The 140,177-nt window shown below is 43.5% G+C and overlaps 2 protein-coding genes across 3 annotated transcripts; one reads left to right on the top strand and one right to left on the bottom strand.

The window, feature by feature from the left end:
- Positions 1-46,357: 46,357 nt before the first annotated feature.
- Positions 46,358-47,119, bottom strand: LOC147455057 (uncharacterized). The gene has a single exon (XM_086515190.1). The coding sequence runs from the start codon at positions 47,117-47,119 to the stop codon at positions 46,358-46,360; it is 762 nt and encodes a 253-aa protein (XP_086371316.1).
- Positions 47,120-59,542: 12,423 nt separating this feature from the next.
- LOC147455056 (serine/arginine-rich SC35-like splicing factor SCL30A) lies at positions 59,543-137,849 on the top strand. Of its 2 annotated transcripts, none has more exons than XM_086513901.1 (8): positions 59,543-59,804; positions 102,542-102,619; positions 103,516-103,674; positions 103,792-103,841; positions 103,919-103,976; positions 137,007-137,282; positions 137,361-137,447; positions 137,524-137,849. In XM_086513901.1, the coding sequence occupies exons 1-8, from the start codon at positions 59,662-59,664 to the stop codon at positions 137,591-137,593; spliced, it is 921 nt and encodes a 306-aa protein (XP_086370027.1). In that variant the 5' UTR covers positions 59,543-59,661; the 3' UTR covers positions 137,594-137,849. The 2 variants fall into 2 exon arrangements, with proteins under 2 accessions (XP_086370027.1, XP_086370026.1); XM_086513900.1 differs by having other exon boundaries at positions 59,546-59,804; positions 103,516-103,680.
- The last annotated feature ends 2,328 nt before the right edge of the window (positions 137,850-140,177 follow it).

The following is a 140,177-nucleotide window of genomic DNA, read 5'->3' as shown; positions in this document are numbered from 1 at the left end:
TAGAACTTTGATTATACATGTATGAGTTATCCATTCTTCTTGAGACATGCGGCATGTCTACTTGTTGTGTGTCGTGTTGTAACATATTTGTGCAAGCATTCATGTCTCCAAAAACAATGACTTCACCTTGATCCTTGTAATGAGCAATGTCTTCCTCTAGTTCAACAAAGGGCTGATCTCTATCCATATTCAAGCAAGCATAAAAGTTGGAGTCATAGTGAGGAATGTAGCAACCGGCCACAAACATGACTTGACCATTTGGTGGGCTGATTTTCAGCCATAAGTAGCGTTTATACTTATCTTCTTTGACAATGGAAACATCTTTCAAACCCTTTTTGGTCATACATGCTACGCCTCCTTGGCCTCTTCATTGCTTTGCATTTTTGGTCCACATCAAAGAATGCACATCGTATTTGTTAAATCCAAGAATTCGTTGCTCATCATGCTCCCATGTTTCGACAAGAAGTATCACATCGGAGTCATTGGTAAGCTCATCAATGCCAATTCCCGCATTCCATGGATACCCGTTACAATTCCAAAAGCTTATTTGCAAGCGTGAGTTGGTCTCATAGATCATGTGTCCCTATTTGTTAGGTGGACTTGCATCCTCCTTAAGTGGCTTTTCTTCTTGAGGTTATACCTTAACCTTCTTGCTTCTTTCCTCATATGCTTTGCGACGTACATTTTGTTGCATAAGAGTGCGATCCTCATATACATTACAACCTGTTCCTTTGAGGTAGATCCAACCATTGTCAAGGATGATCTTTCTCTTTACCTCATCAGCCATGGTACATACAATAGGTCTTTCTCCCGAGCGAGGGACTCCTTGTTTTCCAACTCGATGTGCACCATAAGCCATGATTCCTGACATGCCAAAGTGTGCAGCAAAAAAATCTTCAATAGCAACTGCAAGAGATTGGGGTGTTTCCATGCTTTCCTCCTTGATTCCACGAATGACGATGTTCTTTGAGCGTTTTTGTCGTTCGTGCAATTCTTGAGTGTCCACATTCTCTACATTCTTTGCTTGGACAACGGATTGCGTGATAGGAGATGTAGAAACCACATTATCCTTACATGTATCAGCCCATGATTTGGATGCATTTCTCATCTCACATACATCATGTCGTATTGTATCTATTGTTTCCTCTTTCAATACATGATCACTCTCAACTTTGCTCAAGCGCTCTTTCAATCCATTCATGTCAACAAGAGAGCGTTTACATTCTTGAACTTCATTCTCAAAATGCATCAAGCGTGTTGTTTGCATTTCAAGAACCTTCTTGAGGTGCTCATTCTCCACAACGAGAACTCTTAAAGTACCATTCTCCATTGCAAGTGCACGCAACTCTTCACCTTGTTTGTTGACGGTTTCTTGTAACGAGATCAAGTAAGCCATGATCATTGCTTCCATTGTTGTAGATGATGTGGTTGGATTAGCATCCAAATTCCTTGGAGATTTTGCATCATTCTCCATGGCGAGTGTGGCTTTTCCACCCTTGCGAGTTTTGTTTGACATTGCCTTTAAGTCGGCAACAAAAACACAAAGTTTTGACAGTTTTTTCAGTTCTGATATGCTATTACAGCAAAGCCTTCTAGTACACATAAAAATTCTGTCTTTACATCAATGCGTAGAGGGCTTCGTGCTCTTCGATTGAGGCTATAGATCACCTAAAGCGGAGTTCGGATGAGCAAGTTATGGTCAAAAGAGTGAACTGCTGTCTACTAGGTCAAAAAACGGCTGAGAGAGAGAGAGAGAGAGAGAGAGAGAGAGAGAGAGAGAGAGAGAGAGAGAGAGAGAGAGATAGATAGATTGGATTATCGTCCTCCGTGAGAGAGAGAGAGAGAGAGAGAGAGAGAGAGAGAGAGAGAGAGAGAGAGAGAATGTTGTACACTGTTTGATGTGAAGAAGAGGACAAAGAAAAGTAGCTTATTTGATTGGGAAAGGATGGAAAGACAATGTATTTGATGTCAAGCACAACCAACATGGCTACAAATAATGCTTCAAATGGCATTCCTACTTTTGCAATGGTCCCTCACCAAGCTTCTAACTTTTATGCTTGTTGAGCTCAAGATCAACCTGTTGTAGATTTAGAGGGTGACATTTGTATTTCAAGACCAAAGGAGAGGTTAATATCTTGTTTGACACAAATAAACCAACAAGAACTTTGCATCTTGGCACACAATATGTAAACAAGGTGTATTGCTCAAGGAGAATAGACTATGCATTCATGGATGATGGAGTCTTCGTGATGGAAAAGACCCAAATCCGTTTGGTAAATTCATCCTATGCATATGTAACAAAACTTACGTTTTTATATAAAATGGTGTATAAGTATGGACAAGTATTTATGGCATTACAAGTAGGAAGCACAATGAGAACAATGAATTGACTATCTGCTACTTCCGAAAACCGTCGTGCATAGCGTTCAAATTCTTACATTTGTACAATGGAACATGAATCAGACCACCATGTACGTTATGTAGGGCTAAACATCTTATTGTAGCCATAATGTAGGAAAGTCATCTTTTTCTATTGATTGCAAACAAGAAACCTATGTGTGCTTCTTCGGTTGCGTAAATGTTACGAAATGCAAACCTTCATCTTCATGCTCTTGTAGAAGTACTATGGGAAGTTTTCACTAATGTGATTTGAAAAAATACTAAGATTTTGCAACTCAAAGAAAGCATGTGATTGGGGAATCAATTTACTAATAGACATGAGAGAGAATTGTGTAGAATGAGTACTTAGAATTGGTAGCGGAGATGTGAGAAATAAGTAACCATATGAGGTTACCTAGAAGTATGCTCCTAAACAAAATTTGTGTTCAATGCCTCATTCATTAGTAATCGCTCTACTTCAATTCCTTGTATGGAATCTAGACAAAATACTCCACCCACTTTGCATTTCAAAGGCTACACAAAACCACTCACGACTTCAACTTTCAAAATTTGAACTCATCACGCTGACTTATAAGGGTTAAGCTAAACCACTAGGCTACAACCCTATCGTGGCTCTTGTGGTGGCCTTAACATTGAAAAAAGAGTAATGTGCCCCCCCTCCCCTCCTTCTCTTTTCCTTTCTCCCCCCTCACCCTTTCCTTTTATTTTAATACCCCTCAAATTTCAAATATTCCCAAAATACCCCCACATTTTGTTATAAATTTCCAAAATGCCCTTCAAATTTTCCAAAATACCCAAAATACCCCTGGCTGTGGGACATTTTGTTATAAATTCCCAAAAAAAAAAAAAGTGCACGATGTAGAGAACTCGTCAATGCATCCCCTTCACCTTGAGGGTTCTCCCACCCCTTCCTGATCCACCCAGTTCATTTCCTTTGTTTGCCTTGCTTTGCCCACGCGAGCAGCATAAAAGCCAATGCATCTGCTTCACTTGCAGGGTGCTCCCACTCCCCTCGCCATGCCTCTCCTTGATTAAACCACCACCTGGTCGGCATTGTACGCCCTTTGGTTCCACAATCTACTCGAGTCACATGCAAGACAAATCTGGACTCCATCTGCACTGGGAGATGCCTCCTACATCACGTGTCTCCTCCTCCTCCATCTCCACTTGCAATGCACCCTGTGACCTGCCCATTTTCCACTCCATTTTCAAGAAGACGCCTCCATCCGAGCCCTCCCCTGCATACGAGCATCAAACAAGCATGGCATGTGCATGTGGTAGAGAGAGAGAGAGAGAGAGAGAGAGAGAGAGAGAGAGAGTCTCTGCCTCCGCTCGAGCGATGCCCTACAGACGAGCATCGGACAAGCATGGGTTGTGCGTTAACAAAGAGAGATTGCACGCAAGTGTCGCTTGACCCCTGCCCCGCTTGTCACCTTATCAACTTTCTAAGCAACCTTGCGGACTAGCGCGCACGAGGGAGAGGGAGTGCCTCTGTGGATGACCAAGAAACAGGCCCTTCATTGACCGACCTCCCTCTCTTCGCCAAGCACTTGAAAACGGATCTCAATTTTAAAAATGGAATAAAGCTTAAAAATTTTGGAATAATCCAACCAAAATAGATTCATGGGTATTTCAAAAAAAATGAAATTTTAGGGGTTCCACAAATTAGAGGGGTATTTTGGTCAATTCCTCCAAAAAAATCCCCTCCCCAACAAAAACAAAGAAAACGGGGCTATGGCTACCCACCCCCATGCGTCGACGTCGATGTCCAAGCCTTGTCGTGCCCCTGCCACGCGAGATTGTCCCCCTCTTGTTCCCCTTTTCCCTTTAAAATCTACTCATTTTGTTTCTTTGTTCTGTATTAGAGGATGGATCATAGTGGTCATGAAATCTCATATGTTATTGGCAAGGCACTAAAGTTTGACCAGGCTCAGGTCATTGTTGCCATTGACGTGATACCAACTCATATTGAAATTGCTATTACATCCACCTCGCTAGAGAGAATATGCTTCGGCACACACATTGATTGAAGTGTTGGAAAGCTCTTGCACTATATAGTAAGACATTGTGTTTATGTAATATTGGCACCGTCAACAAACGCGTGTTTTTAAAAAAATTTACAGACAACTTAATCATCGTCCTCATGTCCTATTGGTCTTTGTGCGACATCCCAAGCATCTATGAAGATGGAGTGCAGATGTCCTTGGATATTATCATGTTGAAATATCTTCAAACAAAAACTTGAGTCAATTTGTTTGACTATTTGATTGCATGATTTTGATCCGCCAATAAATGCAATGCCTGATATTGTTTATTTTTATCAACAATGTCAAGTTAGGCTTTTTGGACTACATAAGGAGTCTTTAGTAAAGGGTTGGTTTTTTGTGCAATTGTGGACCATTGGATAAAGCTTGCGGATTAGTGCCACATGGAAAAAAATAACTTTCTTTTTCAATGTTTCTTCTAGCTCTTTGTGAGAGGCGTTGACATTTGTGTACCTCTCTCTTTAAAAAGGGCCATTGAATATTGGTTTGGTCATTATTTTTAATGCTTTTAGAATATGTTGTAAATTAAACAAGTCATTGTTACACTTGTTTCCAAAAAGTGCAATACGCTTGTGACAAAGAAAAATTTAAATGTTGGTGTCACTTTCTCTCTTTTTTTTTTTCCTCGCACAAAGAACCCTATTATTATTAAAATCCTCTCAATAGCATTATGTAGACCATAGTGAAATTTCACCTAGTTATTTAAGCTGAATCCCTATGATGATTTATCAAAACTTATACAATCATGGGCCTTAGACATCCAAAATGCCGAATGTTCTTTTCACACTGCTCATTTCTAAGATGTTTTACATCAATGTTGATAGATGAGATTGGAAGTTTTGATTGTTTTTACTGAAAAGAAGCAACTTATTTGCAAATGTTAATTTGATGATGTCAATCTTGATGGTTTGGATATAAGTAGTTGCTATGATCTCTCTCTCTCTCTCTCCCCTAAGCATTAAACCTTGTTTGTTTTAATGAGTTGTAGTTTTGATCATTATTCATGTGCTATTGTTCACTATTTTTCTTAATATTTCATGAATTTGTGGAACATTTTTTCCAAATATCAATCTTTGAAAGACATTTGCTACCTATTGAGTGGTTATGGCCATGGGCATTGTAATGCCAAGGGCAAACCCAAGGGAGATCAAAGACCAGGCCAAGGGCCGGCTGCTAGTTGAGCGGTTTTTCTGCAAAGTTTAACCAAGTTTGACAATTTCGATTTTAACCAAGGGGTTTGGATTGCAAAGGCAACACCTAAGGTTACTTGTATAATATTACTTGCATTTCACTAATTTTGAATTAGTTTTCCCAGGCCTTTGCAGGCGAGAAATTTGGGCAGGTGCCTTTAACTACGAATAAGTGAACACTGTGTTCAACCTCCAGGTACGCATCTGCTTTGGTTTTTTTCCTATTTTCTTTTCCAAGTAGGATGCATAAACTTCTATGTTTTCATCCATTTTTTCTCTTCCGTGAGATGACAAGGTCATGTAAGAGCCAATAAATTTGGGTTGTAGTGTTCAAAATAAACTTTTGCATTACGCAGTTATGGACCCACTTGTAGCGTTTGATTTGGCACAGGTTGTCACGTGGGATACAACATGGTCTACGAACTCAAGGTGTTTGGTTTAGCCAGTGTGGAGCATGGATAATGAGGGTCCCTCTCACGCACGTCGCATTCATGTTTACAATTACCTCCACACCCAAGTACATCTCGTACTTGACGGATGTTCTTTTTTCAGACATCCTTACCTTTGACATATTCCATATGTGGAGAATATGAGTCTCTGGGACTGAGACTGGTGCCGCTACTTCACTTATGTGTTGCGACGATATTCCTTGGTGCTGGTCGAATTCATTTTCAAGACCATTTTTAGCACGTCGTATCAGGAACAATTTCAGTGGCCAAAAATTGTCGGATACGCAAAACGACTTGTTAAGGTTACAAGTGAGGTTAAACGACATTAATAAATGGTTGTTTATACATATAGCAAGGCTATGAGTTGTTAATGAGAAGGTTTCATTGTTTGTACCTAGAAGTGATTAATGTTTTCACCTTCTATTATGGTTTAAACTTTTCAGCAAGGCTTGCAAATAATTGCAATTGAAAGTATTTTGTTTCTTACACTCCTCTTTCATGTATGCTAGGAGCATCACATTCGCCCATAAGTATTGGCATGTATGCTTTTGGATATGCAGGTTTGGATATGTTTTTGCTATGCACACTAAGTGTTATGGGCCCTAGTGTTTAGCAAAGGTTGATTTGCAACGGCATGCATATTCATCACATTAGTTGCTTATGAAGCATTTTGCATTCTACGTGGAGTATCTCTATGAGATTACTTTTGGATCTACCACTCACCAATAGAGGTCATGGATTGGTTTGGGTTCTTGTGGATCTTTCAAGCTAACCAAGGTGGTTATTCTTGACATTGTTGATTCTTCAGCAATGTTGTACGACATTGTGATTCTCGTTTACCAGTCATTTTGGATGCCCGTATGTAAACCGTGGGGAAACACACCTCAATACTATCCGTTATCCAAGGGGATAGACAAATTAGCCAGATTACAAACTGTAATCTTGTGCTAAAGGATAGTTGAAATGAGTAGGTTAGCACCAAGCAATCCAATTAGTCAGCATTTATTGCTCTAGTTGGAGTACCTCTTCTCAACCTTGAACACTTGTTATGGTGGGGTTGTTTACTGATGACAAGTGATAACAAGTCAATGACCTATATTTTGTTGATAAGTTACGTCACCTAGTTACTTTCATGGAAAGTGAAAAGAGATACTCTTTTAGGTACATCTTAGTTGTAATAACTCGTTTAGCATACTCATGTGATTTCTAAATGGAGTCTACACGCTATGTTATATATGAGCCGGTTACACAAGATGGTTGCAAAGGGACAACAATGTGGAAAATCAAGATGTTCCTCTAAGTTTCATTGAACCTCCTACTAAGCCGTGTTTCGGTCACACGAACAATTGGATCCATGAAGGATGCCACTGTGGAAAACCTTAGTGTCACTTATGAAGATATCACTACGTTTGTTTTCGAGGACAAAAACGCTTCTCCAAAGGGGGAGTAATGTAATGCCAAGGGCTAACCCAAGGGAGCCAGCTGCCAATGGAGATGGGATCTTAGGGGCAAGGCCTATAAAGGGAGGTTGGGCGGAGGATCAAGGACGGCAGTTACCAGGTTTCTTACATGCATGGAAGGTCATTGAAGAGCAAAGTGGTGTTGGCATTAAAGCATTGTGCCTTTGCTCGAGGTTGGATGTCCAGTGTTTGGTCGTCCACTGCTCTTATTTGTGTATGTATACAGAGAATAAGGGGCAGCTCACTTAGGGACTTTCTCCACCCACACAACACCTTGCACTCTCTTATTCTTCTCTTCTCCAATGTACACACACATTTCACGCACTGCACTCTTCAACTGGTATTAGAGCCACGATGGCAATTGGCACGATACGATGTAGATCCCGCAAGGAGAAGGCGGTAGCTTGGCGATGTGTGTGCATCACCGGTATGCGAGCGGTTTTGCTTGTGTACACAGAAGCTTTTACATTTTGTGTACACATATTGTAGTGCATGAGAAGCCCATATTGCATATCTGAGCTTAGGCATGCATATTCAGCTTGTATAGAGCTTGTGTAGTAAGACAGTACTAAATTTTTCATAGAAGAAGCAGAAACAAGAAATGTTGCAACTCGTTTTTGTTGTTTTCAACTCCAGAAACAGAGTTTTTTGTATATCTACATCATACGGAGTCGGATAGATATGATCAAGGAGTCTAAGTTGGGGTTTTGACACATCCTAGATGCAATGATGTGCGCGTATGTCGCACGTGTCAATGCAAGGAACTTGCCGATACACCGTGTGCCAGCCACAAATGGCTCCAAGCACACAACAAGCCTAAACTAGTAAGCTCAAAGAAGGCGATGGTGTGTCACTCACCGTTCTACGCTTGCTTCGTGGAGGATTCCTTGCCAATGTGATCCCATTATCTAGTTTGTCTTTTAGGTATTTATTTTACTTATTCTCAAAGTCAAATATTCATTGCCAAGGTTTATTGGTTCAGGAAACTCTCTCTCCTCTCTCTCTCTCTCGTGATTTCTCCCCTTGGTCTCTACGCTGCCACATCATCAACTTTGACACTAGTAAGTCCACCTATTCATGCATATACCCTTATAGCTTGCGTTGGATTCCTAAACGACTATTGGAAGCCCAAGGATACTATGAAGGAAATGATCAAATCTGGGTGCCCAAACGTAAATTGTACTCTTACCTGTCACCTGGCCCATGTAAACCCAATCATGTGGCTCCAAAACAAATTGAAGATTGTGGAAAGGAAAAAATCACAGAATGCGACACACCTGCTCCAGAGCTAGTTTGGGTACCAAAGAAAGAACGATTTGTTCCACCTAGCTCAGGAACATGGAAAGCAAATGAAGCTTCTTGCTCTTCATGTAGTTCCTATACGGAAATAGAAGCTTCGATACAACCTCCACCTACCATTGTACATATCCATACAAGCAAGAAAGAGTTTACACCTCCCGTTGTAAGTTCACCACCTACAACCATGTTGCAAATAAAATCATGGGAGAGTACCTTAGCAACTAGATGAAACACATAGGGCGATCGAAAACTATTGGTTAAAGCCTTCACCCATAACAACTTGGAACAATTGGTTTCAAAAGGTGACGACATCATTCCAAAAGGTATGATCTACCCAAGGAAGGGGGGAGTGTTTGCTGACATCCATCATTCACTTGCTTCCCTCTCAACCTTCCTCCCTGACCTCTCAATCTCCAATCTTAGGGAATGTATATATAAAGCCTTATACTCACAAAAACAAGATAAAAAAGTAAAAGAGCAAGAGCGACTAGCAACGAGAGAGCACCCTATCAGATCCTACACATAAGTCTAAATTCACCATGTCACATCAAGCAACACACAAAAACAACTCATGTTTTAAAGACCTAACCAAATCTATTTGTATTCTCAAAGATGGCTAGTTCACCAGAGGCATGCGCTTCTATTTTTGTTGAAAGGTAACCTTTTTCTTTTTCTCAAGTGTTTCACATCTGCTACCCTGTACTTTCTTGCGAATGGGATTTGGTAGAGAGACTTGCATGTGAGCAAAATTTTGAGGAGTTAGAATGGCTGATACGTCTATGGATAACTAGTGATCCCTACCCAGTAGCGAATGTTTCTTCGGTGGCACATGCTTATTCTTTTGCACAGGATGAGTATCCACGCATCGCGAGGTTCTTGATTAACACACTTGCGCAAGAGGATGATGAAGAAGAAATAATAGAGACCGAGGAAGACTATGGCCTCACAGAAAATGATTTCGTTTATCTGATGATGAGGATAGAGGCCTAGCCTTAGGGTGGCCACCCAGTTTATATAATATCCTCTTTCCTTGATTCTAAAATGGATGACAAATAGGTAGGTTAGGGGTCTGGATTGTGCTTTGAGTTTGTTTTCTAGGAGTTTTAATTTTTTCACACTAACATGCCTCCTAGAGGTATAGTGCTTGTTTTTTGGATGTGTTAGGTAGGACTTATATGGATCTCCATTCTCATGGATGAGGACATCTGCTTCGATGAAATGAGCAACTCCATACCTCCAGGTGTACTACTTTCCATGATTCATGTTGGTGGATATGTATAATTGCTAATAATGTTTTTTCATGGTTTGTTTGAGTGCAATAGTTATGTTTGTTATCTGCCATTATAGATGTATAAATTTGTCTTTGCTTAAGTTGATGGAACTAGAGTTTAATCTTATGGATGAGCCTTGAGATTAGGAGACCGTGACTTTAGGTTAACTCATTTACTTGACCACTAGGCCTAGTTGATTAAATTATCTGAGTATTTGAGACCTTAGGAATGTTTAAGGCATAGAGAAGCTTGCTCACTTAAACAACAAAAACACTAGTGAGAATACAAAGGAAATGGAAACAAAAAACATAAGTGCCACAAATGAAAAATCTACTTCTGGAAGAGAAATCCTGGCTTGATTTGGTACTTCACTCACATGTATTCTCTATGGTACTAGAGCCCTAGAGGTTCCTAGTGTGGGTGCTTTTCTTTGAGAAGCAAAAAGCCCCGGACATACAAAATAAGCACACACGTCAAATGATTGTGAACCAAAGTAAAAAAGAGAAAAAGAAAAAAATGAATGACATTTAAAAGACTTCCATCGAGCTTACAGTTAACATTTCAAGCTTTTGTTTGCAGTTGTGAGAGCTAGTTGGCTAATCAAAGGTGAAAAGCACAATTAGGGGATCTTGCATTTAGATAATCTTCTTAGCTTAGCTAGTACTAGAGTAGTTGTTTTAACCTTAATCATAGCTAACTAATTGATAGACTTACCCATAAGCCCAAAACTCTTGATTAATTAATTTACTCAAAGTGCGATTTATTTGTCCTTAATGGCAGTCTAACATTTCATAAATCTTGCATTTACTCATTTCCACATGTACTTTACATTCCCCTCATGATTTATGGACATATAATTCTGCTTGTTGAAACAGTGACTTTGCCTTGCAGATTCAAATCCAAATGCTCTACAACATGGACAGAACGAGCTTCAACTCAATAGCTTCCGAGGACGAAATCTACATCAGGAAGGGGGGCATGTTAACTTCACGGCTCACGGCCGCATGCGGTTTTGTACACATTGTGATTGTGTGGATTTTTTCCAGAGAGTGGTTTTATGTACATGACTTTGTGCGGATTTCCTATGTATATAGATGCAGATACGAATTAAGCGTAGTATAGCTCACAAGTGATAGGCTCACAAGTATACAGGTGTTTCAGACAGTGAAGTTGTCGATATTGCTACTTGTGCAGGAGTGAGCTCGGTTACCATGCTTTTGGTACATGTATGCAATATGTGGAATTGTGATTGAGACACACTGGTCTCAAAGAGGTTTATGTGCTTTTGATTATGACCCACAAGTTTTGTCTTGCTTCTCTCCATTGGGAGAGCATTTAGTCACTTTTAACTTGGTGTATGACATATGTGGATGAGAGATTGAGTCTCTGTTTTGCACATTGTTGAAACGGCTTCATTGATGCATTTTACGCATTGTTTGTGTTGCCGATTGTTTATGGCTGAGATTTTTTGAGTTTTTACTCAGTTTTCAGGAAAAACTCTGCCAAAATTTTCCCACTTTTTTTCCATGTTTTATGCGTATCTGCAGTTTTGCTCTCTGATGGTTTAGTGGGTCGACTTTGACTCCCACTTTGATAGATTTTGTTAGTTTGGACACAACTTAGTGTTTTTGTACCCACTCTCACAGGAGTGAGAGTTGCATATGCTCGTGTAACTACTGATAGATAGTCACATGTTTTACAGGTTCTACAAGTTTCTTGGCAGATCTTTGTAGGCCGACTTAGGATGAGTTTTGAGCACTGTGTGCTCACTACTGCTTGCAGATTGTGGACCTTTGTAGAGTTGTTTAACGCATGTGTGAGTATTGGTTTTGATGCAATGGATCATGGTTTTCATGATTGTGCATTGGTCGAGTGATCTCCCACTTTGTTTCCATTTTGGCATGGTTTATGGTAGAGATTGTACTTAGTGCTTTTTGCTCAATTTATGGGGGAGAATCTGCTAGTTTTCTCCCATGATTTCTTGTCATAGTTTCTTGATATTCACTAATGGTAGCAGACATGTGTGATATTTCAAAGGCAACATGTGTGACGGTTCAAATTCGACAGTGATGACTCGTGAGAGACGGAGGTCTCGTAGTTGTCGATACATGCGATGTTGGCATTGTGGTCACACAAGGCACATTAGGCATTGTTTCATACGTATGAGACAACAATGGAGATGTATACAAGATGCAGATGAGGTTTTGACACATGCTAGAGTGGTGGCTTCATATGCCACTGATGGTGATGTCACATTTCCCTTTAGCGTTCCTCCTCCTTACATGTCTTCTAGAGGTGACACACCTTCTCGTTGGTTACTAAATGAGGATGTAGTCTTCCACGTCACACCGCATCGTGAGTGGTTTAGCAGTTTCTGTAGGGAGTTTTGGTTGTGTGCACTTAGCCTATGGTTTGGCATTTGACATTGCAAGTGCAGAAGATGTTTGTTTGTCATTGCCCAATGGTGCATCATGTACGCTACGACATGTATGCTATGTTTCTCAACTGAGATAGAGCTCGATCTCACTGAGACAATTAGTAAATTGTGGGCGTCAGATACTGCTTAGAAATCAGTCTTTCCGTATGCTTTGCGGTTCATTAGTGATTGCCAGAGGAGCCTGTAGTGGCTTGTTATATCCTATGTATATATCTGAGGTTCGAGATAGCATGGTCTTGGTTTTGTTGCGCATGCATTGAGTGAGAGATGAGACATGTCTTCTTCATGGGTGAGATCCACCATGCTCACGGGACAAAGATGAGACATGTCTTCTTCATGGGTGAGATCCACCATGCTCACGAGACAAAGATGAGACATGTCTTCTTCATGGGTGAGATCCACCATGCTCACGAGACAGAGCATTTACCTGTGTAGGACATGCCAGTAGACTCTGTAGAAACAGAGGTAGAGCAGCGGTGCTCTAGTGAGACACAACAGGTGTTGTCAGAGTTTCTGCAGGCAAAGGCAGAGCGGGTATGAAAATTTCTTTAAGTTGGTTAAAAACAATGTAATTAACAGAAATGTAAACACAATAAGATCTTTATCTTAACCTTGTTGAATAGTGCAACTAAGAGTGTTGCTCAAGTATCTTCCAAAGGCTTTTTGGCAAAAAAAACAATGCAACCTTTAAGAGATATTCTTTACACATTGGATGTGGTTCACAAACTCCCATTTTATATGAGAGAGGCAGAAGAGAGAGAGAGAGAGAGAGAGAGAGAGAGAGAGAGAGAGAGAGAGAGAGAGAGAGAGAGAGAGAGAAAGAGAGAGAGAGAGAGAGAGAGAGAGAGAGAGACTATATCCAAGAATTCTTATGAGTAAGCACCGGGTTGGTGTGAGATTTGTTAGCGCATGTTTTTCTATTAGACTTTTATGGTTTTTCATACATGTTTTTGTATGAGACCCTTGTGTTTTTCACATAAGTCTAATAAACATGCGCTTATAAATCTCATCCGCTTATAAATCTTGCACCTACCCGGTGCTTACTCGTAAGAAGTTTTGGATACTCTCTCTCTCTCTCTCTCTCTCTCTCTCTCTCTCTCTCTCTCTCTCTCCCCCCAGAAAAAAGGAGCTTATTTCTATTACTTGAAATCTTAGAATGCATAGATGGTGCCAATTATGAGGGAAAGTACAAAGTCGTTTACAAAGCAAGCTCAAAGGCCAAATCTAGAAACCTGTAGATAACTATGCACAAGGTCAAAATTGTTAAAAATGAAAATCCAAGGGAAAAACCCTCTCCTAAAGAGAGTAAAAAGTTCCTTGTTGGCAGATAGAAGGAAAGAGGATGGCAACAACCTTTGACATCCAAAGCTAGGAAGTGAACTCCGAGAGGATGGTGAAGGAAGCTTTTTTTATGACTGTACGATAGCCCAATGTAGAACCCTAGTACAGAGAGTAGAGTGGCAAGGCACATTCATCCCAAAACAAACAAGAAAAAAAAAACCAAAACAAAGACAAAAAGAAGAAGTAGACAAAACACAAGAAAGCAAAAAAGCAAACACAAAAATATACTTTAATGACACATTTTACACAATTGCACCACAAAATAGTCATGCACACACACACACACACACACACACACACACACACACACACACACACACACTAACACGCCCAAAAGCATGTTTGAAGAGTACGAAGGAAAATAAACATCCAAAAGCTGCTACACACACACACACACACACACACACACACCGTTTGAGGCAAGGAAATATATGCAAAAACCAAAACTAGAAAGAAACAAGTCAACAAGCAAGCAAAAATACCCGCATAGAGAAAAGCTATCCCGCTATAGGACTTGCATGGTGACTCCTTCTTTGGCTTCAACACCACAAAGACTACAAACGTAGCTTGAAGGGCTTTGCAGCTTGCAAGGATTGTTGCAGTCTTGGACAAGCAAGATCAGGAGGCCTTCCAAGAGGTGAAAACTACAAGAACATACTGGCTGAAGGCATATGTGGTAGAAACACCAAGGAAAGTGGCAAGAATTTCAATAAAATTTCATCACGGTTGAAATATGGAATATCTTTTTGGCTCCTCTAAGTTAATGTGTGTGTATTTCATGCATCTACTTATCTCTTTAAAAGCCGCCATCATATAATTAGTGATTAAGTGGGATAAACTAACTAGTCCAGTGCGATTTATTGCAAATTAGTATTTTGGCCACATTATATGAAGAATGAGTGCGCACTATATGTTCACAATGTTGTTATCAATCGCCTTCCAACAATATAAATTTTACCCCAGAGAAACTTCCCTTTGCAATGTATCTCTTAGCATTTTACCCAAGGCCTCGATGCATGTCTATGCATCATGGCATCCTCATCCCAAACAATTAATGATGCTTTTCTTAATAGCTCTACATGATTACTCTTCAACAGGATATTACATATCGATTATTTGGTGAGTTCTATCAATATATTGAAATGTGAATGAGTAGTTCCCCCATTGCTAAGAAGCAAAGAAGTAATGCTTGAGGAAGCACAATCCAAGTAAGGAGGCTTACCAAAAAGCATATAAATGCATACAGGGTGCTTCTCTAAAAACAGCTAAGAAGATGGGAAGAAGATGTACAATTTCTCAAGCTCATGAGAAATCGCATGCACGTGGAAAATTTTGGAGAATATTAAGAGGGAAAGCATGAAGATATTTTTTGGTTATTTGAATCACTCACAAATGTGCGCATCTTAAAACACTATATGTCCAACAAAATGTAGGCAAGATCTTCTGATATGTCTTTGGGTCTCATGAGATTGTTCCTACAACATTAAAAGTTATCTTCTCAAGGGTGTGTCCAAGGTGTGTGTGTGTGTGTGTGTTCGTGAATAAGAATAGGAAAATGAAATAACCATTCTTTCACCAAAATGTGGTAGATTGGTTAACTTGTTTCCCTCTTCAAAAGGTCTCGAGTTCAAGATTCATCAGCAAGACCTTAGAGGTCCCTTGGACTTGTTCTACAATGTTAAAATTCTCTTTTCATGTGTGTATGTGTGTGTGTTCCTGGATGTGAATAAGAAGGGGGAAATGCGGTGACCTTTCTATCACCCATGTGTGGTGGATTAGTTATCTCGTATCCCTTGAGAAATAGTTCTTGAGTTCAAGATTTGTCATATAGATCTACTTCGTGGGATTGTTCCTACAATATTAAAGATTCTCCTCATGTGTGTGTGTGTGTGTGTGTGTGTGTGTGTGTGTGTGTGTGTGTGTGAGAGAGAGAGAGAGAGAGAGAGAGAGAGAGAGAGAGAGAGAGAGAGAGAGAGAGAGAGAGAGAGAGAGAGAGAGTAAAAAGAGAAAATAAGAATATCCTTTCCATCACCTAGGTGTGGTAGATTGACTATCTTGTTTCCTTCTCAAGTAATATTTCCTGAGTTTAAAATGTCAGATAGATATTTGAGGTCCCTTGCAACTGTTAAGAATGTCAAAAAAAAATCTAACGAGTTTCTGTGTGTGTCTTTACATATTAGAGATAGGACTTGGGTGGAAATAAATATGACTATAATGATAACAAGTACAACAAGTGCAATACAAGCATATATGAGAGTAGAGATGAGGTATTTACACAATGGATAGCCATAAGTGAGAGCACAACTAATACTAGTGGACCAATAGGATCAAGGTTGTAGTCTTATTTAAGACTAACCATTCTATATTGGCCTAACAGTCCCCCTTCATTTTATAGGTGGTCAACCATTGAGATGAACTTTGAGAGATTTTGAGAGAAGGTAGGAAAACTCTTTGAAGCTATTGAACTTAGGTAAATGAGGAAAATATGAGGTATGTCCAACTGATGCAAAGGAAGTGGTACAAGGCCTAGATGCTTATCAATTGCCCACACAACTCAAAGGTTGGATTGCAATCATTGGCCTCATAATTCCCCCCTTCCAATCGAGTCATGAAAACCTCCTTTGATAGGAACTCGAGGTCAAACCAAAGAATGAAGGGTGATGATAGGGAAAAAAGCCTAATGAAGAGTAATAGTTTTAAGGAAAATTCTTCAAAATGCATAAAAACTCGAGACTTTACTGTATTTTAAGCCTTAATAAGCTCTAAAAAGCCAAAAAAATCATCGCCACGTAGTAGATTAGTGGTTAGTATCAGAGCCTAGTTCTCCTCTTTTGTAGGCTCTATATTTTTATCACTTTGGATTCTAAGATTAATATCTTGCTTCTTCTTGCTTGGTTGGTTTCTTGAAACACTGGTCAATTGTGTGCAATTTGTTTGAAAATATTGCATTTTCAACAACTTTTGTGAAGAGAGCGTTTGCGGTGACGTCTTGCATGAGAGTGGTTGTGGCCCTTCAATCAGCTTCCATGAGGATGGCAATCATTTCCTCATACTTCATGTCTTGACCTACCTTGAGAGTAACGACGACATTGACAATCCTATTTTCCTTTGCAAGACTTATAAGGAGTGCAATCTTCTTGTTCTTGTCATATGGAGGACACCTTAGAGTAGCCAATTGTTGGAACATAAGGCTTAGTACCTTTAAGTGTTATTTGGGTGTATCAACAAATTGGTAAGTAAGATAGTAAAGATATATAAGGCTTTAGATGGAGGACACTCTAGAGTAGCCAATTGTTGGAACATAAGGCTTAGTACCTCTAAGTGTTATTTAGGTGTATCAACAAATAGGAAGATTGTAAAGATATATATTAAGAAATAACTTTAAATTGCTGATATTACCACCAAAAGTTCTTTCAAGAGATGCCAAAACCTCCTTTGCTACTATGATTCTATTCACCCTCCGGATTTTCATCTTGCATGTGGTGAGCATTAGCACATGTATTAGATAGTTGGGCTTGGTAATGGATACTTACCATGTTGCTATCTTGTTTAATTAGCGATTAAGTAATGTGAGATTGATGTCTTTGTAGATTGGAATTTTGGATGTTGAGAAAGTGATTGTAGAGTTGAGACTTAGTTCATTTGTATGCGTTCATTAGCCTTTTATATTCGATTCAATAAATTAAACACCGTTTCATTTTTGTATGGTCAAGTTAAAGACTATTTTCCAACCAGGTGGAAACCAACTCCTATGGTTTCATGAAAACTTTTTGTAGAAAGAGGGCTTTCAATTTTTGGCACTAGTTTTACTCTTTAATTATATATCAAATACCCAAATGTAGATTGTGTTGTGCACTTTGGGGGTTAGAATCAAGCCAATCGTTGTGTGATTCTCTTCTCTCCTTCTGTTGTAACCTAATCTATGTGTGAAAAATTTGGTCACCATCTCTACATCTCCATCTCTTACAAGTTTTTTGTAGCTTTATGTCTACATCTATATGTGTGTGTCTGTGTGTGTGTGTGTGTGTGTGTGTGTGTGTGTGTGAAGAAAGTGTCTTAATCCTGACTTTGTAAGTGTTTAAGAGAGAGATGGTGAGAGGTGAAAGGCTTTGTGTGTAAGAAGACCTTGGAGAAAGGTTCTGAGCTTCCCCTACTGCCTCATTTCTCGTCTCGGTAAGATCCAAATGACGGAGTTAGATTATCAGCTAGACCAAGATTAATGAGACTAAGGGATGCTTTGTTTTTCTTAATGCAACTTGAGTGTTGAATCTGATCAGGGCAAACATTTCTGGGCCCATCTTCTATGTGGCTTTGCATGCACCTTCCTTCATCACGAGAAGCTACATCTTTGTCGTCCACAGAGAAAAGTATGTCCTTGAGGACTTGCTGGTTGATAATATGTACTTCAAGACTCCAAGTGTGGAGATGAGTTTTTTAATGAGAATCGCCTCTTGAGAATTAGATTCTAAAAGCCATAGTAAAATTAAAAGAGCTTATGAGGGTTTTGAAGACATTGTAATAAGATTACCAAAAATTGGATTGAGCGCCAGAGAGCATGCAAGGATTATTAGTAAGCCTGAGAAGCCAACTATGGCAAAAAAGAAGATAATGCTAGGATTTTGGAGGGGAGCCAAGGATGTGTGTAGGCTCAAGGAGAACAAGGGTGAAAATAAGTTGCCAAATGATGAAAGCAGTGAGGATGGAGCTTGAGGGATAGCGCATTAGATGGAGAGGGTCCTCGTGTAGCCAAAAGAGGGTGCTAGCTCATGAGAGCACTGAGAGAGTACAAGGAAGAGCTCTTAATATTGTCGTAAGTGTCAGAGAATAAAAAAATAAGTTGGCTTTTAAATAAGTTGTGGGCATTAACTCATATAAGATAGCCCCTTTAAGAAAACTCAAATGACTTAAATCTCTTAAAGAGCCATAAACTCATAGTATCTCAAAAAATCATTGAATTTTTCTCATATGTTACCAAAGTGATCCATTTTATTAGCAAGTAAGATAACTTGTAACGTTGATAATAGTATGAAATTCATAAAGTTTTATGGCTAATATCACAAGATTCAAGAGGTAGATAGGTAAAAATAGCCGAAAGAGAGTAAATTTGCATGTCCCACTCTAATACCATGTTAAAATATTATAAGTACACAAGAGACAAGAGTAAGGTAGAAATAAAGATGGCTATAATGATAACAAGTACAACAAATGAGATACAAGCACTCTAGAGAGATATTAAAAAGGCACTCAAGTGAGTATGAGAATAGAGATGAGGCATGGTGCCCTTGCAGCTCAAAATGGCTACAATTTACTTCAAGCTAAAATTTAAAGTAACCATAGACTCTATTTACAATAGAAATATTATTTCAATGTTACTCATTAGTGCATGTATTTTTGCATGTACTTGAAGCCATTGACAATGTATCGAGGAGAGAGATGGGGAGGTTGAAGATATAAGTGAGCTTGAAGAGCCCTCAATGAAACTTGTGCTCCTACAGGACTATGGCCCTGTGGATGACATAGATTGAGTACTGGATGGAGATGAGGTGATAGAGGAGGTTCTAGACTTCCATCACTCACTTTGCAAGATGGTCGTCAATTTTTTTTCCTCACCGATGTTTCAAAGATTGTTGGACTTTGAGAGTATAAGCAAAATTCTAAACTATTTCATGCTCTAGCCTTTAGAATGGAGCTTTCGAAATTATAAGCTTTGTGCTCTTTTAATATTTTTGTGACCACTATGTTGGCTCTCCATTTCTTGTTCTTCTTATTCACTGGTGGTGGGGGAGGAGGTTATTGTCATTTCCATGCAAGGACATCATTCTTAATTTTTTATTCACTCTTCTGCAGAGTTGTTTGTTCCTCTATGGTTTGAACCATATTCTTCTTTCTCTTTTAAACTTTCTTTGGCATGTTCATTGAGGGTCTCGTCTCGCATACCCTCTTTACAAGAGTGTTAGGAAATATGAAAGTAGATAATTGAGTAGATTACTTAATGGAGAGATATAATTTACACACGCAAGGGATTATAGAGAGAGAGAGAGAGTACACACGATAAACGTGGTTCACCCAATGTGCGCTACGTCCACGGGAAAGCAGCCACTCAATGGCTTTAGTACTTCAAAACAAGAAGTAGGTTACAAAGGGATTATACCCTTTTGGAGCTCCAGCCTTGCTTCACTCTCACCACCTCACACCCACCTTGTTGCATCAACTTCACACTATGAAACGTGTGTAGAAATGGCCTCCTTTTATAGGCCAAAATGGATGGCCTCTCTCATGAGAAGCAGCCATGTGTAGCCTCCCTTGTGTAGATAAGTCCAAATCGGGCCCTCCAATCCGCCCATGTGTGGCTGCCCTTGAGAAGACAAGTTCGCTTTTGAATTCAGCCACCGGCCATTAAATTTGGCCACTGGCCACCGGCCATTGACTTCCGACCATCATGCCACCGGCCATTGACTACCGGCCACCGGCCAATCGACTGGTCGTTTTCCGACCACTTTCCGGCCGCCGTCCGGCCATAATATTCCGTTGAAAAGGGAATATTTCGACAATAAAATTTTGGTACGGGGGTGATTTTATTTTCTGGCGAGTTATGTTTCTTCACGCACGATGGCTTCTCCTCATAATGGGGGCCTTACAAATGTGAATTTTTAACACAGAAAATTACAAGGGGTAAATCTAGCTCCATACTTAACAATCTCCCACTTGGAGACTGATCTCCAAACCAAACCTGTGACTACTTTCCATCCTGGCTTCTTATCCTTGAATGTCGATTGAAGATGAGCAAAATCTCAACTTCTCCTTGTTGACCACCTTTGTAAACATGTCTGCAGGATTTTTACTTGTATGCACCTTTCCTAGCTTTAGTTGTCCCTCTTCCAAAAGATTGTGTATGAAGTGATATCTTGTAGCATGGATAATGTGTCGTGCTCTCTACAATGGGTGGTCCTTGGTGCAATGTGCGCGACAATCTCACTCAAACAGACTGAATAGAAAGGAAACAATAGACGTCAACAGAGCTCACAAAGACACAACAGCAGACCAGAACATATGATTCGACTATCTCAAAGACTGATACAGAATCTGGCGTGGCAGCACACTCAGCTCCAGCCCAAGACTCACCGGTACAATGGGAGTGTCGAGGCTCAGATGTGCAGGGATGGTGAAGACGTGCTCTGTGTATAGACTGACTCACTCTAAACGACTACGTCACAATCCTCTGACCCAAAACTACTACTCATATATACAATCATAAAGAGCCACCAACGGTTCATAAAGAACATCATCTAAGTTTATCTCCACTGGGTGGCGGTGGTGACCTGGCCACGATGTCCACTAAACCAACGTGTCTAGTGTGAACCGACCATACCAAAGACCAAAGACCAACTGACCCAAGATCAACTGTAAACTAACTGTCCTGTGAAAGTGACACTGTAGCCTGCTACAGGTTGCCCGCCACAAGACCGCTGCCCGTCCCGGAGAGCGGAACTGAAGAACTGAAATATCGGCGATCTACTGTTGGTGGTCGGATGATGGAGGAGGAGGAGGAGGCTGATAGAAATGCGTGTAAGGATATGGAGGCCATGTGTATGGTGAGGGGTAGTGGCCATGAGGAGGGTACATCGGGCAAGGAGTAGCCACCCCATCAGCAGCAGACTGAGTAGGGTGAGTAGGTTGAGCGGGTGGAAACCCAGGAAAAGATTGGGTAGGCTGAGAGGGTGGAACAGGTTGTTGGAATCCAGGGAAGCCGTAGAATTGTTGAGGAAAGGGTGGGGACTGGGAGGGGGAGGCCATAAAGGGTCCATGAAATTGTGATGAGACTGATCCTGCTGGCTTAGACTCCATATTAGTAGAATTTGTTTTCTTTGCTGTTTGAGAATCCCCTGAATGGGCCTTGGAAACGTCCGTCTGTATCTGTGTTGCCATAGCAGGAACTTGCGTAGAAACCGGGATTGTAGTTGTAGCTGCAGTTGTAGTTGTAACTGTCTGTGAAATGGCTACAGCTTGGTATTTGGCACATGGACACAATGTATGTACCACAGGAGAGAGGTCCTGAACTACTGCGCCCATATCATTTTCCTCTTTTAACTATTTTTGCTGAGTGTGGACAATATGTTTGAGGTCCACTACCTGTTGAGTTAAGATTTTTATGCGATCTTGAGCAGTAGCAATAAACATGTCCCTATCCATCGCTCGTTGAAGATGAGCTTGCACTTCCCTTTGCATACTGTCATAGCAAGCGCGATGCAGCTCGTTGGTACCTTGCAATGAGAGGGCTACATTCATAATCGTCAAAATGGCTCTTCTGTCCGCATCTAAAAGTCTGTCGGCCTTAGGCGCAAAATTCTCATATATGTCATGCTTTTCAGATGTAGGTGTCCCAAAGCTAGATGCCCCTGCAGTACCCCTAGTTGCCCCTGCACTAAGAGTAGTATGTGGTGTTGGCGACACAACTGGAGGTTGTGTTTTAGTGACTGCAACACTACTCACAAGAGGTGGTGTGAAAGTTGAGGTGGCCACAGAAGTAGACATACGCACTGTTGGTGTTGTAGCATGGTCATCAAAGATTTTGACCCGTGATTCGGAGAAGGGTAGTGTTGCTAGCTGCTCAGACGAATCTTTTTGTACCTTTGCCCTCTTGCGCAAGATGCCTTTCCCTTTGGCCACTTTGGAACGGTCTTGTTCTTTTGGATCATCTGGCAGGGTGAGAACAGCTGTTGCTCTTCCTTTTGATGCATAATCTGCACTACCCAATACATAATAGGGGCTGCATAGCAATTGAACCTTTCCTTTTTCCCTTTACGCTGAGTCTGAAAACGCTTTGCCCTATCCTGTAGCGCTTTAAACAGTAGATGGTGAAATGGATACGACGGGCAGTGGTAGAGACAAAAAAAAGCATCGCATATTGCTGGAGAACCTGGAGAAGATGGAACCCCTATTCTTTCCGGTGTGCACAGTAAAAAATAATATTATAACACTGAATACAGCTACTGACTCCTGTGATAGTCTGGATGTGAGTCTAGCAAAAGTTCCTGGCAAACATTTTTAGTTTCTTCTGGTGAGAGATTCGAGAAGGTTTTGGTTGCGGGCAGAGGTGCCAGCACAATCAATATTCCCATAGCCTGTCCGATATCCTCCACTGTAAGTGTAGTACCATTCAGCTTTGGAAAAGTGAGCAAGAGGGAACTTAGCTTGGCAGTAGAGATATTGCAGGACAAATCAGCTTGAGCCAAATTTTGAAGACCCAAATGTATCATTTGCTACTGAGAGAACACATCCTTGAGTGTCGGGTTCGGTGCCTGTAAATGATATATCATTAGTAAAGGTACCTTGGAGAGGGCACCAGAAGGGCGAGGCACCTGGAGAGTGGCGACCCAGACAGCAGTAACTGATTGGGGTGAATCTTCCTCTGAAGATTCCTCTGAAAGCAGCTTTAAACTAGAAGTATAATCTGATTTACTGTCAGAGCTATCGCCAGAGGCAGAGGACTCTTCCTTGGACTGGAGATACTTCTTTCTATTCCGAGTACGAACCATCTTGATAAACTGTGCCCAAGAATCTTCAACTGATTGATGAGTCTCGCTGTAGCAAGAGCAAGGGTGAGATCAATTTCCGTAATGGATGACTGACTGAATGGAGTACCTATTGGGGTATAGGCGTCTGTGCCTTGCCCGGCCGCCCAGAGTCTGGGCGCCCACTGACTTCTATACCTTATACATAGCATAAGTGTATAGGGGGCTGCTCACTCTTTTGAGTCTCCCCACCCACATCGTGTGTGTGTCTCCTTCTCTCTCTCTCTCACTCTCCGTCTGTGGTGCTCCCCGATCCCCTTCAATTGGTATCAGAGCCATGGTGACCACGGAGAGCACGACGGCTTTGAGAGCTTCGAGGTGATAGCTCGCTCGCTCTCGACGGTAGAGATATTAAGAGAGATTGTGAGCTTAGTTCAGAGTGATGTATGCTCTTGTGGAAGCTCAGAAAGGACTGTGGAAGATTGTGTGTAAGTGAAGGTGCTGCCCTAAAACTGTGTGCGCAGCAGCACAGTTTTTAGATTCGTTTTTCTCCTTGTAGAATGCAGACCTGAGAATTCTGTTCTGCGAGCCCATCCGTTTCGACGTGGTCTACAACTTTGCAGAAGAAACTTTTTGCAAATTCCTCACCGTTTTGCTCATATTCAGCTCAGACTGACTGTATATAGAAATTCCAGATTTTCTGTTGTCGCATTGTGTGCGAGTTTGATGCACTTTTGGAAGCACGGGAGATGCTTGACGTTGAGTGCATAAATTCTGAGCTGAAGATGCAATTGCAGCTTGTGTTAAGCTTGTGGTTTGAGGGTTTTTTGGTAGACTTGGGCAACGAAGTACGGAGGCGTTTACACACCACCGAAGCGGTCTCTTGAGAAACGCAGGTTTTTGGAGCACACAGGTGGAGCTTCTTTCACTGGTTTTCACAGGATACTTTGGCAGTGATTTTGTGCTTGGATTGATGGTCTTTGCGGATGTTTTGCATATGGTTATGGCACATGGTTGATGCCCATTATATATGCATTTTGGCGAGCACTTTCAAGTGTCGGTAAGCTCTCTTGAGAGCATTGTTTTCGCATTGATCAAGTTTCCGGATTGCAAATCTTTTGGCGTTTGCTTATGCGCAGTCACTCCGTTGATGTACGTTGAGTGCGGATTGCCATTGTATGTGAAAATGTGGAGCCATTTTAGCATTTCTACTCATTGGCATTGAGTAGTGTTATGGTTTATGGTAGAGATTGTACTTGAGTTTTTGCTCAGTTTTTAGGGGAAATTCTGTCCGATTTTTCCCAGATTCTCGCCATAGTTTGTGATCGAGTGTTTACTCTCACTTTGATAGGTTTTGTCAGTTTGGACACAGTTTTGTGTTTTTTGTATCCACTCTCGCAAGAGTGAGGAGTTGTGTATCTTTCTTTGCTTGAGACAGTGGTTTGCTCTCAGGTGGGAGAGTCATGTGATCTCGAGCATTGTTTGCCATAGTTTTGCAGAGCTTATACATGTATGTTGAATGTAGTTTGATGCGCATTGATTGCTCATTGTATTGAGCTTGCAGGACAATGGTTATTTTGTGTTGATAGCCATTGTACGTCGAAACTATGGCGAAATTTTCCCAGGAGTTTTATGCGTATCATTTATGCGATCTAGGTAGAGATTGCGGGTTGCACTCAGCATTTGCGTGCGGTGTTCTCTGCAGGTGGGAGATTTGTGCGTGTGTGTGCATCGATACCGCACAGTGTGGGCTTGGTGATTAGCTCACAGATTGCAGTGTGATACTAGAGCATGCGAGGTTTGTATTGACATTGCGGGAGCTCTATTTTGGAGTGTGTCTCACAGGTTTTACATTGTGTTTCTGGCCATATTTGTAGACAATTTCCAGGTGTTGTTGGTGAGGTGGTTTTGCTTTCTAGTTTGCTACATTGTGCTCATGGCAGAGACAGGTGATCGATCAGATTGTGACCTCTCACAGATGCGCGTGTTTGATGAGTCAGACTTTGCGGCATGGAGAGAGTGTATGCTTGATGCATTGACACAGCGAGGGTTGCATCGACCATTGAGTGGTGATGCAGGTAGACCTTCAAACATGTCTGACGATCAGTGGCAGGAGCTAGAGGAGATGGCACTATCTACGCTCTCTTTGCACCTTGTGGAATCTGTATATGCTCTTGTTATGTATGAGGCTACTTCGAGATCACTTTGGCGCAGATTACATGATATGTATGATAGATCTGAGTCATCACGGACTCGTGTGAGACATGTACATTCACGAGTACGCCGACAGGTGACTAATTGGTATTGTGGTCATTTTGGACACGTTAGACGACGTTGTTTTTGTCGTATGCGACATCGTAGGAGACATGGCAGTCTCAGAGATGTATGTAGTGATGCCATGGACTCAGTTGCTTTGACAGTTGAAGTAGATGTAGTGTCGGAGTATACTAGCGACGGGGATGTCACTTTTACCTCAAGCTATGCACGAGATGCTATACATGTGGATAGTGCACTCCCCTCGCAGTGGTTGCTAGACGCAGATGCTATGTTTCATGTCACGTCGCATCGTGCATGGTTTTGTAGCTCTTCTAGCGGGATGCTTGGCAGTGTACGTTTGACCGATGGATCGGTGCATGCAATAGCACGTGCAGGAGATGTGAGACTGTCATTACCGAGTGGTGCATCTTACTTGTTACGACATGTGCGCTATGTACCAGATTTGACAGTGAGTTTGATCTCGATTGGTCAGCTTAGAGATTGTGGATGTCAGATTTCGCTACGAGAGCGAGATTTTGTGATGCATTTGGGTTCGCTAGTGATTGCGAGAGGTGCCAGGAGTGTATAGGATACCCATTGCATGTGGATCATGTGAGAGACGATGTTGTCTCTGTGATCACGCAGCCAGGTAGAGAGCGAGAGAGCAGGCGAGTCTCTTTTGCTTGTGGGTTGCAGGATGCTTTGCATGGAGTGCAGAGTAGTGAGCTCGTTGTGCACACAGTTGGGGCACGACTTGAGCAGTCACACAGAGAGGTGACAAAGTCAGACATGCATGCTTTGCTAGTGACTGAGCAAAGCAGAGAGTCAGTTGTGCGAGATACTTCTATGCAGGCTAGACAGGTAGAGCGGTCTTGCTCTAGTGAGTCACGACAGGAGGATGTTGTGCAAGAGTCTATGCATACGGAGTTAGAGCATGAGAGCTCTAGTGAGTCACAACAGATTGAGTGGTCATGTTTGCAGTGGATGATTGCAGAGGAGACTGCGATGTCACCGATTATGCAATCATTCCTTTCTATGCTCGACAGTGACCATGGGGATATAGTTGTGCAGGATATGTCTTCCAGCAGACACCTAGAGCAGCTGGTTTGCTAGGAGGTTGCACGACAGGTTGATGCGTCTTTTGCGGATAGTCAGGAGATGCATGTGTCTGACACGCTTTGTCAGTCAGAGATGCCTATTGCCAGGGATATATATGTTGATGCATGCTCCGTAGAGCTAGCAGGGCCCGCTAGCATTGCATCGGCATTCGGTGGTCTCATGTATGAGATGTTGATCTTGAGACCAGATATCGCAGCTGCAGTGGGAGCATTTGCAGTTGGGGTTTTCAGTCGTTTGTTGACTGATGATGGCATAGTGCACGAGGGAGATATGCAGGTATTACATACATACTTGCAGTACGTGTGTGGTACGTCTAGTGGTGTATGGACTTACACGGGAGCAGGACAGCCGGATGCACATGATCACAGCCAGCCAGTGGGTATCGGTTGAGAGCGGTTTTCTCTCTCCTTTTGTAGTCTTTAGACTAGGTTCCCTTGCTTAAAGGCACAATCGCCTTTAAGTGGGAGGTTGTTGGGGTATAGGCGTCTGTGCCTTGCCCGACCGCCCAGAGTCTGGGCGCCCAGTGACTTGTATACGTTATACATAGCATAAGTGTATAGGGGGCTGCTCACTCTTTTGAGTCTCCCCACCCACATCGTGTGTGTGTCTCCTTCTCTCTCTCTCACTCTCCATCTGTGGTGCTCCCCGATCCCCTTCAGTACCAAAGCTTAAATAAACGCTAGCTGCTTTTCGCTTTTCGCTTTTCGTAGGAAAATTAACGCCTTTCGCTGGGAATGCTTTTCGCAGGTGATACGCTAAAAAAGCACTGGCAAGCGCGAGGGCGAAGAAGGTGAGGGAGCTGGGAAGGGCTAGGGCGAGGGGACAGGGTTAGGGCCTAGGGGCTAGGGGCGAGGAAATAGGGAAGGGCGAGGGGTGAGGGCGAGGGGGAAGGGGAGGGCGAGGGCGAGGGCGAGGGGAGGGATAAGGGCGAGGGAATAGGGGTGGAGGGCGAGGGGTTATTAGATAGGGGGAGGGCTAGAGGCAAGGGAGAGGGCTAGGGGAGGGAGCATAGGGTGGTAAAAGAAGAAGAAAAGAGTTTTAACGCGTAGGAAACTATCCAGAGACCATAAAGATCAAGCCGAGTACTTGAACTCAAGACCTGCTATTGAAGAGGGTTTTTGAAGAGGGTTTTTGAAGAGGGTTTTTGAAGAGGAAAATGAAATGGCATAGCCAATCTACCACACTTGGTTATAGAAAGGGCGTCAGAAGCATTACACAACAGGTACAGGGACTAGCAAGGCACGAGCATGAAAGATTCCCGAAATCGGAGATCATCTAACCTAAGAAGGAAACTGGGGCACATAAAATGCGAAGTAAACTTGCTGGTGAAAAATTTACCTTCGTAAATACGCACTCAAGAATACTAATGCATTTATGCATAGCAAGAGAACTGAGTTTCACTTGAGGCGTTATAGATCAAAGAATTCTGTGCTTTGAAAAAAGGTCTAAGTCGGGGTTGAGGAGAATAGGTTATGCCCAAGACTAGAATCATTCCTACACACAACACAAAAGGGGTTTACATAGGATACAGACAGAGATTGAAGATAGAGAGTGAAGGGTAGATTTTATCCAATTCCAGAATCAAACCCATTGAGCTTAATAGAGTCCGCAGAAGGAGAGCTGTCTAAGGAGAGGGTGTATGAGATAAGATGAAAAGGAATAGCAAGGATGCCGAAGATAGTGATTCCAAAGTTATTTAAAGGTTCAGGAATCGGCGAAGCTCAACACTTGATTGTAGATTGGTTAGACCCTTGATTGGCAGCTTAAGCATGATAGCATTTGATCCGAGATCCATTGACTAAAGGCAGCAGAAGTCGTTCGAGGGTGGCTAATTGTACAGCTCCGTGGGGTAGAATCTCCATCACCTTATATGGTCCTTGCCATGCTGGGACCAACTTCTTTGCTTTTTCGGAAACTTGGCTTGATAAAGTAGCACCAATGCTCCTTGCGTTATTTGAGGCTTTTTGAGATGGCGATCATGCCAGGCTTTACGATGAAGCTGCTCTGCTTCTAGAGCCAGTGAAGCCAAACTTTGGCTTTCATTCAAAAAGAAAAGACGAGAGACCGATGCCGACCTCAAATCTCCATTGGCACGAAGACTGCCCACTCGCGGAGATCCTAAGTTGAATTCTACCGTGGATAGCTTGAGCCCAAGTCGAGGGGATGAAGATGACATGCTTTCCGCAAGAGTGCTATCAGAACCTTATTAGTGCTCTCTGCCTGCCCGTTTGCTATAGGGTAATAGGAACAAGATTTTCGGTGAAAAGTCTTGTAGTTGGCAAGCAGGGTTGAAATTGTTTCATTCACAAAGTGACTACCCCTGTCACTGGTGATTTCCAAGGGACATCCAAACCTGCACAAAATATTTTCGTAGAGAAACTTGGCTGACGTAGTGCCAGTGCAATCCGTTGTTGCTAGTACCTCTGCCCACTTTGTTGCGTAATCTGTAGCCACCAAAAGATACTTCCGATTGCCAGGTTGGGCAGAGGGAGTAATTGGACCTACAAAATCTATGCCCCATCCCTCAAAGGGTTGCCATGCCATAGAGACCTGTAGAGGACGGTTTGACTGCTTGCTTGGTTTAGGGCCACAACGCTGACATACATCGCATACCTTTACATAGGCAATTGCATCTCGAAAAATATAGGGCCACCATAAGCCACACTGGATAATCTTCTGTGTAGTAATATGACCAGGGTAATGACCACCAGTGGGACCACTGTGGGCATCCTCAAAAATATATTCGACTTCATGAGGGGAGACACACCGCCTCAAAACACCATCCTGCCCTGATTTGTATAGCTGGCCCCCAATCAGAGTGAATGGCCTAGACTTCAACAACGGCGTCTCTTTTGTAGTGGAGAAGCGTTCTCTGGGTATAGGTCAGTAGAAAGCAGATGCAAAACATCGTCATACCATTCCGGAGTGGTATCCACCTTAAAGAGACTGCTATTGGGAAAGTCGTCAGCAACCCATGTTGCTGCTTCACCAGTGTGAACGTGAGAAAGGTGGTCGGCAAGGACATGATGTTTGTTGGGACTGAGTACCACTTTGAAATCAAACTCTTGAAATAAGAGTAGCCATCGCCATACTCTAGCTGCAACCTGCGGCTTGTTGAGCAGATATCGCAGGGCATGGTGATCATTAATAACTGTGAAGTGGACTCCTAATAAGTAATGCCGAAATTTTTGCAGAGCATACATAATAGCTAAACCTTTCCTTTTGGTGGTGCTATAGTTGCGCTCTGCCTTGGTGAGTAGGTGACTCGAATAGTGAACAGGGCGATCCAGGTTGTACTCCTTACTAGTCTGAGTCAACACCGCACCCAAAACGAGTTGATTGGCATCTGTATGCACGTTAAAGGTGAGAGACCAGTCGGGAGCTACTAAGATAGGCGCTTCAGTGAGGTGTTTTTTAAAGTATGCAAAAGCTTTCGCCTCTCCATTTGACCATTGAAAGGGAACAGTAGCACTGGTTAGGCGGGTTAGGGGTTGAGCCACATGTGCATACATGTGTATAAACCTACGATGATAACCTGTGTGGCCTACAAAGCTCTGCACTCCTTTTGGGTTAATGGGAGGTGGTAACTTTAAGATTGCCACGATCTTCTCTTGGTCAGGTGCTAAACCTTTAGCAAACACCACATGGCCTAGAAGTGTGCCCTGCGTAACCAAAAAATGACATTTGTTAGGATTTAGCTTTAGGCGTGCCTCTCTGCACCTGAGGAAGACAACAAAGAGCTGAGCGAGGTGTTCCTCTAGATTTTCCACTGGGGTTGAACATTGAGCACGTGAGAAGGTCAAAAAATTGTCCATGAAGATGCGAAGATGATCCGTAAGCAGAGGACAAAAGATGAGATATACCGCCCTATTGAAAGAAGGTGGAGCATTTTTCAACCCAAAAGACATTCTAGTGTAGATAAAAAATACCCCAGGGAGTCACAAAGGCCGTTTTCAGCTGATCACCTGGATGGATTCCCAACTAATTGTATCCACTAAACCCATCCATGAAATTATACAATACATGCCCTGCTACATCTTCGAGCACACGCTCAGTGAAAGGTGTTGGGAAACCATATGGGATAGTTACCTTATTCAGAGCACGGTAATCTACGCACACACAGATTTTGTTGGATTGCTTCTTAGGCGCTATCACCATGGGTGATAACCACTCAGAGTGCTCCACAGGTACAATGATCCCTGCCTCTTGCATTTTTTCTAACTCTGACTTGACTGCCTCAGCATACTTCGGGTTGAGCTTGTAAGCTCGGCCTCTTACAGGCTTAGCCCGTTCAACCAGAGGTATAGTGTGGACACCCAATTCTCGTGGGATCCCCTCCAAATCCATGTAGGACCAAGCAAAAACATCTTTAAAAGAGTGTATGAAAGAGACTACCTGATTGAGTAATGCGGGATGCTCCCATAACCAAGCTGCTAAGAGTACGTGCTGAGGGTTGTCAGGATCTCCGAGGCTGACTTCTCTGACCGGGTCAGGGGGTGTAGCTGGAGAGGGTGTTTCTGAAGATGAGAGGTGAGCTGCCTCTTGGAGCTTCGGGACATCATGTGCAGGTGTTTGATCTATTTGAAACTCCGAATACTCTTCTTGTAACCATCTTGGTGGAAGCTCCTCGAAGGGTAAATCTCCAGACCCAGACATAACAGAGTGCTTTTGAAGGGGGTCCGACTTGGGAGATGCTACAGGAAGTGGGGAATCTTTGGCGAGTTCATGCAGAGAAGTCTTCCCCCTTCGGTGATGTGTTATAGGTTCCCCGAGACCGAGGGCTTCCATCGGCGGGTCATTCAAAGCATGAGAATTTGGGGCTGACACACTTACTTCTTCGACTGTTGTACTGTTCACTGTAGGACTTTGGACATTTGTGTCCTCTTGAGGAGTTGGAAGAGAGAGTGTTATCGAAGGCATAGGTGAGTTTTGAATAGAGGCCATGTAGCATTGCATTGATGTGGTAGCTTCCAATGGGGGATGTCATATGTGGAGGTATGGGTGATGAGGTTAATGGACTTCTACTAGGTACCACAGGTCGTCTTCGGTTATAGTGCTTCAGAGGGCTCAGTAGTGCACTTTGACGCTCAACTGACCACCTTGTATGTGTCATGCAGTGACCACCATTCCAACCAAGCTTTGGGCAAGAAGACTCTAACTGTGGGCTGAATAACACAGGTCTAAAACATGACAAGTTAGGATAGTGACTAGACCACCTAGTCCAGGACCAGTGACTAGACCACCTAGCTGGCAAGACGAGGAGGATTGGACCAGGGCGAGGACTAGACCAGGACGAGGGACGAGGACTAGGACTGGTTGGACCAGGGTGAGAGAGGACCAGACCAGCAGACTATCCTTTCCCTTGATATCTTCATACAAAGTATCCTTTTTGCAACACCTAAACCTTTCATTGAAAAATATTTAGATAGCTCATCTTTCAGGTCTTTGATGTACTACATGTTAGCACTTGCAATCAGCATGTCATCAACATACAACATTAGGATGATGACCTTCCCATCTCCCAAATTCTTCATATAGGTTCAATGATCTGAGTTGCATCTTCTGAATCCATGATTTAACATCCATCGATCGAACTTCAAGTACCATTTTCTTGATGCTTTTTTTAAACCATACAAGCTTTTCTTTAATTTGCAAACCATTTTCTCCTTACCTTTTACTTCATACCCCTTTGGTTGAAGCATGTAAATTTTCTCCTCTAAGTCACCGTGAGGGAATGCCGTATTAACATCCATTTTCTCAAGATTTAGATCATGAGCAGCCACAAGGCTTAAGACAAGCCTAATTGAATTCATTTTTACAACAGGAGAAAATGTTTCATTGAAGTCAATACCTTTCTTTTGAGTAAACCCTTTTACCACAAGCGTAGACTTGTACCTTTTCTTCCCACCTTCTTCTTCCTTCAGCTTGTACACCCATTTGTTTTGAAGTGCCCGCTTACCTTTAGGCAAATCAAACAACTCCCATGTTTGGTTGCGATGTAGTGAGTCCATCTCCACTTGCATGCTCTTCGTCCATTCTTCTTTGGATTCGTGTTGTATAGCTTCTTCGTATGATTCCGGCTCTCCAGAATCTGAGATCAAGAGATGGTTGAAGGAAGGAACAAACCTTTCTGGAGGTCTACTTGCTCTTGTAGATGTTCGGGGAATAGGTTGAGGCTCCTTCTTTGGTTGATGTTGTTGCACATTGTCACCGTTTGAAGTAATTGAGTCTTCACCATCCTCAAGTTCCATGTACTCATCACCTGTTTCTTTATTTGTTTTCTTTCCAGAATATTTGTACATATTTTGTTCGTTAAAAATTACATCCCTACTCCTCAAGATTTTACCATCTTTAGGATTCCATAGGTGATACCCAAAGTCACCTTCTCCATAGCCAATGAAGAAACACTTTTTGGAATTTCCATCTAGCTTTGATCTTACGCTTCTATCTATGTGCATGAAAGCCTCACACCCAAACACTTTGAGAAATGCATAATTCATCGGTTTACCTGTCCCTGCCTCTTCTGGAACTCCCCCATCCAATGCCGTTGAGGGTGACCGGTTGATTAAGTACACAGATGTACTTACAGCTTCCGCCCAAAGCTCAAGCAGTAGGCCTGCATGTAGCCGCATGCTTCGGGCTCGCTCCATGATTGTCCTGTTCATCCTTTCCAAAATCCCATTTTGTTGAGGTGTCGTATGAGTTGTCCTTTGCCTCCGAATGCCATTGCTAGCACAAAAGCTTTCAAAAGCTTGGCTGCAATATTCGCCTCCATTGTCGGATCTGAGGCATTTAACCTTGGTACTTGTTTCATTCTCCACAACGGCTTTCCACCTTTGAAATATGGAAAATACATCGGACTTATTCTTCATGACATAAACCCATGTTTTTATAGTCGCATCTTCTATGAATGTTACATAGTACAATGAGCCACCAAGTGATGGTGTACTTGCAGGACCCCAAACTTCATAATGAACCAGCTCAAGTTTTATATTTTTTCTTTCATTTTCTGATTTTTTAAATTTTACCCTCTTTTGTTTACTATAAACACAATATTCACAGAACTCTAAGTCCACTTCTTTCAAACCTGGCAGAAGCTTCTTTGTTTGAAGGATTTGCATTCCTTTGGCACTCATATGCCCAAGCCGGTAGTGTCACACCGCACTGTCAACTTCTATAGTTGCTGCAAAAGCTGAAGGTTGCATGTTGGTAGTACACAAGTAAAGTGTACCAACCTTTTCTCCCTTGGCAACCACCAAAGATCCCTTTGAGATCTTTCAACGTTTGTTTCCGAATGCAATGTTGTGACCTTCATCGTCCAATTGTCCTGTAGAGATCAAATTTTTTCGAAGAGAAGGATCATGCCTAACATCTTTAAGCTTCCATTCATTTCCGTTAGCAGTTTTGACAGAAATTGTACCTTTGCCGACAATCTCACAAGCTTCATCATCTCCCAAGTATACATACCCAAAATTACCTTTGGTGTAATCTTGGAAATGTTGCTTGTGTGGTGTCGCATGGAATGAAGCCTCGGAATCTACTATCCAGGAATTAGACACATTGTCTAATGAGAGAATTAGAGCATCTTGCTCTACTTTACTTGCCACATTGGCCTCCTTATTCTTCTTAGACCAGCAATCCTTCTTGACATGGCCCTTCTTGCCACAGTTCCAACATTCAAGAATTGACTTTGTGCGTGACTTGCTCTGTCTTGATCGATCACGACCCTTTTGGTTTTTGAACCTCTCCTTAGGCCTTCCTCTTGTTTCCACTGACAGTGCAACACTTGATGATTCTCCTTTGCTTCTCCTTCGTATTTCCTCGCTTAGGAGAACACCCACAACATCATCAAACTTAAGAGTATTTGTGCTAGAAATAAAATTACTTACAGCCATCACAAGGCTGTCCCAACTATCCGATAGAGATGTTAATATAAGGAGAGCTCAAACTTCATCATCAAAATTCATTTTCACCGATCGAAGTTGACTTATGTTTGTGTCAAAGTCATATAGGTGTTCTGCAACTGAACCATTCTCTGCCATCTTTAGATTGAACAAGCGCTTCATAAGAAATACTTTATTGGATGCCGATGGTTTCTCGTAGAAGTCATCAAGTGACTTCATCAAGTCCTCCGTGGTCTTCATCTCCGAAACATTGAAGGTCACCGTTGACGCCAAGCTTAACCAGATTGTTCCCAGTGCCTTTCGATCAAGGACAATCCATGCTTCATCTGCCACGTTACGGGCTTCTTCTCAAGACCGCCTAGTGGCAAATAGAGGTCCTTTTGGTAGAGATAGTCTTCAATCTACATCTTCCAATGTTGGTAGTATTTGCCATTGAACTTCTCAAGCTTGAGCTTCCCTTCCTCCGCCATAACTTTCACTCAATTCAAGGAATCCTTTCCTTGAGATACTTTAGCTACGAGCAAACCTTGCTCTGATACCAGTTGTTAAGAAATATGACGTAGCTAAGTAGATAATTGAGTAGATTACTTAATGGAGAGAGATAATTTACACACACAAGGGATTATAGAGAGAGAGAGAGAGTACACACGATATACGTGGTTCACCCAATGTGGGCTACGTCCACCGGAAAGCAGCCACTCAATGGCTTTAGTACTTCAAAACAAGAAGTAGGCTACAAAGAGATTATACCCTTTTGGAGCTCTCGCCTTGCTTCACTCTCACCATCTCACACCCACCTTGTTGCATCAACTTCACACTATGAAATGTGTGTAGAAATGGTCTCCTTTTATAGGCCAAAAGGGCTGGCCTCTCTCATGAGAGGCAGCCATGTGTAGCCGCCCTTGTGTAGAAAAATCCAAATCGGACCCTCCAATCCACTCATGTGTGGCCGCCCTTGAGAAGACAAGTTCGCTTTTGAATTTGGCCACCGGCCACGGCCATTGACTACCGGCCAGCCAGCCGACCGGTCCTTTTTCGACCACTTTTCGGACGCCGTCTGACCATAATATTCCAACGAAAAGGAATATTCCGGTGATGAAATTTTGGTTTCCGTCGAGTGATTTTATTTTCCGGCGAGTTATTTTTCTTCACGCACGACGACTTCTCCTCATAATGGGGGCCTTACGAATGTGCATTTTTAACACACAAAATTACAAGGGGTAAATCAGGCTCCATACCTAACAAAGAGGTCTATTTAGCTTGGAAAATGGGGTATTGAAGGATGCGTTACATGGGGACTTTTTGGGACCATAAATAGGAATTTTCATGTGATGCCATGTTTTTGAAGCAAATTATGGCTAAATTAGGCAACATATGCACCAAAGAACCGCGGTTGGAGGTGTTTTGGAACTCGAGGAGCCAAAAAGTGCCTCATGCGTCACGATGGGCAACAGGCCAGCCATGTCAAACTGGCCTTTTGCATGTCATGGTACATGGGGCACTTTCCAGGCTCCTCGGATCCTAAAACACCTCCCCAAAGTGGTTGTTAGGTCCATATCCTACCCGATCTTGCCATAATTTGACCCGAAACATGGAAAAAATCTACTTTCCAACCATTTTTTGGCCACCAACCAGTCAACATATTCTTGGAAAGGGGATATTCCAATGAGATCGGGGATTGAATTTTGGTTTTCCAGTGATTGATTTTGGTGTTTTGGCGAGTGCTTTTACTCATGCACGATGGCTTCTCCTCATAATGGGGGCCTTACAAATGTGTTTTTTTAGAACAAGAAATACAAGGGTAAATCAGTCTCCATACTTAACACATTTTCATGTCCATCCTTAAGGGGATAAACTATCAAATTGTAAGATTTTTGCTAAATCATAAATGTAGGTCCTATATTGCTTAAGTTGGCTTAATTTTTAAAAGAATTCCATTTTCAAGTATGCAATAGAGTTATGAAGCTTCTATGATGTCTCAATAAATATTGATGGAATATTTCTACGGAGCCTAGAAAATGGGAAACACTTTACTATTTCAAGAGAAGTGCACAAAATTCACCAATAATTGAATGAAATTTTAAAGTACTTCAAAACAATGACAAGAGTAGTGGAAGTAAAGAGATGACATTGTAAGATGGTAAAGATTGTATTGCATTAATCAAGTACATGAGCCCATTGGCTTAGCATATGAGATTACATAAATGTTTTGGACATGGAAAACAAAGTTAGGCTCTTAGGTCTGTCTTCCACCATCGTGATGAAGGGGTCCTCCCTTTTTATTCTATTGCTCCACCCTTTTGGCCCCTTTGTCTTACCTTTCATTTGTGGCACCTTTATTTGCTGTAACTTCAACAAAAACCTTTAATTGATTCTTGGTTTTTGATGTTTGGTTCAACACTTGAATGTACATCTTGCCTTGGTTGGTTCTTGGTCTCCAACTGAACCACTAAGTGATTGACCATGTCTCCCTAAGGCTTGAGTATGCAAACACTGTAGGCATGAATTTCCACGTTATCAACTTTTGCAATACACCTTTTGCAAATCAAACAAGAACACAAATATGTAGAGTATCAAAAGTTAAATACAATGTGAGCCTTTTAAATCCATAGTTGAATTTGATTGCGATATGAACATTCAACACTTTAACTCTTCCAAGAGCAAATATTTAAACATTATTGAATATTGAACCAATCCATACTTGTGGCATACATTGTCAAAATGCATCGGAGTCATTGGAGATACTAGTACCAATTTCCAATGTTGTTGAATATATAAAATCTGCTAAAGGAAGAGACGATTAATAAATAATTTGTATAATTTCAAAAACAAAAATCTTCAATAAGTCATTCATGGGAAAAACTAACTAACCACACATGCTTTGCAGGAAAACTGGCACTTACCTAAGGATCCTTTGTCAACATTGAAAATGTGTGACCCTTGATAAACCTTACATACACCCCTTGAATACCATTGCATTGGCACCATGTATAATGGATCTCTACTCCATTGTAATCCTTTGGTAGCTATGAGCAAGCACACTCCTGCTAGAAATTACTTGCACAGTTCTCGGGTGCGGAGGTGGAGAGAGAGAGAGAGAGAGAGAGAGAGAGAGAGAGAGAGAGAGATGGATGGAGCAAGGAAGGATATGTTACAACAATTGTGGAAGGAGATCTCAAAAGGAATAGGGAGCTAAAGTAGGAAAATTGATGTTGCACATCTAGAAAGAGGTTATGGAACTCGAAAGAGAGATGCAACCTCCAGAAGAGAGCGAAAGTGGGCTAGGGAACCTTAATCAAGAAAGGAGACGTTGGAGCTATGGAGAAAGAGGTTAAAAATGTAGAAGGAGATGTTGCATCTATGGAGAAAGAGGTTGCAAATATGGAAGGAGATATTGGAGCTTTGGAGAAAGAGGTTGCAAATCTAGAAGGAGATGTTGTAGCTATGGAAAAAGAGGTTGAAAGTCTTGAGCTATGGAGGAAGAGGTTGCAAATATACAAGGAGACTTTACAGAACTAAAATGATGTGTGGTATGCTACTTTACAAAAAGATGACCTAGCATGAGAATAGGAGGAGAGAGAGATATCAAGGCATTTTAGAGAGACCTCTATGGTGGAAAATGAAGTGCAATCCTGGAGACACGACCTCTATAAAATGTTTGAGTTAGCAAACAAGAATACATAGCTATATGTGGGTTTTAAACTATCCACATAGTCCAAATAATCTACATCTGTGTAATCCACTATGGACGCATCGCTATTCCCAAATCATAAGAACTTGTTTGTTGTACCCTTAAGGTATCTCAAAATGTGATTCCCAATGTTTTTTAGCAGGATTTTTCTTAAATTTGCTAATCGCTCTCTTTGCAAACACAATGTTTGGTCTGGTGGGTACCATGGCATACATTAGACTACCCAATGTTGAAGAGTATGGCACCTTTGCCATTTTTTATTTCTCAACATCAAAATTGGGAGCATCATCCTTGCTAAGTTTTGCGCATGCCTACATTGTAGTACTCAATGAAGCCTTCCTCCCCTATATATTAAAATGTTGTAAGACTTTGTGGATATATGTGTTAAGAATGAGCACCATCCTGCTATATGTGGTTAGCTAGTTTATAATGGTCCCAATTGGGCACCCTCCTATTGTATGTGGTTAGCATTACAATTGGGATAGCTAATGTGTAATGATTAATTCATGTAGTGTCTTTATTTTCACTGATAGTGAGTTGATGTTGAGTAGATTGGAACTCTAGGAACTAAGAAGAAGGCACCAGCAATAAAGTAATACTTTTTGGCAAAAAAAAAATCATAGTGTTGTAGTTATTTTCAATAAGCCTATATGTCTCCATAATGAAAATTTAGTGAGAACCCACCCTATGAAGATTTATGCAATAAGTGATACGTACCACCCATGAACTAAAGTGTAAAGAGCGGCCTCTTTTTTTTTTGGCACCAACTTAGTCAATAAAGAAATTAAATAAACTCCACAAGGAGTGTCATGGATTTTGGAGTTTGGGGGCTACAACTTTAGGCCATTCTCTTGCAAAATTCCTTCTCTCTTCTCTTATGCTAAGTTGTGTGAAGTAATTGTGTCAACATCTTTCTCTCTTATAGGCTATCACCATTTAAGTTATTCTTGTGTACATGTGTGTATATATGGTGTGTCCTTGTCTACTTGTGTGTGTACTTGGTTAAGAGAGAAATGGTGAGAGGTTTGTTGGGCGTGTGTGTGTGTGTGTGAAAAGTTTAAAGAATTTTAGCACATATTCTATCAAACTCCCAACAGTGGTATCAGAGCAAACGTTCACAAAAATTGGTAACTTGATTTCAATTTTTGAAGAGGAATATTGAATTGGCAACAATGGATTTGGAATTTGAAGTTTAATCGGCATATAATCGGAAAATTGTAAAACAAATCGTGTTTATTGATAGTCGTAAACTATATGGCAAGCACTTAAATTGAGATCAGATTACTATTTTTTTTTGAAACTATGAATATGTATGGGTGAGGATAGAGAAGAAGGATTTTTTGAAGAAATTTGACTAACTGTGATTTTGACTCCATATTGGAGTGCCTTGAGCTAGTATTGGAAGAATCAGCCACGGTGTAAGAGTTGAAAAATAGAGGAAAGTTTTTATTTTGTTTGAAAAGAAGCCATCAAGAAATTGCAAGGATTTTTTCAAAGCTCTATCAAACAAATCTCGCACTTCTAATTGGGGATCATCGATTGGCAAGATTTAGGCTTCTTCTATTTGTGTAGCACATTACAGTGGGACTCAACCCTTGCACACAAGAGACATTCACTGTCAACCTAGACCAAAATGATCAACAAAACCTCTACCAAATTGTCACCCTTGATCATTGGAAACTTCCCTCTTCTTGCATGCGGTACGAAACACCCCCTGGCGGTCACCATCTCCCCTGCTCTTTTCAACGCTATCTATTTCTAGCCTACTCGCACTGCTCCACGCTTTTAGTCTTGCAATTTACACCTTGTTGGAATTGAAAGTGTTAATGTAAACCTTTTGGCCGCCCACAAACCCGTTTGGCTTCCCACAAAACTCCCAAGCCAATTTCATTTGAAGGTATTGACCCCTTGTCGCAACGGCTTCTCCCTCTCGTCGCTCGTTCATGGTCGCCACCCGCCATCCAAATATGTGTGTGTGTGTGTGTGTGTGTTGCTTGTTTACACAAAAGAACATAGCATTCAAAAGACAACTGGTTTTAGAAAAAGGACAATGATTAGCACAAAGAAGACTTGGTCTCTTAGAATGAAGCATCATTCTAGTACAAGAAATAGTGGAGTTCTAAAGGTCGTTTAGGAAGGAAGTATCCAGGAACTTCAATGTTGGACAATAGCTAAGCCAAACAAGTCTTAAGTAAAGATAGCATTCTCACTTGCATCCATATAAACAAGACAACAAATTCATTAGCATTGAATATGTATTACTAGTGTCAGCAAACCTATGAGTTGTTATACTTGTCCTACTTAAAATTATTTGAACTTAAAGTACTATCCCAAAAAAAAATTATTTCTTCAATGATTTTGTAATCATTCAAAGGCCATCACCCCTTCTGATGCAAGTGGCTTTATACATTGGAATTCTACTTTAATCACATTACAAGTTTTCATGATTTGAGTTAACCATATATATTAACTTTCCCCTAGAACATTAATAATTTATCAGAAGGCCATTACCCCTGCTGATGGAAGTGGCAAACTGTTATCTATTTTTATAAGTTTTGGATAACCATAATTAAACCATATTCTTCAATAAAATATCAACAAGGTTTATGCAACATTCTCTTATGTATTTTCAAAAGTGTTTATGTAAATTGTTACCATATACATGTGGTAGTGATGTGTGTGAACACACTAGGACCGCCGGGGCATTTTTTCCCTCTTTAGGAGGTTTTTTCCCCCGAGCATTGTATATACACCCATCACTCTAGGTCTATCTATCTTTCCATTGCACACTAAGTAACACACTCTCTATTGTGTGCCTTGAGCTTCCTTCGTCTTCTCCAAGCTGTGTGCGTTTCTCTGCAACCCTAATTCCAACATAAATATCTTTATGTTCCTATAACAACAGATGTATTCAATTTTCCAGCCCAAAAACATAGCCTATCGTCTTGTCATGCCACCGCATATGAGAACCAACATGTGAATACTAATGCTATGAGCTGAGTTCATGAGTATTCCAAGTTCAAGTTTTGAAAAAGCATATCCATGGTTTAGAGTTTTTTGAAGACAGATCTTTGGTAAAGTCTCTAGTAAGTTTAAATCAATTTCTGAACAGTCCACATTTATAAAAAAAAAGAGTATATTTGTGCCATGGCCAAGGGAGAGATACAAACCAGAAAAACTATTTTTTCTTTTTTTCACCAGTATTATGCAGAGACATTTAAGCAATATCAGCCAAGATCACAACCAAATAACCAAGAAACTACATCCAATCTTGTAGTGTGCACTAGCTTAGGGATTCTTTTTATCATAGGTTTATGTAGGCCTAAATCTCATAAAAGCTCTATATCCACGCAATACATAAATTCAAGGACTAGTATGTTTAAAAAAATCTTTTTTTTTAAATAAATGCAGAGATGCCACAATAATTGGTCCTGATAATTATCCAAGACTTTTAGACCTGGCCTTCCATGATAATACAAATAGTTTTCATATATTGTAGAACAACATTTGGGACACTATCACAACATCAAATAATACCAAAGGGGGAGATTATGAAATTATTTAATGTCATCAAGCATAGTTGCACATTCCACTTTTGTAGGTTATCATTTATGTCAGCTTTTTTGGCTATTGAGAAATCCCATAAGAGCAACATGAATATGCCAACCAAAATTTCCAAGAAACTTCCAACGAGGATGGGAATGGAGGGAGCTTTTTGATTGAGCTTTTTCCAGTTTTTTGCTCAATTGAGCAAAAATAAAAAAAAGCTCTCTCAAAAGTTGGACCCTCTTGGAGCGAGCTTTTAGGAGGGAGATTTTTTCCTTCTCTCTCTCTCTCTCTCTCTCTCTCTCTCTCTCTCTCTCTCTCTCTCTCTCTCTCCCCCTCCAGCTCTTTGTCTCTCTTTCATCTCTCTCTCTCTCTCTCTCTCTCTCTCTCTCTCATATACACAGACACACACACAACACACAATCTTCGGGCACTGATGATGATAATGATGATTTTAGTCTTTCACTCTCACTTTCTCTCCCTCCCTCCCCTCCATCTCTCTCTCTCTCTCTCTCTCTCATATATATATATATACACTCAATCTTCGGGCACTGATGATGATGATGATTTTAGTCTTTTACTTTATTTTATTTTTGTACCTAGACATTGGATTAGATCCACCAAGATTGTATCAGTTTGGTATGATAGGTCATTTTGTCCATTTGAAGATGTTTAATATAACTTCATCTCTCTCTCTCTCTCTCTCTCTCTCTCTCTCTCTCTCTCTCTCTCTTTTCCTACTATACCCTCTAGATAGACCCTCATTCCTTAATTGAATTGTATCAGCCCGCACTGAGAATGAATTGTTGTAATGTTGTGTTTTTGGTCCCATAGGTCATATATGACCTCCATGGATGATAATTCTCTCTCTCTCTCTCTCTCTCTCTCTCTCTCTCTCTCTCTCTCTCTCTCTAGTGTAACCGTTTTTTGACTTAGTAGACATCAGTTCACTCTTTTGATCATAACTTCTTCATCCCAACTCCGAGTTGGGTGATCTATAGTCTCAATCAAGGAGCACAACACCCTCTACACATTGATGTAAGACAAAAAAAATTCAGAGTTATGGAAGGCATTTCTGTAGCAGCATTTCCGAAGTGAACAGGTTCAAAAAAGTTGACTCTCATCTCTTATTTTACATACAATGTCTTTCGGCTCTCGCAAGGGTTCTTCTTCTTCAACAAGGTCCACAACCATTGTAAAAAATGATCCAAAATCTCCTAAGTATGGAGATAGCAACACAATCACTCAACCAACGACATCCAAAAACCATGATCATGGCATACTTGGTATCGTTGCAAGAGACCGTAAACAAACAAGGTGAAGACTTACGGGCACTTGCAATTGAGAATGGCACGCTAAGGGTTCTTGTGGTTGAGAATGAGAATCTCAAGAGGAAACTTGAGATGCAAACAACACGTTTGATGCAACTTGAACAGTAAGTCAAGGAATATAAACAATTTCTTGTGAACTTGAATGCTTTGAAGGAGCGCATGAGCAAAGTAGAGCATGATCATGTATTGAAAGAGGAGAAATTAGACACCATGAGCCGAGATGTATGAGACATGAAAAATGTATGCACAAACAAGTATTGGGCTAATGTATGTGGTAGCAATGTGGTTCCTAATTCCTCCCTTATGGAAGTTATGGCTCAAACAAAGAATGTTGAGAATGTGGATGTGGAGGAGTAGAAGGAACGGGAGCGACGTTCTAAGAACATTGTTAATGGTGGAATTTCCAAAGAGAAGTTAGAGATGCCTCCTTCTCTTGCCATTGTTATCAAAGATTTCTTCAAAGACCCACTTTGGCATGCCCGGAGTTATCATCTATGGAGCACATAGAGTGGGTAAGCAAGGAGCTCCTCGCTTGGGAGAATGGCCAATTGTATGCACCAGGTCGGATGAGACCAAATGAAAGATTATCCTTGATAATAGTTGGATCTATTTGAGGGATACAAAATATTTTGTATGTGAAGATTGCACTATTAAGCAACAAAATATCCGTCGCAAGGCATATGAGAAAAAGAATAAGAAAAACAAGGTGATGTCTCACGAAGAAAATGTGTCCAAGGAGAAGGCAAGTCCCTCGAGCAAATATGGATGCACGACCTATGAGGCCAAGTTAATATTGAAAATATGCTTTTGTAATTGCAATCGATACCCATGGAATGTGGGGATGGGCATTGATGAACTAACAAGCAAAACCGATGTTGTACTTCTTGTTGTAAGTTGGGAGAATAATACACTAAGGATTAACAACTTGGAAGATTACAATGCACATTAATTGATGTGGTCAAAGAATCTCAAGCATTGAGGATATATGTGGTGGGCTTGAAAATGTGGACACTCACAAAGCGGGAGATCTTCAAGGTATTAAGCGAGAGATGATCAAATGGATGGGAGATGTGTGATATGTTCAATCTTGCACTTCAAATGGTCTGCCTTATGAATGGAGTACTAATTGGGTCAAGCCTTTGCATAAAGGAGGGGATGTAGAGAATGTAATCAACAATAGAACTATAATGATTGGGTCTCTTATGGCAAAGTTTTTTGGGTGCATAATGGAGATGAAATTGAGTGATTCGGTTGAAGAGAATGAAAAGCGTGCAAAAGGACAAGTGGGTTTTGGTCGATGCTATAGCACCATTGATCATCTTGTCACTCTTCGTGTTCTCATGGAGGAAAGTCAATTGAAAGGCAAGATATTGTATTGTTGTTTTGTGGACTTTAAGAAAGCCGTTGATATCATTCCACGTAACAATTTGTGGAGAAGGATGGAAAAACTCCAAGTGCCAAATGAGTTTATGCTTGCCGTTGCTCGAATCTATGTTTGTAAGCACTATTGGGGTTAAACAAGGATGTCCGTTGTCACCAACTCTCTTTGGTCTATGCATCGATCAATTGGAACAAACGGTACTTGACTTTATGCAATAAGAAGGCATTGAAGAGGTTACTATTTGCAATGCGGTAATCATGATTTTGTTGTATGCGGATGATGTAGTGCTTCTAGCACACACTTTAGACAATGCATAAAATCTTATGGTTGTCCTTGAGCACTTTTGCTTGCATAGTGGGTTGATTGTGAATGAATAAAAAACAAAGAATATGCTTGTGAAAACCAACCACAAGGAGAAGCCATGCATTGTGTACAACAATGAGACACTTGAAGTTGTTGAGAGCTTTAAGTACCTTGGCTTTGAGGTTCTGTCCAATTTCAAGTGGCATGAATGTGCTATGCATCGTTTGGAAGCGGGAAAGAGATCATATTATGCATTTGAGAACATATGTAATGCAGGAAACATCCAGTGTTGGGTTCTCAAGAAGTACCTTTTTGATACATTGGTGACACTGGTTCTTCTTTATGGAGTTGAAGTGTGGGAAGGAAGCATCTCGAAGTCTACTTGGAAAGAGTTTGAGAATGTCCAAAAGGGTTTTCTTACAAAATTTCTCCAAGTTAAGACACAAATACCATATATGCTCCTACTTCCTAAGTCGAGATCTCTTCCAAGTGAGGTTATGGCCATGGAAAGGGTTGTGGAGTACATGATAAAGATGCGTATAAACCTATCACATTGACTTCCTACAATTGCATGGGAAGCAAGCAAAAAATTTCAAAAGATGAATAAAAGCAAGATCTTGAGCACAGGATGGATGCTAAACATAAAGAAGTGGTTTGGGAGAGGGGATGCATTACACTTGCTACACGATGCTTCAATTGACTTTTCACTTGATACTTGCTACATGATGCTACTTTTCAATTGGGCGCTAGCACCCACTTTAACATTAGCATGAACGAGGTTAAAGGACGTGCGGGTTTGGCAGAAACACAGAGAGTAGGAAATAGGTTGCAGGCCTCGGTGATGCATACTCATGCACCGGGATACCAAGTCGCCCTAGCATGGGCTGTTTGCATTTGCACCCTACGGGGTTTCCATTGAGCCATGTGCTATCCCAAGAAGGGGTCGTGAGGCATCATTGTTCAAAGAAGCAGGTTTTGGATTCCAATGCAGCAGGGTTGTAGCCCTTGGTTCTCAGTTGCATTGCTCATAATGCCCACAATGGGTTGTGGTTGGTTCAATGGTTCAGCAGGGTAGTGTATGCGCATTGGGAAGTACTGTGATAAAAGATTTTGTGAGAAGGTTCTGAGAGTTGTTGGGGAATATAGGATGCAAGGTCCCCACCGTGGGTGCTAGCGCCCACTTGAAAATTAGATAGAGAGAGAGAGAGAGAGAGAGAGAGAGAGAGAGAGAGAGAGAGAGAGAGAGAGAGAGAGAGAGAGAGAGAGAGATAGATAGATTATATTATCGTCCACGGAGGTCATATATGACCTATGGGACCAAAAAAGAACAAAACATTACAATGGATAGGGTTGTCATATACATCTTAGTTAAGGACTGAGGGTCCAACCGGGGATAAACAAGAAAAGAGAACAAGAAAAAACCTAAGAGGGAGCAAGTGGGAGGGAGGCTGGTTTAGGAGTTCGAAACTCCTGGATGATGGCTTTACCTCCTCGGTACACTGCCCATTTTCCTGCTGCACGTGCTTCGCGTACCTTTTGAAGTTCTACTTTTTTTTGTTTGAGTTGAGCGGGTGTAAGATCTTCCGCAAACCAAAATTTAGTGTCTTGGAGAAGCCTTGATTGTTGAAGGAGTCTGATTCGATCCGATTTAGTCTTGAGAGTGAGGATGGCATGGTTGGTTCGATACTCGTGTGTAACTATGGTGATTGCCTCTTCATCCCATTGTATCATGGGGAGTGCCGCTTGAATTAGAGGAAGTGCCTTACCAAATTCGATGTCCCCCTCCCCTTTCCAGCCGCTTGGAAGCCCGCCGATGCAGACATTGAGGGCGATGTCATCTTGCCTTTGTCGTTCGCGTAGCGTAGAAGCCACACGCGCTTCAACTTTGTTAGAGATGACCTCTTGCACGTGATTCTTGACAGCCTTTGTGAGGGTGGTTTCTACATCTACCTTCGTTTTCTTGAGCTTGGCTTCCATCTGCTTGATCTCTTCTTTCTTGTATTTCTCCATTGTGGTGAGCTGAAGCTCAATGGCAACAATTCTCTGTTTCAGCTCGTCGTTCTCCTTGCGGAGCCTTTTAATTTCATTTTGGAGGTGGATAGTGTTGTCTAGCTTTGGGGGCGTTGCCATAACCCCGGCGAAGGTAAGTTTGTTGCGGGACGAAGCCCTAGTAGCCATGCTCATGTGATTGTGGCTTCTTGTGGTGTGACTCTGGTTGATGTTAGAGCTCGAGGCTTTTGAGGCCAGCATAGCCAGTCAATGTTGAAAAATCAAATCGATGGCAGGCAAAGCTTCCCTCGCAAAAGACTACCTTGTGATGCCAGTCGACGCGGCAATGGTGCAGACAGTCGACGCGGCAACGGCAATGGTGCAGAGAGAGAGAGAGAGAGAGAGAGAGAGAGAGAGAGAGAGAGAGAGAGAGAGAGAGAGAGAGAGAGAGAGAGAGACCCGCAGGTCCTCGCAGAGTGTGGGAGAGCGGAGCTTGCTGTATTGCAGACGGGAGGCGAGCTCGTGAGCTTAACGCCCCTCCACAGGCCGCCCTTAATCCTGGGAGGGACACACAAAGAGAGCTAGGGTTTCTTCAAAGCGCAAGAGACTCGCAGAGAGAGAGAGAGAGAGAGAGAGAGAGAGAGAGAGAGAGAGAGAGAGAGAGAGAGAGAGAGAGAGAGAGAGAGAGAGAGAGAGAGAGAGAGAGAGAGAGAGAGAGAGAGAGAGAGATTTTATTAGCATCCTCGGAGGTCAAATATGACCTATGGGACCAAAGTTACATGTGATGTAGTATGTGTATGGCTGATGAGTGACTATGGTTGCTCCAAAATTGTGGTGATTAGAGTCGCAATGGAGAGCCCACATTGTGGCTGTGAGAGGAAAGTGTGTAGGTCTAAGTCATGGCTGAAAATGTGAGAGAAGCAAGTTCGGATGTGACCAAAAGCTGAGCACTCTAGTACTCAGACTCTCAAACTTGCAGTGAGCATAATGTGCACAGTCGATTTGACTCTTCTCCATTGCCCCAACGCCCTGTCTTACATCAAAGGGGATGGGAGCTGAGCCGAATGGCTGCGATAGTGCGTATCATGGACAAGGGGATAGCCTCAAGCATGTAAGTGGGAGTACCGTTTCCTCTTTCAGCAAAGAACATGGTTTTGTAGTTGGGGGCAATGTGGGTGGTGTGATGTATTAAGCATGACACATCATATATCTCCCAAGCCGTAATACATTGGCGTTGTAGAAAAGCTTCATTCACTTGGGAGTCAATCGAAGCATTGTGTAGCAAGTGTAATGCATCCCATCTCTCAAACCACTTCTTTATGTCTTGCATCCATCCCGTGCTCAAGATCTTGCTTTTAGGCGTCTTGTGAACTTTTTTGCTTGATTCCTATGCAATTGTAGGAAGTCGATGTAAGGGGTTTTGACGCATGTTTATCATGTACTCCACAACCCTTTCCATGCCCATAACCTCAATTGGAAGAGATCCCGACTCAAGAAGTAGGAGCATATATGGTGTTCGTGTCTTGACTTAGAGAAAGTTTGTAAGAAAATGCTTTTGAACATTCTCAAACTCTTTCCAAATAGACTTTGAGATGCTCCCACCCCACACTTCAACTCCATAAAGAAGAACAATGTCACCAATCCATCAAAAAGGTACTTCTTGAGAACCCAACACTGGATGTTTCCCATATCCAGTGGATCAGGAGGTCAGCACCTACATTCACATACGGCCAAGAGACTATGGAGTATACAAATGCTTACACTTACCTTGGAGTGGTTTTTAGCAGACCTGCATTTTCACTAAGGAGAGCAGTAGAGACTAGATTAACTAGAGTCCATGCAGCATTAGGTAGATTGGAGAGGATGTGTTCGTTGCAGGTTCAGTTTCATGAGCCTTGGACGAAGCTCTGGATCTTTGACACTTTGGTGGCTTCTGCACTGCTCTATGGAGCTGAGACATGGGGACCTTCATTGGATCATCATGGGAGGTCGAGTCGCACTGATGGATGGGGGAACATGGAGAAACCTCTGGTCTCTATGATCTCGCGGCTCATTAGAGCCAAGGATTTAGTACCGCGTGCTATAATCTGAGCAGAGCCCCCCCCCCCCCCCCCCCCCCCCCCCCCCCCCCCCCCCCCCACACACACACACACACACACACTAGTGGTTGAGGCACTCACCAAATCAATCTCCTTCATACACAGCATCTGGGAACTTCCCAGATATAGATATGCCCGCCTTGCACTTGAGTCCTCTTGACAGTTAGCCATGCAGGGAGATACGACATGCTGGTATGGGGAGATGACATCATGGTTTCAGGCGCATGGGTTCAGCATAGACATGTTGCCACCCTTCTAGTACTCACTGGATGCACCATCTCTCATTGTTACACAATTTGAGATCACCAGGCTCATCCGCCAAGACTTGACTCAACTAGACACAAGGAGGACATTGATACAGCCAGCACAGAAGCTGGGCACGAAGATGGATTTCTACAGAGAGCATCTTCTCCCGCTTATGAAGGACGGTTTTGTGACGAGACCTAGATACATGGACACCCACCTGTCTCATGCGATACGATGTGCTATTGGCTAGATACGCACATCTTGTCACCATCTGCGGATTGAGACTGGGGGATGCAGTGGAGTACGAGCAGTGGCTAGGACATACCCCTTGTGTGACATGGAGCCTGAGACAGAGTTGCATTACACGTGTTGCTACCCCGTATACTACGAGTTACGAGGCTGCTTCCATTGCTTGTTTAGAGAGGGTTTTGGACCACTCTTCAGAGTCATGGGATACGAGGATCAGAGATGCCTTGGTTCGTTCTTGTTCGAGTTGCACAAACACAGAGATAGCCTGATGAGTGGAGAGGCTAGCCAGTCTCAGAGACGGATCACAAACTTCTTTAGAGTAGACACTGGATAGCTGGAGGAGCTACTGCCACAACACAACTCACATTCGTCTCACACCAGAGGCACACTAATCGATCGAGCGATTGAGCTAGGGAGATCCAGACGCCCACGATTACGGAGGACTACACAGCATAGATGGAGGCTGCATCAGAAGATTCGGATCACTCTGGCCAGGCATGCAGGACGCCCGGTCAAACTACTGAGCATGGAGGAGATTGATGAGATCCACTAGCGAGCGACTGATGCTGGATCTCCTGTGATCTAGCTATTTAGATATCCCAACCAGCTGCTTACTCTGCTTAGTTCACACAAGCAACTTAGGATTCCATAGTATTTTTGTTTTGTTATGTTGTTATTTTGTTACTTTGACTTTGTATTAGATCCACCACATTATAACTTTCTGGTCTCAAGGTCACTTTGGCCTTTTGAAGACGTTAATATAGCATTTCATTTCATTTCATCTATGTGTGTGTGTGTGTGTGTCCACCCTTGCCACCAAAAAAAAGAAAAAAGCTCACTCCAAGGTTGCTCAATTACCTAACTCACTTGACTCTACTGGTTTGAGGTTGCAGGTTGCAAGTTAATCCAAAATCACTTACTCTTGTTTAATTATTTTGATTCTTATGATTTCAGGATTATTTCTCTGTAACTGGACTACTCTTGGATGGACATTTCATCTGAGGACTATCCATAGCAACTGGTAAAAGCATGGAAAACTTCTACGACTGATGAATGGCATCCATACTATTTTCTACTTGATAACAAAGCCATAAAACTCCAACTGGAGTATACTCCTATATGTTAACATTTTCACCTATTGCTCCGATGTGACTCATGGATTTTGTGATATAATATAGCTCTTTGGCTTCAGACTTGACTATTATACTCTCATCAACTTGATGAGGTAGTAGGGCCATACTCAATGGGCCTACTGTCCACTCATTGGGTATGGTGTGTGGGGTGAGGGCGGGCACGTGCACACACACACACACACACACACACACACACACACACACACACATTTCACTGGCATCTATAGCTATCTTTTGGCCTATCCTATACATAAGAACTTAGGTATCTAAATAGTAAACTACAATGCTTATTTTACCCTAGCTCTGTTCATTAAATAAACCTTCTGATAGTTGCCTAAACAATTGTAGCTCTCCTTTAGGGCTAAGCCCCTTCCTACAATATCTCGGCTTAAGTAATGTTTTTGATTGGTGTTCTCTAGGTTGAATTCACCATTAAACGCTCTTGTATGGCCTATCCTATACCTAGTAACTCCTATCTTATTTTTTTTGACCTAAGCCCTATCCTCTACAATACCTTCCACTTTTTCTCCTATATACCCCCCCCCCCCCCCCCTCTCTTATACTCTCTGGAAGCCTTGAAATTCAACCCCTTTTCTAACCCTAGGTTAAACCCCGATGGGATTTTTATCGTCTTAAGCATTACTAGCACATTTTGGTGGAACTTACCCCTAAATACACTGGGGGAAACTTGACATTCAGCAGTGGTATGAACACCCCCTAGTACTTATTCTCAAGAGGTTAATCACCCTAACATGCCCTTGAATGGTGGTTCTCCTCTCGATCGAGATGTCATGTTATAAAATCTAATATCTAACTAACCCAAATGATTTTCTCATATTGAACTGATCATTTAGCGTGGAAGAATAGGTGGGAACAAGAGTTAGAATATAGATGGATCTATCTCATCACGGGACCAAAGGCAATGGGTCCAAATGGGAGATGGTCTATCAAAGAGCAATGCCAAACGAATGGAGCTTGAAAGACCTTAGGGTTAGCTTCATTAAAGACCTCCAAAGGTTAGTATTAAAAGTCCTTAGACCTAGGGCCTTAGGTTAATCTAGGCCCATGCTTTAGGTGTTTAATAGTTAAAGTGCTAGGCATGCTTGATGGCTAAGGTCCTTGGCCAAGCTGGCCTTGTGCTTGAGATGTCCAAGTCTAAGTCAAAGTTGAGCCCTACAAAGAGGGGGGCGAGCCTACAAGCTAGGGGCATGAGAGAGAGAACCCATGCTTATACTAAGTATGTACTTGTTGACTAAGGTGCTTGAGAAGCTTCCCATGCTTGGAGGTTAAGGTGCTTGAGGGGCTTGAGTCAAAGAGGTGCCCTACAAAGGAGGGGGCAACCCCCAAAGCTAGGGGAATGTTTGACTTAACCTCTCACTCACCCAAAGGGCACCCCTTCCTCAAGGGGCACATGGACATATGTCAAGTTATCCCCATGCTTATCCACATGGTGTGCTTGAATCCTATTGACTAGGCTAAAGAGGGGTCCAATGAGCATTTAGACTAATTAATAAGATATCTAGGTATTATCGAGCCCTCTCTCTCAAAGGTTAAGGAGGACACTTGTCCTAATGCTACCCTTGTTGCTTGATATGATTTATGCATGTGATTAGCTAGGCTTAGAGGGGACCAATCATATTCAAGCTTGAGCTACAAGGGGGGGTCGACCAAGCTAAGCAATGGGCTTTTGCTTGAGGGATATACACCCTCTCACACACTCATTTCACTCATTATCACTTTGTGAAAGTGCAAGAGCTCCTTCTCCAAGCTTGAGAAGTTGAGAGCCTACACCAACACTCTTGGCTATGGAATGCAAATCCAACCAAGACCATGCTTCAATGCTATGCTCTCCATCTTCTTCATCTCCATTACTAAGTTACTATGCTATGCTAAGCACTATGAGTGATGGTATGAAAGGACACTACTTCTTTCTTGTATGTTACTTCTTCTTCCTCTTCCCTACCCTCATTCCCTGCTAGCTCTCTCCACCTTCAAAGGTGTTTGTTTTGAGGTCTTGGGAATGAGGCCGAGGAAAAGTTAATGCTTTCATTAGATTAATTTACATGCATAATTGTGGTGCATGAAGCTCTCTATCTTCATTGCACCCATCAAGGTCTCAAGAAACACAAAGCTTGTATTGTACCAAGTCTCTCTTTATGGGATAAGCTATAATACAAAAGCCTTTTGGAGGGGGGACCGGCTCCACATAAATCCGTTCCTCAACTGTTTGTCAATTTCTCTAACCCGTTCTCTCTCTCTTTTACAAGTATTGCTCATGCCAAGCTAATTATAATTAATGTTCATTTTGGTACCTTAAATCAATTACTCTTCTTATGCTCCTTAAGAATTCTCTTAAAGGAAATGCTCACTATTAGTATTTCAATTTCTGCTACAGTCAATGTTATAGCCATATTCCATTACATGTCAGGCTCACTGACTGCTTCGTCCCCGCCTTATGCTTATCAACACTAAATCTGATCCATGCCATCGCTGTAGATGCATGCATGCATATTTGGTGAATGGCTCAGCCTACTCATTTGGATTTTGAGACGATTCTGGAAGCGGAGTCTGTGGGTGTCGTTATCGGGCTTTTGAATGCTCTGTGCACAACAAGATGAGGTACTTGAGCCGATCTCGTAAGCAAATCTTGGAGGATTTTCTTCTCATAACAAGCCAGATGGGCATCCACCTTTAGTGGCAGGGTTGAAACCCTTTTAGGCTACTTTGGGTTGATTTTTGTCCATATGCTGAAGGTTTCAATGATGTTAAATCTCAAACATGTTGGTTTTGTACCTGATATGTTAAGATGTTAACACTTGCCTTGGGATTGATTGAGCATGTATGCTCCTTCCCATATATCTCCTCTCTAATTTTTAGTTGTTGATCAGTGATAAATGATCTCTTTTCTTGTCTATATTTCAAGCTTGGGAAATCTCACTTTTGTAAAATCTACTAAAAGGGTCTAAAAGACTGGTTGATTCTAATGGAATTCAATTTAGTTATATTAGGACTAGCTGATAAGGTCACTTAGAGTTAGGACATTGTCTTTTACTGATCATTCTTATAAATAAGCACAATGGATATTGTTTACTTGGGTATTGTTTACTGTTATACAAGTTAGAAATATGGTCGAGTTTTATAAGAGGCTTTCATTGCTGGATGTAACCTTTTCTTTAACTATTAATATCAACAGGTGTGGGGGATTTTTGCCTGTACCTAGATAGAACTTACCAATCTTGACCTGAAATTGTTTTGACTGAATGGAGTACTAGTTTAGAATTGAGGCTCTTTATAGATTATGGAGTGATACTGTGCATTATTCTAAGTGGTTTGGCAAGAAGGCTTCTTGGAAATGATGTTTGCTGGCTATTAGCATACAATTTTACTATCTCTTTGGTTCCTTGTAGTAGAAAATTTTGGGTTTTTTTCTAAGTGATGTTGGCCATCTAGGTGATGTCGACCATCTGCTAGCTTGGAATGCTTAGTTGATATGGTGCTATTAAGATTTCCTACTTAAGTTTTGTTGATGGACTTAGGATATGAGTTATTTCTAGGTGTTGATGGCCATATGTTGGCTAGGAATGCTTAGCTAATTTAATACCGTTAAGCTTTCCTACTTATGTTTTGTTGATAGACTTAAAATCCCTTTAGGATAATAAAGGATATGTTTTATCTCAAACCGAGCTAAACTATGGTGCATACTTGGAGTTTCTAAAACTAGTCACATTTATTGCATTTATTTTCTGAAACAAACTATGTTAGGATAAGAACTAGAACCAAGGAAGGGTAGCCGGTTGCTTCTAGCTTTTTAAGTTTTAGTACTACTGTGAGTGTTCTTGAAAAAAGTGGTTCCTAGATTGGATTCTAGGAACTTCTGATGGCTTGGGAACTCCCACATTGGTAATATCTACTGCTTCATGCTTTTTTTTAATAGATATTATATTGCTTATGCCTATCAGTTAAAGTTTCAACTCCGGCCTTCATTCATCACTCAAGCTTAATATATTTACAAATCGTCTTGTTTGCACTAGTTGGATCATGATCATGCCTATGACACATGAGTTAAATCTTAGATTTAATTTCCTATTTAACTAAAACCTTTAAAAATCGGAAGGGGTTTGACAAAAAGGCTTCATGTCTTGACTTCTTTGGGATAAAAAATGGGTAAAATACTTGGATCAGAAGGAGTGATGGCCTTCTAATCAGAACTTAATCTAATTAATAAATATATAGTTTTCTTAAAAATTTGGCGTAACTACTAATCTTAATACAACCCGTATAAAGATCTCACTTGGATCAGAAGGAGTGATGGCCTTCAGGTCACACTTAAAAGGAATTAAAAACACACACTTTACACTTAATCAGGAGGGGTAATGGCCTTCTGATCTCAAAACGGTGACAGCTTCAGATCATTTGTTTTGAGAATGGATGGTAGGTATAAGTTAAAAAGGTTTTAAGTAGGACATGGATAACAATTGATAGGTTTGTTGACATCGGTATACATATTCAACGCTAATGAATCTGTTGTCTTGTTTATTGGATGTAGGTGAGAATTCTATCTTTACTTAAGATCCTTTTGGTTTAGCTGCTGTCCGGCACTAAAGAACCTAGCTTCCTCCACTTTGAAACCATATTATTTTACTATCTCATGTATACATGCACTGGAATGATGCTTCATTCTCACTTTGATATACAAAAATGAAGCTAAGACTGAGTCATTTTGTGCTAATCTCTGTTCTGTATCTAAAGCTAGCTGTCTTTTCAACTTTTATGTCCGCTTGTGTATAATTATAAGTTTAACACAAAACACACACACACACACACACACACACACACACACACACACACACACACACACACACACACACACACACACACACACACACACACACACACACACACACAAATGCAGGCATGAATGCACACGCGTGTGTGCGCACACGCGCACACACACACAAACGCGCACACACACACAAAACACAACACAACACATAACACATAAGCATTGAGGGCGAGCAACCAAAGCACAAGGAACACACTCTATCTCACTTAAGTGTTGGTTGAAGTTGCCATCACATGAGCACAAAGGGGAGGAGGAGGATAGATATGTCGCAAGAGAAAGGGGCACAAAGAGTGCAATCAAGTGCACGCCATGTGTGCCAAAGAGTAGGTGAAATACAAGAGTTCGATAAAGAGTGTCAAGATGCTCAAAAGTCCTTGATAAAGCTAGATGCAACTAAGAACAAAGATAACTATCAAAGTCATTTGCATGCATACAAGGCACTAATCCAAAAGAAGAGAAAAGCTGGGAAGTCAAGTGCCAAATTTTTCAAATCCAAGAAAAGACACATGCATGTGAAGATTTTGGAAAAACCTAAAGGGCAATCAAGTTGAGAGTTTTGGTAACTCGAGTCTTGTGGATATGTACATGGATTGTAGGAAACTATATGAGCAACCAAATTCCATAAAGATTTCATATTATGGTTCACCACCATGTATGCCTTCTCTTTTACTATTGAAGATGTATGTGGTGGGCTAAAAAAGGTGGTCGCTGGCAAAGCTGGAGATCTTCAAGGTATCAAGCCAAAAATGATTAGATGGATTGGAAAGCCATCACACCTTTGGATGCATGATATTCTCAATCTTGTACTCCAACATGGTATGCTTTATGATTGCACTAATTGGGTCAAGCCTTTGCATAAAGGAAGGAATGTAAAGAATGTAAAATAACTATCGACTATATTGATTGGGTTTCGTATGCCGAAGTTATTTTGGTACATAATGGAGGTAAAATTGAGTGAATGGTGCTAAAAAAAATGGCAAGCGTGCAAAAGGATAAGGGGTTTTCGTCAATGTAATAGAACCATTGACCATCTTGTCACTCTTTGTGTTCTCATGGAGAAAAGCCAATTGAAAGGTAAGAGATTGTATTGTTGCTTTGTGCACTTCAAGAAAGACTTTGATATGATTCCCTGTAACAATTTGTGTAGTATGGAAGAATCCAAGTACCAAGTGAGTTTATAGTTGAGGTTTCTCAAATCTATGAGAAGGTGATATGTCAATTGCACATGGGAAGAGGAATTTTAGAATCTTTTGCAAACACTATTGGGGTGAACAAGGATGTCCATTGCCACCAACATTCTTTGGTCTATGCGTAGATTAAGGACTACTCAGTTGATAGCGTTGTAGGGACACTAGGGTCACATAAGAAAGGATTCTCCTACAAATGAACAAATAAATAGTGACTCCACTATGCTAGCTATATCTAGCTCGACCCTTATACTCAACACTATGAAAGTGTTTTAAACCACATATTTAATTGATTCCTTTGATCTAATTTGCTATGAAATTGGGGATGTTAACCTTAAATGATTCCACCTACAAATTTTGGCACCCCATGTTTTGATAGTCACTTCATTTTATTGGACAAGGTTTCTCTCAATAAATATTGCTTGGGAAGAAAGCTGCTACGTTAGCTAGACCATGCAGATATTGGATATCATGCTGTGAAGTGGTCAACTTTTATGAGAAAATAACAAGAAGCCACAAAGCAACAATTATCACCATCTACTCAGGAACCTTTGCGTGCACACACACACATGTAGGTGTAAAAGAATCCATTTTGTAGCTTTCATGTTACACCCACATGTATGTCACATGCAGTGCATGAGTCCCGACCAAAGCCCATGCTTCCGCATTCAATACCCAAGGTTTTAGATGAAAAAAACACTTATTGATGACAAATCTTGAATATTTTTGTTCTAATAGGCAAGTGTTTGATAACCAATGTAAAAAAGGCTATTGTTCTACACCCAATGTTGTGTACGTCGGCACATTTAGTCCTCGAATTAACACCATACTAACAATCTGAGAAACCAAGAAATGTATAATCGTGTTCAAGACTTTTAAAGAAGGTAATGTATCCAAAACATAAATATCACTAAGCAAAACGATTACCATGTAGAACAGATACGCGATAGAAAGTGGAGATGTCTTCAATATTGTCTTATAAGGCACAAGGCCCTTCAACAAAAGATTTATCCTTGGATCCTTTCCAAAGTTGATGAGATTCCGAGATCTTACCATATAGTAGAACATTTGAGCCGAGAATCTGAAAAGTGATAAGTTAATGCTTATCATTTATGTCCCTTATCTTATAATTATCGTGGCAAAGAAAAAACTAACATACCAAGGTAATGACATTTACACATGGAAAGCCATACGATGAAAGTGCTGCCTAGTTAAACATCACAAGCATTATTGTGATCCAAATTCCACAATGATTTAGGTAGAGAGCACAACTTTTAGAAGCAAGAGGACTATTTTTTGATGTTTGAAGAGAACTTCCTAAGAAAAAAGATAGCATCGTAACTAGAGTATCATTTCATGCACAAAAAACATTAGAATTGGTTCAAGCACCTAGGTTGGCCCATGTAATCAACCACTGAAAATAAGAATACATAATCAATCATCATTCCATAAAGGCACAAGATGAATCAACCTACTTAAGTGGTAACAAAGGATGAAGCTCACAACAAGACGTGTGTGGGGGTGCACCAACATAGGGATTACATACACAAAACATATACCAAAAATTCATTAGCAAGTAGATACAACATATTGATGCTTCAACGGCACCCAACTTATTGCAACAAATACAAAATAAAGGACTGTTCCATGATAATGAAAGAGAACATGGAAATAGTTGGATGACCCATACATGCCAATGCAGCAATGATTCCTTTCCTTGACATGGCAGCTTTCTGATGTAAATCATCTTTGGTGAAGCTTGTACTGGGGAGTGTTCCATTTATTTTCTACATGTTATGGAATTGCCATTAGCATACATCTAATAGCTAGATTAACTAGTCATCAAGAAGAATTATGCACAGTTATGAACGGTCAACTCAGACAAGTTCAAAACAAATAAAGGCAAGGAATGGACCAATAATGAAGGTAGATGTATTAGATCGAGAGTCGAGATAGAGAAGAGGGTGAGCTCGCACGCGTGCGTGCACACACACACACACAGTGAATTGCAATAGCATACTTTGCTTAGGTTGCGCTCTCCCTTGATGTCCTACTGTCATCTTCACTCGAGGGTCTTTGTGGTTTGCTCACTACCCTATTGCCAACGTGATTAATTTGCTAGTGCTATTTTTATTACCAAGCATCACTGAAAAGTAAAATTTTTGAAAATGTGCACAAGATTGGATACTCTCCACGCCTATGCCAATATCTTCCATGTAGTGCCAACAAATGAAACAAGATTTTGCTTATGGTGGATGAGTCCTCCACACACACTCTAAAAAAATTTAAACCAAGTAGCATCATTGTTTTAAGTTATAAGAAACCACTCATAGAACAAGTGATGAAATTACAAGGCCTACCACTTTGGGGACAAGTAGGGCAATAACAAATTGAGATGGTAGATAGATTCAAAGAGAAACTTGCAAAGTTTTGAAAAACAACCTATAGTTTTTAATAAAACCCATAAAAACCTACAATTTTTTCTACTTGTTTAGAAAAATGTTATTTGGGAACTTTGCCACATGGCATTGGTCCTCTCACTCTCTCTCTCTACCTTTTGACTAACTCTCTCTTTACCAATCACCCTCTTTTATTTGTGTGTGAGGCCCTTCTTAATCCGCCATAGCCAAAAGCTTTTGGTTCTATCCGTTCTCACATCCAACTGATACTGTTGCAAATATATGTGCTTCGTCATTGCTTGTTGCTGAGTGCTATAGACTAATGCATCGTTTTTGTTGTTATTGAAGGAATCTTTGGATTAGATATGGAATACCTTTTAAGCCTAATTTATTGAGTATGTTCTATCTCTTGCATCCAATCATAAATTGTGCATTTTTAAAAAATCAATCTGAAAGCCTCACCCTTTGGGGCAGGCCAAAAATTCATTACTTTCCTTCCTTCTTCGAAGTTGCAGAGGCTAAAAACTTTATTCTTAGCTAGCATAGTTCAAAGCAAGGAGGTTGCACAGAAGAAGGTAGTAATGAGGAGACGAAGCCCCAGTTACAGCCCCCTTCCAAGGCGGGGGAGGGGACGCAGTGGCAGCCCAAGTCCCCGAGGGCGGTACCCTCCCCGCAGAGAACCCCGTATCAGCCTCCTCGTTAGAAATTTACCCAAAAGCTGCAGGTATGCTCATATTCCCTGGACTTTTGCTGAATTAAAAAAAAAATGTTTACTCATGTTTTGGGTGTGCTTCAAGTTGCTCTGCCATTGTTCTCGAACGTTTCTATAAGCAAACCCGAAGTCCCCACTCTTCCCATTTTATTTGATTCATGTAGACTGGTAGTAATTATTGCATTTTTCTTTTGATGCTTTGAATATTTTTGTTATCTATGTTTATCATTCTATAAGAAGTCGTGGGGCCCCCATCTACCTAGACGACAACCTCAGACTGATTCAAGTAGAACATAAATGGGCATGCATGCGTAGGGTGCTCAAAGCACATGAAGAAGGGAAGAAGGCATCATATCGCAACGGCTGGGTCATCATTGATGGGAGCATAGGGTCTTGCGGCCTACAAGACACAACACAAGGAGATTCACAATGCAGTTTGGAACTGCAATGGTGATCTATGGACACATTCAAAGTGACTAGAGGAGGTGATGAGCAATCAAGACATTGTCCTCCTCATAAAGACACAGAGAGGGGCCTACCGAGATTCCACAGATTCCGAGTCCACCCATCAAAAGTATACACACAAGAACACTTCCCGAGGGTCTAGGGGAGTGCGTGTTCTCTTAAGACAGGAGTGACAGAGGAGGATACAGATTGAGCACCCAAAGCAAATCTTAGTAGACACAACTCACCCTTGCTGCCTATGGACGCCATTTACTTAGATTGGGGCTCCCAACATTGTCTCGTTATCTATAACGGGATGGCTCTTTGTTGGGGTATAAAGCCCAATGTGGTCGCCCAGGTAAGTGGGCGGGCCGCCAGGTATGTACACATATTCTTTTGTAAAAACCTAATAAGAACTAACTATGCTCTACACATTACAGTAGAGCAAGTTCACCATATCGTCGTGCTCTTCTTCTCGCACTCTCTCTCGCGTCACACTTTCGCTCGTACTCCTTCAACTGGTATCAGAGGCTAGAGCTCAGATCGAGGCTCGGGGTAGCACTGCAGGAGGCTAGAGTCACCAGCTCAGATTGGAGTGAAATTCGACAGGCGAAGACACGGCCCCAAATCTTGTGGGAGCACTCGAAGGGCTTGGTGCTCTCAGAATTTCATTCTGAGGTCATCTCGACCACCGTTCGGCTTCGACAAAGTTCTGCGCAGGCCATTTTCGACTACGTGGTCTCGGCGGGTGCAGATCCGACTCTGCAAATTTGGGGCTTTGGCCTACGACTGCAGGTGCTAAGGATATCGGCACTCCCAAAGTGCTGATTTGTGGCTGTCTACACAACGAAGGACGGCTCACAGTTCTTGGAGGCGTGTCACACATGACACGGACGTATCTACACACAGACTGTAGGCGACATCCACTAGTTCATCAGGTAGCTTGTGTTTGCTGCTTGATATTCCAGATTTCATCTTGACATTGCAGGGCCTTCCACATGGGATGTATTGTCAGAGATGATGTATGTCTGTTGAGGGTTTGCTGGCTATGAGTCACGCAGCAAACAACCGCTGCAGCGGTTACAACATATAGTGGGAAATTTGTGGATGTATGACTTTGTGGGAAGTCTATGTACTGTCAGATTTACTGCAGCCTTTGTTGAGGGTCGAGTGAGGTTTTATTGAGCTGGGGGATTCTCGAATGTTGAGATCCTTTCGGTGATACAGGTCTTGGAGCGATCCCTCGAGCACCCTTAGATAGGCAGCTAGGATGTATTGACTGTGAGTTAGACAGTTGGATTGCATCTTTGCTTTACTGCCGTTGAGGCATTGTCGCAGTCTATGCTTACAGGACAATGACAGGACAGTGAGAGAGTACAGGTGCAGGACAGGTTTACCCGCAGCTTACAGTGTCAGAGAGACAGTGTTTTTTGAGCTGTTTTTGGTCTGTTTTTTAGTACACCAGAGCCATTTTACAAAGGAGACTCTGTCAAAATTTATGCAGAATCTGAAGCTTTCTTGGTTCATTTGACAGGTTGATATTGGTTCAGAGGTCAGTTTACAGGGGAAACTCTGTCGAATTTTTCCCAGGAAAGTAAACCACTGTGAAGCGTAGCTATGGCTGGATCACAGGACAATGCTCTTTACAATATTAAGAAGCTGGATGGAACCAATTTCCCATTGTGGAAGAAGCAGATTTGGCACGTGTTGGTACAAAAGAAGCAGATAAAACCTATAAAGCTCAAGGGGATAAAACTAGAAGATATGGACGAAGACGAATGGAGCGAAATGGATGAATTGACACTTTCTACCAATATGTTGACTTTGGCAGAAAGCGTTTACTTCAATGTAGCAGACGAGATGTCGGCTTATCAAGCATGGATAAAGCTAAGTGATCTTTATGAGAAGCAGAGTGCAGCTTCACAGGTATACTGGCTTAAGAAGCTTGTTGACTTGAAGATGAAAGAAGGGACCCCTATGTCCAATCATCTGAATGAATTCAACACCATCTACAGTCAGTTGTCAGCTCAAGGTGTTAAGTTTGATGAACCTGTTAGAGCTATGTTCATGTTGATCACATTGCCGGAACGTTGGGACACTTTTCGCACAGCTTTGAGTAATTCTGCACCTCCAGATGGTTTGAACATAGCAGGTGTTGCTTATAATAGTTCAAAGCATGTGACTATAGGTTTAGTCCATTTATCCTTTTATATGTATTTCAACCTAGATCACCCGTTACAGGGGGGTTGGCTAAGGAGAAGATACAACAAGCAAACGATTTTCTCCAAGACCATTTTGAGATGCTTCGAGTTGCTCGACAGAATGTTAAGCAAGCTCAAAATTGATCTAAGAATTACATAGATGAGCTTTGCAACGTTTCAATATGGAGAAGGGAAAGGCATTGAGTGTTCCATTGCCACCATATGTGAAACTTAGCAAACAAGATTGTCCTGTGTCTGAGGAAGAACATGCTGAAATGGATAAGATTCCATATGCGTCTGCAGTGGGTAGTTTAATGTATGCAATGATTGCTACTCGCCCAGACATTGCATTTGCAGTGGGAGTAGTAAGTCGATACATGTCAAACCCAGGCAAGAAACATTGGGAGGCAGTGAAAGGAATATTGAGATACCTGAAAGCTACAAAGAGTATGCGTATATGCTATGGGAGACAAGAGCTAAGTGTAAAGGGTTTTACAGACTCAGATTATGCAGGTGACTTAGACAACCGAAGGTCTACGTCAGGGTATGTGTTTACATTGGCTGGTGGAGCAGTATCATGGCGTTCTAGATTACAAGATTGTGTTACTCAGTCTACTACAGAGGCTGAATATGTTGCAGCATCAGAGGCATGCAAAGAATCAATTTGGCTTAATCGACTAGTAACAGATTTGGGAATCAAAGAAGAGATGCCTGTGTTATATTGTGATAGTCAAAGTGCTATACAATTGGCTCGCAATCCAGTTTATCACTCAAAGACAAAGCATGTGGATGTGAAGTATCATTTCATCAGGGAAATGCTCGAGGATAAGCAACTTCAGCTTGTCAAAGTTCACACCACAGAAAATCCTGCTGATCTACTTACAAAAGGACTTCCCTCAGAGAGCTTTGCGCATTTTCGCAAGCAGTTAGGTGTAGGGTAGTACATCACTTCTGTACATCTCTTGTATATTAGCTTGTATAGTAGCTTCTCTCACACTTAAAGTACCACATTGGACTTTAAGTGGGACGTTGTTGGGGTATAAAGCCCAATGTGGTCGCCCATGTAAGTCGGCGGGCCGCCAGGTATGTACACATATTCTTTTGTAAAAACCTAATAAGAACTAACTATGCTCTACACATTACAGTAGAGCGAGTTCACCATATCGTCGTGCTCTTCTTCTCGCTCTCTCTCTCGCGTCACACTTCCGCTCGTACTCCTTCATCTTTGGCCTGCATTTCGAGGTTTGACATGCATGAAGTCATAGACTGGCGGCATGGTTATCGGTAATGGCCATTTTCAGGTCTCTGTTCCCCGTTCCCATTTCAACTTCCCGTTCCGAATCCCGGTTCTGTGGTTCATGCGTGAGTATCTGTACCAGGGAATGGCATTTCATGCCTATTGCTGTTCCTCGTTCCTCGTTCTGATTTTTCGTTCCGAGTAACTATGATTGGCGGATGGAGGAGAGAGTGCAGTGGATTATATTATGGCAGCGGAGGAGGCTATATGTTGCTAAATGGACTATTTAATTATTTCTTGAGTAATTTTTATGTAATGAAATTAGGATATTTAAATGTGTACACTTGAACGAACTGTAGATCTATTGGAACTGATAAAAGCCATCAGGAACGGACAACTCTAATGTGTCATACAATGGGTGACATTAAGCATTGTGAAAAAGTTGTTCCATAAGTTCGGTGGGAGAGACCAAGAAATGGGTATTTGTGATATGTCATGGGAGCATCGGATAGAAAATATTCCATTGGTCTAGGAGGAAATCCAAATTGGATAAAGGGTTACGCATAAAGATGTAGACACAAGAATAAAGACGGGGTTTGAGAAGCTTTTGACAAAAAGCAGGATATTTTTAAGTGCTTTCTAGGAAAGCAGATGCTTTCTTGCGAGGAAATCTATGTTTGCATTGCATTTGTGCATGAGGTTGCATACAAGTGTCAGAGTGAGCATCGGAAGGTGGAGAGAGAGAGAGAGAGAGAGAGAGAGAGAGAGAGAGAGAGAGAGAGAGAGAGAGAGAGAGAGACAATGGCGATGGACACATAAGAGACAGATGGAAAAGGCTGGCAAGCCCCTATAACTCCAGATGGCATAAACTGTTGTGTACAAGATGTGAATGGGATAGTGCATCCTCCCCTCATATATATAGGAGAATAGGGAGTAGGTAGGGCAGACCAGAAGCCCCAACGACAATGCACAATAAATCCATAAATGAGGAAAAAATGGAAAAGGACCGGAATAGGTCCGACCGGGCAAAGTGCTGAGCAAAACCCTAAATGTGCCTGCAGATCCTTGTCTAGCAGGTGTACGAGTGGTCAACCCACAACCAAGGGCCAGTGCACGTGATGTGTGTGTAAAGCCTGTACTATGTAGGCAGGGTCGCAGCATCCGCAGATGAAGAATCTAACACCCCCCCTCAACAACAGATGCGGAGTCGCCAAGGAAGAAGATGCAACACGCCTGGCAAATCTGGAGTGTGAAAAGAAGAAGCCCCAGCCAAACAAAAAACGACGAACCGTCCAGCACCAATGTGATGATGACCGAAGCTAGGTCAGGCTGATCAAGTCGCACAAGGAAGCTGATGGAGAGGCTAACATGCCTGGCAAATCTGGAGTGTGAAAAGAAGCGTCAGCCAAACAAAAAACGACAAACCTTCAACACCAATGTGATGATGACCGAAGCTAGGTCAGGCTGATCAAGTCACTGAAGAGGATATATAAGAGGGAAAGATGGAAGACGAGCAGGGAGCTCATGGGTGGAGGTCGGCAAAAGAGAGAGACGGAAGAGAGAGAACCCCCCTGAAGTAGAGCACTCTGACACAAAAGGATAGAAGGCCAAGGTGGTAAACCGGCAAACTCCAAGCCAAAAAGTGATCTCGATCATAAGAGGGAAGAAGGAGGTGGATGAAACTAGAGGGTGAAGCCATCGGCCTAGAGATGGCGGTGCCAGACGTCTGTCGAGAAGCCGTCCCATCCTCAGGATCTGAATCCTTTATACGGTCCCGCCGTCGTTTATAACATTTGGCTGCAAAATGACCTTTCTTTCCACAATAGGTACAAGTAATGTCAGGGCGAGAAGGTGTACAACGAGGTTCAGACTGTCCGGGAGCACTACCACCCCTACTGGATGTAGAAACCAATGGAGTAGAACCCGCAGGGGCGTATGAGGTGGCCCTGTCCTGAATGCGCGAAGCTATCTGCTTCACAGCGGGTAAGAGCTCCTCCCAAGTGATAGGAGTAGGGCGCGTGGAGGTAGTAAGTGACTGCAACAAGGAATCATAAGTGTCGGGAAGCTTGAGCAGTAACTGAGTTGCCATGCCCTCTGAAGAGATTTGGTGACCACAAGCTGCTAACTCATGACGGAGCAGTAGCATGCGGGATATGAAGTCCTGGATAGTCGAAAATGACGAGACCTGTAAGTCCATCAAAGTCTTCCCCAGAGCGAGGATCCTTCCGGGTGTCTTAGCCTCGTACATGTTGCAAAGGAAACCCCATACCTCATGTGTAGTGGTGTGAGAGCGTAAAGACATCAATCAACATGCTATCCGTTGATGAGTAAGAAAGAGTGAACTCTGCGATGGTTCAGATTCCACTGATCCACCATAGCCTGTGTAATCACAGTACCTGATCCGCCAGAAGCAGTACCATGAGAAGAAGTAGATGAGGAGCCAGCACGTGTAACTACAGAAGAAGCGGTAGCTGATGATGTCGATGTAGGAGTACCAGATGCAGGAGCAAGGCCGGGACACACGGCATTTATAGGATCCGTAAGCGAGTCCCAAAGGTCAAACTGCATAAGCATCACCATGATCTTCATCTTTCTAGACGACAAAGTTGGAACCGTCAAGCTTTTCGCCGGGAGGAAAGATGGGCATGGCTGGGAGTGTAGCCATAGATACAGACAAAAAATCAGCAGAGAAGTCTCGTGTGTAAAATCAGAAGCAAAGGTGAGGATAGGATTGGAAAACCACGCCGGATAGAACGCCAAAAGACCGCGAAGTAGGTGGTACGGGATGGGAGAGGCAAGGGAAGCCCGAAGCGATGCCGATGAAGCAAAGTCGAGGTGCTGTCCAAACCTGTAATCGCAGCAAAAGGGTGCACCAAAACAGGCTGAAAATCAGTAGGTAAGTGATCGGGAAATCACCGGCGAAGTCACGTGATGGTTCAACTTCTCGGCGGGAAGACCAAGGGGCAGGAGCAGGGCTCCGGCTGTCCAAGATCTGCGAGAGAAAAACGCTGAAGTGTGGCTGTAAACGCTGGTCCAATGCTACTGCTGTCCTGCTAAAAAACGCAAGGGCTAAAAGCTGAAAAACGCTGGAGCAGATGGCTATCCTCTTGCAGCAAAAACGCCAGATCCAAATCTGGCTGAAAAACGCTAGTGCAAGGGAGGGGCAGCAGGTGGCGATCAAGGTAGAGGGAGGGAGGGCGAGAGCAGAGGATGCAGAAGGTGATGGCTGTCCACAAAACGCTGAGGCTGAAGTAGAAACACTGGTGTGTAGGCAAAAAATGCAGGTCCAAAGCTGAAAACGCTGCTGCCTTGAAAACGCTGGTGGAGAGGGAAATCCTTAGTGATGAAAAGCTCTGCAGAGTCCTCCCAGGTGATGGAGATGGCTGACCAAGCCTAGAGCTCTGATACCATGTCAGAGTGAGCAGCGGAAGGTGGGGAGAGAGAGAGAGAGAGAGAGAGAGAGAGAGAGAGAGAGAGAGAGAGAGAGAGAGAGAGAGAGAGAGACAATGGCGATGGACACACAAGAGACAGGTGGAAAAGGCTGGCAAGCCCCAATAATTCCCGATGGCATAAACTGCTGTGTACAAGATGTGAATGGGATAGTGCATCCTCCCCTCCTATATATAGGAGAATAGGGAGTAGATAGGGCAGACCAGAAGCCCCAACGACAATGCACAATAAAACCATAAATGAGGAAAAAATGGGAAAGGACCAGAATAGGTTCGGCTGGGCAAAGTGTTGAGCAAAACCCTAAATGTGCCTGAAGATCTTTGTCCAACAGGTGTACGGGTGGGCAACCCACAACCAAGGGCTTGTGCACGTGATGTGTGTGAAGCCTGTAGGCAGGGTGCAAAGCATCTGGAGATGAAGAATCTAACAACAGGGAGGCGTGGGACGTGCTCTGTAGCATTAGTTTTCAGCATAGAGTTTTTATTGAGTTTTTGAACTTGTTCACATTATCATTAAAAAAAATGAAGCAGAAAATAAGAGGCGTCCTCCTTACAGGTTGAAAACAACGATCTCTCTCTCTCTCTCTCTCTCTCTCTCTCTCTCTCTCTCTCCCCCCGTTGCTATTCCAGTACTCCACTTGCTCTGCTATTCTTGCGGGAGTTTTTGCCTTTTCTGTCTTCTTCGCTTGAATCCGAAGAGCTAGAAGAACTGTCAGAAGAAGAAGAAGTGGGTACTCCTTCAAGTCGAACACGCTTCTTTTGTTTCTTTGCCTTATCAAATGTCGACTGATGACCCAAATATCCCAGGAAGTCAGTGCCTTTCTTCTGCTTTTTGTTGTGCTTTTTAGCTTTGTTCTGCGCGTCAAAAAGCTGAGCAATCCGTGCATCAACCACCTCTTCCAATTCCTTCTCTGAATATGTCTTGTGAGCTTGAGAGCGGGTTTCGGGGTGGTGGTGTGGTTTTTTGCCACTGCTCGTGCACTTCCTAAAAAGAAGTCTCGCTCATATATTTTGCCAATTTTGGGTCCTTTGCAGAACTGAGCATCATCTTTGTTGCATCGCCGATCAATTGACGACGCTCCATCTCTCGTTGCTCTGCCTCTTGACACGTCAGCAGTTTGTGACAGTTTCATTATGGCTGAGTCTGCCCTTGATCTCCGGAGTCATTACAGAAACTCAGTACGCTGATTTTGTGTTGATGTATGCTCATGCGTGCGTGCGTGTGGTGTGTTCTCTATTGGGGCGCATATGTTAGTACCTAGTTCTACACCCACTATTGTGCACTGACAACATTAGTGGGGATGTGGTGGTATTTAGTCAATACTATGCATGATGGAGCTGATGGTTATATTGTCTTGTGGGCGACTACCATGGGTCTATACCTTGCACTTTCCTTCAAGGGTGAATATGGGCTTATCTTGGATTCATCTAGGTATATTTTAGGACATCAAGACTCCACATTGTGAAGTTTTCGTTTGAGTTACGACCAGTTGATATTTTCTTAATTTTTTCTATCTTTTGTGGTGCATATGCCCTATCCACTAACGCTAATTTTTCCGATTTAATGCTTCTTTTAGTGCTAGGCTTCATTATGGCTGAGTTTGCCCTTGATCTCCGAAGTCATGACAGAAACTCAGTTCATTGAATTTTGTGTTGATATATGTATGCTTATGTGTGCGTGCGTGTGGTGTGTGTTGTGTTGGGAGCATATGTTAGTACCTAGTTCTACACACACTATTGGACACTGACGACGTTAGTGGGGATGTCGTGGTATTTAGTCAATGCTATGCATGGTGGAGCTGATGGTTTTATTGTCTTGTGGGTGACTACCATGGGTCTATACCTTGCACTTTCCTTCAAGGGTGAATCTGGGCTTATCTTGGATTCATCTAGGTGTATTTTTCTAAAAAGTGGAGTATTTTTAAGTATTTTCCGGGAAGAGCGAATGCTTTTCCGCGAGGAATCTGTGTTTGCATTGCATCTGTGCCTGAGAACTGCATCCGGGGACACCTGGAATGTGGCTGCATAGCGGCAATTTTCAGCTCACTAAGTTTTATGGAGTTTTATCCAGGTTCACATTAAAAAAAATTGAAGTGACTTGTAAGGTGCAACAGAAGTGAATGTTGAACTTTGCTCAAGATGAGTGCTCTGAACTGTGCTCAAGGGTTCCTTTTACTCACGGAAGGGAGAGCCTTCCGTTCCTTTAGTGAGAGAGTGCAAATGATCACGAACAAAGTGGGTAAACACTGTGCATGAAGGTGCTGAGACTGAGAGATAGAGAGAGAAGAATACGACACCAGAAAAGTTGCCAAACCCTCCTCCAAGGACTCCTCTCTCGTTGGCGAGAGAAGTCTATGCTATTGATTGCACAATCTGATACAAGGTGCTGATGCAAGTTCATGATGCAATGATACAATGAGGATCTAGGTCGGAGACGAGGGCAACGACGAGGGCGGCGGCTGGCTGAAAACACTAACTTCAGGGCTGAAAATCCAAGTCAAGATTCTACCGCGATACGAGATAGAATCACTTAAAATACTTCACAACTTTAAAATCACAGTTCAATTTGGTAGACACGGCCCGGAGTAGTTCCATGCCAAGAGAGATTGGCCTCAAAGACTGGCGCCCCTTTCAGTATTTCTTTTATATTAATCTTTGAGCAAAGTATAACTCATGCAGGAACCTTTGCTCTCAGACTCTGCGTCCAGATGCTCTGAAGAGTGAGGCCCTATGGGCTCTTTTATTCTTACAAGGGATGCCAAAAGTAGAGTTCCAAAATCAAAAGCAGTTCAAACTTAAAAGCTTCTCAATTTAAAAGCAATTGTTCAAAAAGCAATTGATTCCAAAAACCTTTAAAAAAAAAGCATCAGTGTGATTTGCGAAAATCCGTACATCATGTCAGTGAGATTTTCGGCCCTGCCACATAAGCACCGTATGGACTGCCAGGTCAGCATGTCATCGTGATTTCCGGGATTCTGCCACATCAGCATTGCAACGCAATTTCCGGGATTTACTGCCAGCTGGGGAGGGTGTGTGTGTTGCTCTATTGCCCCACTGTGTTTGTGTCCAGGGTCATGCCATGCCACGTCACTAGTTTGTGACATATCCCCCTCTTGAAAGCATTGTAATCGCCCTCGATTACTGTCATGTGACACATCCAACCCTGTGTGTCCGTGGACAAGCTACAACTCAACAAGGGTTCAATCAGTCCAGTCAGTCTAGATTAGAAGTGATTTGGCACTTTTGTGAGTCTATTCGTAGACCGTGCATGTCTAGTCACTTAGTGTAGATGCATATTCTTTGGTTGCCCACAGCATGATCATAAACATTCCCATCAGAATCCATCAGAATCCTTCAAGGGAATTTTCCAGTGCATTTAGCCTATTTTTGACATTTTTCACTTATTATTTTTAAGTGACTTTTGTTGGAAAGTAGGTAGGGCAAATTGAGTAAGTTTGTATATAAGCAAACCTAAACTAGCACTATAAGGCAGAAGAGGTAACAGGAGCCAAGCTCAGTAGGCAACTTCTCAAGCAAGAACTTGGTGGATCCCCTCCAAGCAAAGACATCAGCACCTAGCGTTTTGCTAGCTTCATCCCTAGCATTTTCAGCAGAAGAACATCGCCATCACCTGCATCAGCCTGGCGTTTCTCCATCAGAAGATCATCGCCACAGACCCCATCCCCTAGCGTTTTTGAAGAAGCTCAGCATACCTAGCGTTTTTGACAGTTTTCAGCCACAACAATGCAGTCTTTTCAGCAATGAAGCACCTGCATATTCAGCCCCTGAGGAGTAGCAGATTCAGCCAGGAAAGATGTCACAAAACGGGAGCGTACACGAGCACTTAGAAAATCTGAAAATTATAATTCTTTGAAAACATGAGAGAAGGGAGAAGATCGACACAGTATTGGGGACCAGAAGATGGGCTGGTCCCCCCCCCTTTAAGAGTATTCTTTTATTCAGGGAGAATTCTTATACAAGCACGAGAACCCGAGGAAACCCCTCCGTTTTGTAATCTTAGACCCGAAGGTCGTGCTTTCCCGTAAAGGGCTTGGGCACAAGGCCGTTCCTTCCCGTGAGGGACTTAGGCGTGAAGCCGTACTTCCCGCGAAGGGCCTTCTCGTGAGACGGGAGATTCCTGCAAAACAAACCACACAAAGCAACAATTCTCAGTGCGTATCAACACCTTATACTTGTCGCTCCTTGCTCGGAGAATCGACCTCCGTACTTAGTCGTCACGCGAGCACTTGCAAATTTCGTCGCCAGACTCTGCTCCAAAACCCTAGCGCTGGTGCTTTTCTACTGCTTCCGGCTCTACCAAACTGGAACGCTGGCTACCCTTTTATAGGGTCTGACACCCGGCAGGAATAGGGGTCCAAAAAGCAGAGCTGGGCGCTCCTAGAGAGAGGAGAGAGAAAATTGCGTTTTTTAGAAAGAGGAGAGAGAGAGATCGCAATTCAGCCCCCTGCATAGCTATTAGCGCTGGCTTTTTTTATAAGAGCCCTGCTTGCTTTATTTTATTAATAAAGGGGCCGGTCACTTAAAAGTGACCGGTCACTTTATAAAATAAAGTGCGAACCTGTTTAAACTTTAAAAACTCACTCAGTTAGTGAAAACAATGCTACACGAACACATTCCAGGCGTCCACGGGTGCAGGACACGACACAGATGCAATGCAGACACAGACTCCTCGCGGGAAAACATGTGTCCTCCTGCGACTGTTCCTGCTTTTCGTAAAAAGCTTCATTGAACCCATCTTTATTCTTGTGCTTGCGTTCTTACGCGTATTTTCTTACTGAGTTCGGATTTCCTCCTTAGCCTACGGGATGCCCCCTTACTGATGCACCCGTCACCCATCATGTGACGCATCAGGGGCACTCGTAACCCGGCCCTTTCCACCGAACTTACGGAAACTCCTTTGCAATGTTTACCGTCACCCATCAAATGACACATCAGAGTTGTCCGTTCCTGAGGGCAGTTCCTGTAGCTACAATCTTTTAAGAGTTCTTAGTGCACATAATAAAATATCATTAAAAGAAAAGATTAATCATAAGAAAAATAGTCCAATTAGCAACATCTCTCTGGCTTCTAAACAGTTGACCTCAACTGTAGTGCTTGGACATATATCTCCAGTATCTCGGGATAAGTTGCTAATTCCTCCTGCGTCATCCACTGAGCATCTAGATTCGAATAGTTCTTAAACTTAACCAAATACTTCCGTGTTATCTTTCCGGATTTGAGAGACCGCTCCTGATGACTTACTATCTGCTCCGGTTGGAGTATTTCTTCTGTTTCCTCAACCTCAGGAGGTTCCTCAGCACTAGGCTGACTTGGAGGCGGTCCCACATACGGCCGGAGTAAACTGACATGGAAAGCATTATGGATCTTCCAATTAGGCGGTAGCTCTAATTGGAAGTGACATCATTCACTCGCTCAGTGATCTTAAACGGCCTATAGTAACGGGTAGAAAGTTTTACCACTTTCCCCTTATGAGACGCTTGTTTCTTAAGTCTCGCCTTCTCAAATTTGAGTAAGACTAACTGTTCGACTGTTAAGTCTAGATTCCTTCTGTGCTTGTCTGCAGCTTTCTTATGCTTTTCCTGAGAGCGTAGAATAGCTCTCCTAACTTGCCCGTAGGTTGTGTCCAAGTCCCGGACAAATTCATCCGCTGCAAAGATCTTATCCTTAGTTAAAAGGATGGGTGGAAGCAAAGGCTTATCACAGAGAATCTCAAAAGGTGCTTTCCCTGTCGATGAGTGTATGGTATTGTTATACGCATACTCGACAAGAGGAAAATATTTCTCCCCGTCAGATTGCTGGTCTGACACATAAGCTTTAACATATCCAATACTGTGGAATTGGCTATCTCACTTTGCCCGTCCGTTTGAGGATGGTAGGCAGATGAAAAATTCAGCTTTATACCAAGATTATCCATCAAGGCACCCCAAAAATTTCCTGTCATGCGAGGATCTCGATCGCTCACAATAGACTTAGGCATTCCATGATGCTTAAAGATCTGTGCTAGAAAAACCCTAGCCATATGATTTGCTTTGATCGTTTTCTTGACTGGTATAAAGTGTGCTTGCTTGCTAAACTTGTCCACAATGCTCCAGATCGCGTCGTTTCCAGTCTGAGTTCTAGGGAGGTCCATGATGAAGTCCATGGCAATACTTTCCCAAGGTTCATTAGGCACAGGCAAAGGTTGTAGCAACCCAGGCGTCTTATGCCAATCATACTTCACTTTTTGGCAAACCAAGCATTCCCTGACATACTTATCAATGTCTGCTTTAAGGCTAGGCCAAAAGAAATATCTTTTCATTGCTAAGGTTGTAGGGAGAATACCCCAATGACCCGCATGAGGCGAAGCGTGTGCTTCATCCATGATCTTCTTTCTTAATGGTTCCGCCACACATATGGCTTGATGGTGGTAGAGATAACCGTCCCGGATGGAATAGGGAAACTCATTCTCTCCACGATGTAGCTTTCCCCAGATGGTGGAGAAGTTTGAATCATTCGGATACAAATCCGGTAGTGCTTCTAATTCTTGGTGCTACACCGAAGTGATAGCGTTCACCCTTGGCCGCCTAGATAGTGCGTCTGCGACTACATTCTTACTCCCAGCCGTGTGAAGGATCTGGAAGTGAAACATAGACAAGAAGTTTGCCCATCTCATCTGCTTCTCAGATAGTTTCCTTTTCGTAAGAAAATACCGCAAACTCTGGTGATCAGTCTTGATCACAAAATTCTGGTGATCAGTCTTGATCACAAAATTCGCTCCTAGAAGATAGTGCTTCCAGTTGGAAAAGGCGTGAATCACAGCCGAGAGTTCCTTTTCGTAGATTGATGCATGCAACTCTGCATCCTTAAGCCGTCTGCTTTCGTAAGCCACTGCATGGCCTTCTTGGTTTAACACTGCTCCGATGCAATCACCTGAAGCATCGCAGTGGACCTCAAATGGTTTCCTTAAGTCAGGCACTATCAAAATAGGTCCATGGCTTAGCAAGTACTTGAGCCGATCAAAAGCTTCTTGTTGTCTCGATCCCCATCTGAAGGGAATCTTCTTCTTTGTCAAATCATGAAGTGGTCCTGCTACATGAGCAAATCCTCGGACAAACCTTCGATAATATGAACATAATCCCAGAAAGCTACGTACATCATGTATTGTAGTGGGAATAGGCCAATCTTTGACCACTTGGATCTTGGCAAGATCCATACTTACTCGATTGTGAGAGACTATATGGCCGAGATAATGTATCTCAGAGAGAAAGAACTCGCTCTTCTTTGCATTCACATGCAACTCATGCTTTCACAATTCTTGAAACACTGAGTCCAAGTGCTTCCGATGTTCCTCTTTTGACTTAGAGAAGATGAGTATGTCGTCAAAGAATACTCTCGTAAAAGCTCGATACGGGCTGAAAATGCGGTCCATCATGCGATTGAAGGTCGCAGGAGCATTGGTCAAGCCGAAAGGCATTACCAAAAATTCATATAGTCCAAAGGTTGTGCGGAAAGCAGTCTTATGGACATCCTCAGGGGCGATCCGTATCTGATGATACCCACTCTTTAAGTCTATGCGACTAAAGACACTTGCATCCTGCAACTTATCAAGTATATCATAAATTCGAGGGATCGGAAAGCGATTCTTGATTGTGATTTTGTTTAAAGACCTGTAGTCTATGCACATTCGAAACGTGCCATCTTTCTTCTACACCAGTAGAACTGGAGAGCAGTAGGGTGAAGCACTGGGCCGTACTAACCCTTTCTCTAGAAGCTCGTTGACTTGCTTCAAAATTTCCTCTTGCTGAGCAAGACTCACCCGATAAGGGGGTTGATTGGGAGGCGAGCTACCCTGTATGAGGTCTATGCGGTGATCTTCCGGGCGTACCGGAGGGAGTTCATCAGGAAGTGTTTCCGTGAAACAATCCTTGTACTTTTCAATAAATTGAAGACGCTTAATTTCCAGACTAGAGAGAGAGTCCCTACTAGTTTTATTCTTTGCAAAAATCAAGTAAGCAGAAACACACTTCTTCATTTCTTTCTTAATGGAGATATGGCTTACAATTGGGAACTGCCAATCTCCCGCATCAGCTTGAATCTTTATTTTCTTACCCCCATGATCAAAAGTGAGGGTCTTTTCCACATAATCGGGAATAGGTGTCATGTGAAAGTGCCATGGCATACCCAAGATGATATCACATCCCTCGATGGGTGCCATCAAAAAATGATTCGCGGTCCTTGTACTCGCCAATCTGAAGATTGAGCTGTCCTTGCACGGTAAGTGCTATGCTCCATCTTTTTGGGCGTCCCAATTGAGTGCAAATCCTCAGCAATGATTGCTGACTCCATCATCCTTTTAAGAGTATCATGCGGATACACCTTCGTACTCTTTCGAAGCTGCGGTTGGAGACCCGCTTCGAATTTTCTTTTCTTTTCCTCGTCGGCAATCTTCATGAAGGGAGTGACCTTCAGAAGAACCGACCAATACTTGTCCACATAAGTCGTTACTCTTTCATGTTCCTTCTGGGCAAGCCAGTCCCATTCCTTCCGTATGTCTTGCTCGAAGTTAGGCGGAAGAAATTGTTCATAAAATTCAGATTTGAAGCTCTCCCAATTTCTGGCATGTGAACCTTCCAGAATCTTGGCTAACCAGCAATTACTTGCCGTTTCCTTGAGGTGCATCCCCACATGGCGTAATTTGGATCTTCTGGTGAAGTGCCCATTGGTAAAGGTGACTTCAAACTGTCTGATGAAGGACAGGGCTTTGGAGATGTCTCTCCGTCCGTTGTAGGTTTTGAACCTTATGTCCTTGTCGCCCGATTTGAAGACTCTCATGCGATGTTGGGACTTGCGACCATGCTTCTTGAATCGAGGCTTATCTTTAGGTTGATGTAGGGTAGTGGCAGTAGTAGCTGCTTCCTTCTTCTGACAAGATGATCGAGAAGTAGAAGTATAATCAGGAGAGTAAGATGGAGATGAGATAGAGATGTCCTTGCTCTCGTCTAGCAAAGAGAGCGCTTTTTCCTGGCCTTTCCTTGGAAGTACGCCATTCATTCCGATCCGAAGATCCTTTGTGCACCTCGGCACGTTCTTCTTCTCTTGCCTCCTGTGGTCTCACGCCAACAGTGTTGTCTGGATGCTTGGATGCATCAGTTCCATTCGTTTTCTTCATTCTGCCCAAAAGCTTTTGGACGTCTGGCAACGGTAAGATTTGTTGCAACTCCGTAAGCTGAGCTTGCACTTGTTGAAGCTCCTCTTCAACGCTTCTCCCTTGGCTCGACATGGTTCTTCCCGTTCTTCCCAGAATCGTCCTTCTTTGCAGAGAAAGAGAGGAGTCCGAGCTCTGATACCACTGTCACAAAACGGGAGTGTACACGAGCACTTAGAAAATCTGAAAATTATAATTCTTTGAAAACATGAGAGAAGGGAGAAGATCAACACAGTATTGGGGACCAGAAGATGGGCTGGTCCCCCCCCCTTTAAGAGTATTCTTTTATTCAGGGAGAATTCTTATACAAGCACGAGAACCCGAGGAAACCCCTCCGTTCTGTAATCTTAGACCCGAAGGTCGTACTTTCCCGTAAAGGGCTTGGGCACAAGGCCGTTCCTTCCCGTGAGGGACTTAGGCGCGAAGCCGTACTTTCTCGTAAGGGACTTAGGCGTGAAGCCGTACTTCCCGCGAAGGGCCTTCCCGTGAGACGGGAGATTCTTGCAAAACAAACCACACAAAGCAACAATTCTCAGTGCGTATCAACACCTTATACTTGTCGCTCCTTGCTCGGAGAATCGACCTCCGTACTTAGTCGTCACGCGAGCACTTGCAAATTCCGTCGCCAGACTCTGCTCCAAAACCCTAGCGCTGGTGCTTTTCTACTGCTTCCGGCTCTACCAAACTGAAACGTTGGCTACCCTTTTATAGGGTCTGACACCCGGCAGGAATAGGGGTCCAAAAAGCAGAGCTGGGCGCTCCTAGAGAGAATAGAGAGAAAATCACGTTTTCTAGAGAGAGGAGAGAGAAAATCGTGTTTTTTAGAAAGAGGAGAGAGAGAGAGAGATCGCAATTCAGCCCCCTGCATAGCTATTAGCGTTGGCTTTTTTTATAAGAGCCCTGCTTGCTTTATTTTAATAATAAAGGGGCCGGTCACTTTATAAAATAAAGTGCGAACCTGTTCAAACTTTAAAAACTCACTCAGTTAGTGAAAACGATGCTACACGGACACATTCCAGGCGTCCCCGGGTGCAGGACACGACACAGATGCAATGCAGACACAGACTCCTCGCGGGAAAACATCTGTCCTCCCGTGACTGTTCCTGCTTTTCGTAAAAAGCTTCATTGAACCCATCTTTATTCTTGTGCTTGCGTTCTTACGCGTATTTTCTTACTCAGTTCGGATTTCCTCCTTAGCCTACGAGATGCCCCCTTACTGATGCACCCGTCACCCATCATGTGACGCATCAGGGGCACTCGTAACCCAGCCCTTTCCACCGAACTTACGGAAACTCCTTCGCGATGTTTACCGTCACCCATCAAATGACACATCAGAGTTGTCCGTTCCTGATGGCAGTTCCTGTAGGTACAATCTTTTAAGAGTTCTTAGTGCACATAATAAAATATCATAAAAAGAAAAGATTAATCATAAGAAAAATAGTCCAATTAGCAACAAAAGACCATCAGTTTCAGCCCCAAGAAACCTCAGTTTTCAGCCCTAAAACCTGCAGATTTTCAGTGACAAAGACCTACAGAAACAGCCCCAAAATCAGCGTTTTTGGACTTGCCGCAGATTTCAGCCCATGGCGTTTTTGGACAGCAGATAAAAGATTGCAGATTTCAGCCCTTAGGTCGGTTTCGCCGTCCCCGTCGTCATCATCGACATAGCCTAGACTTGCATCAGCCACATGCATTCCCATTGTACCCGATTGTGCAATCATAAGTAGACCACTCTCATCGACGAAAGTGGGGTCTTCGGAGGAGGGTTTTACAACGTCTCTGGTGTCATATCTCTCTTCTCTCTCTATCTCTCAGTCTCATACACTTGCACACACAGTGTCCATTCACTTTATTTGTGATCATAGCATTCTCTCATTAAGAACGGAAGGCTCTCCCTCCCATAAGAACAAAAGGAACCTTGAGCACAGTTCGGAGTACTCATCTTGAGCAAAGCGCAAACATTCATTCCGCTGCACCTAACATTGGTATGAGAGCTTTGGCAGTGTTCTGTATCACTCAAGGAAAGAACCACAAGAACCACATAATTTTTTTTTGCTTGTTGCGATCGCACGAACCTGAGTTCGCTTGGGCGTGTTGATTCCTAATCGTGTTTTGAAAAGTGACAGGAATCCTAGGAAAGAAGGGCTTGTCCAGCCTCCCCTTGTGCCTCTTTTCACTCATTGAGAGCGGACTGTGCACTTAGCGGCCGGCCAATCGACGTGAGGTGGGAAAAAGCAACCTTGGTGTGAGCGCAAGGCCGCTAAGGGATACGCCCGCGGAAAAGAGCAGAACTCGGGTGAAGAGAAGATCCTTTTCTAACACAGATTGCAAGTGAAAGAAGACCCTCAAGAACCCCAAGACCCTCAAGGACCCCAAGAACCAAGACCCCCAAGAACCCAAGTTCCTCGTGAACTTAAGAACCCACGATCACAAGAACCCACGACTTCAGGATGGTCATCACTCGAAATGGAATGGATACATCGCTTAGAGGTGATAAGCATGAGAGAGGCGAAGAAGAATTTTCCCCACCAGGAGGTTTTTCCGACCCTCCCCCTTCCCCATCTACGTCAAGGATTGCACTAACTCCTATGGAGGCTTTGAAGCAATTGTTTCTGGAAAGAAAGTTAGAATGCGAAGAAAGAGAAGCAGAAAGAAAGGCCTACAAAGAAGAAATGGCAGCCATAGATCGTGAATACGAAGAAAGCATGGCAACCATAGAGCGTAAGTACGACTTGGAAGACGAAGAAAGACAAGCCAAATTGGATCGCGAGATCAAAGAAAGTCGAGCAGAATTTGATCGCGAGAACAAAGCCATGAAAGAAAAGAGCGACCAACACATGAAAGAGTTCTTGCGACTCTCTTCTCAAGTTCAGACACAGATGCAAGAAATTCGGAAAACGGAGACTCTCTCAGTCTCTTCTTCTCCAAAGGATGACACATAGAATTTGCATGATAAATTGAATGATAATGATGAGCATGATGATTTGAATACCAATTATTTGCATGATGATTTGGATGTTAATGATGATTTGCATGATCAAGATGTGATTTCTCACAAGCATGATGATTTGCATGAAGATGATGTGATTGTTCACAAGGATGATGTGTTAGTTGATACTTTCTCTAGTGAAGCTAACCTCATTGCAGATTTGATCAATCACGAATAATTGATCTTGGCTCTCGAGTCGAGGTCCAAAGAACCTACACAGGAAGATTCGATAGATCCCGAAGAACCGATCTTGGCTCTTGAGCCTAGGTCCAAAGAACCCTTACAGGAAGTACTATGTGTTCGCATGATTGGTCAACACGCATTGTACGAGTGTTTCATTCGTGATCGTTTCGTGTATTTTAGTTAGCATCTTTATGTGATCCCTTTTCCTAGGCATGACATATTGTATGTTGAGCACGTTTCACTCATGGATGAGCACAAATGTATGCGGATTTTTCATGAAAAGCTGAAAAGTAAGTATGTAAGGAAGTCTTATTCCATGTCTCTTCCTTGGCATGACACATTCGTAGAACGAGCACATGAAAGTATGAGCATGAAGCATGGGCATTTCCATTGTGAATTGCAACAGTTGATTGCTTTAGATCATAAGAGAAAGATTTGATCTCATTGTTTGCGTGTGTGTGGTGAACGGTTTGGCACTCCGTCTATTTGCTCATCTACATTGCATGCAGTCTTTTAAGAGGACGAGATTTTTTCCACTCACTTCACATAGAATGGATATGTTCATGTTTTTGTGTTGGAAGTGGTTTCAAGAATTTTCAGCCATGGAGATTCTTGAAGAAGAAAGAAGCATGACTCTTGACGAAGTTGAAGCATTGAAGATGACTTTGTGTCGCTTTCGGCGTGGCACAAAGAAGCAAGTGTTGCAGATCTTTAATGAAGTTCAAGTAACGCACGACCCACACATCAGAGTGGGCCGACGAAGAGTCCCTTCCAGGATTCCGAATGTTATTGGCGATCTCCCTCGACGCCATACAGTTCGGTAACAGTACCTCACTTTGAAAAGGAGGGATGTCACGTGACGCATCCAACCCTGTGTGTCCGTGGACAAGCTACAACACAACAAGGGTTCAATCAGTCCAGTCAGTCTAGATTAGAAGTGATCTGGCACTTTTGTGAGTCTATTCGTAGACCGTGCATGTCCAGTCACTTAGTGTAGATGTATATCCTCTGGTTGCCCACAACATGATCATAAGCATTCCCATCAGAATCCATCAGAATCCTTCAGGGGAATTTTCCAGTGCATTTAGCCTATTTTACCTATTTTTGACATTTTTCACGTATTATTTTTAAGTGACTTTTGTTGGAAAGTAGGTAGGGCAAATTGAGTAAGTTTGTATATAAGCAAACCTAGACTAGCACTAAAAGGCAGAAGAGGCAACGGGAGCCAAGCTCAGCAGGCAACTTCTCAAGCAAGAACTTGGTGGATCCTCTCCAAGCAAAGCTATCAACACCTAGCGTTTTGCTAGCTTCATCCCTAGCGTTTTCAGCAGAAGAATATCGCCATCACCTGCATCAGCCTGGCGTTTCTCCATCAGAAGATCATCGCCACAGACCCCATCCCCTAGCGTTTTTGAAGAAGCTCAGCATACCTAGCATTTTTGATAGTTTTGAGCCACAGCAATGCAACGTTTTCAGCAATGAAGCACCTGCATATTTAGCCCCTGAGGAGTAGCAGATTCAACCCGGAAAGACCATCAGTTTCAGCCCCAAGAAACCTCAGTTTTCAGCCCTAAAACTTGCAGATTTTCAGCAACAAAGACCTACAGAAATAGCCACAAAATCAATGTTTTTGGACTTGCCGCAGATTTCAGCCCTTAGGTCGGTTTCGCTGTCTCCGTCGTCATCGTCATAGCCTAGACTTGCATCAGCCACATGCATTCCCATTGTACCAGATTGTGCAATCATAAGTAGACCACTCTCGCCGACGAGAGTGGGGCCTTCGGAGGAGGGTTTTACAACGCCTCTGGTGTCGTATCTCATTCTCTCTCTATCTCTCAATTTCATACACTTGCACGCACAGTGTCCATTCACTTTATTTGCGATCATAGCATTCTCTCATTAAGAACGGAAGGCTCTTCCTTCCATAAGAACAAAAGGAACCTTGAGCACAATTCGGAGCACTCATCTTGAGCAAAGCGCAAACATTCATTCCGTTGCACCTAACAATTACGCCTGCAAAACAGACAGAGGCCATAAACTGTCTTAGCAGACACTGACTGTTAGCACCGACGCAGTAGGAACAAGACATCTAGCACATGTACCAATCAACAGTCACATCACAGAACATCACATGACAAATCACATTTAAGAATCATTCTAATTATAGAAACATTCATTCCAAATCTCAGATCATGACAGCCAGCAATGTATTTAGTAACCACATCTAGATCCATTCCGGACCTCATTGATGTCGGGTTAACTAATCCCATATTGCGATCATGTCTATAGAGATTTTTTTCTCCAGACACAAGCATTGCCATGTGCAAGTAGTCATTCGCCTCAAGCACTGTCGTGTGCGAGAAATCTTTCACCTCGAGCACTGTCGTGTGTGAGAATCTGTCGCCTCCAGCACTGTCGTGTGCGAGAAATCTTTTTTGGGACAGAGTGGCCTAGTCATTCATTCCATTGAATTAGTCATGATTCATGATTCATTATCAAGATCTTTCAAAAGCTGTCATTGCTCGATCTCATTCTTAGTTGTGCTCTTTTTTCCAGATTCTTTCAGAAAACATCAGTTTTATTTATTGTTCTGGAGCGAGTATCGCCTCGTCCTACTGTCAATGTGTCAGTCATTTTGATTCTTGTGTCCTTTTGGGACACTTTGTAGCGATATGTACTTGTTCTCCACATTCAAAATACTTCCCTGCTTTGAAATATTCATCTCTTTTGTCTTCTGTCAGTGAAGGTCGTCTATCTTTTCGTCGGTTGTTTCTACTATGACTTGTTGAAGGTTCATCTGATGGGTAAGTCAATTTACCCGAATGTATAACAAATCCCCGCTTCGCATGTCCCATCAACTGTTGTATAGACTCGGACTTCTGTTCGAGACAGTAGTCTCGAATTTCTTTATGAAGCCCACAACTAAATCGTTCAATCTGTTCCCTGAAACTGATCTTCTTAAAGGATGAAACAGGTAGAAAAATTTCTCAGAATCTTTCATAGTAAGAATCCAATGATTCTGTCTAGATGTCACGTGACACATCCAACCCTATGTGTCCGTGGATAAGCTACAGCATGACCAGGGTTCAGTTCAGTCAAGTCAGTCTAGAATAGGAAGCGATCTGGCACTTTTGTGAGTCTGTTCGCAAACCGTGCATGTCCAGACACTTAGATTAGATGCATATCCTCTGGTTGCACACAGCATGATCATCAGATTACAGTCAGAACCTATCAGTAGCATTTTTACAGTGCATAGACCTATTTTCCCTATTTTTGACATTTTTCACTTATTATTTTTAAGTTACTTTTGTTGGAAAGTAGGTAGGGCAATTTTGCTAAGTTTGTATATAAGCAAGCCAGAGCTAGCACTTTCTGGTAGAAGAGGCAGCACGAGCACCTTGCTCAACAGACAACTTCTCAGCAAGACCAACGTCCGCGACAACTCTGGCGTTTTCTCACAACAGAAGGCCTAGCGTTTTTGCACCAGATCAGCCAGCGTTTTTGCACTTGCAGATTCCCGGCGACAGTAGACAACAGATCAGCACTAGCGATAGCAGATTCCCACAGCAACACAAGAGATTTCCTGGTGTTAGCAGATTTCCCCGCAAGGTCAGTTTTTAGCCCTAGCGTTTTTGGTTTGCAGATCAGCCTCAGTGTTTTTGCAGATCTTCGCGATAGATTCAGCCCTAGAACCAGCGTTTTCAGTTTTCAACAGTTAGAATCGCAGAAGAAGTCCCGAACCTCGCAGATCTCACCTTCCTGCAGCAGATCCTCGCTGCACGGTCAAATCCAGCGAAGTTCGCAGTTTCAGCTTGGAAAACGCAGATTTCAGCATCTGCGTTTTCAGCGCGTCGTCGTCGTCGCATCGTCGCCATCGACATAGAGTCAGAATTCAGTAGATAAAGTTTTGCAGATTTCAGCCCTTAGAGTTTTCAGATTTCAGCCCGTCTCGTTGTTGTCCTCATCGTCTCTACATCGTCGGCAAGTCCAAGCATTGTAGACATTTGTGCAATCATAAGTAGACCGCTCTCGCCATAGAGAGTGGGGCCTTCGGAGGAGGGTTTTACAACGTCTCTGGTGTCGTATTCTCTTCTCTCTCTCTCTCTCTCTTAGTCTCATACACTTTCACGCACAGTGTCCATTCACTTTGTTTGTGTTCATTGCACTCTCTCATTAAGAACGGAAGGCTCTCCCTTCCATAAGAACAAAAGGAACCTTGAGCACAATTCGGAGCACTGATCTTGAGCAAAGTTCAAACATTCATTCCGCTGCACCTTACATTGGTATCATAGCTTTGGCAGTGTTCTGTATCACTCTAGGAAAGAACCACAAGAACCACAAAAAAAATAATTGCTTGTTGAGGTGGCACAAACCCAAGTTCACTTGGGCGTGTTGATTCCTAATCGTGTTTTTGAGAGTGGAAGGAAACCTGATAGGTGCAGCGGAATGAATGTTTGAACTTTGCTCAAGATGAGTGCTCCGAGTTGTGCTCAAGGTTCCTTTTACTTATGGAAGGGAGAGCCTTCCGTTCCTTTAGTGAGAGAGTGCAATGGACACAAACAAAGTGGATGAACACAGTGAATGAAGGTACATGAGATTGAGAGGTAGAGAAGAGAATACGACACCAGAGATGTTGTAAAACCCTCCTCCGAAGGCCCCACTCTCTATGGCGAGAGAGGTCTACTTATGATTGCACAAACCTCTACAATGCTTGGACTTGTCGACCTCGACGATAAGGACGACAACAAGACGGGCTGAAATCTGAAAACGCTAAGGGCTGAAATCTGCAAATCTTTATCTGCTGAATTCTGACTCTATGTCGGTGACGATGTCGACGGTACGACGACGACGACGGGCTGAAAACGCAGATGCTGAAATCTGCGTTTTCGGGCTGAAACTGTAAACCTTGCTGCAACTGACCGTGATGCGAGGAACTGTTGTGGGAAGGTGAGATCTGCGAGGTTCGGGGGTTCTACTACGGGTGCTAACTGCTGAAAACTGAAAACGCTGATGTTCCGTCGCGGTAAATCTGCAAAACGCCGGGGCTGATTTGCAAACCAAAAACGCTAGGGCTGAAAACTGATCAGCTGTCACTTGATGTCCTGCAAATGCAAAACGCTAGGCTGATCTGTGGTTATGTCGTCGCTCGGAATCTGCAAAGGCAAAAACGCTGGCTGATCTGGGTCCTTGATGCAAAACGCTAGCCTCTCTGTTGTGTAGCAAAAACGCTAGGCCTTGCTGGGGGTTCCTGCTGAGAAGGTGCCTGTTGAGCGGTGCTCCTGCTTCCTCTTCTCCAATTAGTGCTAGCCTAGGTTTGCTTATATACAAACTTAGTCAATTTGCCCTACCTACTTTCCAACAAAAGTCTCTTAAAAATAATAAGTGAAAAATGTCAAAAATAGGGAAAATAGGCTAAATGCACTAGAAAATTCCCTTGAAGGATTTTGATGGGAATGCTTATGATCATACTGTGTGCAACCAGAGGATATGCATCTACACTAATTGTCTAGACATGCACGGTCTGCGAACAGACTCACAAAAGTGCCAGATCACCTCTAAATCTAGTCTGACTTGACTGAACTGAACCCTTATCATGCTGTAGCTTGTCCACGGACACATAGGGTTGGATGTACCACGTGACATCCTCTCATTTTCAAAGTGAGGTACTGGTACCGAACTGTATGGCGTCGAGGGAGATCGCCAATAGCATCCGGAATCCTGGAAGGGACTCCTCGCCGGCCCACTCTGATGCGTGGGTCGTGCAATATTTGAACTCCATAAAGGTCTGCAACGCTTGCTTCTTTGGGCCGCGCTGAAACGACACAAAGTCTTCTGTGACTCCTTCAATGCTTCAACTTCGTCGAGAGTCATGCTTCTTTCTTCTTCAAGAATCTCCATGGCTGAAAATTCCTGAAAACACTTCCAACACAAAATTATGAACATACCTATTCCATGTAAAGTGAGTGGAAAAAATCTTGTCTTCCTCAAAGACTTGTGCATGCAATGTAGATGAACAAAGATACGGAGTGCGAAACCGTTCACCACACACACGCAAACCATGAGATCGAATCTTTCTCTTCGGATCTAAAGCAATCAACTGTGGCAATTCACAACGGAAATGCCCATGCTTGGTGCTCATGCTTTCATGTGCTCTTTCTACAAATGTGTCATGCCAAGGAAGGGACATGAAATGTGACTTCCTTGAATGCATACTTTTCAGCTTTTCATGAAAAATCCGCATACATTTGTGCTCATTCATGAGTGAAAACGTGCTCAACGTACAATATGTCATGCCTAGGAAAAAGGATCATATAAAGACGTTGACTAAAATACAGGAAACGATTATGAATGAACACTCGAACAATGCGTGTGTACTAATCATGCGAACACATAATACTTCCTGTGAGGGTTCTTTGGACCTAGGCTCGAGAGTCAAGATCGGTTCTTCCTGAAGGGGTTCTTTGGACCTAGGCTCGAGAGCCAAGATCGGTTCTTCGTGACTGATCGAATCTGCAATGAGGTTAGCTTCACTAGAGAAAGTATCAACTAACACATCATCCTTGTGAACAATCACATCTTCTTCATGCAACTCATCATGCTTGTGAGAAATCACATCTTGATCATGCAAATCATCATTAACATCCAAATCATCATGCTTATCATTGTCATGCAAATCATGTGTTTCATGCTTTGGAGAAGAAGGGACTGAGAGAGTCTCGGTGTGCGCTCCTTGCCGCACTGTCGAAGCAAGGGACTTGCCAATACACCGTGTGCGAGCCACAAACGGCTCCAAGCACACAACAAGCCTAAACTAGCAAGCTCAAGAGAACAAAGGGTGTGTCACTCACCGCTCTATGCTCGCCTTCGTGGTGGATTCCTCGCCGCGATGAAGAAGAAGCTGCAGTCGTGCCGCGCTCAACCGCTTCGCCGCCGTCGTGCCTTCGTAATGCTCGATCGCACACACACTCTCCCTCTCTCTCTCTCTCTCACACACACACACACACACACGAGGAGGTGAAGAAGAAGAAGATGGAGATGGAGCAAGAGCACTCTTCTATTGCACAAATGAGAGAATGAGTAAAAATTAGGTTTAGTTGGCTTTTATAGGAGCTCACCCCATTCACACTTGGGCGCCTATGCTTAGCCAACTAATCCCTTGAATGTCCAAGTTAAAGTGCGCCTCTCATCGGCGATCACTCTACCTTTCCCTATTGGTCCGACAAGCCCGGTGCCTGACTCTACCAGATACATAATACACGTCCATCGTAGGTGATGGGGTGCCCGTGAGCCGTGAGGGTTAACATGCCCCCCTTCCTGATGTAGATTCCGTCCTCGGAAGCTATTGAGTTGAAGCTGGTTCGTCGAGGTGGAAGAGCATTTGAGATGAATGTCCTTAGCCTTCTTCAGTCACTGCAAAATCAAACAACATTGGCACAGTAATTGCATTCTCTTAAAAAGCATATGCAGTTTTAGGTAGACAAATTGATTGGTAAAAGAATTTCAAACAATTTGTTAGCAATGAACATTAAATTGCAATGTAATCAAATGCATAAACAGATGTAAAGGTAAAAAATTAAACAAGTCAGGGGTCGCTAATTTGACGGTCGAAAGGCACTAGAGATCGAATATTAATACCATGGGTAAGCTTCTTAATTTTCTGTGGTCAATTAAGTTGTTTAATCGCGAGAGCCAAGTATTCATGTTCGAGGGCTGACTAGAGGCTATATCTAGAAAACCTTGTAGTTAAGCTACCATAAAAGGAATTTCTCATGAAATCATCGCCTGACTGATTACTTTTTCTTTGACCCCCCAAGGTCTTTTCACAGTGATTCAATTATGATGTGTGTGCTTATTTTGTATGCCTTGGGTTTTTTGCTTTTCAAGGAAAAGCGCCGACACTGGGAACCTCTAGGGCTCTAGTACCATAGGCAATACATGTGAGTGAAGTACCAAATCAAGCCGAGATTTCTCTTCCAGCTTAAGATTTTACATTGTGGCACTTTGATTTTTTGTTTGTTCATTTTCAGCATTTTAATTTTGTAACTTTGGGGGGTCATATAACAGTGTTACCCTCCCCAGGCTCATCACATTAGTAAACTCCCTTTATAATACTTAAGCTAAAGGTCAATAGGGTCAAGCCCACTAGAAAGCCCTAGTACATTTCATACAATGCTGCCTAAATCGGATTAAGAACCTAAGTAACCATTGCTTATTAGGAAGGCATTCCCCATGGTATTAAGAGAAGATTTCTAATATCTAGCTTGGTCAAACTAGCTTCGTCGGACTGCTTGATTTTTACACCTAAACAACTGATTATGACAAAACATTACATTGAATTAAATGTTTGATAGTAAGCAAATGCGCTGAATATTATGCTACCAATCACAATCAAAGCAGACAATCATAGATTGCAAAAAGATAAGGGCAATGCTAATGGACAAGAAACACCTGTTTGTGTCGATGGTCGCGCTTGATTTGAAGTGTGAACGAGAGAAAGGTTCCATGAAGGTCCAAATCCTATCAATAGCAACACGCTCCTGTACACACTAGGAAACAAAAGGAATACCTCCAGGAGGCACATCAGTGGGAAAAGAGAACTTCGCTAATCTCTCAACTCTACAACAGAAACACTCCTATCGTACTAATCTTACCTACCCTCCATCACTCAAGTTATGAGGATCAAAGGTGTTTTATGGCATAGGTTTCTGTTTCACTGTACCAGATGTGACATGTGTAGGTCTGAGTCAATGTTTTGACTTTTATTGTGCATACTCGTTTGCTAATTGCTCTTGCTCTTTATTTTTATTTTTTTGTGAGTATAAAGCTTTGTATGTACATTCCCTAAGATCGGAGATTAAGAGGTCAGGGAAAAAGGTTGAGAGGGAAACAAGTGAATGATGGATGTCCACAAACACTCCCCCCTTCCTTGGGTAGATCATACCATTTGAAATGAGCTTGTCACCCTTTGAAACCAATTGTTCCAGTTGGTAATAGGTGAGGATTTTTGCCAGTAGTTTTCTATTACCCTAGGTGCCTCGTCAAGCTGCAAGGGTGGTAAGGTACTCTCCCAGGATCGAACTTGAAGTGGTTCATCAGGTGATTCTTGAACACTGGGAGGTGTGGATTCTTTTGTAGCTTCATGGAGGTCCACTACTATAGATGGAGGCTGTGTAGAAGCTTTTACCTCTATGGATGTATTACATGAGGAGCTAGAAGCTTCATGGGACTCCCCCCTTCCTGAGCTAGGTGGAACAAATCGTTCTTTCTTTGGTACCCAAACTAGCTCGGGAGCGGGTGTGTAGCATTCTGTGATTGTTTTCTTTCTACGATCATTGATTCGTTTTGGAGCTACGGGATTGGGCTCACTTGGGTCAGGTGATAGGTAAGAGCACAATCTACGTTTTGGCACCCAGATTTGATCATTTCCTTGATAGTAGCCTTGGGCTTCCAATAGTCGTTTAGGGATCCATCGCAACATTTTCTTACTTTTCTTGGAGCGAGTGGTACGTTTCTTACAAGGCTTCTGTTTTTTAGCACTAGCTATGGTCACTAAAGAAGCTTTAGGGACCCACTTGTATGTTTTCTTTGTTACATTAGGATGAGTCTTGTCGGAAGCGATATGCATTGCTTGTAGCATATTTAAGGGTACAAGCATTTCATCCCCCTCAGGTGTTACCCAGATCGTCCCCCTATTTCCCCAAGTGTCTATGGTTGATGCTAGGTGGACCCAATCCACATTGTCCGACTCAGTCATCCCAGGTAGGATATCCATATAAGGAGAATCTTGGCCAATGTCTGTATCCTTCTTACAAGTGTAACAATATTGTAGTGGGGCTGAGTGAACTGTGGTGTCAGAGCGATGATCAATAATGGTTTTACTCCCTAAGGGGTGTACCTTACCAGTCACCAAATCCACTCTAAGGACAGAGTCTTGGAATTGCAAATAGACATGATTTTTAGACCAATCGTGAACCATTTGTGCTTCCCTCATGAATGGTCGTCCTAAAATCATTTCATATGACATAAGGTGTTTAGAGAAATCCATTACAATGAACGTATGTCGTACCTTGTGTCCTAGAACTTTGATCTTAAGATCCTTGAGCATCCCCATAGGTTTGGCTATGGTACCATTTGCCATCTTTACCACAATGTTAGTAACACTGAGGCGGGGTTTTCCCATGGATTCCCAACAATCTTTTGTAACGATGCTAACTCCCGCACCACCATCAAGAATTCCCTTTATAGTTAATCCCTTGGTAGTGATGGGTAGGGTCGCATTAGACTTGTCGCCTTCAAAATACTGCCCTAATTCGTTAATGGGTACCTCAATCACAGACTCGTGTCCATCTAAGTCAAGTGATTGCACATGATTTTCCTCATCAATCATATTCGAGTCAGGCCTATTTGGTTGCGTAAAATGCGGTAATCCCGTTCGTAGCTCTCCGTTAAGGAATGCTCGAAGTGCAAGGAATAACTCAGGATCTCCATACAGCTTTGCTATGATCGTGGTTCGGACCTCAGAAGACATGAAGTCCACTAGTTTGGCAACATTCATTGGCGTTTTGCAGGGTGTAGGTCCTTGACTAGGAACTGGTGAGGATGGAATCTCATATTCCTCAATGGGATCAGGTATTCCTTCGTTAAACATCCTTTCCAACAAGAAGGGTGTATGCTCACTTTCTGATGTCCTGTCCTCACTCCCTTCTTGGATGATACTAGATATGGCTAACGGTCTATGGTTCATGTGGGGTGGATGAACTTGCGTGGGAAACACTGTGTCATGAATTTTGACCTGCATGGGTTCTGGTTCTAGTTTCCCTTGAGTCTCCTCCACTAAACCTCTTAGATGTTTCACCTGCTTAATCTCGTCTACAGGGTTTGGGTACGTCCCAATCTTCTTTTTACGATTCTTCCCTTTTGCCCCTGCGGTTTATCTTGGGGGTCTTGGATTGGATTTGGAAACACTTGTGGTGTTTTCAGAGGCTCTTTATGGTTTTCTCTTATTCGGTTTTCATTTGGTTCCATGTTACGGTTTTCTTTGTCGGTCTTTCCCTTTGTGGTATTGGTTCTAGTCTCCATTGTCTCGACTGAATCTGAATCATCCTCGAGGTCATTCATATACACGGGGTCATCTCCTGTTCCTATGTTTGTTTTGGAACTTGGCTTTGAATTTTCCGTATTCTGCGACTTCTTCCTTCGTGTCTTCTTTTTCTTTCCTTGGATAATTGACGCTGTATCTCTGTCTTCGAGGATATGTCCTGGCCCTTGAAGCATGGACCGTGTAATCGCATAAGCGGGTGCGACGGGTGGTATTGGCGATGTCACACTAGCAATTTCGACCAAATTTAGGGGTGTGATTTTAGGCGCATTTGGGTTATAGGGGCATTGGGCAATCAAGTGATGTATGCCACAACGATTACATGTGAGTATTGGCATTGCAGACGTGCTCCCTTGATTCATTTGCATCTGTGCAGCATTCTTTTGCAGCCTAATAGGGCACTCCGCTGCTCGATGTGGTCCACCACACTCGTAGCATTGAAGAGGTGGCCTCCTCCTGGGTGTTGATATTTTGACCTCTGGATGCGAGAGCAGCAGCTTGATAAACCGGCTTGACTTGCCCCCAACAATCTTCCATGTAGTATATAGGACATTCTTCCAATGTATCAGGTCCGTAGGCAATACTAGTGTCTATTTCCTCCTCACAGCCATCTGGATAAGCATTTGATGGCTCGCAACCCACTTGGTTCATAGGGGCGACTCTTGGATGCGGGGGCTGCGGTCCTAGCACAGGAGGTGGTAGCGGTGTAGCTTGTACAACATTTTGAGATCTAGGGACCATGTGTTGCGGTAGTTGCTCAACAGGTGGAGTAGGCATCAATACAGGAGCTCGAGGTGCATCCGTCCAGGCTACAGGTGGTCTATTTGCCATCATACGTTTGATCATTAAACAATCCTTAGCTTGGTGACCATACCTACCACATGCGTTGCAAGTTCCATTAAATTTTACTCTAAACGTAGGGCACTCACTAGTGCTATGTGGACCTAAGCAAATGGAACACCATTGTTGCTCCCTTCTTGGATACATGTGACTATTTTGAGGGGGTCGATTATCCTTAAGAGACTCTTGGATTGCCTTGGTGAGGTCTGTCAAGAATGTCTCAAATACCTTTGGCTCATTGGCAATGGGCTTTGCAGTCATGGGTTCATACTCAATGGCTTGTGAGCTAGTGGATCTCGTGTCAGTAGACACCCTCATGCCTGCTATCATCAAGTTGTCCTCTAATTGGATTGCATTGGCAGTGACATCTTCCCAGGTTGTGATACCTCTAATCACTAGTCCATTATAGATTCCTTCATTCCTCAACCCTCGGATGAATCGATCAAGCAGTTGATTATTGTTGAAGCGCTCATTTACAGGGCAACGAGAGTTTAAGTGCTTTAGACGACTAATGAAGTCCCTTACTGACTCTCCTTCCTTACGTTCGGCCTTCTGTAGCTGAGATGCTACACCCCAAAGCACACCTTCTCGTATGTACTCCTTTAGAAACAACCTTCGAAGGGTAGGGTAGATTGTTTTCTCGTCCACCCTTAGGGTTCTATACCAATCTCCAGCCTTCCCACTTAATGTCAAGCTTAAGGCATTGCACTTATGTAGTTCGTTGCGTTCCCCTAAGGAATCACATACTTGTTCAAACACTTCAATGTGTTTCCTAGCATCTTCGTCCCCATTGAATTTTTGCGTGAGTTTGGCAATTTGTACTGCCTTACTTTTAGGCTCTCTATCAGATGCGTGACGCATATTTTCCGCGATAGATCGACTTATGGTTTGAGCAAACGCTGCCAAGTCACCTATGTGAGGAGGCAGGGCCGGTGGAGGTACTCTTGGAATCATATGTGGGAGAGGAACGGGTACCGGTCTTGGCATATGTGTGGATGATGCAGGATATGGAACATAACCGGGCATAGGTCCACTCGGATAAGGGCTAGGGAGCGGCACTCGAGGAGCGTAAACAAGTGGTACTATTGGAGGTGTGGGGGCCATGTGTGCATAAGGGGCTAGAGGCACATATGGTCGAGGCCCCATATTAGGTACTACGACACTAGGTAGTGGCACTGCGCTAACCGTAGATGTCATCGGTACATTCTCTGTCAGGCTTATCCCTGGAGTGAGCACTGTGTTTTCCTTAATAGAGGGTTGAGCCAAGTTAGGGAAGCTAAAGTTTTCGCTCGGAGGCTCAGATTGCATAGAGACCCCAGGTGAAATGACGTAAGATGGGTCCATGGGGCTCATTAGAGGAGTCTCCATTTGTGATAGAGTAGGCTGTTGAGCCTTGCTCGTATCCAGAAATCTCATGGGGCCAGTTGAGAGTATATTTACCCCTCGGTTTTGCCTTTCTGATTGAATAATGCCATGGATAACATTACAGATCATTTTTTGTTGATCTTCGATGCTCGTGGCACTAGAGGTGGATTGTACAATCTCTATCCATCCTACATGGTAGGCGTGGCCAGAGTGTAGATCCGTCAACACCTCAGTGTGGAGGTCGTATGTCCAATGATCATTAATGAACAATCCTTCTAGAGTCGACGTGTTAACGGTTTCTTGTGAGGTAGAAGCAATGTTGCTCCCCGTGGTTTTACTTGTCACCAACGGTACTCTAGAGGGAACTTCTGAAGGAGGCAGCTCAACAGGGCCTTCTTGGTAAGAAGTTGGTAGGATATCCACATGGACACTCTTTGGGGGTGTGGGGTCCACGTGCGATGTGAAAGGAGAGTCCACTTCCCCACCCCCTTCGTGTGCTTCATTTGCATCAGGTTCTGAGCGAGTAGCTCTACCTAATGTTTCCATGAAACGGCTAAACATACTAGTACTAGGCTGTGGAGCTTCGGGAGGTGCATGGCCTTCTCTCTCAGTGTTTTGGGTAGGGTATGCTTCCATGATTTCTGAGTCGGAGGAGGAATCACTAGCGGCTATTTTAGGGTCTTGGGTGGTGCTACCTTGTGTCCCCGCTGAGAGTCTAGAGCTTATCGTGGATGGGTAATGGGTGTCCGTATGAACAGAGGCACCCTCAATATGCTCGTGTTCTAGCACCCGCCCAGAGCGTAAGTGCATGTGCTTTTGATACCCTAAGGTGTCAAAAAGTTGCTCTAGGAGGCCTTGTGACTAGTTTTTAGCGTGTTTTTTGTTTGTTTTTTTGCTAGATTTTTTAGAGCGTGTCGTGGAATGGGCCGTGTGATAGCTCGAAACGAGCGTATCGGTCAAAGGGTCGTGCCGTGCTTTACAGCCCTCCGTTTGGTCACTCTATGCCCTCGGAATCCCTAAAACTGTCAATTTCCAGTAGGGAACTAGGCCCAAACTAGAAAGTCTAAGGGTGCAAGTGGAAAGAGAAAGGAGGAGAGTGGAGGACTTGTCCCACATGCTCTCATTCTCTCTTGAGGGAGTAGGGTATATATATAAGAGTGAGTCTAGTATATATCATAAGACTGAGGACTGAGGCCTAGGCTTGGGCTTGGGCTTGGGCTTGGGGAAATGATCCCGATCCCGATCTATCTTTTATACAAACCAACCCGTCCGTTTTAAGAGTCACGTTTTTTATTTTCGAAAAATTTAACCGCCCGCCCGCCCGCTCGCCCGCTCGCTCGCTCCCCGGAAAAAAAATTTCATTTTTTATTTTTTAAATTTTTAATCACAATTTGTTTCTCTGAATTTTTTTTTGATGCAGAAAATACAGAAATTGAAAACGCAAAAATTAAAAATGCAGAAATACAGAAAAATTGAAAAAACGCAGAAATGCAGAAAATTGCAAAAATTTAAAACGCAGAAATTGAAAATGCAGAAATGCAAAAAATTGAAAAAACGCAGAAATGCAGAAAATTGCAGAAATTGAAAACGCCGAAATTGAAAATGCAGAAATTGAAGAAATTGAAAAAAACGCAAGAAATGCAGAAAATTGAAAAAGCACAGACAATAGCAGAAATTGAAACTTGACAGAAAATGCAGAAAACGCAAAAAGTAGAAATCTCCACACACTCCTTCCCTGCCTTTCCTATGATAGAAATTGCACCACAAGGAAGCGTAAAGTGCTAACCGAGCTTAGTGTAGGGCATATCCCCGGCAACGGCGCCAAAAATGTGCGCTCCTTGCCGCACTGTCGAAGCAAGGGACTTGCCAATACACCGTGTGCGAGCCACAAATGGCTCCAAGCACACAACAAGCCTAAACTAGCAAGCTCAAGAGAACAAAGGGTGTGTCACTCACCGCTCTACGCTCGCCTTCGTGGTGGATTCCTCGCCGCGATGAAGAAGAAGCTGCAGTCGTGCCGCGCTTTACCGCTTCGCCGCCGTCGTGCCTTCGTAATGCTCGATCGCACACACACTCTCCCTCTCTCTCTCTCTCACACACACACACACACGAGGAGGTGAAGAAGAAGAAGATGGAGATGGAGCAAGAGCACTCTTCTATTGCACAAATGAGAGAATGAGTAAAAATTAGGTTTAGTTGGCTTTTATAGGAGCTCACCCCATTCACACTTGGGCGCCCATGCTTAGCCAACTAATCCCTTGAATGTCCAAGTTAAAGTGCGCCTCTCATCGGCGATCACTCTACCTTTCCCTATTGGTCCGACAAGCCCGGTGCCTGACTCTACCAAATACATAATACACGTCCATCGTAGGTGATGGGGTGTCCGTGAGCCGTGAGGGTTAACACTCGGTCTCCCGAATCTCTTGCATCTGTGCTTGCACTTGATCCCTAAGAACAAAAGGAACCTTGAGCACATTATGGAGCACTCATCTTGAGAAAAGTACAACATTTATTCCGCTGCACCTAACATTGGCTCTGTAAAAATGCTTCTTTTGGCATAAACCTGGTGATCGTCAAAGTCCGAACTATCGGAGGATGAATCCTCGATAGAATTGTTAGGGCAAGATTTAGTCTTCTTTGCCTTTTTCTTGCCCTTTCCGAAGCTTTGCTTTTTGCTTCGCTTTTTCCCTTTTCTGTCTTCTTTGCTCGAATCAAAAGAGCTAAAAGAACTGTCTGAAGAAGAAGAAGAAGAAGAACTGGGTAGTCCTTCAAATCGTACACTCTTCTTCTGCTTTTTGGTGGTAATCCTGATGATCATGTTGTGTGTTTGGACATGCACGGTCTGCGAACAGACTCACAAAGGTGCCAGAACACTTCCTAAGCTGACCTGAACCCTAGACATGAAGTAGCTTGTCCACGTACACATAGGGTTAGATGTGCACGTGACATGTCCTCCTTTTTAAAGTGAGGTACTGGGACCGAACTTTATGGCGTCGAGGGAGATCACCAACAGTGTCTGGAATCTTGGAAAAGACTCTTCACCGGTCCACTCTAATGTGTGGGTAGTGCGATACTTGAACTTCATAAAGGTCTACAACGCTTGCTTCTTTGGGCCGCGCCGAAAGCGATACAAAGTCATGGAGGTTGCTTTAAAGGTCCAACTGCATCTATGGACGTAGGTCCATCTTCTTTAAGAATCTCCAAGGAGAAAAATTCCTGAAACCAATTCCAACACAAAAACATGAACATACCCATTTCATGTAAAGTGACTGGACAAATACTAGTCTTCTTTAAAGACTATGCATGCAATGTAGATGCACATATAGACTGAGTGCCAAACCGTTCATCAAACACACACAAAAAATGGAATCGAAACTTGGTCGTTCTAATCTAAATCTATCAATTGTGGCAAATCACAATGGAAATGCCGATGCTTGATGGTCAATCCTTCTTGTGCTCTTTCTGATATTGTGTCATGTCAAGGAAGAGACATGGAATGTGAATTCCTTGAATGCAAACATTTCATCTTTTTATGAGTATTCTGCATAATCCGTGCTCATTCATGAGTGAATCGTGTTCATCGTACAATATGTCATGCCTATGAAAAGGGATCACATAAAAACGGTGGCTAAAATACAGGAAACCGTCACGAATGAAACACTCGAACAATTTATACTGACTAATCATGCGCATACACAATACTTCCTGTGGGGGTTCTTTGGACCTCAACTCGAGAGCCAAGATCGGTTCTTCGTGATTGATCGAATCTGCAATGAGGTTAGCTTCACTAGAAAAAGCATCAACTAAACCATCATCCGTGTGACACAATCACATGTTTTTTTTGCAAATCATCATCACTGTGAATAATCACATCTTTATCATGCAAAACACATGTGTCGTGCTTTGGAGAAGACAAGACTAAGAGAGTCTCCTTCTCTTGATTCTTTTCAATCTTCGCCTGCACATTAGAAATGAGAGATGAAGAATGAACAACTTCCTCCCCACGGATGACAATGGGAGAGTCACTTTTGGCATTGAAAGTGAAAGTATTGGTTGCCCAATCAATGAGAGGGTTAACTACAATTTTTTTGCGGAAGGACACTTGTTGAACCGTGAATAGTACATCAAGGCACTCTCGTGTAATGAGAGAGTTCATACCGGGAGCGAAGCCCGACACCTTGAAAGGAGATGTCTTGCGAACCTCCAAGCGGGCTCTTTCGATGTAAGGTGTAGCGGAAGTGAATGTTGAACTTTGCTCAAGATGAGTTCTCCGAACTGTGCTCAAGGGATCCTTTTTCTTATAGAAGGGAGAGCCTTCCGTTCCTTTAATGAGAGAGTGCAAATGATCACAAACAAAGTGGATAAACACTGTGAATGAAGGTGCTGAGACTGAGAGATAGAGAGAGAAGAATACTACACCAGAATGTTGTCAAACCCTCCTCCAAGGGCCCCACTCTCTATGGCAAGAGAGGTCTATGCTATTGATTGCACAATCCTCGTACAATGGTCTAAATGCAATGGACTTTTCAACGACGACGACGATGACGAGGAGACGGGCTGAAAACTGAGAACGCTAGGGGCTGAAATCTGCAAATCTTGTATCTGCTGAATTCTGACTCTATGTCGGTGACGACGACACAAAGACGATGCGCTGAAAACGCAGATGTTGTAATCTGCGAATAGTGGGCTGAATCTGCAAACACTGGCTGATCTGACCGTGCGGCGAGGATCTGCTGCGGGAAGGTGAGATCTGCAAGATTTGGGGGCTGTGGTGCGGAGTCTGACTGCTGAAAATTGAAAACGCTACTGCTAGGGATGATTCTGTCGCTGGGAATCTGCAAAACGCTGATGTAGACCTGCAATTCCAAAAATGCTAGGCTGATCTGTGGTCTGCAAAAACGCCGCTATCTGCAAAACGCCAGGGCTGATCTTGTGAAAAACGCTAGACTGGTCCTTTTGCCAAAACGTTGGTCTTGCTGAGAAGGTGCACTGTGAGTTGGTTGACTCCTGCTGCCTCTTCTGCCAGAAAGTGCTAGCGCTAGCTTTTCTTATATATCTGCTTAGCCAAATTGCCCTATCTAGTTTCCCAACAAAAAAGTCACTTAATAATAATAAGCGAAAAATGGCTAAAATAGGAAAAATAGGTTCTATGTACTCTAAAATGCTCTTGATGGGTACTGACTGAGGAAATACAACTACTCTAAGTGTCTGGACATGCTCGGTCTACGAACAGACTCACAAAGGTGCCAGAACACTTACTAAGCTAACTGAACCCTTGTCATGAAGTAGCTTGTCTACATGCACATAGGGTTAGGTGTGCACGTGACATTCGATAAGATCATGCATATTGCCTGGATCAAACAATATGAAAAAACGCTGACCCTTCACATGACCATAACACTTAATGAGAGACTTATCAATGGGAGGATCATGAGAAACTTGGGTCACACTCGTGTTCTCAGTGATGGCATTAACAGAGGATGTGGGTTCTTTAGATTCGCTAGATTCAATCTTAGGACATGTTCTTTTTATGTGACCCTTGATGTGACAATGATAACAACGACCTTCCTTAGAATAAATGCTTTGTTCTTCTGACGTGATGTATCCTCCTAAAATTCCTTGTGTTGCTTTTTTATCTGGGGTGAGCTTAGGTTTAGCAATTGTGTTAGCTTTACCCTTAGATTCATTTTGTGAATTCTTTTCTGAGAGACTAGAGGAAGATTGGTTAGAAGAGTTACCATTCATATCATTCTTATCGTTCTGCGGGTTCTGAGGAGTCTGAGAGGTACTTTGAGAAGTCTTGTTCTCCTTCAGCTTTCCCTTATTGTGCTTCATCTCCTACGCGAGAGCAATCGCTACCGCCTTGTTGAGATCTACGGGGTTGAGGACTTCGACATCAAACCTGATATAGTCGTCCAACCCGAACATAAAAGCCTCTTTGCGTTTCGCATCCGATTTGCGTACTTGGGTGCCAAGCTGCGAAACACGGTTAGAAAAAGACATGACTGGAGTCCATTCTGCTTAAGGTTGCGCCAATCTTCTTTTAACCGCGCTAGGTATTGAGGTGGCAAGAACCGCGCCTTGAGCTTGTCTTGGAAGTTGGCCCAACTTAAAGAAAGGGGCACGCCTACATCGGCTTCTTCTAGATGCGCGGCCAATTGCTCCTCTTGCCATGCTTGAAACCAATCAATGGTATCACCGGCAAGATACATGGCTGCCGTCAAAACTTTGCTATTTCCTGTCTTCTTAGAAGTCGCAAAATAAGCATTAAATTGATGCAACCAAGAATGAATAGCATTAGCATCCATCTTACCGTCATACTTACTGAATGTCAACCTCTCGGTGACGGGGTTGTTGGAGTCCGAGTCTCGGCTCCCTCTCTCGTTGGTGAGAGAAGTCTATGCTATTGATTGCACAATCTGATACAAGGTGTTGATGCAAGTTCATGATGCAATGATGCAATGAGGATCTAGGTTGGAGACGACGACGACGACGACGACGACGACGGCTGGCTGAAAACGCCAACTTCAGGGCTGAAAATCGCTGCTGTAGCATGGCTGAAAACGCTGGACATCAGGCTGAGGGTTCTTGCTTGAGAAGAAGTGCTAGAGGGCCTGCTACAAGAGGTTGCCTGTGCTCGCTTTGCTTCTTCTGCTCTACTGAGTGATTGCCAGGTTTCTTTTATATTAACTTATCAAAATTGCCCTACCCAGTTACCCAACAAATTCACTTATTATTAATAAGTGAAAAATGGCTAAAATATGGAAAATAGGTTGTGTGCACTGCAAAATGCTCCTAATGGATTCTGATGGTAATGCTGTGTGCAACCATAGGATATGCATCTACTCTAAGTGTTTGGACATGCACGGTCTGCGAACAGACTCACAAAGGTGCCAGAACACTTTCTAAGCTGACCTGAACCCTAGACATGAAGTAGCTTGTTCACGTACACATAGGGTTAGATTTGCACGTGACATGATCGGCCGCCCACTTAAAATATTAATAAGGGCCTCTGCAAAAAAAGCGAGCGCTAGGCTTACGGCTGAAAATTGCTCAACAATCTCTCCCTCTCTGCACTCGCCAAACCAGCCGCCAGGCTCCCCCTATCACTAGCGCTACCCCTCCTCTATTCCGGCTGGCTCTGCACCATCTATTCTTGCCGGGTGCGAGGGTCTATAAAAGCAGCCCACTCTTCTCTCAGCGTTTTGCACCAGTGCTAGCAGCAAGGGGAACCACCGCCAGGAATCTGACAGTGATCTGGACATTTGATAGCACTAGCATGTAGTCTAGGTCATGGATGACAGGTGGTCAAACTCCCGGGATCATCCGATCACTACAGCATAAAAGGTGCCAGAAGCTAAGAATAATAATAAGTGATTTTTTATTAAAAGGTCACTTATGTCAAATCACTTGCGGACCCACAATAAGTTTACTATAAAACAAAACCCAAGTGGATGCTAAAAACCCAGATCATTGGCTCTCCACTCTATCGTTTTTGAAAGGGGACTCCCTTTCCGCCTTGCCTACATTTTGCACCAAGGCAAGTGGCCCTCCGTGCTCATGCGTTTTTGCTTTAGGTTGGTTGCACCCAGCTTAAACAAAAACAACGTACACGTTTCATTCAGCTCTTAAGGAACCACAAGCCCAAAACTTATGGCAACTTTTTATGTACATATCATAAAGTCACCGAGAAGAGTACTGTTAAGTTGTCAACACCTCCAAAATCTCGGAGAGAAATTGGTTGACTCTTCTCTCTTTCAATTTGTGACAAAGGAGTGGAGTGGCTCTTTTCTGACAACACACGTCGCGCCAAATTCAACCCGTTGATTCGACGTGCACTCTTGGAATAGTCGAAGCTAAACCAAAAGCCTCAAGATAAAGCTCTAATATCTGAGGAGTATTTTTCAGGTCCTCCTCGAGCTTGATAATTCGTGAACTTGACCAAATACCTAGGGACGAGCTTACCCTTCACTTTCTTTTCCTTGTATGCTAGGAGTTGCTTAGGTACAAGAATCTCCTCTGTTCCTACTATCTCTAGTTGCTCCTTAGGCTCCTTGTCCTCAGACACTTTTCTCTTGAAAGGTCTCAATAGACTCATAGGGAGTGCATTGTGAATCTAACAAATGTTCAGCAACTCTAATTCCCTATCTTCAAATGCAAGTCAGGGCGATGCTTGTTTGTTTCCTTCTTGTGCTGCTCTTGGGACTTCTGCAAAGCCTCCTTAACCTTCACACAAGCAGTATCAAGATCCCGAACACAGTGATTTGCTTGAAACATCTTGGCCTTGGTGCACAAAATGGGAGGAACCTTTTTGCCACCCTTGACATCACAATGACGCATGCCTTCCCATCGAAGTGTGAACAATATTCGTATGCAAACTCCACCAATGGCAAATACTGCTTCTACTGAGACTTATCTTTACCGATAACACTTTAAAGTCTAAAACCAGTGATTGGTTATCTTTGACTATCCATTGGTCTGTGGATGAAACGACAACGAGAATTTGAGTGTAGCGTGCCCACATTCTCATACACTACTGTCCAAAACAAACTCATGAATCAAGGATCACAGTAGATGTAGGCATTCCATGTAACTGAAAGATGTGTGAGACAAACAGCTTTGTCAAACGATTGGCTTCAGTGTCTTCTCCAATGGTAGAAAATGAGCCTGCTTGTTGAATCTATCCACTAAAATCCATGTGCCATCATGCTTACTCTGAGTCTTGGAAAGGAAAAAAACAGTCCATTGCAATGCTCCTCGAAGTGCGATCTCGAATCCATGAAGGTTTGAGGAGTCCTGTCACTTTGTGCCTGTCTTACTTCACTATCTAACATATCGTATAAGTACACACAAGGGCGATCTCGAATCCGTGAAGGTTTGAAGAGTCCCGTCACTTTGTGCTTGTCTTACTTCACTTTCTGACATATCGTATAAGTACACACAAACTCATCCACACCTTTCTTGAGCTGTGGCCAATGTGCCCATAAAAATCATCGCTTAAGGAATTGTGCAAACCTATATAAAGGGAGGGAACCCTCAAGTTTCAGTTTTATACCGTAAGTGCTGCCTCTATGTCTTTATGGCCAACAAAAGGAGGATTGTGACACTCCATCAACACCTTCTGCCTTAGACTATGAGTAACCACAACATAGTCTTTGTAACAAAACCCTTCTTTGAGAGAATACCAAGAAACTGTCTCCCCACTCAGTACCATGATGAAGATCTTGCGAAAAACCGGGTATGCAACGGCGAAGCAATCTCAATAAACTGTCAAATGAATGGTCTATAGTAAGAGCATTATCCCAAAAGCTCCTCACATCATGCACATTCCGGAAGGAAGAACTTACTTTTCTTCCTGTTTAACCATCTGTGTTCACGTTGTCTGAGTGAAAGGAACCAGGTAAACAAAGGATTGTTGATTGGTGTATAACTAGTCTTCGTTTTCTACTGCATATGATGTTATGATATGCATGAGCATTGAGAAGTTGGTGCTTTTGAAGCATTTACGAAGAGTTTTGCAGGAGTTTCTAGCTCTAAGCTAGAATATTTTAACAGTAAGAGCATATCTGTGAAGTGTCCTGGGTGATATTTTTCTTATTGAACTGCCTTGTTCTGTTAATGTTCTCTCTGTTTCTATGCCAGGAGCATTTAGGTTCAGCTTCTTTTAAATCAAATAATTTAATATAGTTGTAATGGAACATGTGGATATTGTCTAACTGAACTTGAGAAATCTTGCAGAGCGGAGGATCTTCGAGCTCCATTCAAACGTTTTGGGCCTCTTAGAGATATTTATCTTCCTAGAGACTATCACACTGGGTATTTTTTCTTCACATGTACTGTATTTTAACATAAACCGTATTCTTCACATGTACTGTATTTTAACATAAACTGTTCTACCCTTCAGTTTTTACAAATTATCCTTGGATCATGTATGTGATAATAGCATCAGACAAAGTTATTTGCAAGGCAGTGTAGAAACTTATTGGAAACACCTGCACACAGCTTGCTAACATTATTCTCAGTGTAATTATCTATAACTAGCCAGAGCTGTAATGAAAGCCAAGCACTTACTGAAATAGTCTTCTCCTAACATGGAGGCAAGACATTCATTTGAAAGCGTTGGCACTATGCTTCACGAGATGCTTTCATCATGAGTATATACTCAGCATAATGCCTGTACATCTGTGGGGTTGGCGTTGTTTGACTCGAGACTTTATTGGCCCTTCCATGCTGATTGTTTCTGTTGTCCGTGTCATCACGTACACTCGGAGGATGGCCGAGGTGTGCCAAATGTTGCTAGGCTGGCATGTGAATTTCAGTGCTTGTTTGCCCTGCCTAACGTGTGTTCTTCAAGCCTGTATAGATGGTGTGGAAGAAGTTTCTGAAGAAGACGTTATGAAGATTTGGTGGGAAGATATAGCTTGCAGCGATTTGATTTCAAGTTCCTCACTCTCTTATTTCAAATGACGATTTTGAAGTCTCTCTCACTCATCTACTTCAATATGATGAAGATTTTGAAGTCTCACTCATGTAGATGAGCAGGCAGTGACTAGAGGCCCTGGCAAGGTTAGGATGAGATGTCTTGACTTGTCACTCTTTTATTGGAAAAAGTACTGCTCTCAGGTTGCTTCAACACTCAAATGTTTTCCCTTGAAGCAGGATTTTTGGGGGTTTTCAAGTCTTTGTTTTTTCTTACTGATAATTGTTTGTAGGGAACCTCGTGGTTTTGGATTTGTGCAATATCTGGATCCCTTGGATGCAGAGGAAGCACAGTATCATATGAATCACCAGATTTTTTATGGGCGTGAATTGACAGTTATTTTTGCTGAGGAGACCAGGAAAAAACCTTCTGAAATGAGAAACAAAGAGAGGTTGAGGTGCTTCCACTTGACCTCCTTATTTTTGGATTTTTTTTTTAGTTAACTAACTAGTGCAATGCAATTAATTCTCTTTGCATTTTGAATTATTTGGTCGGTGGCCATTTGCAGAAGTCGAGGCTTTTCAGAGGACAATGGGCGATCTTATTACTCTCACCGTGGTAAAATTCTTGACTATTTAGGTACCGTCTTTTGTTGCTTCCATTTAGCAAGCAAATTTTTGTTTGTGTCAATAAAGGTCGTTCCAGGACGCGTTCTCGCTCTCGAACACCTTCCCGGTGGCATCGCTACTCAAGGTGTGCTTTAAGTCATGTCACTGGTTTGGCATCAGCAATATGTTGGTGGGTGGGTGATGTTTTTTTTTGATGATGCTTTTTTTGTATGATAAGTCAGCAAAGCTGAGAATGATTGTCCCTGTCTTGATTTGACTGGAAGAAGTGTTGGCATTGTGGGGTCTTAGGAATGCTTATCCCACTGGTAGTGTCCCATACTACCCTTTCAGGTTTGATCATTGCGGTCTTATTACCTCTAGAAGTTTTTTGCTTCTTGTCATGGCACATGAAAGAGACTGAAAATTTGCTGTGATACTAATGTTAGTGCTACCCTAGGATCTCTGCTTATATGACTTAACACAAGACATATAAGCACAAAGGAGAAACAAATGGGGCTCACTTCCCAGCCATAAAGCCATTCTGGTTCACCCTTGTCCCTCGAGCATGGGAGTGTGTAGCATATTGGCCTATTGCATAACCTCCTACTGCAAGGGCTGGCATCTTGTCACTCACGGGCAGAGCTGCCAAGGATTTGTAGCCCAATTGGCCTGCTGCAATTGCACAAGTTGCTCACAAGTGAGCCCAAGAGTCCTATTTAGAGGACTCCCTTGAGGAGTTCGTAATTCAATCCGTTGGGCCATGCCATACACATTGAGTTTGATGATGTGCCACATAGATGGATCAAGCTCCTTGAGTGCCTTGGTGCACTCATTGCGAACATGAGGGCATGGCTCATCTTTCAGAAGTTTTCATTTGATTGTCAGCTCCCTTCATGTGCTGGGCACTAGGGAGTCAATGAGGTGCGAGAGCTCTTTTTCACTATTTTTCTTTGAATATGGGTGTGTTTAGCAGTATATTCAGTATAGGTCGCGACACATTAAACGGCACTACACACCTCCACTGTGGTCTATATTGCACTCATCCTATATGCCACCTTGATGTTGCTAAAAGAGGTCATCTCTTGGGTTGATGTAGTGAGAGAGGGCTTCTTTGTGGCAATGAGTTATGTCCTAGCCAACCTTATGTGGCCTCTTGGTGTCAGGTGGTCTTTCTGTTGGCCATTGGTGCGGATTTAGCAGGAGCTTATCATCTAATTTCGGTTTTTAAAAGCAAGTTTTGTAAAAAGCATCCTCTTTTAAAGGAAATTTTGTGAAAAAGCTTTTTTAAGAGCAGAAAACTTCTCTTGCCATAATCTCTCTATTCTGATATTGCTTCTCATCTTCTTTTGATCATTCCTGAGGAAAAAAGCATTGCTTCCAGACGATTGCTCTGAGAAGAACAGTCATTTGAGCTTTGATACCACTATAACCGGCAAGCCATTGGCAAGGCGATAGAATCATTGCAACAATCACTAAATTAAATCAAAACAGCAAACACGTGAACTTGAAATAGAGAACATCACACTGTAGACAAAGACACGGACTAGCGAAATTCCACTCCCAAAAGCATTGGCCCTTGAGTCAGGTGGCCCTTTCAGTACTTCTTTTTATAATCATAATCACAGATTATAATTGCAGGGGTCGCTTTTTGCAAACCGTGCCATCACTGATTAGCCAAAGAGGGCCCCAAGGCTCATATTTAAAGGCATTGAGGCCGAGACAAACGGTTTGCGGTATGAAGCTACTCAACGACTACCTCGTCACCCCCCCCGCAAATAACCTAACAAGGTCCGGGCCATGAGCTCAGAGGACTGTACAACCAAACGCTCCCCAGACCGTAGTCTGCGTTGCTTAGAGGTTCAAGCATACAACCAAACGCTCCCCAGACATTGGCCTGCGTCGTTCGGAGGTTTTCTAGCATACAACGAAACGCTCCCCAGGCATCGGCCTGCTTCGTTCCGAGGTTTTCAAACATACAACGAAACGCTCCCCAGGTATCGGCCTGCGTCGTTCCGAGGTTCAAACAATACCAAAACAATATTTCTCACTTCTCCACCCGGGGGTAAAATCACCAATCAATGAAACCAATATTAAAATCAGAGTCAAATAGTTCAAAACGGCACCAAGACAGGTTCAAAACAGATACCATCCATTTCAAACAAATTTCAAACAGGATCACCAAACAAGTTCTCAAACAAAACTCAAACTTAAAAAGCAATCTCGACATCAGTCGAGCTCAAAAAGTCGATTGACTTTCCATCCTGAAACCTGCACCAAAAATTAGGAGTAAGTTCCTTCCATAAGGACGTATGTCACAAGACGGCACCACGTGCCAATAGAAAAGAACAGATTGAACAAACTTTTAGCACTTTAATAACAATTGAACTGAAAGAGAGAGAGCACACGCCACACGGAGTGGCGGAATTCCGAGAGTATTGGCCCCAAACCTTGGCACCCCTTTCGGTATCTTTATATTACTTGAACTCAGTACAATACCGGTACTCGCGCTCTGCACCTTCTCCCTGGTGCATGCCAGAGAATGAGCCCTTTGCACATATTTAAAGGCCTTGGGCCTATGAAAAGCAGTTTACATGAAAAGCCTTCAAACTTAAAAGCAATTGGCCTCAAAAGCAATGCCCAAAAGCTGTCAGCATAAATCATGGAAATCTGTACAATTGCCACGTCTGCAGCCAACGCAAAACGCGGAAATCCGTACCGTCTGCCACGTCATCAGTCAGCGGAAAATCCGGAGCATCCGTATGACTGCCACGTCATCAGCTGCTGCGCAAGCCTTTGTGTGTGTATGTGTGTTTGGATCCTGCTTTATTTTATTGCCTTTATGTCACTTGGGCGCCATCGGATGGGGTCCCATAAGTTGGTAGGACTTCTTCTGTTGTTGCTTGTTCTTTTTAGGGTTTAGGGCCCTCGGCCGTGATCTGAAGGTTGGCTTTGCTCTTTGTGACTTGACACGTCAACAATTTGTGACAACGTAGCCGACCATAGCATGATCTATCAGCTCTTGGACAAATAGTGTTCCTTTGGTGGCGATTGTAGTAGTCCCAAGACATAACAGTCACACTGGACCTCCAAGGTCATCAACTTGTGAAGAGACATCTACTGAGACATGTCGAGAAATTTCAAGTAATAATCTGCTAGGGTTTCCATGGCAAGCATTTCAGGATACCCCCCTCTGCCAGAAGTTGCACTCCGAAGGAAGATGTCAAAAACCACATAACTTCGAGCAAAAAATTTCTTGAAAGCTTGCCAAGTCCTTGGGAGTGTGTGGCTTGGTAGCTATAGACATCAACATCTACATGGCACTGCTTTTGAGAAAAAGAATGACTCGAAACAAATTTTGGATCCTTCTCTTGCAAGTGATCTTTTTGGCTTATGCCTTGTAAGACATGGGTGGTGAAGAAGGGAGCGCGCCCGATGCGCGATGAAGTAAGGGTACGAGTGACTAATCAGCCCAGGGTCAGGACCCGAAGATACTTGAAATAAAATTCCAGTAGCCTCTAGTTTGCTCTGTCTGCTCTTTTGTAGGACCGCTATGCTTTCAAAAAAAGACACGCATGATGCTCTGACATCACTGTCACAAGAGGGGCACCGCGTGCCAACGGAAAAGAACAGACTGAACAAACATTTAGCATTTCAATAACAACTGAACTGAAAGAGAGGGAGCACACACAACACGGAGTGGCGGAATTCCACCCCAGAAAGGATTGGCCCCAAACCTTGGCGCCCCTTTCGGTATTTCTTTATTGCATCATCAAAGTACAAGCCGGTACTCCATTCTCTGCACCTCGTTCAGAAGCATGCTAGAGAATGAGCCCTTGGCATCATATTTAAAGGCCCTAGGCCCAAAAGTAGTTTACATAAAAAGCCTTAAACTCAAAAGCAGCTTAACCAAAAGCTGCCAACACAAATTACAGAAATCCGTACAGTCTGCTATGTCAATAGTCAGCATGAAACGCGAAATTTCGTCAGTCTGTCATATCAACAGTCAACGAGAAATCCGGAGTTCCGTACAGTTTGCAACGTCATCTTCTTCTACTTCTTCTGCTTCTTAGGGTTTAGGCCCTTTGGCCGGGATCTGCAAGTCGGCTCTGTTCTTCAGTGGCTTGACACGTCAACAATTTGTGACATCTGACAGTTGTATTATTCACATTATGGTTGTAGCTTTCGGTCTCATAGGTCATTTTGGCTTATTTTGCAGACGTTAATAGTACATTTCATATTCAATTCTCTCTCAAAAAAGTGGTCTTTTACCCTACTCATTACATAAAATTAGACCATAAGCCAATATACAAAAAATATGGGAAAACTCCTTAAAGATACATAATGATATCGTCGGAAAAACACCCATACAACCACAAAATACATCAATGATAAGATACAATTAATCATGAAGATGGTATAGAAGCTTGAATCGGCCTTTGGAAGCCTTCACAAATCTGCCAAAAGCTTTGTCCACCTCTGGCAGTGTAGCGAAACCGTCTAGTCTAGTAAATAACCAAAATGATATACAGTATCTATTGTAAGAACCATCCTCTGGGACCTCATAAAAGCCATGAGACTAGAAAGCCCCTGTTGTGCCTCCACAATCATCCACATCCACTCAATCATCTGTTTAGGTGGAAGGAAACCAACTGTCCTCCACTTCGAAAGCCAAGAAAAGGTACCATGATGAAGATCTCTTTGACCAAACCAACTTTCCAAAGGCATCACACAATGTCACTCTCATACAAGAATGAGAATTGTCACAAACTGCTGACGTGTCAAAGCCCTGAAGAAGAGAGCCAACTTGTAGATGCCGGCCGATGGGCCTAAACCCTAAGAAGAACAAGTAACAGAATAAGAAGTCCTACCAACTTATGGGGTGCCTGTCCGATGGGGCCCTAAGAGACATAAAGGAAATAAAGCAGGACCCACACACACACAAATTACGTAGCTGCTGATGACGTGGTAGATTTCCAAAAAATATGCTGGCTGATGATGTGGCAGGCTGTATGGATTTTTGCGTTTTGCGTTGACTGTTGATGTGGCAGTTGTACGGATTTTCGTAAATTACGCTGACAGCTTTTTGACTTTGCTTTTGGACCTGGAGCTTTTGAGTTTGAAGGCTTTTCATATAAACTGCTTTTCATAGGCCAAGGGCCTTTAAATATGTGCTAAGGGCTCATTCTTTGGCATGCTTCCTAGAGAAGGTGCAGAGCCTGGAGTACCGGCTTGTACTATATTGATGCAATATAAAGAAATACCGAAAGGGGCGCCAAGGTTTGGGGCCAATACTCTCTGGGGTGGAATTCCGCCACTCCGTGTTGCGTGTCGTCTCTCTCTCTCTCTCTCTCTCTCTCTCTCTCTCTCTCTCTCTCTCTCTCTCTCTCTCTCTCTTTGTTCAGTTGTTATTGAAGTGCTAAAAATCTGTTCAGTCTGTTCTTTCTTTTCGGCACGTGGTGCACGTCTTGTGACAAGAATTGTCCAAAATCTATAAAATTGTTGGCCTCCACAAGCGTCTCCTCCTGTAAGCCATCAGAGATAGTCTCCTCTATCCAAGGGAACTTATGATGCGTTTACAAACTGCATCTAATCATAAGAGCTCGCTCTCGACCAAGAATGTCACATAGTGATGATGTGGCAGATTCACCCAGCTCGAATGGACCACAGAGAGAGAGAGAGAGAGAGAGAGAGAGAGAGAGAGAGAGAGAGAGAGAGAGAGAGAGAGAGAGAGAGAGAGAGGATCAAATGTTGACCGGGCTGCCTAAGTGATTTGCAGTGGAGGACACGTCGTAAATTGTGGCACAGTTTACAGGTGTTGACATGGCAAATAGGGCCGCATTGATTTTTTAGCCAGTTATTGAAAGCATTGACTTGCAGAGCTTTTTGGGCAGCATGTTTTTAGCAGGAAATTTTTGGGTGTCACCTTTAGCTATTGTAATGTTTCTTTTGCAACGGCGTTGTTTGTTGTGTCTTGTAAGATGTATATATGAGCATTTGTGTTGCATTGTGATGTGCCAACTACTGAATATTCCTAACTGGATGAGATTGCCTGGGTATGTAATTTTAGTGCATCAAGACACCCGTGGAAGCTCAGTGCCGTCTAGGTGTGATGGCTAAGTTTACTACGCTGGAATATCAAGAGTTCCGATATGCATGAAAGGAGAAGCCAACTCCTTGATCAAAAGAGCCGAGAGGAGAAGCCAACTCCTTAACAAAAAGAGCAAACTGATGTTTTCTCGGATTGTCCCTCGGAATGACCCTTGGAAATTTTTGATCTAACTTGAGTTGTTTTGCAGATATGCTGTAATCACGGATGATTACCTTCTTTCAAGAAGGGCGGATGTCACAAATTGTTGACGTGTCAAGCCACTGAAGAACAGAGCCGACTTGCAGATTCCGGCCAAAGGGCCTAAACCCTAAGAAGCAGAAGCAGTAGAAGAAGATGACGTTGCAAACTGTATGGAACTTCGGATTTCACGCTGATTGTTGACATGGCAAACTGTACAGAATTCCGCATTTCACATTGACCGCTGACGTGGCAGATTTGTCACGTGACACATCCAACCCTATGTGTCCGTGGACAAGCTACAACACGACAAGGGTTCAGTCAGTCCAGTCAGTCTAGATTAGGAAGTGATTTGGCACTTTTGTGAGTCTATTCGTAGACTGTGCATGCCCAGTCACTTAGTGTAGATGCATATCGTCTAGTTGCACACAGCATGATCATAAGCATTCCCATCAGAATCCATCAGAATCCTTCAGGGGAATTTTCCAGTAATAACCTTGGCGTTTTTCCTATCCATCAACCTAGCGTTTTCACCCTCAGCCCACAGCGATTTCAGCAGCAGATAAAGACCAGCAAGATTCACTTAAAAGTGTAGCAGATTTAGCCCGGTAAAGACCTCAGTTTTCAGCCTTAAGCAACCTCTGTTTTCAGCCCTAAACCTGCAGAATTTCAGCGACAAAGACCCACAGAAAAAGCCCCAAAAACCAGCATTTTTGGACCCGCAGCAGATTTCAGCCCATAGCGTTTTTGGATAGCAGTAGAAAGATTGCAGATTTCAGCCCTTAGGTCGACTTGGTCATCACCGTCGTCATCGTCGACATAGCATAGACTTGCATCAATCTCATGCATACCATTTGTACCAGATTGTGTAATCATAAGTAGACCGCTCTCGCCGACGAGAGTGGGGCCTTCGGAGGAGGGTTTTACGTCTCTGGTGTCGTATTCTCTTCTCTCTCTATCTCTCAGTCTCATACACTTGCACGCACAGTGTCCATTCACTTTGTTTGTGATAATAGCATTCTCTCATTAAGAACGGAAGGCTCTACCTGCCATAAGAACAAAAGGAACCTTGAGCACAGTTTGGAGCACTCATCTTGAGCAAAGCGCAAACATTCATTCCGTTGCACGTAACATTGGTATTAGAGCTTTGGCAGTGTTCTATATCACTCAAGAAAAGAATCACAAGAATTTTTTTTGCTTGTTGCGGTCGCACGAACCCAAGTTCGCTTGGGCGTGTCGATTCCTAATCGTGGTTTTGAAGAGTGACAGGAATCCCAAGAAAGAAGGGCTTGTCCAGCCTCCCGGTGTGTCTCTTTTCACTCATTGAGAGCGGACCATGCACTTAGCAGCCGGCCAATCGATGTGAGGTGGGAAAAAGCAACCTTGGTGTGAGCGCAAGGCCGCCAAGGGGTGCGCCCACAGAAAGGAGTAGAACTCGGGTGGAGAGAAGATCCTTCTCAAACGGGGTTTGCAAGAAAACCTCAAGAACCTCAAGACCCTCAAGAACCCAAGAACCAAGACCCCCAAGAACCCAAGTTCCTCGTGAACTTAAGAACCCACAAGAACCCACGACTTCAGAATGGTCATCACTCGAAGCGAAATGGATACTACGCTTGGAGGTCATGAACATGAGAGAGGCGAAGAATAATTTTTCCCACCAGGAGGTTTTTCCGACCCTCCCCCTACCCCATCTACGACAAAGATTGCACTAACTCCAATGGAGGAGTTGGAGCTGATGTTTCTGGAACAGAATTTAGAACGCGAAGCAAGAAATGCAGAAAGAATAGCAAAAATGAATCGTAGGCACGCAGAAGACAAAGCAGAAAGAGAAGCAGAAAGAAAGGCAAGAGTAGCAGAAAGAGAAGTAGAAAGTAGGCAAGACAAAAATAGAGAGACCGACACATGCAAGAGTTCTTGCGACTCTTTTCTCAAGTGCTAGCACAGATGCAAGAGATTCAGGAGACGGAGACTCTCTCAGTCTCTTCTTCTCCAAAGCATGACACACAGGATTTGCATGATGATAAGCATAATGAATTGGATGTTAATGACAAGCATGATGATTTGCATGGTCAGGATGTGATTTCTCACGAGCATGATGATTTGCATGATTAGGATGTGATTTCTCACAAGCATGATGAGTTCCATGAAGATGATGTGATTGTTCACAAGGATGATGTGTTAGTGGATGTTTTTCCTAGCAAAGCTAACCTGTTGTAGGTTCGATCAATCACGAAGAACTGATTTGGCTTTTGAGTCGAGGTCCAAAGAACCCCCACAGGACGATTTGATCATTCAGGAAGAATTGATCTTGGCTCTCGAGCCTAGGTCCAAAGAACCCTCACAAGAACTATTATGTGTTCGCATGATTGATAGGCACGCATTGTTTGAGTGTTTCATTCGTGATCATTTCCTGTATTTTAGTCAGCGTCTTTATGTGGTCCCTTTTCTTAGGCATGGCATATTGTACGTTGAGTACGTTTCACTCATGAATGAGCACGAATGTATGCGGATTGTTCATGAAAAGCTGAATAGTATGTATGTAAGGAAGTCACATTCCATGTCTCTTCCTTGGCATGACACATTCGTAGAAAGATCACATGAAAGTATGAGCACCAAGCATGGGCATTTCCGTTGTGAATTGCCACAGTTGATTGATTTAGATCATCACGACAAGATTCGATCTCATTGTTTGCGTGTGTGTGGTGAACGGTTTGGCACTCCGTCTATTTGTTCATCTACATTGCATGCACAATCTTTTGAGAAGACGAGATTTTTTTCAATCACTTTACATGGAATAAGTATGTTCATGGTTTTGTGTTGGAAATGGTTTCAGGAATTTTCAGCCATGGAGATTCTTGAAGAAGAAAAAAGCATGACTCTAGACGAAGATGAAGCATTGAAGGAGCCACACAAGAATTTGTGTCGCTTTCGGCGCGGCCCAAAGAAGCAAACGTTGCAGACCTTTCTGAAATTCAAGTACCGCATGACTCATACATCAGGGTGGGCCGGCGAAGAGTCCTTTCCAGGATTCCGGATGCTATTGGTGATCTCTGTTAAGTGCAGCGGAATGATTGTTTGCGCTTTGCTCAAGATAAGTGCTCCGAACTGTGCTCAAGGTTTCTTTTAGTTCTTATGGAAGCGAGAGCCTTCCGTTCTTAATGGAAAGTACTATGATCACGAACAAAGTGAATGGACAATGTGCGTGCAAGTGTATGAGACTGAGAGATAGAGAGAGAAGAGAGATATGACACCAGAGACGTTGTAAAACCCTCCTCCGAAGGTCCCACTCTCGTCGGCGAGAGTGGTCTACTTATGATTGCACAAAGTGGTACAATGCGGATGCAATGGACTGATGCAACTTGGGACTATGCCGATGACGATGACGGTGATAACGAAGTCGACCTAAGGGCTGAAATTTGTAATCTTTCTACTGCTGTCCAAAATCGCTATGGGCTGAAATCTGCTAATCTTCTATCTGCTGAATTTCGATTTTATGGCGGTGACGATGTCGATGACGACGATGCGACGACGACGCGCTGAAAACGCAGATGCTGAAATCTGCGTTTTCCGGGCTGAAACTGTAAACCTTGCGGAAACTGACCGTGCGGCGAGGAACTGTTGCGGGAAGGTGAGATCTGCGAGGTTCGGGACTGATTTGCGATGTCTGACTGCTGAAAGCTGAAAACGCTGATCCTAGGGCTGATTCTGTCGCGATAGATTTGCAAAAAGCTGAGGTTGCTGGCAAATGCAAAAACGCTAGGGCTGAAAATGGAGTTCTGTCGCTAGGATTCTGCAGATGCAAAAATTTTAGGCTGATCTGCTGTGGTCTTGTCGTCGTGGCTCTGCAAATGCAAAACGTTGGCTGATCTGCGGTGTCTTGTCCAAAAACGCTAGCCAAGATGCTGTGGAGCAAAAACGCTAGAAGCCTTTGGGGTCCTGTTGAGAAGGTGCCTGTTGAGCGGTGCTCCTGCTGCCTCTTCTGCCAGAAAGTGCTAACTTGGGTTTTGCTTATATATTAACTTAGCAAAATTGCCCTACCTGCTTTTGTTGGAAAGTCACTTAAAAATAATAAGTGAAAAATATCAAAAATAGGGAAAATAGGCTAAATGCATTGGAAAATTCCCTGACTGAATCTGATGGATTTTGAAGGGAATACTGATGATCATGCTGTATGCAACCAGAGGATATGCATCTATACCAAGTGACTGGGCATGCACGGTCTACGAATAGACTCACAAAAGTGCCAGATCACTTCTAATCTAGACTGACTGGTTTGACTGAACCCTGATCATGCTGTAGCTTGTCCACGGACGCATAGGGTTGGATGTGTCACGTGACATCCCCTCCTTTTCAAAGTGAGGTACTAGTACCGAACTGTATGGCGTCGAGGGAGATCGCCAACAGCATTCGGAATCCTGGAACTCTTCGCCGGCCCACTCTGATGTGTGGGTCATGCAGTACTTGAACTTCATAAAGGTCTGCAATGCTTGCTTCTTTAGGCAGCGCCGAAAGCGACTGAAAGTCTTCTGTGGCTCCTTCGATGCTTCAACTTCGTTGAGAGTCATGCTTCTTTCTTCTTCAAGAATCTCCATGGCTGAAAATTCCTGAAACCACTTCCAACACAAAAACATGAACATACCCATTCCATGTAAAGTGAGTGGAAAAAATCTTGTCTTCCTCAAAGACTGTGCATGCAACGTAGATGAACATAGAGACGGAGTGACAACCCGTTCATCAAGCACATGCAATCAATGAGATCGAATCTTTCTCTTATGATCTAGAGCAATCAACTGTGGCAATTCACAACGGAAATGCCCATGCTTGGTGCTCATACTTTTGTGTGGTCGTTCGGAAATTGTGTCATGCCAAGGAAGAGACATGGAATGTGACTTCCTGACATATATACTTTTCAGCTTTTCACGAAAAATCTGCATACATTCGTGCTCATCCATGAGAGAAACGTGCTCAACATAAAATACGTGCCTAGGAAAAGGGATCACATAAAGATGCTGACTAAAATACAGGAGACGTTCACGAATAAAACACTGGAACAATGCGTGCGTCTCAATCATGCGAACACAAAATACTTCCTGTGAGGGTTCTGTGGACCTAGGCTCAAGAGCCAAGCTCGGTTCTTCTTGAATGATCGAATCGTCTTGTGGGGGTTCTTTGGACCTCGACTCGAAAGCCAAGATCGGTTCTTCGTGATTGATAGAATCTTCCTGTGGGGGTTCTGTGGACCTTGACTCGAAAGTCAAGATCGATTCTTTGTGATTGATCGAATCTACAACGAGGTTAGCTTCGCTAGAAAAAGCATCCACTAACACATCATCTTTGTGAACAATCACATCATCTTCATGAAACTCATCATGCTTGTGAGAAATCACATCTTGATCATGCAAATCATCGTCAATCAAATCATCATCATGCTTCACACAATCATGCAAATTCTGTGTATCATGCTTTGGAGAAGAAGAGACTGAGAGAGTCTCCTTTTTCCGAATCTCTTGTATCTGTGCCTGAGCTTGAGAAAAGAGTCGCAAGAACTCTTCCCTTCTTGCTTTGATCTCGCGATCAAATTCTGCTTGTCTTTCTGCTTCGTCTTCTGTGTGTCTGCGTTCCATTGCTGCTTTTCTTTCTTTGAATTCACGATCCAATTTGGCTTGTCGTTCTTTGGCTTCCAAGCGTGCTTGCTCGCGCTCACGCGCCATGGCTGCCATTCTTGCTGCATTTCTTGCTTCGCGTTGTAAATTTTGTTTCATAAACAACAGCTCCAACTCCTCCATTGGAGTTAGTGCAATCGGTGTCGTAGATGGGGAAGGGTCACAAAAACCTCCTGGTGGGGAAAATTCTTCTTCTCCTCTCATGCTCATCACCTCCAAGCGAAGTATCCATTCCGCTTCGAGTGATGATCATTCTGAAGTCGCGGGTTCTTTTGGGTTCTTGTGGGTTCTTAAGTTCACGAGGAACTTGGGTTCTTGCGGGTCTTGGGTTCTTGAGGTTCTTGAGGTTCTTCTTTCGCCTGCAATCTGTGTTTGAGAAGGATCTTCTCTTCACCCGAGTTCTACTCCTTTCCGCGGGCGCACCCCTTGGCGGCCTTGCGCTCACCCTGAGGTTGCTTTTTCCCACCTCACGTCGATTGGCCGGCCGCTAAGTGCACGGTCCGCTCTCAATGAGTGAAACGAGACACAAGGGGAGGCTGGACAAGCCCTTCTTTCTTGGGATTCTTGTCACTCTTCAACAAAACACGATTAGGAATCGACACGCCCAAGCGAACTTGGGTTCGTGCGACCTCAACAAGCAAAAAGAAATTCTTGTGGTTCTTGTGGTTCTTTCCTTGAGTATACAACACTGCCAAAGCTCTAATACCAATGTTAGGTGCAAGGAATGATTGTTTACGCTTTGCTCAAGATGAGTGCTCCGAACTGTGCTCAAGGTTCCTTTTAGTTCTTATGGAAGGGAGAGCCTTCCGTCTTAACGGAAAGTACTATGATCACGAACAAAGTGAATGGACAATGTGCGTGCAAGTGTATGAGACTGAGAGATAGAGAGAGAAGAGAGATATGACACCAGAGACGTTGTAAAACCCTCCTCCAAAGGCCCCACTCTCGTCGGCGAGAGTGGTCTACTTATGATTGCACATAGTGGTACAATGCGGATGCAATGGACCGATGCAACTTGGGACTATGCCGATGACGACGACAGTGATTTTGAAGTCGACCTAAGGGCTGAAATCTGCAATCTTTCTACTGCTGTCCCAAATCGCTATGGGCTGAAATTTGCTAATCTTCTATCTGCTGAATTCTGACTCTATGTCGGTGACGACGATGTCGATGATGACGATGCAACAATGACGCGCTAAAAACGGAGATGTTGAAATCTGCGTTTTCCGGGCTGAAACTGTAAACCTTGCGGAAACTGACCGTGCGGTGAGGAACTGCTGCGGGAAGGTGAGATCTGCGAGGTTCGGGACTTGATCTGCGATGTCTGACTGTTGAAAACTGAAAACGCTGATCCTAGGGCTGATTCTGTCGCGATAGATCTGCAAAACGCTGAGGTTGCTGGCAGATGCAAAAACGCTAGGGCTGAAAATGGAGTTTCTGTCGCCAGGATTCTGCAGATGCAAAAACGCTAGGCTGATCTGTTGTGGTCTTGTCGTCGTGGCTCTGCAACTGCAAAACGCTAGCTGATCTGCAGTGTCTTGTCCAAAAACGCTAGCCAAGATGCTGTGGAGCAAAAACTCTAGAAGCCTTTGGGGTCCTACTGAGAAGGTGCCTGTTGAGCGGTGCTCCTGCTGCCTCTTGTGCCAGAAAGTGCTAACTTGGGTTTGCTTATATATTAACTTAGTAAAATTGCCCTACCTACTTTTGTTGGAAAGTCACTTAAAAATAATAAGTGAAAAATATCAAAAATAGGGAAAATAGGCTAAATGCACTGGAAAATTCCCCTGACTGAATCTGATGGATTTTGAAGGGAATACTGATGATCATGCTGTGTGCAACCAGAGGATATGCATCTATACCAAGTGACTGGGCATGCACGGTCTACGAATAGACTCACAAAAGTGCCAGATCACTTCTAATCTAGACTTACTGAAGCCTGATCATGTTGTAGCTTGTCCACGGACACATAGGGTTGGATGTGTTACATGACAATCTCCCTCGACGCCATACAGTTCTGTACCAGTACCTCACTTTGAAAAGGAGGGGATGTCACGTGACACATCCAACCCCATGTGTCCGTGGACAAGCTACAGCACGACAAGGGTTCAGTCAGTCCAGTCAGTCTAGATTAGAAAGTGATCTGGCACTTTTGTGAGTCTATTCGTAGACCGTGCATGGCCAGTCACTTAGTGTAGATGCATATCCTCTGGTTGCACACAGCATGATCATAAGCATTCCCATCAGAATCCTTCAGGGGAATTTTCAGGTGCATTTAGCCTATTTTACGTATTTTTGACATTTTTCACTTATTATTTTTAAGTGACTTTTTAACAAAAGTAGGTAGGGTAATTTTGCTAAGTTAATATATAAGCAAACCCAAGTTAGCACTAAATGGCAGAAGAGGCAACAGGAGCCAAGCTCAGCAGGCCACTTCTCATCAAGACCTTGGTGGTTTCCCCCACCAAGCAAGAAGAAGCAGAACCTCCTCATTGGCGTTTTATCCAGCAGTTGGTCATCGCCATACCTCCCAGATCCTAGCGTGTTGTATCAGCTTGCCATCGCCAGGAGATCCCAGCCAGTAGCGTTTTTGTTCCTCTCAAGCCACTAGCGTTTTTGCAGAGGATAACCTTGGCGTTTTTCCCATCCATCAACCTAGCGTTTTCACCCTCAGCCCACAGCGATTTCAGCAGCAGATAAAGACCAGTAAGATTCACCTAAACTGTAGCAGATTCAGCCCGGTAAAGACCTCAGTTTTCAGCCCTAAATCTGCAGAATTTCAGCGACAAAGACCCACAGAAAAAGCCCAAAAAACCAGCGTTTTTGGACTTGCAACAGATTTCAGCCCATAGCGTTTTTGGACAGCAGTAGAAAGATTGCAGATTTTAGCTTTTAGGTCGACTTCGTCATCACCGTCGTCATCGTCGCCATAGCCTAGACTTGCATCAGTCTCATGCAAGTCTTCAGTCTCATACACTTGCACGCACAGTGTCCATTCACTTTGTTTGTGATCATAGCATTCTCTCATTAAGAACAGAAGGCTCTACCTTCCATAAGAACAAAAGGAACCTTGAGCACAGTTTAGAGCACTCATCTTGAGCAAAGCGCAAACATTTATTCCGTTGCACCTAACAAGATTGTACGGATTTCATGATTTGTGTTGACAGGTGTTGACGTGGCACTGAACAGATTTTCGTAATTTGCGGTGGCAGCTTTTGGACAAGATGCTTTTGGATCAAATGCTTTTGAGGTTAAGGCTTTTCATGTAAACTGCTTTTGGGCCTAGGGCCTTTAAATACGAGGCCATGGGCTCATTTTCTAGCATGCCTCTGGACGAAGGTGCAGAGGATGGAGTATCGGCTTGTACTTTGATGATGCAATATAAAGAAATACCGAAAGGGGCGCCAAGGTTTGGGGCCAATACTCTCGGGGGTGAAATTCCGCCACTCCGTGTCGCGTGTGCTCTCTCTCTTTTAGTTCAAGTGTTATTGAAGTGCTAAAAGTTTGTTCTATCTGTTCTTTTGCGTTGGCACATCTTGTGACAGTCCGGGCAAAAGACTAATCTGAAAAAATAACTATTATGACATTGACAATGGGTATGGGAGGGGATGCCATGCATGACACTACAAGAGGGACTAAAATATACATGGAGAAGTGAGGTAGAAGAGGATATTCAGCATGCAGAATCATCTCACATACTGTCGCATAGAGCGCTGTAACATGGTATCAATCTCGTCCATAGTAAAAAATCTAGAAGGCCGCTCACTATCCCTGACAATGATGGTCTGAATCCTCTTTCGCATATGCTGCCTGTGTGATGGTCTCCCTCTGAGTCTCGGGCATGTGGATCTACATAATTGTGTAGCCCTCTCAATTGAAGTGCCTCGTGTACGGTGTGGTAATACTTTGTGTGAGCCTCTCACAAGTGAGAAAATCTGTAATCTGTCATTGTACTGGTCCTCAATGAGCTCATGGTCTTGTCTCTAAGCAGTTTCTTTGAATCTGTGTATCTTTGCCAAATATAGACCCAAGCATCTCTGATCAGAATTGTCCATGACTCTAGAGAGTGGTTGAAACCCCTCTCAAAGTAAGCAGTGAACGCGTCCTCAGATCTCATAATATGTATGTAGGGAATTGACATAGTGCTCCTTGTGCAAATGCAGCACAGGCGCTGATTAGGCGGTACTCCACTTTATCTTCCAACCTCGATCACTAACTGATGTGAAGAGGTTCGTATTTGACGGATGGCGCATCTCAAACCTTGAGACAAATGGGTATCCATGACACATGTATGTCGGTTGAATGATGAATCCATCCTCAGTGGTGTGAAGAAGATGCTCACTATAGAAAGCCATCTACGTGCCCAGCTCTTTTGTAGGTGTGAGCAAGTTCTAGTATTATCAATCTGTGTGATATCCTGTCTAATAAGCTGGCTAATCTGAGGTCTACTGAGGGAGAGAGATGGTGCATCCTAAGAATATTGAAAAGATGGTGGTTTGTCTATGTTGAACCCATGTAGATGAATCCATGATTCCATCTGTGCATACCAACATGTAGTGTCACCTCTCTATGCTAATTGTCTAGAAGAATCTGGAGCTATCTGTGCATATCTGTGTCTCGGGAGCTCCCATGAGCTGTGGATAAATGGTACTGGTCTGGTAAGTGCCTTAACTATGATTGTTGCTGGCCCCATCTCTGCTCTAACAATCTCATGTGGCATGGAGGGTTTGCTCCGAATCATCCTAGGTATCATAGAAACCATTGGCATCTCCATCGACCTCCATCCATCATAAGTATGGCCATGTCTGCTGCGATTATCCATACTCAGGCCCCATATAGTAGTTGTGACTAGAGTGTCAAATAAACAGAAACACTACTAGAGTTGTAAAAGGTGGGTATCTAGAGCCTGAGAGATACGTATACAAAATGTGGGCGTGTATCAAAATCTGGAGATGGCTCGCATAGGTCGGTGCATGATCGTGTCGATGTTCTCCATGGTAAGAGTTTGCACTGGGCGTCTCCCACATCTTGCCAATATAGGTTTGATCCTCTTCTGCAACATCCTTGGCGATGGGAGCTGTAAGGATTCCAGGTACTAATCCTTAATTAAGTACTTAAACTCATGATTAAGACTTAAGAAACTTGAACTGAATTTAGAAACAAGACTCAGAAGAGAAGACTCTGTGTTTGATTGAATGATGATTGCCTGAAATTGAGTACAATAGGCTCCTTATATAGGATTCGAAGAGACACAAATGAAAAGACATGGCTCCTGGTGAAGAGACATGACTTTAGACGTAAAGACACATCCTTTCGGCGAAGAGCTGCAACCATTGGGCGAAGAGTCGTACCCGTAGAGCGTAGGGGTGTGACGAGTCGTCGAAGGAGTGTGGCTTTTGGCGAAGAGGCACATCTCTTGGGCGAAGAGGTGTGACCATCCAAGTGCAGGGGTCCTGCTTGGCATGGCACTTCGTGTATCTGCAACTAGTAGTAGATGTATTGCTGTTAACATAGTCACAATCGTGACATTCCCTCCCTTTTTATAAATAAAGCCCAGGGTAGTTGTAGAAACTTCGGGAGAAGGAAATGTATTGTTGTTGTGCTTCTGCATCCAAAGCTCTTTCTGTTAAGTCCCATGTCATGGCACTGTTATTGACCATGACTATTTTGCCAAACTGAAAACTAATCATATCTACAACTTGTCTCATCTTTATCAAAAGTATGAGTATCACATCTGCAACTTGATTATTGCCTTTGTCAAAGTCATTTGTAACTTCAAGCTTTGTCCAATTCTGTATCTGCTTCGAGTGAAATTATTGGTAAACTGACTTGAGTTTTCAGTTGAGTGATGACCATTGGTTGGAAATCTGTAAGGTATTCCATTGGTTTTTCTGGAACAATAAATCCTCCTGAAGGGATGTCGTAGACTGAGACAGAGTAGTGTTTGGAGGTATGTCCATGTGTAAAGGTTTATTAATAGAACAAGTTGTGTCCAAAGATTCATTTGCAGTGACTAAAGTCGTGCTGCAAGAGTCTGTATCTGCTTTATTCTTTGCACCGCTGAAGGCAAGGACAAGAGTCTTCAAGTTTGAAGAATTATCATTCACCACTGCATTTGGTATCTGTTCGGAAACAAAGACTGTATTCTGCAAGGGCGGTGATGAGGCTAATTTTTCAGCCTGGAACACGGCCATAGAAGGGTTATGTGTTTGTCCGTTGTCACACAAGAATTGAAATCTTGTGAATCTTCAGCTTTCTCAGCGGGTATTAAGGCTTCCAATTGAGAAGGGGGAGGTCGATGGAGTTGTTGCGTCTTAGACCTCTGAAGGATCCTCTTGCACAAGGAAAGGATCAATAAATCTTCGACTTGACCACCATAAGATAAGAAAGACTTAAATGTAGAGCATGGCTCGCGAGGGGGAACTTGTCCAATATTGCGGCATTCACGACCTAGCACTTGACTAGGGTCAGATATATGTGCCACTAAGTAAGCCCATCTTGATATTGCTGATGATCCTTTGGAAGCTTCATGTTGCTGCTTTTGTTCCTGATGATTCCAATAAGAAGTTGGTTGCTTAGAACTATAGCATTTTCCAAGAATATTCATGCTGAGACTTTTGCTGCTCGCACGAAGGTACTTTGCGTCTAGTTGTCTCTGAGAAACCATGCTTTGGGTGAGAAAATTTCGATTTCGAAGACTTATGTTTGGGTGGTTCTTCTTGGTCAACCACTGAAGCGTCGGAAGAAGATGCATGTATTGTCCGAGAAGCTGTTGGTTGACTCGGAGAAGGGGTTTGCATTTGCATTTGATCCAAGCGAGTGTGAATCGATGCGAGGCTTGATGAAATTGCTGCCATCTGTTTTCTGAAAATTGCTATCAGATCTTCGGTGATATATTGTCGTCGCCATCTTGTCTCCATCGCCGATAATGTAGCAATAGCTACTGGGAAAAGAGTGTGCGCTGAACCATTGTTGGGCTGTGCTCGTTTGCAAACCAGGCACCAAGGGGTAGCAAACCCATGTTGTGCGCTAAGGGTGGGTTTGCCAATATCCGAGGCAATGGGACTTTCAAATCTGTTGAACCTACGGTGAAGGGGGCCTCTAGGGGCTGGTCCGCTGCAGGGTTGAATCGTCAAGAGTTCTTACGCTGGAAGGATGTTGGTGGCTGATTGTACGCTGGCTGCTTGATGGTTTATCATGGTTAAGTGCCTTTAAATTATGCCAGGTCAGCATATTTTGCCACATCAGCAAACTGGTGCCACGTCATCATAAATTTAAGGCTAGCGCTGGCTGAAATTGGAAGGGCTGTGTCGATTAAGGAAAGGCAGCGCTGAGACTTATGTATGGAAAGGGGTTAGCGCCAGAGAGGAATAGAGGGTGGCGAATGTGTAGGAGGGCCATCGTGAGGCTAAGAGGGGGCTTTTTGTGCCGGTTAGAGGGCCACGCTGGGATTCGATTCTTGCCCACGCTTGTCAAATTTAACTTTAAAAAAATTGGTTCAGTTGTTTTAAATATGGCCGCCCTTCATGTGAATTGTGCAAGAGGCACCAGCGTAGGAAGATCACTAGCGAAAGGCAATTCCAAAGCGCACGTAGACAGCGAAGAGGTCGGAGAGGGTGCGATCTTCTGCAGGGGGTGCGAGACTTTGGGCAGCCACCAGCGGGTAGAGGTGCCAAGAGGTGAGAGGGTCAAAGTTACCGGGGAACGCCCCCTAGCCCCCGTTCCGGCGTTCCGGGGGGCAGTTCCCTTCCCGAACGTTTCGGAACGTCTGACGTTCCAGGTGGCCAGTGCAAACCGGAATGGCCCTTCCGGAACGCCCCCGGAATGTTCCGGAATGCCCCTGGAACGGCCAACGGCTACAAACAAATTTGGCAAAAATTGGAAAAATTGAAGTAAATGTTTGGGCTTCTTTTTGAAGTGTGCAAGGCCTCAAGGACTCATAAAATGCACCCCCCTCCCCCTTTCTCTCCACAAGCTAATCCTCAAGGGTCAAGCTCTCTCCCTCTCACACTCTCAAGATCTCTCCCTCTCAAGACTCACTCTCTCAAGACTCACTCTCTCAAGGCTCAAGGCTTCAAGCCTTCAAGCTCTCTTCCTCTCCCTCCCACTCTCTCAAATCTCTCCCTCTCCCTCTCACTCTCTCGAGTCTCTCTCTCTCTCTCATCTTCATCTAGTCATAGCAAGGTTGAATGGTCTTCAAAACGAGTTTTTTGTGAGTATTAGAGTCAAAGCACTCTAATACTCCTTGTATTTAAACACAAGGAGCTAAAAAATGCACTATTTGGGTGTTTTTTAACCTCCCGTTCCGCGCCGTTCCCGTTCCGGACCCCTAGCCGTTCCCCCGTTCCGCGGGGATCCCGTCGTCGTTCCCGTTCCGCGTTTCGGGTAACTATGGAGAGGGTGTGTCCCTTCACCAAGGGGTGTGTGCCCCTTCACCAGAGGAAGGCAACACATGAAGAGGCATGCGCGGAACGAGCACCTGTTCCCGGGCCACGCCTATAGAGAATCAGCAAGCACGTGAGCCCAAGCTTCGGGTAAGAGATGCACGTCATCGTTCTGCAAGGCAATATTTGCTTCGGGAGCGGGTGAGGTTAAGTATGCCGGCTAGTATCCATTAGGAAAGCCCACCTTTCTTCTGCTTCCATACAACTGCGGGAAGGGGGGGAGAGGGTAGCGGCGAGGGTGAGAGGCTCACAACCTTCGGGTTTCGGGAAAAAATTTGCTATGATACCACTATAAGGATTGTGGGTACTAATCCTTAATTAAGTACTTAAACGCATGATTAAGACTTAAGAAACTTGAATTGAATTTAGAAACAAGACTCAGAAGAGAAGACTTTGTGTCTGATTGAATGATGATTGCCTGAAACTGAGTACAATAGGCTCCTTATATAGGATTCGAAGAGACACAAATGAAAAGACATGTCTCTTGGTGAAGAGACATGACTTTAGACGTAAAGACACATCCTTTCGGTGAAGAGCTACAACCATTGGGCGAAGAGTCGCACCCGTAGAGCGTAGGGGTGTGACCAGTCGTCGAAGGAGTGTGGCTTTTGGCGAAGAGGCACGTCTCTTGGGCGAAGAGGTGTGACCATCCAAGTGCAGGGGTCCTGCTTGGCATGGCACTTCGCGTATCTGCAACTAGTAGTAGATGTATTGCTGTTAACATAGTCACAATCATGACAGGAGCATCTCCTCATCTTGGGCCTCTTGGATCTCCCTAGCTCTGTTGTCTGATCACTCAATATACCTCTGTAATGTGCAGTGGAAGAGATTTATGCCAATTTAACCCAGGATGAGTGCTCAATGCTTACTCAAGGTTCCTTTTACTTCATGAGAGATGTACAAAGACTAAGAGAGAGGAGAGATCCTCTGAGTGAAGTTTCTCTGTGTGAGAAAGAAAAGAAAGAAAGAAAGATTTTTAACGTCTATGTCAGGCCGAAATCGGCCTATGAGACAAATCAAATGTACATGGTGTGTATGTCATCCGTCTATCGGAAAGACAAATGAAACAAAACTGATACAAAACTGAACTGAATGTAGGTAGTGGAGTATCTGAGGAGGGATGGAGCTCTATCTCTAGGGGTATATGCATGTCTATATGCTCAAGGTAGTACAATCATGAGAATGCATCAAGCTATCTAGCTCCATCCTGTACTAATGGGGGGATGTAAGATGTGGTACATGGGCGGGTCTGGTGCCAAGGCTACCCGGATGAAAGCTGTCGGGTCGGCCCTCATCTGAGCCACTCGCTCCTCAGTGGCACGGCGCTCCCGGGCTCGGATCTCCTCGATCTGTCGGTGGTGGGAGCTTGCGCCCCTGTAGCCTGTGACTCGTGGTCGTCGTCTAGCTCGGCTCACCTCCGCCTGTGGGAGTGTCACTCCCCTCTGAGTGTCTGGTGAGGGAGGGGCGGCAATCCTCTGAAAGAAGTCTGTGAGCTGCGACTGTCTCCCCTCTATCTGTGTAGCTGTGTGTGGCTGTAGTAGTGTGTCCCGATGGCTCTGTATCTCTAGTAAGAAACGTCCGAGCTGTCTCTGATCTCGAGAGTCCATGATCTCTCGGAGAGTGGGCTGTCCTCTGAATAAGGCCTCATACCTGCCTCTGATCTCAGTGTATGCTCTGCATCTACATACAAAGTGCTCCTCACTCTCCACCTCCTCTGTGCAGGCTCTGCAGACTCGCTCCTCCCTGGGAACACCAGTATGTCTCCCGATCTCAATCTCTAACCTGTGTGAAGCCACTCTCAGCTGACCAATCGCCACCCGTGAGCTATGTGGCATATATGTGTCCATGTAGCGTGGTCTCTGTATGAACCCCCCAAACAATATGGTGAGAAACTGGTCTCTGTAATTTGACATCCTCGTCCCCAAGCCAGGTGACTCCCAGACTCTCCTAGTGTATAGCTGCCACAGATCTTGTCTCAATACCAAGTTCCTCTCACTGCGAGAGAGGTGAACATATGGTGAGTGGGGGTCGTACTGGAATGGTGGTAGGCTCTCCATGTCAAGACCGTGTCCCTCAAACCATGCTCTGACCTGTGAGTACCATGCTCTCTCATGCCCACTCTCTGATAGCTGTATAGCTGCCTCAAATGCTCTACGAGTAAGTCTGTCAGGAGGTAGCTCTCTCATCCTCTGGATGAAGCAGACTGTCTGGAATAGTGCCTCTACAACCATAGGTGGTGTGGCGAGCTCGGCTCTAATAATGTCATGTGGCACTGTCTTCTTGTTGCGGAGCAAGCGTGAGATCATACATACCTGTGGCCTCTCAAGCTGTGTCCACTGGTCAGCTGTCAATCCTGGTGCCCATACTGCCGCCGAGTACATCAAGGCCGGGGTGACTAAGGTGTCGAAAAGCCACCCCTTCGTGCGGGGCTCCTGAAAGTGTGCCTGGTGGCATCTCCGCTCTAGCATGGCCAGAGCTGCATATCCTCGGGTGAGCCTGTCAGCAGCAGCCTGCCTCATAGTGAAGGGTCCTGGTAGGCTGGTGAATGTGATGCCAAGGTAGACATAGGAGGTGACTACATCAACCTGTCCTCCTGCTGCTGTGAAGGTGGCAGTGCTCCTCACTGCACTGGATGTGTGAGAGATCATAACCTTGGTTTTGCCAAGGTTCACAGTCAACCCCCTGTGTGTGTTGAATTCGTCCAAGGCCTCAAGATGGCGTTGCAAGCCCTCGGGTGACTCTGAAATCAACACAATATCATCAGCATATAACATGATGTGGACCGGAGTACCTGCCAAGTCGCTCCCCTCTCCTCCTGCTCGCAGTATGTAGTCGGAGATCTCGTCGATGTAGAGCCCAAAGAGTGTCGGGGAGAGTGGGCATCCTTGCTTAACACCAATGGTGCTAGCAATGGTCTCTGAAAAACCGCCTGGGCAACGAACTCGACCCGTCACCCTCTCGTAGAGAGCATATATGGCCCAAATCGTCTCTGTTGGTACCCTAATGCTGTGAAGGCGCTGGAAGAGTCTCTCGCGTGGGACTGTGTCAAAGGCCTTGCGGAAATCCACAAAGCAGCAGTAAAGCCTCTTCTTCCGCGCCTTTGCCCCATCAATGAGGCAGCGCAAAACGAAGATGTGATCAGTGGTGGAGAAAGCTCGTCTGAAACCTGCCTGGCCTGGAGCTCGTAAACCCTCGATCTCTGCGTAGCAGCTGAGCTGTGCCTCAAGTACTGCTCCATATAGCTTGGCCATCGTGTGGCCAATCATGATAGTCCTGTAGTTCCCTGGGTCCAGGTGTCGCCAGATTTGTGGATAGGCACTATGGTGTGCTGTGTCCACTCCTCTGGGAAGCCCTCCCCTATAGCCCGGTTGAAGACATGTGCAATCAACGGGACTATAGTGGAGGCCGCATAAATGATGTGCTCACTCTGTAATCCAGTATGGTCAGCTGATCGTCTGTGCTGCATGCGGTGTATGGCCCTCTCTACCATCTCTGCTGTAAAGAAGGAGGAGCACGTGGGGCGTGGCTCGTGTGGCTGTGGGATAGGAGGCTGCCCTGGCACCTCATAAAGTCGCTCTGCATAATCATGCCATATCTGTGGATCCTCAATAGCTGTAGTCGGACGTGGCTCGCGTAGGGTGCGCCATGCCGTCGCGCTATCCATGCTCATGAATAGGCGGTATAGCTCAAGCTCCTGTGCCTCTTCGAATGTTCGCCGCTTTTGGCGTGTCAACGTCTTCATATGCCGTCTGGCCTCTCTCTCTGTGATCTCTCCTAAGGCTCGCCGTGCACGGAGGCGTCGGTATAGCTCTCTGCACTCATCATCATACCAGCGGTTCTGAGGCATAGTCCCGGGGGGGGGAGTGCGTCCTGTTTGAGTGGTGTGTGGAAAAGAGCTAATAGCTGAAGTGTGGAGAACGGAAGAGATATGTGATGTGAGAACTGAGAGTGGTGTGGATGGGTGGAGGAGGCATAGGCCATGCTCGACCTCGGCCGAGTAAAGAGAGGCTAGCTCATGTGTGAAATGGATGGTGGTGTGTGGAGTGTGTGCTGTGGAGCTGGGTGGGATGGTATCTCCGGTGATGGAGAAAGAGAGGTATGTGTGGTCGGCTCCGATGGGTATGGGTGGAATGGTGAAGGATGTGATAAGGTGTGTAGCCTCCCTGGGTCCCAGAATATAGTCGACTGTACTCCCCCCTCCCTCTGCAACTCCATGTGGCATACAAGTCAGGCCCCCTGAGGTGGGCCACTGGACCATCCCGTTATAAATAACGAGACGGTGCTGGGAGCCAAGTCGAAGTAGATGTCGTCCGTAGGCTATGACTGGAGCTCTGTCTGCTGTATCTCTCATAGTAGCCTCCTCATCTAGAGTGTGTAGTGCCTCTGGGTCCTCGTGGTCATATGCCTCACACTGCTCACTGTGCGTACGAGCATTGAAGTCTCCCATAAGGAAGACTTCACCCAGTGTGGAGTACTCCATAATCTCCTCCGTGAGGCATGCGTACGGTGACTCCTGCTCAATAGGGGCGAATCTGGAGCCTGTGGGAGCAAAGTAGCAAAGGGCAATGTAGACGATCTTGTCTCGTGAGAGCTCGAGGCGAATCCACATGTAGCGGGCTTGTGGGTCTCGAGCAACAATCTGTAGTCTGCTGTGAAGCCCCTGTCTAAAGAGTATGGCCACTCCTCCTGAGCCGCGAGTGGTGTGCTGGCGCATACATCCCCGATGTAGAGACTCCCACTGGAATCCATGTATCCGTGGTAACCCTCTCTCTGGGCTCTCGTGTGTCTCTGTAAGTAGAATGATGTCTCGACCTCTCATCACCTCCTCAAGTCTCTCTGGGTGTGTCCATAGGTCTCCATTGCAATTCCAAACCGTGACATGAATCTCCTCGTGTGTCCCACAGGCCGCGAGTCCCTATGCGATGGTCTTGCCATCAATGATAACCCTACCATCTCGATATACTGCCTTCTTCCCTTCTTTGCAGGCTTGGTGGACTCTAGGCATGCACGCGCGACAGTGATCTTGTTGCATCTTTGTGAGGTCATCATCAAGATAAATCGGGGGGCCTTCTAGCCCTCTCAAGATGACCCTCTTTCGGAGGAAAGAAGTTCGAGACTCCTCGGAGGCGAATTGGAGGATGAGAGCTCTCTTCTTTGGATCTTTGCCGGCTCTCCAAACTTTGGAGAAAGGGATCTCTTCTTCCTTGTATCCCACTTTCTTGCATAAAGCTTTCCCATCGCTCTCGGGTGTAGACCCTTCTTCTTCTTTGATGCCGGTCACTCGCACATTGAGACGGCGAGCTTGTCGCATCTTCTCCTCCTCGATGGTTGTGTGTACGATGAGTACCTCATCTTTTTGGGCGAGAGAGAGAGAGAGAGAGAGAGAGAGAGAGAGAGAGAGAGAGAGAGAGAGGAGAGACTAACACCAGATGGGGTCCCAAACCCTCTTCCAAGGGTCCCCCTCTCTATCACTACAGAGGTATTTGCTTTAGATTGCACAAATGTTGATACAATGGTCCTAGATGTTGAGGTGCTGATGGGATCTTGCTACTGATGCTTGGATTTGTGAGGCTGAAAATAGAAAATGCTAGGGATGCTGAATGGGATATGCAATCTCGACGATGCTATGGGCTGACTTACTATGGTCGATGTCAAGGGTGGGCTGAAAACTGAAAAAATGATGGCTGATTTGAGGGCTGAATCTGAAAATGCTGGTATAACCAGCTTGTACAACGTAGAGGGCGGTACTATTTCAATTACCTGTTAACTTTACATAGAGCACTGAGAAGGAAAGAGAAACAGTTGTGTCCAGCGACTAGAATGTCACTGCGCACACGAGACCGACACCCTGTAGGCCCCAAAGACTGGCGCCCCTGTCGGTATTTCTTTATTCAAATTAAGGTAGACGATCCGACCACTTAGTACAAGCTTTCACAAAGCTGTTCAAACCTGGCGAGGGCTGAAAACGCAGGTTTTCGACCTGATTTCGGCAGCATAACGGCGCAAAAACCCCTGTAGGTCAAAAGTACCTGTCTAGGGCGGATTCCCTCGCTATCTAGAAGCTTTATGGTGAGCTGTCACAGAAATTCAGCGGGCTGTAATTCTCTGTTTTTCACTGCCGGGTGCCCAAAAGTCTGTATACGCATCCCAAGGCTCTCACAAGGCTCTCCTGGTGTTCCCTTGCAGTTTAGGTGCGAAACCCTAAACCTGCAAAAAAACACAGCAGGCTGTAATTCCCTGTTTCTGATCATTTTTAGCAGAGCGAACACACCTACACGTGTCCCAAGGGCTCCCGCACGCAATGGGATAGTTCCCTTTTGAATTGGATGAGTTTTCACCCGAGAAAACTCTTCAAACTCACAATCTTTCGCGATGGAACTGTGCGTACCTGTGGGGGATTAGCAATTAGCTAATCCGGTTCCTGTTCAGAAGGCTCTTGCCTTGGCAAACACACATGAACCCCCAGAACTGTACATGTTCATCTGAGTAGCCCAACTAGTGGGGCATTACCATATGTGCCAAAGGTGGGAGAGAGATGCACGAGAGCAAATCATCGTGCTACATGAGACAGAGGAGAAGGCAAGCTTTCCATTAAAGCTGTAGACCTGCACCCACTACTCTCACACACACTGTAGGTCACTTATGTGTAAAAATCCAGCCCCCAACCTCAAGTGGGCGCCTCCTCTTGTTGAGGTGTCCTGCAGGCTGCTTTCCTCTCGCCAAGTGTCCAGTTTGCCCCTTTGAGGTAATTCCCTAGTTCCCACTGACTTATAAAGTTATAAGTGACTTTCCGAGTGGCCCATACTTCATTTGGCGCACACAGGCTTCCATACTCATCAAAATTCAGTGCTAACTGGCCAAACCAATCCTAGACTGACCGACCTAGACTCCTGATGCGAGAAACCTGTTTGGCCGCAGTCATTTCACACTGGCCATGCAATGTCCACTTGCACCTTTTTAAGGGTTTCGAGTAAAAATAAATAAAAATATCTCGGTATCTCTTGATATCACACATTCTATGATGGGAATCCAAGATAGACATGTTTTCGGAAATGTAGCGTTGGACGATTAAACAATCCCACCAACCTGGCTACGACACATATATTAAGCATAGAAGTCTTCTAGTGTACTCTCAAGCACAAACTTAATTCTGTATGGAAAGAGTAGAAACAATTGCTTAACTACTCTCTTGAGCATCATGAACCATGCTCTTGCCTTGCTCCAAAAAGGCTACATCAAGTCACTGTGGGTTTTATCTAAAAGGCTTCAAGATACAATTGCAATAGCTGAGGTGAATCAACCAATTCAGACTCTTCCATCCATTTGGCATCCAACGATGGATTGTTCTTGAACTTCACCAAATAGCGTCTTGCAACTTTTCCTCTAACCTTTCTTTCCTTATGTGCCAATATCTGTTCAGGAACAAGAATCTCAATTCTTCCACTTCGGGTTGTTCCTCATCGAGCATATTCTCTGGCACATTACCAACAAAGGGTCTTAGAAGGCTGACATGAAAAGCATTATGTATTTTCCAGCCATCTGGTAGCTTCAACCTATAAGCTACATCGCTGATCTTTTCCAAAATCTGAAAAGGACCATAATATCGCATACTGAGCTTAGGAAACAAGCGTTCCTTGCCTTTCCTTTTCCTTAACCTCGCCTTTTCAAAGCGCAAAAGCACCCAATCACCAAGTGAAAATACAAGTTCACGACGGTGACGATCAGTAGCTTTCTTTTGCTTAGCCTGAGTCTTCTCAAGAGCAATCTTTATCTTCCTGTATGTTTCATCCATATCTTGCACATACTTGTCTGCGTCAAATATCTTGTCCTTAGTCTGCAAAATGGGCGGGACTTTCTTCCCTCCTTCCACTATCTCAAATGGTTCCTTACCTGTTGATGTATGCACAGTGTTATTGTAAGCATATTCAACCAATGGGAGATGGTGTTCCCAAGTTGCCTTGTGCTCTAACACATAACATTTGAGCAGATCCAGGACATTAGAATTTGCCTCTTCTGACTGTCCATCAGTTTGCGGATGAAACGAAGAAGAGAACTTTAGCGTAGTGCCCATGTTCTCAAACAATGCTTTCCAGAAAAGACTCGTCATACGTGGATCCCTGTCATTGACAGTTGACCGAGGCATCCCGTGGTATTTAAAGATATTGCTCATAAATATCTTGACCATGTGTTCTAGCTTTATCTTCTTCCTAAGAGGAATGAAATGGGCCTGCTTACTGAACCTGCAAATGATAGTCCAAATCCCATCATTGCCTGTTTGCGTTCTTGGAAGATCAAAGATAAAGTCCATTGCTATGCTTTCCCATGGCCTATCAGGGATCGGCAATGGCTTCAACAATCCCGGTTGCTTTTGTCTGTCAAATTTGACTTTTTGGCATACTAAGCATGAACTTACAAATGTGTCAACATCGTGACGCAAAGCTGGCCAATAGAAGAATGCCTCAACCCCTTTCACTGTTGCATCAATTCCACAATGCCCAACATAAGGTTGAGCGTGACTTTCCATCAAAATCTTTGGCCGTAACTGTTTAGTAACGCATAACTTTCAATGCATCATGAGAAAGTCATTCTTAAGCATATAGTGCTCATGATGTTGCCCATCAACAAGCTGGTCATAGATCCTTGCAAAATCTGAATCTTCAGCATATTGTGTCTTCATTACGTCTAATTCGCAATGGTACGGAATTGACACTGCTGAAATTTGGGGCTTTCGTGACAACGCATCAGCCACCACGTTCTTTTTCCCTTGCACATGCACAATCTGAAAATGGAACATTGACAAGATGTTTGCCCATCGCATGTGCTTCTCAGACAACTTCGTCTATGTGAGAAAATATCGCAAGGTTTGATGATCCGTTTGGACAACAAAATCACCCCCTAGTAGATAGTGTTTCCAACTAGTGAGAGCATGAATTACTGCCAACAGTTCTTTCTCATAGACTTGCAAGTTCCTTTCGGTCTTCAAAAGAATTCCACTCTCATATGCGACTACTCGGCCATTCTGCATTAGAACTGCACCAAGACTATGGCCACATGCATCACACTGAACCACAAAAGGTTTCGAAAGATCTGGCAAAATGATTACCGGATCTGAAGTTGGCTTCTCTTTCAAGTCTTTGAACGCTAAAATTTCTTAGGCTGTCCACTTGAAAGTAACTCCTTTTCCTTGCAATGCATGGAGTGGAGAAGTAATCTCAACAAAATTTCGGATGAACCTCCTGTAGTAGGAACATAAGCCTAGAAAGCTTCGAATGTCATGTACGGACTTCAAGTCTGGCTGTCACGTGACACATCCAACCCTATGTGTCCGTGGACAAGCTACAGCATGATCAGGGTTCAGTGAGTCCAGTCAGTCTAGATTAGAAGTGATCTGGCACTTTTGTGAGTCTATTCGTAGACCGTGCATGCCCAGTCACTTAGTGTAGATGTATATCCTCTGGTTGCACACAATATGATCATAAGCATTCCCATCAAAATCCTTTAGGGGAATTTTCCAGTGCATTTTACCTATTTTTGGCATTTTTCACTTATTAATTTAAGTGACTTTCCAACAAAAGTAGGTAGGGCAATTTGGGTAAGAAAATATATAAGCAAACCAAAGCTAGCACTAAATGGCAGAAGAGGCAACAGGAGCCAAGCTCAGCAGGCAACTTCTCCAACAAGACCCTTGGTGGTTTTCCTCCCAGCAAGAAGCAAGAACCATCGCCATAGACCTTCCGTCACCTAGTGTTTTTGGGAAGCATCATCAGTTAGCGTTTTGCATCAGCATCATCGCCAGAAGAACCCAGCAGATAGCGTTTTTGCATCAACATCATCGCCAACAGAAGACCTTCCCTAGCGTTTTTGCAGAAGCTCAGCCTAGCGTTTTTGCAGAACATCAGCCCTCTCTCTCTCGGGCCGCACTAACCCTGTACGGAGGTCTATTTGGGGTTACAACCTGGCACCAAATCTATCGCATGATCCTCAAGTCTCTCCGGCGGTAATTGAGATGGTAACGAATCTTAAAAACAGTTGTTGAACTCTCGCAAAAAAGCTGACCTCTCTTTAATTAACAAAGATAAATCTGACTGACAGTTATCTAAAACATCATGTGAAAAAATCTAGTACGCAGAAATATGATTTTTAATTACAGAAGTGATAGGAGAAGTTGATACAATAGGGATAGACTCTCCTTTCAGCTCTACATCCAAGATATGAGTCTTGCCCCTATGCTGCAAGGTGACCTTTTTGTTGAAAGCATCCAACACTCCATTTACTCGGAACATCCATGGAATGCCTAACAAAACATCGTACCCTTCCAATATATAAAGCTCTGCGATATCGACATAAGATTGGATGTGTAGATGCATCTTTCCAATGATGGGAGTTACAGACGGTGAATGGCCACGACATGCCAAACCTGCCTCCCGACGTGATATACAACTCTGGTGAGATAAAGTTTACCTTTGCGCATGGATCAAAGAAAATAAGTGCTATTTGATCCCTAACTTTAACCCACACTGTGCATAGCTTATTGACATCCGTTTGAAATAAACCCACCCATGTGGCCGGTGCTCGTTCTTGCGTTAATAAAGTTGTTCACCATGAAATCGCATTTCCTTTCAAGAAAATGGCAACTTTCCGAACCTTCGAAGCCTTTGTAAAATTCCCCTATGCATATGCAGTATCAAATTGTTGGAGGAAGGTAAGAGACTTCATCTTGTCATCAAAATCACTAAAAGTGTTAAAGGCATCACCTTGTTTGTATGTTTCGGCTTGTCAAGACTCGAGCACTGTCAAATTGTCATAAGGGAGTGTCTACAATGGGTACGCTGGTTGGAATCATCTGTACTCCTTGGCCACTAACATTTTGGCCTCCTAGTGCCATATTTGTTTGCTGATCCAAAAACCAGCCATACCAAAATTGGCCTGTGGCACCCCAAATTGGCCTTGATCAGCCTACTATGCAAGAAAAAGTTCTCAAGGATAACCATAAGCTTTTGTGCATCCTCTAAAGTGTGTGCTAGAAGCACTAGATCATCCGCATACAACAAAAGCATGATAACTGCATTGCAAATAGTGACCTCTTCAATGCCTACTTCTTGCATAAAGTCAAGTACCATTTGTTCCAATCAATGCATAGAACAAAGAGAGTTGATGACAATGGGACATCCTTGTTTAACCCCATTAGTGCTTGTAAATTTTTTTGAAAATTCCTCTGCCCTCTTCCCATGGGTAATTGACATATCACCTTCTCATAGATTCAAGAAATCACAAGTATAACTCTCTTGGCACTTGGAGTTCTTTCATGCTTCTACTCTGAAACCTTGGCTGTAAGCCAACATTACTATACACGGGGTTTGACATCATGCCTTGCATACCCCCAAACTCTGTTCGTGGCATGTACTACCTGATACTCGCTGATGTTTCAAGGCACTTATGTTGACCCTTTTCCCTATTTCAAATTCTCGCTTGGTCAAGTGCAACATTTTGCACATGATGCTGGGGAAATCACTCTTGATGCCTACAGGATTTACTTTGACTGTTTCTAGGCTTCGGAACCTCATGGTGCTCCACTTTTTGTATCTCTTATTTTTCGTGGGTTTTCCTCGCTCTGAGGTTTCCCACCTGTAAATTCCATCAACATGATTTACCAAAAAAAAAAAAAAAAGAGTGTGTACGTGTGCGCGCGGGCCTCGATGTGCATGTTTTTTTTTTTGGTTGTTTCTTGCTGTTTCTACGTTTCTTTGGGGTGACTGCGGTGGCCTCCAGTGTGGTGGTCCCCTCCATACGGAGGCTACTTGATGGGTTTGGATGGTGAGCGATTCCACTCATGCTTTTGGATTGGTGGTTCCCTCACATTGCTGCTGCTCCTCTTGGTCATCCTCGCCCTGCTGGTGGTTGCCCTTCTGATTTTCGACGCGGACCTTGCTAGACCCTCTTTCTGTGGTGCTTTTTAGTGGCTACTTGGCGGTTGACCCAAGGTGTCCTCCCTTCCTCCATGGCATTCATTGGTGGCACTTTCTTGTCTTGCTGGTGGTTGCTTTGCTGGCTTCAATGCTGACCTTGTTGGCCTTCTCTTTCTAAAAAGCACCAATCTGGTGGTTGCCTCGTGGTCCCTTCGACTTCTTTCATAGCATTTCATTGGTGTTTATCTTTTTTCCTCAATGGACACCGTTTGTGGCAGCAGTCCCCCATCCTTCAACCTCTTGTGCAGTGTTTGCTTCTCAGCGCGTCTTTTGATGTTATCCTAGGCTTCTTCAGTTACGTCCCATATTTTCCTGGTTGGTTTTCCTCTTCACAATAGTTTGGTGGTGCCTATCTATCAGAGGTTTTGGTCAATACCCTCTCCCTCTTCCTCCTCTCCCTTCAGTAGTTGCTAGGGCTCTTTTTACCTTCATTAGAAGGGGTTTTTCACCCTCGTGTGTTTTTTCAGTATTTTCGGCACCGACCCCTGGAACAAAGGTAGACTAGGGAGACATTTGCTGTGTAATTTTAACATGAACTTTGACCAGCCTGATGATTGTGTTGTCAAGCTGCTATGTTTAGAAAAAGCGTAATGGGTGTCGATCTCCCCCCCTCCCCTCCCCGGACTCTCCACATTTTGGGTAGGTCATTCTTCATCTGATGATGTTGTCAATGTGCCCTGTTCAGAACAAGGATGGTGAATGTGAAAAGATTTATTTCCATTTGAGATCTACTGGGTAGATTGATTGGGTCATTTTCATGTAATTGTTGCAGTATCTTCCTCATATCTGAGTAGTTACCGACATGGTGGTGTTTTTTAGGTCTCCACATGATTACTCTCCTCCTGAATTTCCTTTAGGATCACCAAGTCCCGACAGACATGAACTCAGGAACAGAGGGCCCAAGGGTGGGTGGTCTGGCTCAGCGAGTAGGAAGTACAGGGACCGATCTCCATCTGGATCTCCAGTAAGTCCATCTGGTAGATGTATTCAGAAGAGTAGTAAGCATGAAACGCATTCAGGAAGCTGCATGGAAGCTAAGCATTCTGCAAGTGGGAGACACTCGACTCCTCATAATGATGGCTCTCCGGCTGAGAGGTTTGTCGAATATATGTATTTTATTACTTCGTTTCAGTGTGGTCACAAGAGCTACAAGTGATGGTTTCTCTATGCAAGGTACTCTGAATCGCCCCCCCATTCTCCTTCGCTGCATAAACAGGGTCGCTCATCATGCCGCTCGAAGTCTCCTCCACAAGAGGATGAGTAAGCAACCTCACCATTTGATTCTCGAGTGTTTCAGCAGGAACTTAAATGATTAATCTGATTTTTAATGTACCAGTTCACCCTGCCATTCTGGCAAAGAGCATTCCAGCAAAGGACCATCACCTGAGCATTCATCAATGGACTAGGGTTAGTGCCATACCAGCTTTTTGCAGTCATAAGCCTGTGCGAAGAGCAGGGAAACTCAAGATGTGTTTTTGTAAAGTGTAAGCTTCTCTTGTTTGTCACTAAAAATGGTGCTACGATAGCAGTGGCAGGGCAAGTATCACGCCAATGGTTGATTTGGGTGTTTTGAGATTTGTGCCCTATGAACTGAACTCATTAGGGTGGAGTGTGTGTAGTGTTTACTCAGATTGTTGTCTAAAGTGATTCGTTGGGGATTTCTCTCTCTCTTTTTTTTGGCAAAATAGTGGGGCTTGGTACCCTTTTGTATTACGTAATCAAAATTACAAGCCCAAAGGCATACACACATAACAAATATGATAGTGAAAAGCCCCTTGAGATATTCAATGATTACAAACCATAGGGGAAAAACTACCAGCGATGCAAAGTTACAAAAGATGGGTGATACAACAAAAGTTAGGCAAGGGATTGAGGGAAGAAAGTAGTAGAGAGCTAAAGCAAAAGCATGCCTCTTGACGTCGAGAGGAGGTGGAAAACTCGACGAAAGAATCTCCGATAGCCAACTCCAGATCTCCAAGGCCGTGTACAACAACACATCCTATCAGAAGAGACATCACTGCCGCAAGAAGTTTGTGCACCAAAAATCCGGGAGAGAGAGAGAGAGCCTCTAGCCATCCATGGCAATGGTCAACATGGCTATGACATTCTTCAACCTGCAAGCAAAAGTAGTACATGATGCCAATTTGAAGGCGAGGCAAGAACCGCCCAACACACCCAGCAACCCACACCCACCAAACCAATTCCAAACCTAAATCACACGTCAAGCAGGATAAAAAACAAAAAAGAACAAGGAGGAAACAAGCAAAACGGCTAAACATACATGCACACACACCTCAACCACAAGTAGTCATGCAAAACGCACTCACCCCAAACACATGCAAATCCACAAGCACAAGCATCACAGAAATGTAAAACTAGTGCAGAGGTTGTCCAAAAGAGAGTCAAGGACTAATCCATAGAAACAAAGGAGGACAAGGAAACTGCATGCCTAACAAATAAAAGTTGTCTAAGCAAATAGACTCACCCAGTTCAGGAGAGGAGCTTAAAATAGAGGATGGGGAGTCGATTCTTATCAAAGGCTTGTGTTGGGAAGTTTTTGCCTGGTCGCATAAGAACTTGGGGGGGATTAAATGCAGAAATCTGCCAGCACACTACCCCCCTCATACAAAATGTAAAGGTTAGAAATGAAGGGAATTCACACAACGATATGTTTTCTTGGAATATCATAGAGGGGAGAGATGGTTTCTCAGATGAAAATTTTACCTATGAAATTGAGTATGTTGAGTGTTGATAGTGATAGTTCCAAACATGATTTTCACTATAACAGATCAATGATGAAGGCACTCATTCCCAATGTGGGGCTCATATTCCACAAACAGCTCTAAGGCCTCCCTTCTGTCTGAATTCATGGTAAGGACCAAGCTTTCCTAGACTATTCCAAAAATAGAATCTTAGAGGGAAGAAGAGGAGAAAATCATAATGTTTCGTCCCCAATTTACCGATGGTGGTACTCTCTTTTTGTCTGTTTGCATTTGTGCATCTAGGCCTCTCGTATTCCTCTATTCTTTCACTAGGTTTACCAATAAGCTCTTTGGTTAGCTTCTCAATTATCCACTCAATGGAACCTTCACTGAATTACTTTCTTTTATCTCATTTTGATTGAAGTGGTTTTTTATTTGGAAGATAAATCATTTTTTAGCAACCCATTTAGCAATTTTGTCATTGCATTATGAGGTTTTGTTTCGGTAAGCACATGGACTTCACAGGCTATTAAGTCCAGTTTTTGGAGTCGATTAGGTCCAACAAATGTCTTTCCAATAGAATTTCCATGAGCAACCCTTGAGAAACAAAGTAGCACTTGGTGCTATTCTCTTTAATAAGCTCGTCACTATTTTCTTTGTGTTGCCTCTAGTAAAGAGGCCAATTCTACAAGCTGTCAATGCCATCCCAAGGCAAGGACCTATTTCCACAAAGAAGAAAATATGTCATTCTTCAACCAAAGGGAGAAGCCGCCAATAAAGAGGAGCTTCGCACCAAGTATTACAAAGTTGTGTTGAGCAATATATTCAGATGAACTCTCTCTCTCTCTCTCTCTCTCTCTCTCTCTCTCTCTCTCTCTCATCATTGCGTAGCCTGTTGCACCCTCTGCATCATCGCGTAGCCTGCAGTACTCCACTTGCGCAACCTGCACCCCCCCTCACGCTGCGCATCCGCTCCGCCCAGCCTACTGCTGTGATTCACACATACAAACCCCTCATGCTGCACATCCTCCCCCCAGCTTGCTGCTATGACAGCGCGCCCAACCTCCCCCCCCCCCCCCCCCCCTTCAGCCGAAAGGTACATACACCCGGCAAAATTCAAAATCCAGGAGGAATTTTCACAGTCTCTGCTTTTCCGAATTTTTGAATTTTCAAAATCCTGCATTTTTCAGACCTGCAGGGATTTTTACAAGGAATTTGGAAACTGCAGAACTCACAGAAATTGTAAATTGACACGTACAAAAAGCAAATATATGCCATGTAGGCTGAA

This window comes from Adiantum capillus-veneris, chromosome 6, assembly GCF_014529385.1.
Source record: "Adiantum capillus-veneris isolate H3 chromosome 6, ASM1452938v2, whole genome shotgun sequence".
In the NCBI taxonomy this organism is placed as follows: Eukaryota; Viridiplantae; Streptophyta; class Polypodiopsida; order Polypodiales; family Pteridaceae; genus Adiantum; species Adiantum capillus-veneris.
The sequence above is the reverse complement of the archived record's forward strand: the minus strand, read 5'-3'. Positions and strand labels throughout refer to the sequence as shown.

What these genes read in the sequence shown, in the direction of transcription:
- LOC147455057 (XM_086515190.1), bottom strand. Translation starts at nt 47,119, where the DNA reads ATGAGCATGGCTACTAGGGCTTCGTCCCGCAACAAACTTACCTTCGCC.
- LOC147455056 (XM_086513900.1), top strand. Translation starts at nt 59,662, where the DNA reads ATGAGGAGACGAAGCCCCAGTTACAGCCCCCTTCCAAGGCGGGGGAGG. An exon ending in GATGGCTCTCCGGCTGAGAG is followed by an intron (nt 137,283 to 137,360) that starts GTTTGTCGAATA and finishes TCTCTATGCAAG; the next exon opens with GTACTCTGAATCGCCCCCCC. An exon ending in TCTCCTCCACAAGAGGATGA is followed by an intron (nt 137,448 to 137,523) that starts GTAAGCAACCTC and finishes TTAATGTACCAG; the next exon opens with TTCACCCTGCCATTCTGGCA.